The sequence below is a fragment of the Cryptomeria japonica genome, chromosome 10 (genome assembly GCF_030272615.1).
Source record: "Cryptomeria japonica chromosome 10, Sugi_1.0, whole genome shotgun sequence".
In the NCBI taxonomy this organism is placed as follows: Eukaryota; Viridiplantae; Streptophyta; class Pinopsida; order Cupressales; family Cupressaceae; genus Cryptomeria; species Cryptomeria japonica.
The window spans coordinates 468,671,127-468,815,305 of NC_081414.1; the positions used below are offsets into that span (position 1 = coordinate 468,671,127).

A 144,179-nucleotide genomic window follows, 5' to 3' on the forward strand; every position below is an offset into this window, starting at 1 on the left:
TATATTCTTTCTCATTTTGCAGAATCTTGCTGAATGACTCAGTTTGTTGCAATGATAGCAAACCATTCTAGGTGCTCTCCAAGGTCCATTATTCATGTTTCAATTCTTCCTTCTACATGTTGCAGCTGTGTGACCACTACCATGACAGAACAAATAGGTTTCTCTCCATTTGGTTGCTGCTTGATAGCCATCACTTCTTGACTGATGATTATAGGTATTAAACCAGTTTGGATTCTGGTTCCCAGAGGGTTCAGGAAAGACTCCTTGACTCCTTTGAGGATACCTTCCGATGTTGTGCATGACAGACCTACATTCAAATGCTCTATGCCCAGACTTGTTGCATGCATAACAATTTTCATTGAATCTATTGGATCTAGGCTTATTGTTTAGAAAGTAAGGAAAGTTATTGTAAGCCTTGTTTCTACATACATTAGTAGTATGTCCTTCCTTGAGACAATTAAATAAAACAGGTTTGAACCTTTTCTTACCTTTATCCTTTGGCACCGGTTGCTTCTTTGATGCTCCATCTTTTGTTCCAGAGGTCTCACCTTCCTCATAACCAGAAAAACCAAGTCCAGTGGTATTCTTCACCGGTTTTGCTGATTCAAGCTTTTGTTCTAGCTTAACTGTGCTCTTATTGAATTTGGCAAGTATTTCCTTTGACTCAGTGAGTTCTTTGGTAATAGCAGCATTGGATTCCTTCAAGGTTGCATTCTCAGAAATAGCCATGTTTATTTCACCTTGCATTTCCTCTTTTTCCACTTTTCTCTCTTGGAGATGAGCGCTAAGTGCATTGATTTCTTGCTTCAGTTTGGAGATCTCAGATCTTTGTCTTTTACCAGATCTTCAGCTTTTCTTCGGTTCTCAAGCTCTTGACACATCCTGATAGTCAGTCCTTCAAGTTCCCTTCTTTGGTTGGCATTAGACTCATTCATCTTTTCAACTTCTTCAACTAGGGCTTCCATGTCCGCTTCATCAGAGGAGCTGTTTTCAGTTAGCTCCATCAGTTTCTCAGCATGCTCTCTCCTTTTTGCCAGAGAGGCCTTATACTTTACTTTGAGTTCATCATAGGCTTTCTCAGACTGAGTGAGCCAATGAGTAAGTTCCCTCACAGTGTATTCCCCCATATCTCTTTCCAAGTGGTTAAACTTATAGAAAGGTTGGCTCTGATACCAATTGAAGAATACTAAGAGGGGGGGGGTGAATTAGTATACCAAAAAATACTGAACTTAAACACTTAAACAGTTTAGCAGTAAACTGGAATAACAGTTTTACTGACAAACCGGTTAACACAAATGCAAACCAAACAGCAAATAAGGAATTCACCCATAGAAACACAATCACCATAACACAAGAGATTTTGACATGGAAACCCAAATGGGAAAAACCACGGTGAGATGAAACTCACAAGTAACTATCTCCAAAATAGTAACCAGACCAGTTAAGGTCATACAATGTTCTTTATCATAATAGATACTATTAGGAATCTCAATCTCTGTTAGGAGATAAGTATGATTAAAGACTACCTTGTGAGAGGATTTCAGATCCATAGATGTGAACCACCTTGTTAGAGGATTTACAAAGGCTTTAATGGGCCTACCTAGTTAAGGGTTTCAGACTTGTCGAAGATGTGAGTAATCAACAAGTGAATGATCTAGCAAATAGGACAGTTTGCTTGGTTAGATCCATGATAGCTCATTGCTAATGCATTTCAACATTACTTCAGTCTTTAGTAAATCCACACTCTATTACAGCATGCAGACTTGATCTTCTCTTCTAAGATCGCACATACAAAAACTCATCAACCACCAAAAACCCTAATAACTACATCACCTAAAACCCTAGACATGATGTCCTTAAGAAGGAATCTAATTTCATGTCGGTCCAATAGGATTACATTGCAAGTTCCTAGGTTCATTACATCTAGACACATTTGATAACACGACACAAATCACCATCAAAGTGTCCGTGGATGGTAACTCATCACAAAAATGTCGGTTGGTAACTCATCACTAAGTATTACCGGTTCATACAACTTTACCGATTACCGGTTGTCCAAAAATGAAGACTAGGACAATGATAACTGCCGCTTCAGTTTCTTCGCTCTGCTTGAGATCCTCGAACCGCTTGAGATCTTCATACCGCTTGAGATCGGTAAACACTTTTTGCAAAACATCGATAGCCTAAAGACTATAATACATAATACCGGTTTGGAACAAATACCGGTTGAGCATAACACATACATAGAAAGTCCATCAATGACAATTACAGAATAAACATCAAAAATTCCAGCACTGAGTAGTTGGTTGTAGATTCTTAATAGGTCTTCAACAAGAGGGGGAATGTTGGGATTAAGGTGTCTCAACCTTTGAGGCCTAACATTGATTAATTGATTTAATTATTTATTTGGTGTATAATTGTTTATCTTAATTTGTTAACTTCCTATATTTTTCATATCAATTTGTGGAACCTCTTGATGAGGTAGCATCCTACATGCTAGACAATGTGTATGGCATGATACATAATTTTTAGGAAGTTGGTGCCCACCTAGGAGGACATATATTTGAGGAGGTAGGTGTTATATTTTTGCATTCTGGTGCTTCACAAATTATGCCAACTACTATAGCATCTTGCCTTAGATGTTGGATTCTTGATTATTATTTTTGTGACATGATTGAAGTGCTAGTAGCTTCCAGTCTTGCATGTTTTAGGCACCTAGCATGTGGATAATATTGGTTTCTAATTAGCAAGTCAAGTTAGAACTTATGCATGTTGATATTTATTATTTATAATTTTGTATTGATTAGCAAGATAAAGCTAGATGCCTTACATGCCATGGAGATTCATTTAGTGCATAGGAAAAAATTTGGATGCCTTGCATGTTGAAGATTGTGATATTTGATTTAACAAGTTAACTTGAACTAGTGCATGTTCTCCATTATGTAGTTGTGTCATGTAGTGTTTATGGAGATGACACTTGGTAATCTTTGGAACCCATTCTTGTGTTCTATATATATTTGTTGTGTTAGCTCATTTTTTAGTGTATGTTGATTAATTTTAGAGATGTCATTATGCTATCAAAATTATTCTAAATTTTTGTTATAGTGTATTGACTCTTGAAGAGCGTGAGCTCTATGAATGTATTGTAACTATTTTGAACTACTAATAATATAGTTGAGTTGGGTGTTTTGGAATGTAAGCCTTTTTTATCTTGAAGGGATTTCCCATGTAAATACTATGCTACATGGTTTTAAGTGAACTTATTGAATACCAGTTTATGTTATTTTGTATGTGTATATAATGTTATAAATGTTAAGGGATTTAGAAAATTTTTACATCTCTCTCCTGATTAGATTAGCATAGGAAGCTACTTTTGTGCACCTGGCTTTGGTGTAGGGGCACCTCTTCAACAAGCCATTCATGGATTAGAGGATGAGGATTAGGATCATTTTGAATGTCTTTGGTTTATGCATTTTCATGTTTTGAATAAGGACCCCACCTTGTAAACCAATGTCCCAAATTAGGCATCCTGATAAGCCAATTTGGACAATTTGGTAAATAGGGGTAGCATGATGTTTGTTTTGATGTTTTGAAGGATTTTAGGGTGTGTAGGTGGTGTTTGGTTTGTTGGTATAAATAATTATTCATCTTGGATATTATTACACCTTACTTAAGTTTACTTAGGTACATGCATTTCATAGTAGTTTGGGTATGAGACACTTGGATGTTTGTGCCACATTGGGATAGTGTGTGTAGGAGAAATTCCACCTTTTATGGTGTGATCTTGTTGTTACACTCCACATTCAATGGGTGATCCACCTCATGTGGAATATTATATTGCTTCTCCTACCTACCCACACCTATTTCCTACCTACCCTTGTTTCTTATTGAGCCACATGTCATGTTAGTGTGCTCACATATCCATATAGCCTTTCCTATATAAGCAGGCTCATATTCATTGTATAAACAACAATCGATTGATGATCCAGTTGATCAATATTTTCATCTTGATAGAATACAGTTTATTTCTATCATATATTTGTCTCTCTTATTTGTGCTTTCCATTGCCTCTTGATCTTGGCAAAATCTCACATGGTATCAGAGCCATTAGAGTGTCATTGGTTTGCTAATTGAGAGAAATTTGATGTTATTTGGGGTTGTGTATTTTGGAGTTTTCTATTGCAGGTTATTATTGAAGCTTGATGGGTCAAATCTGAGGTTATCATTGGATTTAGGAGGTCCAAGAAAGTCAGTTTTGCCTTTTGTTTCATCAAAATCGGACTTCGGAGGCCAAATCTAGAGGCATTTGAAGTTTGACGTTGTGACGGAAATTTTCCAGAAATTATAATTTTGCAAGCATTGTTCAAATAGTGATATCTCACTCATCTGAACTCATTTTTTCGAGCAATTTTTTTTGTTTTGGGGTAGAATTTCGTGATCTATACAGTGGTGCAGGATTTTTCTGATTTTCAAATATAGGTTTTTCAAAAATCACGAAATCCTGATTTTTACAACTTTGGAGGCTTCGTTTGGGCTCATATGGACTCTTTTTCAAGTGCCATTTTTTTTGAAAGTGCATATTTTTTCATCTACCTTCATAATCTACCATCTATTTGTAGTGATTTTTAGTAGAAATTGTACTTTAAGTATTTGGCCATTTTTGGCATATTTGGTACTTGCATTTTGCTCGGATCTCAGTTTAGATCACTAGCAGTATTTGTTGAAGTCTCTTAGATCTCATTTTGAGAAGTTGTAAATTGAAATCAAAAGTCCACTTTGCCTTGTTTTGCAAGTGGCCCATTGTATATGCACTAAGTATAAAGTGCCAAAATCACCATTTTGGGGGGATTTCTTGATTGAGTATTTTGGGGGGGTGTCTTGTGTGATTGTGCCTCTCTCTATCTTGTGTTTTTTCATTTTGGTGCTATGGGTTCTCCTAAATGTCCACTTTTAACTCCTCATAATTATGCATCATGGAAGATTAAGGCATGGAGTAAACTAATGGAAAAAGGACTCATTCATTATGTAAATGAAACTATTACAGGACCACCTAATCCTAAGGCTAATCCTAATGCTCAAATTGAATGGCTTACTAAGAATGCTATGGCACTTGGAACTCTTAGAAAGTATGTATCAGATGACCTCATTTTTCACATTGATAAGTGTACAACAATTAAAAAGGCTTGGGATATTTTTAAGAAATTGTATGCTCAAGTTGACGAGATTAAGGGCTACAAGCTTGATAGTGAACTCACAACTTTGGATCCCAAGGATTTTGATACAATCCAAGATTTTGTCACAAAAGCAACTAAGCTAAGAGCAAAGCTAAAGGATTGTGGAATTGACAAAAAGGATGCTCAATTAGTTTATAACTTGTTGGACAAGCTTCCTTCAGAGTATGCAGCCTTTGTATCTAGCTTTCACACCCATAGGTTAGCTCAAGGTTCCTCATACACTTCTCCCTCATTTGATTCATTCACGGAGATGTTGATACTTGAGCAATCTAAGTTGACCACGATGGGGATTCTCAAATCTTCAAAGTCACAAGCTTTGGTGGCTAATAAATGGAATCAAAGTAATCAAGGAAAAGGAAAGCATCAAAAGCAACCTAAGTCTAAACCACAACAAGATGCAGCACAATCTTCCTCTCCACAACAAGGTGATTCACCATTCTCACCTAAGAGGAAATCATATAAGGACAATCTTTTTTGTGGATATTGCAAAAAGTCAAGACATGATGAACATCATTGTTATAAGAAGCATATTGATGAGTTGAAGAATCTTCTTGAGAAGAATAGAATCAACCTACCTTCTAGAATGTCTACATCGGCTTCTTCTTCCAAGGATAAAGGAAAGGATCACCCTTTTGGGATAGATAAAGGAAAGGGACAAGCTGTTTGTGCTACTACAAGTCATGATTCAGGGAGATGACTTCTTGATTCAGGGGCTTCTCATCATATGGCATCTTCGCAGTCTATGTTTTCTACATTTGAGCCTTAGCACATGCCACAGATTTTGATGGGCAATCATACATACATGGATGTGATTGGGAAAGGATCTATTGCCATTGGGGATAACTCCTTCAATGATGTGTTGTGTGTACCCCACTTGACAAATAATTTTCTTTCCATCTATCAAATCACACATGGGGAAACTAAGAAAATTGTGGAGTTCACACCTGATTCAATTATCATTAGAGACTTGGAGAGTGAAGCTATCATTGCGACTGGGGTGGTTGATCATGCACCTCGGTTGTACTCTTTTTAACATTTTGGTCCTATTGATGAGGTTGATTCTTCCTATGTTGATGATTCAGATTTTGAGAACTTTGGGCACTTGAACTTGGGGATTCTCACATGTGACCCCATTCTTGAGCCTTGCATTTCATTTCCTTCTATTGATATCACACCACCTATTGCACCTGATGATGCAGCTAGTGCGACAGTTTTGCCTTCTTATGATTTAGTGCAGCAAGATATTCCATGTCTTCCAGCTTCAGTTGATTGGGATGCCTACTTGACAGACATTGCAAGTTTGTTTGTGGACTCCTATATTGCAGATTTGGGAGACACCATTCATGACATTCATCTTCTCTTTGATGAAGATGATCCTTCTTTGATTGTTGTGAGGGATAACTCTGACCCTCTTGTGCATTCTCTACATGATCAATCTTTAGAGGTTGACATGATTGTGGATACTTTTATACAGCACTTGGAGGAGGTCTCTTTATCTTTTGAGGAGACACATGAGTCTTTGGATATTGTTCTACATCCATGTCCACTAGATCTTGGAGTGCCTTTTTCAGTAGTGTGGCACAGTTTACCACCTTTGGAGGGGGTACCTTTTAGCATCGACATGGGGACACTTGAGCAGTTTTTAGAGATTCCTTTCATCATGAGTATTTTTCCTACATCTTCCTTTCATGGTTGGGGATATTTTTTTGAATACACCTTTAGTTTTGTTTCTTCCTAAGGGGAGGAATGTTGTTCGATGTTCATGGAGTAGTTTCTTCATTCATCTTCGAGCTTCTATCATTGGTGCAGATTCCATATTGAGGGGGGGCTTCCTAGTCTCTCTTCTTCTTCTCTCATATGGGGGGGGCTTTTTCCTCACATGGGGTTTTGTCCTTCACATACTTCTATGAGAGTTCTTTGTATCTATTTTTCATATCTCTTTTGGGGGAGGGTTTTTTCCCATTGGGTTTTTCTCTCTTTCCCTGATTTGTGAGAGATTTCCTTGCATTGTTTTTCATGCATTTGCATTTGTACATAGGTACCTAACATGGCCTAGTAGTTGGGACCCATCTTGCATTGTAGACTTTAGTGCATTCCCCTAAGTTGCACTTAAGGGGGGGTGTTGGTGTAAATAATTATTCATCTTGGATATTATTACACCTTACTTAAGTTTACTTAGGTACATGCATTTCATAGTAGTTTTGGTATGAGACACTTGGGTGTTTGTGCCATATTGGGATAGTGTGTGTAGGAGAAATTCCACCTTTTATGGTGTGATCTTGTTGTTACACTCCACATTCAGTGGGTGATCCACCTCATGTGGAATATTATATTGTTTCTCCTACCTACCCACACCTATTTCCTACCTACCCTTGTTTCTTATTGAGCCACATGTCATGTTAGTGTGCTCACATATCCATATAGCCTTTCCTATATAAGAAGGCTCATATTCATTGTATAAACAACGATCAATTGATGATCCAGTTGATCAGTATTTTCATCTTGATAGAATACAGTTTATTTCTATCATATATTTTGTCTCTCTTATTTGTGCTTTCCATTGCCTCTTGATCTTTGAAAAATCTCACATGGTTGATCCAAGTTGTGTGGATCCCAAACTTGTTTTGGTTGACAACTTTTGACAAAAGTGCAACATTTGGAAAATGCAACTTTTGAAGCAAAAGTGCAACATTTTGAATTTCAGTTGATGTAAGCCTCTCAATGGCTCCAAAATCTTCAAATTTGGTTGGAAAACATTTGGAGAAGGCCTATATACCTTGTGGACATGATTCCCAAGGTTAGAGTTGTTGTGGATTGAAGTTTGGAAGCATAATAAGATAGAAAACTAAGTTTTTCCCTGAAAAACCTGAACTTACTGTGGTTGTATGTCATTGTACGGATGGAATCTGACTAATTTGTTCACAGAGTAGATAGAGGATTGAGTTACCTTTGTTTTGGCAGTGGTTTGAGGTATTGATCCTCTGTGAGCATTGAGAACCCCTTGATTTACTGACTGTAACCCGAAAAAACCAGGGTTTGGCTAGGGTTTCACCTAATAATGGCCATATCATGCATCTCACTCATCTAGAAGGTCTTTTCTTTGGTGGAATGCAAGAGTGGCCAGTTTTTTTTTAAGATTTCCATGCGTATTTGCAGGGGAGGCTTTGCTGTGAAGAGCATGAAGCGAACCTAGGTAGGGATCTCCATGTGACTACCTTGGACAAAATTAGGACAGTCACCCTAAAATCTTATAGAGGTGGATTCCAGGTGTGCAACCCTAATTTTTAAGGTCATTTTTGATCCCCCACATGCTCATGAAATTGGTTTTGTGGTTGAGAGTCTATAAATGGTGGTTTCTTTGTAATTTGAGGCCTATTAGCCCTAATTAGGCCTCTAGGCTTCTAAAGGGTTCAGACCCTTAGATTTCAGATCTTGCCAATCCCTTTTGGGGATAAGTGTAACATCGTAAAGGGTATCTAAAATAGTAAGTAGTTTTCTAGGTTGAGTTTAATATTTTGGATTTAAGGGAAAAATACTCGTCAAAGAGGCCAAGGGGGTAGGTTTCCAAAGGAAGTATAGGGCATTGGTGCCAAAGCCTGAAAAAAATGTTTGGAATAGTTCCTAGGTGTCTTTAATTGACCAAATCCAAGGCCCCCAAGAGCAAGAGTCATGGAGAGGTGTGTTGGAGATGTTGACGCCATTTACTTATCTTGAGTAGGTGCTAGTCTTGAGGAGTTGAGAGTAGTTCAAACCTTTAAGGTGTGGAGTCCTTTTCATAGGATCCTTGCTATCTTTGAAGGGTCTAAAAAAACCTTTTGGATGAGTTCCTAGGTGTAAGAAGGGCTCTGCATCAGGCTTCCTTTTAAAATATTCATACATCCATCTTTCAACCATTATAGTATAAGGATCCAAATACCTCAACATTTGTAAGTGTCCATAGTTAGATCACCAATTCAACAACAACAAGATTGGTATATATAGGATGACTCATTTTATTCTTACATAACTTGTCATATTCCATTAGAGCATATAAACCTTAGCATAAAACCTTGAGACCCTAACAAACACCTCTAAGTGATCTTGAAAAAATGAAGAAACCAATATAAGGGGAGATATACATCACAAACAATAATGCACTTGCAAAAGAAGTCATAGACTAGAAAAGATCTCTAGCCAACTAGTTTGTAAAACTCCTTGAATAAGAACTTCCATTAACTTCATCATCAGAATTGGTAAATATTTTGGTGGTTAATCCCCCTAGGTTTTAAGTAAACCTAGATATTCCCATGTATGAGGGCATGTAGGAAATAATCTCCATGATAATACATGCACATACTTAAAACAAGTCCAAACCATATAAGCTAGGTAAACTCTGTCACAGACTCAAAATTCATTCTATTACTAAATGTCATCCTCAAAAGACTTTATTTGTACTAGTAGAAACAAATGATGATGGATTCAAGCCCTAAAAAGGAAATTGATATAGATACCAACATTCTAGTCACTACTCAAGCTACATCCTTACTTTCAATTGGTGCAAAATCGATTTGCAAAAGACATACTAGATTCAAGAAAAGATGTTTATACATTTTTTTATTTTCCTATGTACATAGTTGTCAAAGTGCATTAACTCCCATAATAATGGTTCACTAAGAAATATATAGAAATCAAGTCTCAACATCTACTTCTTGGAATCAAATAAGTGAGTGTTACTTCATAAGGAGGAGAAAATGATCTACAAATATTTGCCAATTGTGGTTCACATCATAGTTCCAAGACTAGTCAAATGGCTTGTGCTAACTAGTGAATCACTTTCATTGTCTATAATACACCAAAGCACCTCCTAGATTCTTGCAATAACATAAAGATCATCCATCTATTTCCAAAAATAGTTGCACATACTCTATTAATCGAACAAAGCGTTATGTATAAGATTGGACATTCATGTAGTGATAAAATACCTTTGCCAAGCCTTTGTGGTTTCTATCATGGCTTTAGTAAGGTCAAATACACCTTTAGGCCAAACTATAAAGGCTAAATCACACTAAACATCACAAGCTCCATTTTAATCATTACACTTCTATTGTCAGCTAATGTAGTCATTGTATTGATCTAAGTGACATCCCCTAGGATCACACTATAATACCGTAAAAATGGTCACCTAAACCATGGGCCCCTAATCTCAACAACATCACCAAGGTCCTAACCAAAGGCAATTAAATCAACTTTGAGAACACAATTAATTAATTCTTCAATCATTAAATGTCACATGGCAAGTGAATTATTCTATATTAATTAAAAATTTATTTAATTAATTAAATCATTTTGATCAATTATCCTATTTAATTTATTAAATATCTTAGCATATTTAATTAATTAATAAATTTTCCATTAATCATAAAAAAGGAATTAATCTATCACAAAAGAGGAATCAATATGCAAAGAAAGAGTTAAATTGAAAATAAAATAAAAGAATTGAATTGAGAGAGAAATCAAACTTGAGATATTATTTCTTCTTCTAAATTGAGAACTTGAAATTAGGAAAGCAATTAAATGAATTTAATCATTCTCTAAAATTGGAACTCAAAGCTTTTGAGAAAAGAAGTTCAGTTGCATTGAAAAGCCTCTTTTCTTGAATAAATCAAAGAAATATGCATGGAATTACTTATTTTCATCTCAAGTGCATGTAATTAATTGAATTATATCTCTAATGCAAACTCAAACTTATAATCTGAATGCATTTCAATTAAACTATAATTGGAATCTATCTCAAGGTTAATTGAATCTGATCTCTCAATTATTTCAATTATCCTAAATTTTGCTTTTTCTTGGTCTCTCTTGTGATTCTCTATAAATTCAGCCTTCATCTCTCATTCAAAACACCCTGGAGATTTATTGTTATTATACAGTTTTTGCTTTGGAGTAATTGAAGATATTGTGCTTGCTTTTTTGAGTTTATTGAATCTTAGTTTAATTTCTTTTTGCATATTTAGTTTAATTATGATTGCTTGAATTCATATTGTTTACTATTCATCCATCTAGCATAATATTGCATCCATTTAGCTTAATATCATGTTCATATAGATTAAATCCTTCATCATGGTGTAGTCTAGTCACTAGTATTGCTTATACAAATCTGAGAGCAAGTCTATACTCGCATCTTTTAGAAGGCAATTGGTCGATTTGTGATGGTTTTATTATTCATGCTTATATCTGTCTAACCATACATGTAATGACTTAATTGAATTGTTGTGTCTTATAGCTTACAGATACTTATTCCACTTTTCACACACACATTTTCGGCACAGTTGTTGCGAAATATCGTACGAGTTTTCCCACACTACCTTTTCTTATTTTACAGATTTTTTTATTTTTTGGATTTTCGTTTGTATAGTTGTTGCGAAATATCGTACGAGTTTTCCCACACTACCGACGACAAACTACAGATATCGTGAGATCTCATATGAATTATCATATGACTCGGTGAGAATCATCATATGGTATTCTGTGTTTTTGGGTTAAAAGTAGATTTCATTCTTAAGGTTTTCTTATTCAATTTTTATCATACTAATGCTGACCCTAGCTTGTTGTTCATTTGAGGAATTTTTCATAGCCTAATCAGTTTTTGTAGAACGCTTGTTGAAGAATATGCTTGTCAAACATAGACAATATGACTACTGATTCATTGTCTTTGCAGGTTGCTTGAGGAAATTCGAGTAAACATTGTGTATTCTTTAAATTCATTTTTAGGCACCTAAATTTCTATCTGGTTAATGAACAAATCTGTCTTTCGTGTTTTAAGAAAATTCTAAGAGGTAGGAGAGTATGCTCTTGTTTGCATAGACAATCAGAAATCTAGACCCTTGAGGCTTTTTCTAGGTTTGAGATTTGTGTAACTTTAGCGGGTCTGCCCTCCTGAGGAGCCTATAAGGCCAAAGCCATTAAGGTCTATGAGAAGGGAACGACCCAAGTGGGAACGACTAAATGCCAAGTGCTCCAACCCACTATAAAATAAACGTGATTTGATGAAAATCAAGGCAACGACAGTGCTTGGGAATAGCTCTCCTTTGTACCTTTGGGAATATCAAACCTTGGTTTTCAAGGCTGGGAGACCTCTTAATTGAGTTTATACCTCGATGCGTCAAACATATCCCTTACTAGTTCCAATTAAGATTAGAAGCTACCTGATTCACCTCCGAAAGGGGGATAATCTTTGTGCAAGAGAGATAGTAACTCTCCCAAGATACTTGCCATTTTGTGCCCCCATTAGCATTTGGAGTTGGCTAATACGACATTGAGAATCCACTGCATGAGACTCAGGGATCGTATTCTAATTAGCTATTGGGTATGTACCTGAGTCTGCAAGCAAAGGTTTTCTTCTCTCACCAATTTTTATAGGGTTAGCATGTTGTGATTGAAGTCATTATACATATTGTGTGTTTATTGTGTCTTCGTCCTTGAAACTGAAACTAGAATACCAAAACTGGAAAACAATAAACAACTCAGTGGTCAAAACTCTGTCCGTGTCAAAAACTAGTCTATCTTAGTCAAAACTCTGTCCGTGTCAAAAACTAGTCTATCCTAGTCAAAACTATGTCTGTATAAAAAACTAGTCTATCTTAGTCAAAACTCTGTCTGTGTCACAAACTAGTCTTCATCAGTCGTCAAAAACTCAGTCCATCTCAAAACTCGCCATCGTCAGTCATTGAAAACTCTACTTGTCAAGAATTTTGTCTCTGTCCAGTAAACTATTGTACAAGTCTTCTGATTTATCATCCTACATAATTATTGTCGTACAAAATTTCATCAGGTCTTACAGTTTTTCATCTGGGTCCTTATTCAGTGTCATACAAAATCTGATAAACTGTCGTCCTGCCTAGGGAATTATTGTCTGATCTTTGGTCCTGTTTCGTATGAAAAAACATTACATTCATCGGTTTGTCATCTGAGGTATACCCATATGTCATGCGAACATAGGCAGAAATTCATACGAAATTCTATTTTTATCGTCGTTAAGCTATTAAACTGTTGTTTGGTCCTGTAAAACCTATCGTATGAATCTCTGATTTTGTTAGTCCAGAACAGTCAAACTTGCCTAAAACAGTCTACAATGAGCATAAAATTGGTTATCATCATTCTGAGCATAAGCAAATCTAAACAATACACTTATGTCGTTGTGTTGCATGATTTTGTCGATCACCTTTCAACTAGTTCAATCAACCATTTATCAAACTTTAGTTACTTAGATAAAATGTCTTACACAAGATAGATCATTCTTGAAACTAGATTGAGTCTTAGTCACTTCTCTTAAATCAAACTAGGTAACTTAGATAACATCTTACACATGATAGATCTTTCCTGAAACCAAACTAAATCTTGGTTGCTTTTTCTCAATTGATACGTTAAACGAACAACTAGCTCCAAATTTGATCTTGACTTCTGCATCACAAACAACTTTAGGTCACATCAGTTAATAAAAATGCCTATTCAAACCAAAAGTTCTCGTAAGAAAGCTGCCAAAGGAAAAGGACAATCCTTTTCATATCAAGATAATCCATTTTATGTAGAGGATCCTCTCACTAATAAACCTTCAACATCAGATATGCTAGTTTATGATCAATCCTTGTCTCCCACCATATCTCAAACAAAACAAGAAAAACGGGCTGCTAAACATTAATGACGACCTTAGTATCCATGATACCGACAGTGATTCATCATCAAGTGAATCTGAAGCCTCTGAACCTCCAAAAATTGATATACATAAATGTCAAAAGGATAAATATTTCCGAAAAATGATGAAGGTTATCATGGCTAGAGAAAAAGAAGACTATTTTCTAGAACTAGCAAAACAAGGCGCTAAACTTCCTACTGGTTATAACATTGAGATCCTCATCACTAAAGAGGAAGAGACACCCTTAGCAATGGTAAACAAACAATTACAAGCATTACAAATTGAGATAACAGAACTGAAAAACAACGATAAATCATCAAAACAATATTCTCTGGACACGATATGCCCATTTCCATTTGATAAAAACCTTTACATACCTCCATTTCCTTCACGAGTGGAGATCTTGAAATTTGACAAATATGATGACAACTCAGATCCCCAAGCCCATATCAGAGAATTTTGTGCTTTATGGATGAAGTTCATGCATGACCAAACATATCTCATGTGCCTTTTCTCGAGAAGTTTAGGGGGACAAGCTATGGAATGGTTCTCAAGCCTACCTATGGGAATAAAAACTTTTGAAGAATTAATCCAATTGTTTTTACAACAATAATCCTATAACATTCATCACCCAGTCACTATGATGGAGCTTTGCAATACCAAACAGAAAATAGGAGAGCCCTTTCTCACTTTTCTCCAATGATGGAGAAAGATGTTCTCTAGATATTCATGGCCTATTCCAGATTCTGAGAAGATGGATATCTTCGTCAACAACTTAATCCTTGAATTGAAATACAATATCCAAATGAAAATATACCTTTCATTCAACAAAATGGTAGACAATGCCCTCATAATGGAATATGTGCTTATAAAGAAAGGAGATATCTCACTCTGGAAAGAAACACAACAAGGTTCTAGTTCCAAAGAAAAGAACAAATATTGGAAATATGATAAAGATAGCAACAAAAACATTTTTAATGATGGAGTGGTAGACACTATTAAAGAAAAATTAAAATCCATGATATTTAACTTGGTTAGTGGCACACAAGCACTCAAAGCAGCTGAAACCGCAACAGAAAATCCTCTGAAGAAATTAAAAGAGTGGTTTAAAGAGAAACCTTGGCTTTCGAAACCTAAGCATGAATTCACTCCTCTGGAAGAATCATATGAATCTGCCTTCAAAACTTTATTGGAAAATGATCTAATAACCTTACCAGACAATTCTAGGCCATATGATCCAGAAGTTAAACCAAAATGGTGGAGAGAGAACGAATACTGCGACTACCATCAAAACAAATGTCAGAACACAAACAACTGCATGAAGCTCAAACATGAGATTCAAGATCTAATTGATACTGGCAAAATTGTTTTTGGAAATCACACAACTAATGTTGATCAAATAGATTTTAAAGATCCCCTACCTATTTATGAACAAGGTGATTCCTCAAAGTCAAAAGGAGGTGCCAAAGTTAATTACACCTATACCAACAATGACAATGTGATCAACATGATTGAGTCTTCCCCGCCTGAATATTTCAATGTGATCATAATAAAAGATAAACAAAACTAATCACAAAATTCAAATGTTGTGACCCACGCTCAAAAGAAAGTCACTCTCCAAGGAGCTAGTTCTTCAACTCCTACTCAAACAACATCAAACCTACCAAGTTCTTCAAACAGACAAATAGATACAATCATGGCTAAATCCAAACAACTGGCTTCATCATTCTCTCCTGGTTATAGAAATGTCGAACAATTGAAAAGAACGAACGCTCAAATCTCCATCTTTGAATTGCTCAAAATCTCTTCTGCTCATAAAGATATCCTGGACAAAGCGTTGCTCACTACTAGTGTCCCAAAAGATTTAGATATCGATTGATTTCAATCTATGGTGGGTCACCTGACTTCGCCTCATTATCTTACTTTTTGTGAAGAAGATAACAACTCATTGAATCACCCACATAACCAGCCATTGCACATTGAATCTATGATCTATAAACAATGAGTTAAACATGTTTTGATAGATGGAGGTGCTGGGTTGAATATTTGTACCTATAATCTGCTTACACAGCTGGGCTTTTCTGAAGATGTCATTGATCCGGCTAAGAAAATAACAATCAAAGCTTATGATGAAGAAGAAAGAACCTCTACAAGTCTGGTACTATTACCAATCAGGGTAGGACCTATAGAAAGAGATATTATTTTCCAGGTGCTTGATCTTCCTCTGTCGTACAACATCTTACTGGGTAGGCCATGGATTCATGAAATGAAGGCAGTTCCATCTACATGTCATCAGTGCTTAAAATTTCCTTATAATAGAGTTGAAGTCAATATTCCCGCTAATACAAACTTCCTTTGTAATGCATTGACAAAAAGTGTTGATACCTTTGTGCCTCATAATAGAGCAGCCTCTACAGTTAAAAGTTCAGAAACCTTGATGAAGGACTTAGAAAAGAAATTGAAAATCATAGATACTGGCATGGATGGATACAAGATGGAACCAATCCTTTCATTAATCTCTCTTCCTCCATCACCAAGACAGTCAGGAAAACCATCAGAGGTTATGAAGCCATAGACTTCCACCCCAAATGTCATATATGATAGTCTCTTTGTACAATCCTCTACTTCCCTTGCAGATGAAATAGAAGAGGATGTTGTTCTCAAATGGCTTTTCAAAGAAGATAACGAAAACAAAGTAAGACATTGTGAGATTTCCTCGACACGGTATGGTCCTGGATATAAAATGATTCAACGCATGGGATATTCAGGTACTGGTCCTCTGGGCAAAAATCAAGAAGGTATTATCGAACCTATATATCTACAAACTAAGTCTACAAATGACAAAGCTAGACTAGGATATAATCTAGGAAATACATTAGACCAAAAACATACTTCTAAGTCTAGGTGGAAGAAAAAGACACTGCCTTCAATATCACAGGAAGTAAACACTCAACAAATTCAAGAAGAGTGTGAAAAAGAACAAGAAGAACTATCAATCAAGAGAGAGGAAACAATTAGTACTCAAGTCCCAATGATATCAGCTACAACATTACAAGGAGTAGAAATTCCAGAGGATATGAGAGAAGAGGTAGAAAGAATCAGAGAATTATTTGCACCATTGAAAATTCCAATCACATACACAGGTAGACAACAAGTAGATGATTCAGAAACTGACTCGAATGAGTATGAATGGGGTCTAGATCATCTCTCAGATACATCTAGTACAAAAAATCCAGAAGAGTCCAATGATATCACAGATGAAACACAAGAGCTGATACGCTTAAAAGTACAAACCGAGATAGAAGAAATCAGACTAAAAAGACAAGAAGGCTATGAACAAAAGCTAAAAAGAGGAAGGACACAAGAAAATTCTTCACCTACTATTTCTCCCTCTAATAGGACAAAACAAATCAGGTATGGAACTACACAAGAAGAATTGGAAGCTACAGAAACAAAACTAGCCATTACTCCAGAAGAAGTTGAATGGAGTAGAAGACATAAATTCATAGAACCATCAAGGTTATGTCAACGGGTATGTCAGATACAAGTGATAAATGAACCAAATCACGAAGGAACTTGCAGCATCAAAGATGCAGGTATTGACACTATACATAAATTCACTCAATTACTAGAAGAAGAGTTGGAAACTTTCTCTTATGACTCTGATGACTGTGACAATAGTCCTATTGATGACAATACCTATTCAACATCAAACTCTGACTCCCCTATCACAGATGTCAGGAATATGTCTATTGATCTTGTTACTGATGAACCACGATATGTAGTCCAATCTGGCATAGAAAACAGTGCTACGAGTAGGTCTATTGGATTTGGTCAACTAAATATTAATGTGCACTTCAATGATCATGTTATAACTATTCCTGGTCTTGAGACATTTATGCAAGGTAGTCTTCTAGAACTCGACTTTTCGGTCCGAAGTTATGATGACAATATCGTGAACTCCCTCGAACCTATTCAAACTTTATCCTTGGTACATCCTAAACTAATTGACTGTAGTCTCCAAAACCAACCTATGAATGTACCTATCTTTGTCAATGACTATATGTTAGCCTACTATCTTAATGTAGTTGAGCCCATGGACTCTTCCACTAGTGAGCAAAGTGAGAACATGATTGAAATAGATATCAAGTATCTTAGTCGCAAAAATAAAATAAAAATAAAAACAAAAGATCTGATGGCGAAAACCACATTGTGGAGGTGTCAGAATCAAAAATAGAAAAAAAAAAAAAAAGGACATACCTAAGGGTGAAAATCTCTCTGAGGCACCTGAAGGTGAGATACTTGATATACTGCCAAGTCACTTCCAGGAAAGGTCTTCTATATTGATTGAACCAACTCAGCCAGTAAATATTGGGAGTCAAGAGACACCACATATCATACACTTAGCTCAATCATTATTAGCAGAAGAGTTAAAGGATTTCAGCAATCTCTTTTTAGAAAAGAAGATCAACTTTGCATGGACATACTCTGATATGCCAGGCCTAGATCCTGATCTTATCATGCACCATATTTCTATTACACTAGGAGTTAAACCAACCAAGCAAAAAATCTGCAAGATACACCTTCATGTGGCACTTGTAGTCAAGGCTAAGCTAGAAAAATTGCTAAAAGTTGGATTTATCCGAGCTATAGACTATGTAGAATGGATTTCAAACATAGTACTTGTATCAAAGGCAGACAAATCTATTAGGGTTTGTACAAACTTCAGAGATCTCAACAAAGCATGTTCGAAAGATGATTTTCCATTGCCTAACATTGATATGATAGTGGATATGATTGCTGGATATGAGATTTACTCACTAATTAATGGATTCTCTAGTTATAACCAGATCAAAATAGCTCCTAGGGATCAAGAAAATACAACTTTCACCTACGCATGGGGAACCTTTTGCAAGAACGTCATGCCATTTGGGCTAAATAACACAGGAGCAACTTACCAAAGAGCAGTAACAACTATCTTTCATGATATGATGCATAAGAATATGTAAGATTATGTTGATGACACTTTAGTGAAGACTATGAAGAGATCCACACATATTCAAGAACTAGGTCTCATACTAGATAGAATGGAAAAATTCAAGCTTTGGCTAAATCCTAAAAAGTGTGCATTTGGAGTGACATCAAGGAAATTACTTGGCTACATCATTTCAAAGAAAGGAATTGAGGTTGATCTTGAGAAGGTCCAAGCTATAATGGAAATGCCACCTCCAAAGAATATCAGTCAAATGAGAAGTTTACAAGGACGTCTCCAATCAATCAGACACTTTATTTCTCAGCTAGCAGATAAAGATCAACCCTTTACAAAAGTATTAAGGAAAGGAGTAACATACAAATGGGATCAAGAATGTGAACAACACCTTCAACAAATCAAAGAATACCTATCTAATCCACCAATACTGATGCCGCCAATTCAAGGTAAACCATTGATTCTATACATATCAACAACTGATTCATCACTCGGGGCACTTCTGGCACAACATGATGAAAATAAAAAAGAGAGAGCTATATATTATATTAGCAAAACATTGATCTTATGAAATGAACTATACTATAATAGAAAAAGCATGCTTGGCATTAGTCTTTGCATCACAAAAATTGAGACACTACATGTTAGCACATTCCATCAAGCTCGTAGCTAAGATTGATCCGCTCAAATATCTTCTCAACAAAGCAACACTTATAGGAAGATTGGCTAAAAGGGTCATGGTTCTTACAGAGTTTGATATTGAATATATAGAACATAAATCCATCATAGGACAAGTATTTGTTGATCAACTTGTTGATGCTCCACTTGAAGACACTCAACCTCTGCATATAGAATTTCCTAATGAATCAATCATGCACTTTACTCAACAATCATGAAATATGTTCTTTGATGGGTCTTTCACTCAACATGGTTCTAATGCTGGAATAATTTTTATTACTCCTCAAAATTATTCAATCCCGAAGGCTTATAAGATTATTTTCCCTTGCACAAACAACATTGCAGAGTATGAAGCTTTGGTAAACGGGATCAAGTTGGCTATCAAATGGAAGGTTCTGGAATTACAAATCTATGGAGATTCTCAGCTAATCATCAATCAAATCAATGATACATATTAGACTGAAGATGATAAATTGATGCCTTACAAGAGAATTTTGGATTATCTCAAGAAATTTTTTACTTTTGTATCATTCCAGCAGATTTCCAGATCTGCAAACAGAGCAGCAGATGCTATGACCACCTTGGCATCCATACCAGAGTTACAAGAATCTAATTTTCGCTTTGAATTCTTGGTGGAAGAGTTACATTACCCTATCTATGATTCTCTTGAGTCCCAGATGGTATGTTCTATTACTGGACATGACTCATCTCGCTATAGCCATATTTGCTCTTATCTACGAGACCAAATTGTCCCAGAAAATCTTACCCGTAATGAGAAAAGGAACCTAATCCAAAATGCTTCACAGTACATCATCATCACTAATGATTTATTTAGGCGAGGTTTGGATAGTAATTTGCTTAGGTGTCTAGAAACTATAGAGTCCCAATGTGCATTATCAGAAGTCCATGAAGGTATTTGTGGATCTCATTTGAATGGTCTAACTTTAGCTCGTAAACTACCAAGGGCTAGCTACTAATAGCCAGACATGGAGAAAGACGCTATAAAGTTTTCTAAAACTTGTGAGAAGTGTCAGCTACATGGGAATCTCAGACATGCTCCAACAAGAGATCCCATACCCTTCATTACACATTGGCCTTTTCAACAATGGGCCTTTAATCTCATTGGCCAAATATATCTTGCATCATCCAACGAACACAAGTTTATCATAACTGCCACTGAGTACTTCACTAAGTGGGTAGAAGCGGTTCCGCTCATCAAAGAAACTGGTAAACAAGTAGCTATGTTCATCCTTAACTATATCATCTGCAGGTATGGGATACCTTTCTACATTGTGACTGACAATGGAGGAAAATTCAAGAATAAAGATCTAGATGAGCTCTGTAAAAAATTAAGAATCAAACAACACTGGTCATTTGTGTATTACCCTCAAGGAAATGGACAAGCTAAGGTATCTAACAAAAATCTACTGACTATCTTACACAAAACAATAAACAAATCTGGGAGGGATTGGCATCTACAACTCAATCTTGCACTATGGGCTTATAGAACAAGTATTAGAATACCTACTGGGGCTACACCTTTTTCTTTGGTGTATGGATCCGAAGTAGTCTTACCTATTGAGGTGGAAATACTGTCTTTGAGAGTTTCTTTGCAAGGTCTTGTTACTGATGAAGACTACAGAATATCTAGATTGCAATAACTTGAGTTGCTGGATGAACGTCGACAAGTGGCTTTTGATCATCTAAGAGTGTATCAAAAGAGAATGTCTAAAGGATATAACAAGAAGGTTTGACAACAAGAATTTCAGGTTGGTGACTTTGTTCTAAGAGAAAATCCTAAAAATCAATAGTTTCGAGACAACAAAGGGAAGTTTGAACCCAACTGGTTGGTGGTGCAGGAGCATCTAAGATTTAGGCTAGTATTTTTCTCAATTTTGTCTTGTACTGACCCTAGCCAAGTCAAGTAGTGAATAAGGACTCCAGGAGGGTCCAAGAGTGAGTGTGATGAGTGAAATGTAGGCCTAGTTGAGTTAGTTCTTCTTAGGTTTGCATTTTGTGCATAAATAGTGGTTTGAGTAGGTAGTTGACCTTCTTGATGGTCAAAAGTGTCAAAACTTGGTATAGGAATTAGGGAGGGTTAAATTATTCTTAGAAATGTTTTAAAATCCATGTGTGATGACTTATAATAGGCCTCATAGGTTGAGAAGGCCAAAAAGTGAAAAAGTATGAAGTTGCAAAAAGTTGTCATGACAACTTTTGAAAGTTGTCATGACAACTTTTGTCCTAAATTGGTTAGTGATGGAGTTAGGGATTGTCCAATGCCCTAGGATGACTCCACACATGGAAAATAATATAATAACCCTCTCTTTCATGGTTACCAAGGTTGGAGCTATTATTTTGTAAGATCAACAATCTGAAACTACTCATTTTTCAGACTAGTTGGCAGCATTTTGGCTTGTTTTGTTCATTTTGTAAATGCAAATGGATTGAATCCATTGATCTAGTAATATATTGAGTTTCTTTGGTGTGTTACAAAGTTTTTAGTTCCATTTCAAGCTTTGTAGATAGTTAGTATTAGTGTTTTCTTGTTTTAGTTTGCAAACAGCCAGTTTTGGATTGTATATAGCAGTTTTATGTAAAATGGTTGCCCCATGAATTCCACACGTGCTACCATCACGACCTATTGGGAAATGGAGGGAAACCACTTTTACAGTGTATATATGTAGGGACAATTGTTGGAGATGACATTTGATATGACTGTCACCCTGTTCTAGGCGAGTCCAAGAGCAACCTGGCTAGAGGAGACAGGGTGAAATTGATGTGCAAAGTGCAGGGGTGAATTCTGAACCACCATCTAAGATTTTGGAGGGGACCATGAAGTTAGTACAGAGTTTCCAATGTAAGGTAAAGCCTTGAAAAATTCATCTATTGCCCAAACACCAACTTGACCAGTCACTGCCGGCTAGAAGGCCTAGAAAACCTTCAAAACCCTCATTTTGGGGTTAGAATATTGAACAATGGGATAAGGAGCCAAAACCAAAAAAATCACTTGAGGTTAGGTGTAACCTTGAAGAAAATCCAAACTTTCTATAGGGTCTTTTGGACCGTTTTCCTCCAAGCCCTATAAAACCGGATTTTGGAGGCCTAATTGGGGCTCTTTCCTTGTAGCCCTTTTCTAGGCAAAATGGTGAAATCGGTAAGGATGGAAAAAAAAGAAAACCTTTAAAGGACCCAAAAGGAATTTAAAACATGTTAGTAGCCACCTCCACACCTTTGCATCAACTCACAACAGTAGGAGGTCAATTTGACAAGTTGAAGCCAAGACAACCATAATGAGCACATGGGAAGCATTGTGAATTGGTGGGGATCCTAGCCAAAAAACTTGAAGCAAACACCTTGGAATGGTTAAGAAGAAAGCCCTAGAAGATATTGAGAAGGACTTGGAGGTCTAGAGTGAAATTAGGCCTAGAGAGCTGGTGGAATTGAGCAACACCAACTTGGTGAAGCCCATCGCTTCAGTCCCTACATCGTAACTGCAGTCTTTGGTTATGGTGCCTATGAGCTCTCAACATCAGTAGGAGAATAGCTCCATGAACTGATTAACACCATCCACTTGAAAAAGTTCTTCACTGTATTCTCTGCTTCAACAACCTATATAGATAAAAAGTCCTAAAAAAAATCCTAAAAATCATAAAATGTCCTGAAAAAAAAAAAGAGAAAAAAAAAGAATCTTTGCCAAGTAGGTGAAAACCTAGCAAACAGGCGCCTCTTATACACAAGCGTTCCATCTATCAACGCAACATTGGCATTTCCTGCTTTCATGCATCTTTGATTTCACTTGTACATATATTTTAGTCACTTTTGTGACATCCTAGTTCTTTTAGAGCCCTCATGGCTTGAAACTGATCAATGTCCTACTCTTAGGGTAATCTATTGAGCAATTTATGTGTCCTAAGCAGTACCAACCAAGTCATCCTTTCGTTAGTGATATTTGGTCATCCAATCTGAGTCAATCACCTATCTCCTAGCTACTGAAGAGTTTTATCACTGAGTACACAAGCAAAAGAACATCTGAAAACCATCACTAAATAGTTTGATATATGCATGGAATTTTTTTTGTGTGCTATCTTTTATATTTGTTTTTAATTATTATTCCCTCTGAGCAACTTGAGGAAGTCTATCTTGACTAAGAGGAGAAAGGATTGGGGGCATAATATTTTCTTTGTTTTCTACTTGTAGGAATGATTCTGATGATCTGGAAACATCTAATCAGCTGAGTGTCTATGATAAGTGCCTTCACATCAAGGTGAAATCGCCACACATACCTCGACTCCGCTTATTTGTATGCTATAGGGAGGTTGGCATCATTTCTTTATCTATTTTGAGGGATTTTCTTTAAATGTGCAATCTAGATGCATGCGTAATCTGTCCAAGGATATGAACGAAAAAAGGGTTATTGCGGACAAGATAATTAATATTGCACATGAAAAGGAAGGAACTCTATTCTACCTGCTATGTTTGTAAACGCTTAGTGATGAAAATTAAGCATTTCAATTCCAGTGACTAGTTTTTGAGTTTTCATTCATTCTGCATTTTGTGCATTTTGAGTGATTTTTGCATGTTAGCAATGATCTCTTTATCTTCTGAATGAGAATTTGAAGTATCATCATTTCTAAGCTAATTGGTCTCTCTTTTTCATCATTTATTTGATCGAGTACCTCTGTATTGAGATGTTAGATGCATACATAAGCATCTTATATAGATCCATATATTTCATTATACACACTTATTTGCATTCATATTATTGCATAAAAATATTAAATTTTGCATTACTAGTTACTGATTTTCAATCCTCTATTTGCATATGAAAAGAAACAAAAACAAATATCCATATTCATCTGCATTACATACATCCATATTGAACAAATATGCATACATATAGAATAAAGCATATAGAAAAACATCTCATAATCAATCAACACATGTACGATGAAATCAAATCAAGATCTCGTATATATCATCATAAATATCTCGGAGTACAAATAAAAGTCTCAAGGTACAAATGATATCAACTATCATCTACAATCTCCCATTGGAGTAAGAATCGTATAGGATATAAAAAATGGGGTATATAACAAAATCTAAGAGCTAAAAAAATCTAGCTCTCTGTCACTCCCTCATCGCCAGGTGGTGGAGGAGGTGGAGCCTACTGACCAACATCCTACCTAGGTGCCCGAGCGCCCTTAGATCAAGCCATATACTGAGAATATGGAGCAACCTGCTGCACTACAAGAACTGCTATGCTATATGACGCAACATAATAGGCCGATCGATTGGTCTGATGCAAAACCTCTCATTGGAGAGTATATCGCTCTGCCCTAACCTCCACCAACTGTCGGTCCCTCTCTGCAAGCTGTGTCTAAGCCACTATCAACTGTGACTACAGACCTGCTAATCTCGATCTCATAGATCGTGTTGCATCAGCTTCCCCCTGCTCCCTCATAGGCTCTCTGCCTCCATCTCCACCTCTATCTCCACCCTACTCATCTCTCCTCTACCACACTTGTCTAGGAGCTTCTCTACCCTCCTCCCGTCCACCCTCCACTACCCTAGCACCATTCATCCTCACACCAATAGCTCCAAGGGATCCGCTCTCTCCTCTCTGTTGTTGTCTCCCCCCAGCTGGTACCCTATTGTTGCTCGCACTAGGATCACCACCTACCCACCAAGAAGCCTCTACTCTTCGTCCCTCTCCTTGTGCCTATCCTTGTGCCTGTGCAAGGGCATCATCCTCAATCTCCTCTATGAGAGGCACCTGCTCAGCTAGATCCGTAAACCTAGGGAACGGGTGCTGCTGGAACCAATCCCTGTACTGGGCCAATACCCCTGCATCTGCAATGTCATCCAAGTAGTCCCACCGAAGTCATTGTAACCATGTCAGCTCTTGCATGCTCAATGCATAGGACAAACTAGGGGCCCATCCTCGTGTCTCCCTGTCTACATAACGAGCGTAGGTGGTGAACTCCTGTGAAATCCTTTGAGGCCTACCATACTGCCTCATGACTTAAGATACAACAAATCACTTAATAACTATCACAGACCTAGCGATTAGAGGATGCGTCATGAACATATCTCTCTGCACAACCCTCCAGTCATCCCAAAGCTCGATACCCCTATATGGTCTCCATACAACAATGATCAGATCATTAAGTTGTCGTCGCCAATACTCTGTCTTGCCCAAATGGGGCTGAGTAACGTATCCAGAATATCTATAAACGATCGATTGGTGTGGTTCTTTGGCATCATCCACAATAGGTCTGCAAAGTGGGATATGCTCCTAGGCCCATATCTATAAAACCAAGACACCTACTTCCATGCTCTTCCCCTCCCTGTATACAACCTCATGCATCTCACGATACATGTGGGCTAATAGACAAGAAACCCACCCTAATCTCTCAAGATGATCCAAAAGTCTCTCCAACATCCTAGCCTAGCCGCATAAGAAACCCTATTGTCCTCTGTTTGACATAATGAAGCAACCAATGAAACCTGCCAAGACACATGCCAAGGGAAACTGCTCACTATACCTAGCCATCATATCATCCCAATTGATAACCCGCGTAAGAATGTCCTCGTCATGATTAATGCATCTCAAGGCTAATATACCAAGACACTAAGCAAAATCGTAATCAATGTTATCCCCAGCAAATGGAATCCTCAATATCCTGTAAACATCCTCTGGAGTGATGGTCATCTCCCCAACTGGTAAATGGAATGTGTTATGCTCAGAATGAAATCTCTCAACCAATGCAGTAAGCATTTTGTGATTCACAAGGATATCTGGTATCTGTAGAAGGTGGGTAAACCCGCACAAGTCAATATGTGCTCTATCTATATCGGATAACTCATGAACTAGCCTCATTGTAGGAGGATAAACATACCGAAAAAGGACATGTGGCAATCGACCCTGCAAGAAGCAAAACAATAGAGCATTAGAAAATTATCAAAATTACGCTACAAAACAAATTAAACATCACGCAAATCCAAATACATCAACTGCAAAATCAAATTTTCATGTTTGGATACCTAAAAATGCTAACTGTTTTCCATACAACATTTCACAGTCTAAGCAGAAACTCGTACGAGTCAGGAATGCACCTAGCATGACAAAAGACTCCCATACGATAAACTACATGCATTCGCACGATAAAATGGTCTTTCAAGCAAACATTTGTACGATACGCAGGGAGGTCCCAGATGACAAATCTAATGGGTAAAAATGACATAACACAAAAATAAAGTTTGTCGTACGAGACACATTATTGTCTCGCATGACAAAACGATATTGACCGGTTTTTAATGCCATAAAAAGCGAAAAATTCAACAAACAAATCAAAATTGATGAAATAAAAGGCATAAGATTAGTCTCTTACCGTTGGCTCATAATTTCGTGGTCGATTATGATGTCTTTAGTGCTCAAATCGGCGATCCTGGATCGGAATGACCAGTTTTCTTTGCAGAGGATTTTTTGAATTTCAAACTTGGGAGGTTAAAATGAATTGAAAATGACACTTTGACCCCTTATATAGCCAAATACCTAATTTTTTAATTGCTCCGATGGACATGAAAATTGTACCTTTAGCTAATTTTCCCATCCTGATTCCATTTTTGGGATTGAAATCGAAATATGAGATCATTCTTCTAGTCAATTTCGTACAATTGAGATCACTAAGCGCTTTCATCACATTCTCATTATTTTCTTCAATTTGCGCTCCATTTCACATCAATCGTAGCTAAATCTTCAAATATTCCTCCGACTCAATCTTTGTGCTCAAATAATTATCATCGCCACCAATTGCCTAAAATCATGTACCCTCGCTCTCTTACGATTTCGCTCCCGAGGGGGCATACTCGTGACCTCATGACCTCACATCTTCATAGTTGAGAAAATTTTCAAATCTTCATCAAAAGTCGAGCAAAAATCTTTTCAACTAAAGAAAATCAAACAAATTCTTATCGCTAGGGGCATCTCAGCTTCATCACTTCATATCAAGTTGAGATCTCTCGATCATCTAAGTCAAATCAATCGCTAGGGGCATATCAGTTTCATCACTTCAATTCAAGTTGATATTGCCTTCATCTAAATCAGTCTCTTAACGTTAATCAGTTTCATCGCTTTTCATCAAGATGATTATTCGTTTAAACTCAATCAAAAGTTTAAAGAGTATCTTTGATCACACACTCAATCTAAGCAGGTGTTCAGTTTCATCGCTTCAAATCAAGCTGGATAGTTTACCTTCGCTCATCGTGTCTTGATTCATCAAGTTCAAGATCGATTTTATCTTCACTCACTGTGTCTAGTTCAATCAAGTTCTAGATCAGTAAGATCCACTTCTTGGTCAATCAAGTTCAAGTTTAGTATCTTTTCTCTTCATCGGTCCTAATTCAATCAAGTTTAGGATCGGTATCGCTTTAATCAATTCTTTTCAGTTTCATCGCTTCAAAATAAGCTAAACACCTCGCTCTTCATCTGGTTCGTGATCAATCAAGTTTAGAACTGGTATTTCCTAGACATCAACTATTCTTTGAACCAACGCATTGCTCACACATTAATTCAAAGAGGGGCAAATGTAATACCCTAAAAATGGTCACCTAAACCATGGGCCCCTAATCTCGACAACATCACCAAGGTCCTAACCAAAGGCAACTAAATCAACTTTGAGCACACAATTAATTAATTCTTCAATCATTAAATGTCACATGGCAAGTGAATTATTCTATATTAATAAAATATTTATTTAATTAATTAAATCATTCCAAAAAAATAATTTTGATCAATTATCATATTTAATTTATTAAATATCTTAGCATATTTAATTAATTAATAAATTTTCCATTAATCATAAAAAAAAGAATTAATAAATCACAAAAGAGGAATCAATATGCAAAGTAAGAGTTAAATTGAAAATAGAATAAAAGAATTGAATTGAGAGAGAAATCAAACTTGAGATATTATTTCTTCTTCTAAATTGAGAACTTGAAATCAGGAAAGCAATTAAATGAATTTAATCATTCTCTAATATTGGAATTCAAAGCTTTTAAGAAAAGAAGTTCAGTTGCATTGAAAAAACTCTTTTCTTGAATAAATTAAAGAAATATGCATGGAATTACTTGTTTTCATCTCAAGTGCATGGAATTAATTGAATTATATCTCTAATGCAAACTCAAACTTATAATCTGAATGCATTTCAATTAAACTATAACTGGAATCTATCTCAAGGTTAACTGAATCTGATCTCTTAATTATTTCAATTATCCTAAATTGTGCTTTTTCTTGGTCTCTTGTGATTCTTTATAAATTCAGCCTTCATCTCTCATTCAAAACACCCTAGAGATTTATTGTTATTATACAGTTTTTTCTCTGGAGTCATTGAAGATATTGTGCTTGCTTTTTTGATTTTATTGCATCTTAGTTTAATTTCTTTTTGCATATTTAGTTCAATTATGATTGCTTGAACTCATATAGTTTACTATTCATCCATCTAGCATAATCTTGCATCCATTTAGCTTAATATCATGCTCATATAGATTAAATCCTTCATCTTGGTGTAGTCTAGTCACTGGTATTGCTTATACAAATCTGAGAGCAAGTTTATACTCGCATCTTTTAGAAGCCAATTGGTCAATTTGTGATGGTTTTATTATTCATGCTTATATCTATCTAACCATACATGTAATGACTTAATTGAAGTGTTGTGTCTTACAACTTACAGATAATTATTCTACTTTTCACACACACACGCACACTATGCTATCTCATCAACTAGGACATCACATAACCAACAAATGATTTAAAAATTATGCACCAACCATAGCAAGAAGAGCCATACATTTAAATAGTTCAACTTCCATAATGAATCTTAACCTTTAGAACATGTTATCTATATATGTATAGGTCTATAACATAAAGTATACAATATTTATAGGCATGCAAATGAGATAGGAAGTGAATAGGCAAATAGCAATCATACACCTTTATCAAGGTTATTTCATGTATAGAATGAAAAGTTTGACAAAATTACATTTATTATTTTAGTTATATATCTTTTTGTCTTGCACTTATGTGTCTATAAAGCTTCCACACACACCTAGAACTTCATATAGATCTTCATATAGAGAGTTATCCACCTCCACTAGGTCTTAGCGTAGGCCTTGGATCAATTACACAAAGTTGTCGAAGATATTATTATATGACGATTGAGTTAACATAATCATATCTTCTTACATATTACATGTTCTCCTCTACTTAAATCCTTGCATCATTCTCTTGCAACTGATATGAATGGAGCACATAATAGACCTACATTGTTCAATTTTGGTCACAATGTCTCCTTTGTAGCCCTACATTGATCACTTTTGGTTATGATGCCCTTTCACAACCATACAACATTATTTGGTTGTGATTGTTCTTTCATGCATTAACATTACCTTTTTAGTTATGATGTCTTCTTCTCACCCTTAATTGTTCTATTTTATGTTAAAGCAATTTGTTTGTGATCCTACACCCACCTTTTTTTTTTGATATATTATTTGTCGACTTTGCTAAGTATTTTTTATCAGATGATCCATGTTTACTACTTGTTTACTTTGACATATATGATTCACTGTATTTTACATGAAAGCTAAAGTGGGGGATAGTATAAGGGTGGAGTGTGCATCCCTAACACTTTTGTACCTATTTCTTTTAGACCGACTTTGGTCTATCATCCTTTGTGTTGTGCATAGGTGATATTTATGTGAGAATGTTTACATTTTACTTGAGCATTAATTGAAATTGACTCTCCATTCCCCAAGAATCTCAATATGATCTTTGCATTCCTTGTTTGTTATCCTAATTCAATCTTATATTGACTACCTTAAACCTAGTTTAGAATCACACATGTAGTATTGACCTCTAGAATCCAAAATCAAATGTAGTCCTAAGCCCAAGGAAACTTATCTCTAACTAGTCCTAACTCAAGTATGAATATGTTTAAATTCACATCTCATGTGTTGTATAAAATAATAATAACCCTTGTTAATTTTAAATAAAAGCAAGGAACACTTATATACATCTCATGACCATTACAAAAGGTAGTTTACAACAACATAGCATCTATATTCATAAGGACTATCCTACATATCTACATTTTACTTGGTATATCTATGAACTTGTACAAATGATTGAATCAATGAAAGAACATGACTAAAGTACAAGGTGGAAAGCTCTGGATTTCCCTTCCTAGCAAGTAGGATCTAGGGGAAGCGTACCAGTAGTGGACATAGCTAACTCCGCGCACCTAGAACTCTTAAAAAGTACATTGGATTTCAGTTTTTTTTTTGTTGTCTCTGTATATGACTTAACTGCTTATAACTAAGGATCTAGATGTTGGGTAGTAATGATGCACGTTGTGGAATTCATTATTTGCGCAAAGGTAAAAAAGTGGTCATTTCAAAGTGTCGTATGATACATAATCACTTTTGCACCAATAGAAGATAACTAAAAATAGCCTAGTCCAGTAGTAGTAGATGAATGCCCCAGTAGTTATGCACAAATGTCCCAATAGTGGTGCACAAATGGGCCATCAGTGGTGCACAAATGGGCTAATTATGGTCAAAAAAGCTAAAAAATTATCCATTATTGATACATGTGATATTTATTAATAAACTTTTCATTATCAATTTTTTGGGCTCCTTTAAAATCTAGTAACGAGGGTCAGGTTGACAAAAAGTTGTCCATTATTGCAATTATGTCCACTAGTGGTAACCTTCCCCTAATTGTGCTTCTTAACAACATTTTGTCACAATAAGTATTTATCTATGAAGAATCCAAACAATAGGGTCAAGGACATGACTCTAGGATCAAGACCACAAATGTGGGAGATCAAGCTTGCATGTAATGATTTTACCAAGAAAAAAAAAGGTGATCTTGTAATTTGTTTGAGCACGATTTGTTTACTAATATCTGAAACAAATCACAACAAATTCAAAATTAACATAGTCTTCATCATTCTTAAAACTCAATACCTCTATTCTTTTTTGTCAATTTAACATTTATTTATATGCATATTTGTAGTATGTTGTTGAAACCCAAAAATTATATCTAAATCAATTGTATATTAATCCTTTACTTAATTAATGGAACCAAATAAAATCCATTTTCCCTTCTAAACTAATTTAATTTTTTAAAAGATAAAAATAAAGAACTCTTTGCGGCCCTTGTTTCCGGGGTGAACCAAGCAATTCCACCACCTATAATACACAGATTTGATTGCTTCAATCTTGTTGAGGGTAAATTTGTGAAGAATCACGAGATAACATATTACAGTGGAGACTCTTGTCTCTTTACTTGGTTAATGAGTTCTTAATCATGTCACGGACCTCATCAACCACCAACCAGGCCTTGTGACCTCCAATCACCTCTGCTTGCATTTCTCCATTTTTCCACATCTGCAAAAAACACAACCATCCTCACTCAATTCTTGTCTTCTAAAAGCTTAGGTGCTCCTAAATCACCATTTCACTGAACCAATAATTTTAACCCCAGGGAGATGCAAATGCCCAGATATGGTTTCAGAATGAGTAACATTACCTGAATTGTTGGCATTTTCTGGAGAGATTCACATCAATCCATGCAAAACGGTAGAGAAAGCAATCAGAAAAGAATTGGAATTAGTATTTATATCCTGCTTAGGGATTCAAAACTACAGTATAGCAGATGATCTGAAAGTAAAGGCAATACTGCAACAGTAGAACAATGGAAGAAAGAGAGATAAAAGCCTCAGAACATACCGAGATCCCACCACGCTTCACCAGAGCCTGCGGTACATCATTTACATCTACATAGTAGAATTTGATTCTGCCCATAAACAGCAAGCAAAACATAATTAATACAAGTGCCAGAAAACAGGGGATAAACTCAGGGGAAGAGGGGTTACGTTGGGTAGAATTCTGCCGCCAGTTTCTCCAATTTAGGCTTGAGATATATGCATTTTCTGCACCAATTTGCCATCCTAGCACGACAGGACAAGTAAAAGGCAGTGATTGCATTAGAGAAAAGGAAAAAGAAAAAACAGAAGAGAAAGAGGAGGAGGGATAAGAGGAAAGCAGTAGAAAAACAACCAGTCTACGACAAAGGGTTGAGGTTGAGCGAGCAATTGATCGAATTGATCTGGAGCAGAGATGGCCTCCATCTCCACTGAGCTGGGCTTCTCGCTTTCCTTCCAGAATACCCTCAATTTCAGGCATCTTCTTGTTGCACTGTAATCTGCAAAGCCAAAGAAGAGATTGTGGTTGTGGGAGGGAGAGCGGAGTCCCAAGGGTGTGGGAGAGCAGGAAGATCTGGAGGAGAATGAGGAGGAGAATAAGGATGATGATGATGATGATGCTGATGAAGGTAGGCAGAGGCCCCGGTGAGAATGATGATTCAGCGCAAACACTGGTGACGCCATTTCTCTCTCCCGCCGGCCTCCTCATCCTGCCCATCTATATCCTTATCTCTTCGTCAATCAGATTGGCTTCCTCTTTACCACGCTTTCCTTGGAAGAAGAATAATACATTAAACTTTCCTAAACTTAATTTAGGCTAGTCAAATAAGACCCATACACAGATTAATAGTGGAGACTAGTAAGTGGATTAATTCAGAATTAATGTTAAATCTAGGAAATTAAATGTGATAAGTAATTGAATTTAGCTTTATTTATTAACTATGTCGTTATATAGACTTCGTTTGTGATCTCATGTCTTCCAGTATCATGTGGGTTCGGGGAGATTAGACCTCGTGACCTCGTGTCTATCACAAGAAGCTCTCGTCAATCAAGCTCAAGCTATACCCTCAGCCCATTAATGTTTTATTTTAGATATTATGTATAAGATTTATCTTTTCTTGGGTTAAATCTACAAGTTATAAATAATTATGTGGCTTGGATTTACTTTGATAGCTACAAGTCTCATCCTAAGATTTGTGTGCCTATGCTTTTTGGTTTGTATGATTTGTGTGCCTATGCTTTTTGGTTTGTATGATTTGTGTGCTAGGAAAGGTGCTCAAGCTTACTTGTAATGTTAATAATATTAAAATTGTAATTTTTAAGTTTGAAACAAAAACTTCAATTTTTTGAGATGCAAAGTTTTTTTTTTTTTGTTAAAATGAATATTTTGGGTTGTTTGGTATCACTTCCAACAATGTTTAGCGCATAGATCTCCTCAAGCTCTCCAATGTGAAAAAAGGGGGACCCAAATGGCCTCTTGGATCAAAATGATATATCTTCTCTCACATTATAATGTAAAAATGTCTATGGTGCATAAAGGAGTTCTAAGAGGGAACTAACCTTGTCGAACAACTTGTGATGTGTGTCATGAAACATCATAAAAGATCATTGAATAGAGATAATGAAGCCAAAATAGAATGCCCAATTTGGTGAGTGCATTATGACAAGCCTATGGGAGGTGGAATGAATATGTTAATTTTATCTTATAGACTCATCATGAGATTTGGGTGTTGAATTTCTAACTAGATATTTGGAGCCACATTTTAGGTGTTTTTAGCTCATGGTTTTGTAACTACCATTTGATGGAGATTTTGATAATGGTATTTGTATGTTAGTTAAACTATCACAATTACTTTAAATATCTAGTTGGTGATAATTCTATAAAGGATTTGACTCTATAAGTGTATTGTAACATTTCATTATTTAATAATGCATTGAGATTCTTTGGAGTGCAGGGTTTTTCTCCCAAAAGAGTTTTCTCCATACAAGTCATTGTGGTAAAATATATTGATTTTGTGTTTATTTCCTTGTAACTATGTGATTAGTTTAATTTTTTCACCTATATCCTCCCATAGATTAGTGTAGGAAGTTCATTTTGCACCTCTGCTTCCTTTCATTTAGTATTTGAACATAATCACCTTAGATTCTAGGTATTATGAACAATATTTTTTTATATGAATATTTGATTGAGTGGGAGCCTACATAGAAAATGTCAAACATATTAAAGATAGAGATGGAGAAGTTCACGAGCATAAAATTTGAGCTTTAAAATCTCAAGACATAGAATATACTCGTGGATAGTGATCTATGGGTTGCAATATCTATATCCAAACCTAGTGTTGTGTCAAGAAGACTGGGATAAAATGGATTGAAGAGCTAAGATTCTCATTAAACTCTATTTGATTGATTCAATATTATTGAATGTACATGAAAAGATTGTCACACTAAACATTTTGAAGAAGTTGGTTGAGATTTATCAAGCTAAACCATTGGTAAGAAATATGTTGTATACCCTTAGAATTTGGAGGATGGTGATTTTGTGGTTGAACACTTAAATTATTTCAATATGATCATATGACCTAGTTGCACTCCATTAAAATAAAGATGGAGGAGGTGGATTGATGTATGACTTTTGTATGTTCTTTTTTAGATTCATGGAACTAGCTTGTTATGGCTATTGGGACCACTATCACTAAATTAAAAATGGATGAAGTGGTGGCATTCTTACTCTTTTAAGAAATGCAAAGAAAGACTTCCAAATCTACTAAGAAGATCCTATCTATTTATGGAAGATAAAAGGATAGAGGTAAGAAGAAGAAAAAGAAGTGAGACAAGTATGGATCTAAATCTCTTGATAAAACAAAGACAAAATGATAGAATCATAGCATGCCTAGCCATTTTAAAAGAACCTACAAGAAAAAAAGAAGAAGAATGATTATAAAGATGAGGCTAAAAGTCCTCCTAGGATGACGATGATTCCTTTTTCATAGCATAGACTATACATGTATCAAATGATGTGTGTTTGATAGACTCATATACCTCTTTCCACATGACCTTACATCAAGGTTGGTTCTCAAAATATGAAAAAAGATGACAATGGTGTTACACCCCATTGTGATATTACTATTTACTGTTACTTGTTTTAGTTAAAATGCTTTAGCTTGAATATATTTATCTTGGTTGGAAATCTGATGATTGACTATGATATTTTGAATACTTAAAGATTAAATATATGGTGTATATATGATTTAATAACAATTGAATACTGTTGTGATGTGCTAAGTTGGATGTAGGAAATGAACAAGCCTCCGGATGGGAGGAAGAGTATCACTCAGGAGAGGAATTTAATTCATTAATCGAGATGTGTGTGTGTGTGCCTTATAGAGATATCACACACCCACATTTTTAGTGGTCTAGTTGAGTTATGTTAGTGGATATAGTGGTAAGCTACCTTCTGTCGAATTTGTGTTGTTTCATATGTTTTGGTTAGAATATCCTTGCTTGGAATGAATCTCTATGATAGGTTTAAATCTTCATGTTTTCAAATATATTTGTTTATTAATACATGTAATATACATACATATGTGTGTGTGTGTACATGTATATATGTATACGTATATGTACATGTATACATATATGTATATGTACATATATACATCTATATGTATATATATATATGTATATGTACATGTATACATGTACATATACATATACGTATATACATATATATACACATGTATATATATATACACATACACATACACATACACATATACACATACACATACGCATATGCATATTGTTAGAGTTAAATTTTATTAGCTAATACTTATCTATTTATTTAATTATTAGTCTATTATGCTCTATGCTTAAGCTAAACTTAGGTTATAATTCTTTAGGGCTTTCTCCTTTAGGGTTTCGAGTATCCTCCTATAAGGATTCTCTCTTTGTATTTTCATAACAACTGTAATTATTGAATTGCATTCTTGTTGCACAATCAATATGAATCATCTTTTCTGGATCTCTGAATTTTGGCCTCCATAGCTATTTTGCTTCTCTCTTTTTGTGACAGGTTTGCATGCAGGTGATCTTGGGAGCTATAGAGTTTATTTTTCCTCAACTCCAATGTGGAATCAAAGCTCCAGATCTGCATGCCCCTGTTCTCTTCATGAGAGATTTTGGGCCTTGTTTTTCAGATCTGTGTATTCGGGGGTTTGTGCAGTTGTTTTTTTCCATTTTTGGGGGTAGTTGATTTTTTGGTACATTTTGGTGCCAAAAGGACCTTACAATTGGATTCAGAAGGTTGATTCCATGAATTTTGATATATAATTTGCCTATTTTCAATGACAGGGGCATTTAGGGCATGATTTTTTATTGGCACAATTTTTGAGGCACAAAAATCCGTGTGGTTGTACCTGCAAATGCGTCAAAAAAAAATTCGTCAAAAAACAAAAAACAAAAAAAATAATTTTAAATTTTTTTTTTTAATCCTTTTTATGCCCTAAAAGGGGGGTTGTTTTTCTTTTGGCAGTAACTTGGTCATATGGAGGGTTTTTTCAACAAATCTCATATCATTGGAAAGCTCTTTCCGAGCGCTATCTAGATCTGGAGGTTTGAATTTTTGATTTTGTGTCTTTGGTGGTGTTTTTTTTTCTGTTAAAGCCAAAGGTTCATTTTTGCACTCCGAGAGACATAACTTGAGCATCTGAACTCCATTTTTTGAAAGATTTATATCGTTGGAAAGCTTGTTCTGTGTTCTTTCCATTCATATGAGTTTTATTTCTAGATTCTTCTCTAGGTATATTTTATTCATTTTTTTCTTTTTAGCACTCTGGTGAATATCTTGGATGTTTCAGGTCCTGGGATCTCTTTCTTTGAGTAGGATGTCTCGTTTTTGGTTGTTCTTTCTGGTTTCCAGTCTTCTGTCTCTTTTGATCATTATAGCATTTTATTTATGCAAACACACTGAGATAAAGTGCCATCATGCATTGTATACTTGAGATCTTGAACATCTTGTGTCTTATTGTACATGCACTACTTATAAAGTGCCATGGGGGGTTGATGTTTGCCTTGTTTGCCATCTATCTTTGTCATGTGAGTGTTCCTTCCATGACATAACCTTATGATGTGTGTCAAGTGAGTGTTCCTTCCTCGACACTATGTACTTTCTCTGCACCTTTGATGTTCTTGGTTCTTTATCATGGAGTTCTTGTTGGCCGTTCTTTTCAGTATACCTGTCCCTCTCCCTTTTTAGCATTATGGGCAGGTTTGTCTTGTTGTTCTAATGCTTCCTTGGTTCGATTGATCAACTCTTCAGGCTTTGGTGTTTCATGCCATCTCTATCTTCGAGTTTAGTTGTTTGCCTTTGTTTTCCATTTGATTCGAGTAGTGTCATTTGAGGGCACTCATGCAGATTACAATCTTCTCTACCTGGTCATGTTCTATTTTAGTGGAGGTTCTTCAGATCAAAAATTACTCTTCAACAATGTTTGCAGCTATTTCATGTTTCAGTGGTGTTCTTCATTCTCTTCTTTTTGTTCCTATCTTCTGGAACACTCCTGTTTGGAGGCTTCTTAGTCCTTCACTTGAGCTTTCATCTCTTCTTGGAGAGGAGTTTTGTTCCCATAGGGTTTTCTCCTTTTTTCTCCACTTTATAGAGATTTTATTGTACTTGGGTACCTTACCAGGCCTAGTTGTTGGGACCCATTGTTGTTTTCATGCATTTTTTATATACTTTTTTAGTCCTTAGTTGTTTTTTAGCTACTCCCTAAGTTCATCATAAGGGGGGTGTTAGAGTTAAATTTTATTAGCTAATAATTATTTATTTAGTTATTAGTCTATTATACTCTATGCTTAAGCTAAACTTAGGAATCTTATAATTCTTTAGGGTTTTCTCTTTTAGGGTTTTGAGTATCCTCTTATAAGGATTCTCTCTTTGTATTTTCATAACAACTGTAATTATTGAATTGCATTCTTGTTGCACAATCAATATGACTCCTCTTTTCTAGATCTCTGAATTTTGACCTCCATAGCTATTTTGCTTCTCTCTTTCTGTGACAGGTTTACATGCAGGTGATCTTTGGGAGCTATAGAGTTGACTTTTCCTCAACTCCAATACATATACATATAAATAAACATACACATACACATACACATACACATACACATACACATACACATACATACACACACATACACACACACACACATATACATATACATATACACATATGCGTATACATATACATATATGTGTATATATATATATATATATATATACATATACATACATATGTATATGTATATGTATGTATATATATGTATATATATGTATATATGTATATATATGTATATATGTATATATATGTGTGGGTATGTATATATATGTGTGTATATATATGTGTGTGTGTGTATGTATATGTATGTGTATGTGTATGTGTATGTGTATGTATGTGTATATGTGTATATATGTGTGTATATGTATGTATATGTATATATATGTGTGTGTGTATGTATATATGTATGTATATATATGTGTATGGATACATACATACATACACACACAGACACATATATGTATGTATGTATGCATATGTATATGTATATATATGTATATGTATATATGGATGTATGTATCTATATATGTATCTATATATGTATATATATGTATGTATATATGTATATGTATGTATATGTATATATATATGTATGTATGTATATATATGTATATGTATATGTGTGTATCTATATATGTATGTATGTATATATGTGTGTGTGTGTGTAGACTAATAAATATAAGTACTATTTGGATATTAGATGGTATATTATGAGGAGAATGGAAAGAGCATGCGTGTGTAGGGCGCGCTAGGGGAAACCCTAACTGCCATCGACTGTTAGCTTGGTGCTAGTTTGAGGAGGGGGCCTATTCGTTGTCTTTTCTTAGGGGTGTGTGCTTACTAGTTGCAGGTACGTGGGTGTGTGGCGATATTGTTAGGTGCCTCAGTGTGCATTTTCTTTGACCTATCGTGTTGGGGTGTGGATTTTTTGGGGGGTTTGTCAGAGTTATTTCCTAAGCTCGACTTGTTTTTATCCTTGGCTAGGGGTTGTTGTACTTGTGGTTGTGGGATATACGTGGGTTAGAGAGTTGGTAGTGGTGCTTTGACCATATGTTGCCCTTGGGATATTTGTGTTTTTTAAAATGGAGAATTGGGGAGCATCTTCAAACCAAGAGATCTCTAGTGATTTGGAAATGGTTGATCTATCTTCTTCTCTGCATGATAGTGCAAAGGTGTATTCAATCAAGCCTCAATTTGGGGATGGGGTTTTATTGTCGAAAGGAGCCCTTCAGATTAAGAAGGTGAATGGTTGTTTGGAGAGGTGTCAAGAGTGCCCTGTTATGGTTATTTAGCCTAAATAGGTTTTAGATGATGTTTCATATTGGTGCAATCATGCCCTCATATACAAATTTATGGGTCTTCGACCTTATTTACTACTCTTGGAATCTTGGGCTCCCTGGGTTTGGAATTCGGAAGGAGACATGGAGATTCTGTTGGCAGCCAATAATTATTTTTGGTGATTTTCTCTTACATAATAGATAGAAATAGGGTTTTTGAAGGGGGGCCTTATTTTTTTAATCAAGCGGGGCTCTTTATTAAACCTTGGCATGTTGGCTTTAATTATATCGAGGAGCTCCCCTCGAGGGTGCTTGTGTGGGTTTGGCTACCAAGGCTCTCATTGGAGTTTTGGAGGGATGAAATTTTTCATTCAATCTCACTTCTTTTGGGAAAATCTGTGGGTTCAGCTTTGCAAACTCGGGATCGAAAGGCAATTTTTTATATGTGAATTTGTGTTGAAGTTGATTTAAATAACCCATTACTAGACTCTATGGAAATTTGTTTGGGATCCCCTTCTTGGATTCAACAACTAGATAATGAGACTTTTCCATTTAGATGTTGAATCTATCACGAGTATGGTTATTTGTAGTGAAAATGTCCCATAAATAAGGCATCTCATTCAACAACTTTTGGCCTGCCTCAGTCTTCCCCTAGGGAGGATTTGGGGAAGGCTCCCTTTCCTGATGGAAATGCTCATAAGGAATGATTTATTCCTATAAAGCCTCACAATAAGGGTAGGGGACGTAAGAGAGCTTGGATGGATAGATAGAATTAGGGAATTGTTACCAAATTTTTATCACACCTAAATTTGGTGACCTATTACAGGCCTTATATACTAAAACAAAAAGAGGTACACAAAATTATTTTAGTTTCTTCAACAAGATTGCATTAGAGAGATGTGGAAAGATATAAATTTCAGATTTCACTTTTAAATAAACATGTATGTAATACAAAGTATTCTTTTTCAGATGTGCAATTGTTTAAACCAAACAAGAGATATTCATGTTTAACATTGCATAAAATACATATTTATTTATGAAAAGCAATTGTTTACAAGATCCCACACAAACCATGAGAATAACTGAGAAAAGATCTCATTGATCATAGAAATGTAAACACAAAAGAAGAAGAAGAATGTATGAAGAAGGAAAAGAAATAACCCATCATTCCCTAGATATATTGATGAGTTCTGAAGAAGATTCTTCTGACCAGTTTTGTTGATCCAAGCATTCCATTATCCACTCCATGTGATGACCTGAAAGAGAGAGATAAAATGGTTTGTTAGAGCTCCAGGTTATTCCTTTCACTGCTACATACACAATGCCACTCCTAGTGTGCCTGCACTGCTATATCAGATTCAGAACATAAGAGAAATAGTGTAGATGTGATGCCATGAGAAGTCTACAAGAACCATGTTTTTATCTAACTTGTTTGTTTCATGTGCAGATACAGGTTTTCATTTTATAAATATCATGTATGTGGGTTAAAATGGGCTCCCGAGGGGGTTGAGATCAACATACATGTCACTACTCACAGGGTGACACTAATAAGCTACCTCATGGAGTAGAATCATATCCAAAGTCCCATATACTGTCACTCAATGATAGTATAAACTACCATCCAGTGGCAGCATATACAACAATAAAAAAATGGTTGCACTCAATGAGGGACAACTAACTAGAACCATCACGCAAGTGCAGAACAGTATGAGAACAATACAATGATTCAAATATAAAGATAACATTACCCAAAATACAGTGAAATGCAAACAAAGATATGATTAGTTAAAACCATCAAAAGGAACAATAATCTCAATACACAGTGAATGGGGGGTATACAGACGTAATCTACACAGTCATTCATGATTATCACTAATATGATCGACAAAACCTTGTTCGTAGATCCAATAGTAGGTATAAAGGCCATATGTAACAGTGATCATTCCTATCTCTATGAAGGTAGTGAGAAGGAAACCAAAACTGTCATGAAGACAGTCAACAACCTATATAGACGATGAATGTTGCAAGGGTATCCAAACAACAGGCCACTAGGCATTGAAGAGATTATAGCCAATGAACAGTCATGAGAATCTTTCAAAAGGACACTTGTAACAGTGAAATGGATGGTATTATCAATGCAATCAAAGTATAAGACAATGAGGTAAATAGAGCATTATGAAACAATGAAAGAGATTGTAACATTAAGACAATCATAGTTTCATCAGTGATCAATGATAGTAGAATGGAGAGGAGTTTAACCGGTTAGTGCAGCCATCATGAGAAAGGCAGTCACCAAAATCAATACCAAAAGATTAATTTACAGTCATCCTTTATAGAGCTTCATGAGATAATGGCAATGGTTTGGATATAAAAGAAATATTTTTGTCAATATGGTTACACAAAGAGTAGTAATGTCCATAAATGACAGTGAGCACAGTGCAAAGCTAATGTTGCAGCAGTCAGCTACACAAGTAATGTAAAAGGATAGATCAAAGAGCCTTCACATAAATATGGTTATCATGATGATGCGACATGAACATAGCAAAGTGAGCAGCCCTTTAGGGTAATAACACCATTGCATGTAGAGATGTAAAACCATGAAGACCAACTTTTCAATGTCAAAAGTATAGGTTCATATCCCTAACAGTACAACAATGTCTAAGATAGTACAACAGAGTAGTGGGCATACTGACATGAACATAGTTTTCTTGAATTAAAATGACACAAAAGAGATAGTGCTTTGCAAATATTTATCAAGAGGATAAAAACAATTATAGGTGGTCATAGCATCTATGACAAGTTTTGTTCATAACATCAATGGAGGTAGAAAAATAAAGAAAGGCTTTGAGTGAATCACTATCAAATAATAGCTAGCACAGTCAAAAGGGTCAAATATCCATATACAGTTCAAGAGACATATATTGTAAGATACAGTTTCAACAGTCAATGTATTCCATAATAAAAAGGTCTTCATCATAAAGCATTCACCGTATATGGCATAAAGATAAGACCAACCATATTAAGAGCAGTATAGTGACTATGTAGCAGCACCTTATTGGTTTTAAGTGAGTGCAATCATCTAGATTATTCCAATACAGTGAGAAGAGACATCCTGGTCATGGAATAGAAAAGACAATATTTGTAAGACAATGATTTTAACAAAAAATGATAATTCTTGTTACAATAAATTATAGACTATACACAATGATTGCATGGAGTTAATGCAGAGTTACGACATGAAAGATCACAGGAAAGCATAAACTCATAGTCATCCCAGGAAGTTACAGTTCTCACATTAGGACAATTTCTTACCTCATAGGGTCTATGATAGAAGTTAGTAGTAAAAAAAGGATAGATAATGGAACCAAATGGAAAGTTTTTGAACAAACTATAATCATCTTGAAAGATAAGATTCATGGAGAAGCCCTCAAAAGGCAGGCAATACCAGAAATGTAGACTTTAAGAAGTTTGAGCATAAGCTTGTCCCCTTATACATGCCCAACACTTGGATCACCTACATGCAACTATAAAAATTTGATACAGTCTAAGGGTTAATAACAATCAGTTTCAAAGTTCAATAACACAAAGGTGATGTTATAACAATGATATGAGATCATATAAGTGAAAATAAATCATGTAGCAAATTACTTCACTATGACAGTGACATGAACACAAATAGCATTCACAATGACCATAATGAAAATGCAGTCCAATGAAATAGACGACAGTGGTAGAGGATTTTATAAAACCATTCTCGGACATGAGAGCTAGTGCAAAAGGTCTCAAAGCTACCAATCTTCAAGCGAAGGTCACAATCAACCTAAAACAGTGCATAGAACAATGTTTCTTTCCAATCCAGTGAACCGTTCACAAATCTTCCTTATAGAAACAATACCAAGACAAGCTACAACAATATAAAAGCAGTAACTTTTTAAAATACTTAATTTAAAGGTGCAAATATATTCAATGACTCAGAGCAGCCTGTTAACTTTCTCCAAATAGAAATCACTATTATTTAGCAGTGAAAGATGCATCTAACATATATAAAGGAAGCAAGTACAGTCTAAAGACACATAGAAAGCTATGGTTACAATGTGACAATACCCAAGAAATTCATGGCATATAGAATATCATCATGATTAGTTCTCAGCCGTGAAGAGAGAAGCAAGTGAGGCAGATGTACAATGAATTTATTCACTATCGAAGCTAGCAGCCCAAAACAATGAGCAATCATAATGTAAAGGGCCATAGACACAAATACAGTGTATTGAAGTTGCAGGCCTAAAAATCATAGATTATACCTATCTCACACTTTCAATGATATAGTCATTAACAGTGAATAAAGAACAATGATAAAGTTTTTCGAAAAAGACAGTGAATAGCATGAGCACCATAAGTAAACCTTGCCATGAGAGGAGCAACCTCAGCCATAAGACAGAGATCTTAGTCTTGACACCTTCATTGCATCATCACCAAAAGAGAAAAAACAAACCAAAGGAGTATAAAGACAATATCAGGACAATTTAGTTGCAGTCATGAAAGTGAGACGAGGAGATCACTGAACACTTGCAGCTAAAGTATAAAGCCTCCAAAGATGATAAACAATGAAAATGATATATACAAAATATAGTAAGGACTGTTAAAGAGAAAGCAAACACAATGGCATCACAACTACCTACAGTGCACTCAAAGGGAAAAATAAAAGATAGTTACAATAATATTTGCTAGCATAAGGATCACTATTCATAGATAAAGTTAAAAAAAAAACATTAGATCTAACAACTAGCTAAGGACAAAATCATTTGATATTACTGCATAGTTATAAGTTTTTTATTCTTGTTCTTATCATAGTCCATAAAGACCTAAGAATCTTTTGACAACAAAGAGTAACAGTGATACAAAAATCAGTATGTAGAGTAGATGGAGCATTCAGTGGTGCGATAAGCTTAGCAATCCAGGTAGTAGATTATAAATTAATTCTAGACATCTCTCTAAGATGCCACTGTTATATATACTGTCATCAAGCACTCAAGACAATCACTCGCGGGGAATATAGTCATAAAAATTAAGGATCAGAAAAGAAGCCTTGACTAGAGCAGAAAGAAAAGTATTTATCACTATAGACACTGCCATCACAACTCAAAACATGGACAAATTCATTAGGGTTTCAACAATCTCTAAGCAAAAGATAGTCCTCAAGGAATAAGAACAACAAACAATTCAAATTATCTCATGCCAAGAATGATAAATGTCATGGTTCTAAGGCAATGGATAACTCATTACCACATACTGATAGTTACAGTCGGCCTCAAAGTTTGAGTAGCAAAATAAGTGCCCATTAACAGTCAATATAGCAGCTATAATAAGGCAATGAGAAATATAAATGATCAAACTTATGAAGCAATGGCAGCCATAAAAAGAAAGATATACACAATAAGCGGTCATTTTATTATCTCAGCCAAAAGAATGATTTATAACAGGACAAAAGAACAAGTTGAAAAAAGAACTGCATGAGTGGTATTGAAGATATTCTTCCACATTTTGAAGAAAGACATCAACCATTATCATACATAATTAAAGATCAACAAAGAAATCATTTACAGTCTGAATATAGCATCTCACAATGAGATTATCCCCAGTCACAACATGAAACCCTAGGTATGGAGATACACAGTGAAAATGTAAAATATGACACATTACAGTCCATTTTCAGACATGGGAAAAGCATTTATGCCAAAACCCTAAATACATGCAGTAAGGTAAAGGAAAAAAATATGCTTTTATTCTTTCTAAAAGATAAATGATAAGTCTGCATAAATGGGGATATAAAACACCTACCATGCAAAGCCGAGTATGAGATTGTGTAGAAAAAACCATTTGTTCAAGCAAAAGTACGAGCCCTAGATCCATATCAGAACTTGGCATGTGTGCATAAAGAGCGACAAAGAAGGAAAAAGCCACTAAATTCTAGAGTTTAACCCAAAAGCATGCAAAGAAAGTTTGAACTTTAAAACCCTAGTTCGAGTATCAACTCAACATGCAAGGTCACCAAGCAGAGAGTTTTCCTCAAAGAAGACCAAATGAAATGCCATATTTTTAGGGTTATTTCCCTTTTCCCTCTTCATGCCCTAATTACCTCAAAATGGGCCTTTGTTTTTATTTATCATTTCATTAAAAATGAATCATACATCAAAATAAGCCGAGGTCCATGAATTTGAAGTCATTAAACCTAAGATGTATAGTGAGCCCCTCACGCAAGGAGGTTTAAAGGCTTTAATAAAAGCCTCTTATATTTTTATTTGAATTTGTATTTGAATTAATTTTATTAAGATTTAGTTTACTAAAATCTTAATAAAACTCTATTAAAATGCAAAATTTATAACTTGTAGAAAATAAAATTGTTTCAAAGGGAAAATTAATATTTTATATCTATCATTTAATTAAAATGATTTGTTTTAATTAAGTGATTAAAATAAAAGTATTTTTTAGGGAAGAAAGCAAAGGTAATATTCCCTTTCATGCAGTTTTTAGAGGGGCAAATATTTCTATCTTGAGGCTAGAATTTTCAGCTTGGCATGCAGTTTTTAGAGAGGGAGTTATTTTCAGTTCATGAGCTATTTTTAGGAATAGATTGTCATGCAGATTTTCAGTGAAGGGGTTGTTTTCTCAGTTCTATATTTGGCTTAGGTTGTCATGCAATTTTTTCAAAAGTTTGGCAACAGAGATGACAATTCTATTTTTAGCATAGGGGGTCTTTTTTTCATGCAGTATCAATGGCAGACCTATTTTGAGCATTGGAGGCTATTTTTGGCAGTGTTACACATGAGTTTTTAAGGCTATTTTGGGCAAATTCGCCCAAGGCTTTTTCTCATGAGATTTTTCATTTTAGGGTTTTTTGAAGAAGAGTTATCTATATATTCTTTTCTCCTTTTTTTCCCTCTGGTTCTTTCTTTTTTCTTACACATACAACAAAAATCATTGTATCTCAACACTTAGCAGTTTTTCAGATATTGTAATAGAGTTATATTTTCATTCAGTTTTACAATATAGAGTTATTTCCTTGTCAGTATTTCTTTCTGTTTCATCGTCGGGTGAGCGTTTTGACAGAGGTATTGTGATTTTTACAATCCTTTGCTCCGTCACGCTTTTGCTTTGCATAAGTAGGATAATTTCATAGTGATTTAGGTTGTGGATTGTGTTCACCTAGTTTTTTCGATTGCTTGCATGTTGTGAAAATTCACTTTTCCTACGTGCAGAAGTTGGATAGCTTCAAACCTTTTCACAATTTTTTTATGAAATCAATGGTCTAATTGACTTGTGAAGTATTTCATTTAGTATTGTAGTTCTTATATTTTTAGTGCAGTAGTTTAAAACTCACAATTTTGGTGTATCACCTCCATTAAGATAGGTTTTTCGTCACATGGAAGCTTTTCACGCTTTTCTCATAAAAAGTTAGTTGTAGGAGATCCATCAAGACAAGAAGTCGGCCTAGTCTCTGGAGATTCACCTTCAATTTGAGCAACCCACAAGCTCAAAGGTTTTTCCATGTTTCACAGGATTGATTGGTTTTGTACTTAGCATCACGAGTGCAATCCTCCATGACAATAGGAATATTTAACAAGTTTGAGGTTTTGGATGATTTGGTTCAAGAGGAGGGTATTCCAGCTGAGTCATCCTCTCGTCCTAAGCTACAAGGAGTGGCATTAAAGGAAGGCAAAGAGGGGGGATCAAAATTTATCTGCTGTGGATAAATAGGATGGGCAGATGGTAATGGATTTGCCTTCTCAAGGTATAGGTGCCAAATTTTTAGAAGGGACTCAGGCTGGGCCAGATGATTAGTTGTGATGGTGTCAGCTTTTTCTCCAGCTAAGGTAGCCTTGGAATCAGGGAAGAGAAACAAATCTTTTCCTACTTTAGGGCTACAACAAAAGCCCCTTAAGAAAGGGCCTTCAAAAAAACCCTCAAGGAGTGGATGAAAGACAGATCAAGAGAAAGTCAAGATTATTGGGGATACATTGGTTGAGTCAGGGTCTGTGAAACCCATTGATTCCCACTTCTCCCATCCCCATAAATGATTTCTTTATCATGTAATGTAAGGGGTTTGAATAGCACCCCTAGACAAAAGGTTGTTCAGGATTTGATTGCTTCTCATTTCCTTGATTTTGTATTTATTCATAAAACTAAGTTAACTGTTAAAGGTATGGTAAATGGATCTCCCAGTATTTGGTCTTGTGGTGTATGTCAATGCATTGGTGCCCATGGCATGTATGACACAATGGCTCTCTTTTGGGATCCTAGAAAGGTTATCCCTCAATGGTAAATTTAAAGTCATTCCTCTCTCTCCATGGTTTCTACTAGTTTGGAATCAAGTGAAACTTGTCTTCTCACTAATGTTTATGTTCCCACTGATATCTTGGGCAAATCACAACTTTGGGTGCATATCAGACTTATTCATTCTCTGGCACCCTTTCTTCCTTGGGTTATTGTTGGGGACTTCAATGAAGTTTGTAGCTTGGAAGAAAAAAGAGGGGATATGGCTAGGCTTGATCCTTCTACCACCCTCCTTAATGAAAATATTGAATTCTTGAATGTTATCAATGTGAAGCCAATTAATGGTATCTTTACTTGGAATAATAGGAGAAGGGGAGCTATTTCTGAGAGACTGAATATATTTCTTGTCTCTTGCTTTTGGCTGAGTGGTAGATGGAATGTACTAGTTCAGAGATCTTGGATTGGAGAGGGTCTGATCACTAGCCAATTAAAATCTCCATGCTTCCCCCTAAAATCTCAAATAATCCCTCCTTTAAGTTTTATCTCATGTGGTTGCATGATATTTATTTTCTAGGATTTAATGAATGATTGGTGGTATGAAGGAAAGCCTTCTTATGGCACAACTATGCATACTTTTGTCAAAAGTCTGGAATATGTGAAGTATAAGCTTAAGACATGGAATAGACAGTGTTTTCAAAATCTCCACTTTAATAAAATGGTTGTGCAAGCTCAATTGGATTCTATCACTTGTGTTATTCATGATTAAGATCTTTCCCTAGAGCTCAGTAAGGAGGAGTCTTTGGTAGTTAAGGAACTAGAGGAATGGGTTCTTCTAGAGGAGATCTTCTAGAAACAGAAGTCCAAAATTTATTGGCTTTAGGAAAGAGATAAGAATACCGCTTTCTTTCATAACTCTATCAGAGCTCGAAGAAATGACACTCTCATTACCTCTCTGGTGTCTTCGGGGGGAGCTCAACATTCTTCTTTGAGTGAAATTTATCTGGAAGCTTTTCAGTATTTCTTGTCCCTATTTACAAATGATTCTCTTCCTACTCAAGAGGAATCCGCTATTCTTGCTTGCATTCCATCGCTGGTTTCCAATGATTTGAATATGGGTCTCATTCTCCCTATTTCGTTGCAGGAGGTGGAAGATGTTTTTCATATGAAAAAAGGTAAAGCTCCAGGCCCTGATGGCTTCCCAGTTGAATTTTTCAAGAATATTGGGAAATTATTAAGCTTTATCTTTTAGCAGTTGTTTAGGACTCGCATATAAATAAGAAAATGTTAAGAGCTATGAATGCTACTTTTATAGCTTCGATTAATATTAATATTTAGTTTCAAGAAAATCTTAATAAAACTCTATTAAAATGCAAAATTTATAACTTTTAAAAAATAAATTGTTTTAAAGGGAAAATTAATATTTTATTTCAATCATTTAATTAAAACAGTTTGTTTTAATTAAGTGATTAAAATAAAAGTATTTTTTTAGGGAAGAAAGCAAAGGTAATATTCCCTTTCATGCAGTTTTTAGAGAGGCATATATTTTAATCTTGAGGCTATAATTTTCAGCTTGGCATGCAGTTTTCAGAGAGGGAGTTGTTTTCAGTTCATGAGCTATTTTAAGCAGCAGATTGTCATGCATATTTTTAGTGAACAAGTTGTTTTCTCAGTTCTATATTTGGCTCAGGCTGTTATTCAAATTTTTTAGAAGTGGGGTTCTTTTTCGGAGAGCTATTTTTGGCAACAGAGATGAAAATTCTATTTTTAGCACAAAGGATCTTTTTCATGCAGTATCAGTGGCAGACCTATTTTGAGCATTGGAGGGTATTTTTGGCATGGCTACACATGAGTTTTTTAGGTGCCCAAGACTTTTTCTCATGCAATTTTTCATTTTAGGGTTTTTTGAAGGAGAATTAGCTATATATCCTTTTCTCCTCCTTTTTGTTCCTCTGGTTCTTTCTTTTTTCTTACACATACAACAAAAAACATTGTATCTCAACACTTAGCAGTTTTCAGTTATTGTAATAGAGTTATATTTTCATTCAGTTTTATAATACAGAGTTATTTCCTTGTTAGTAGTTCTTATTTTTTCATTGTTAGGTGAGTGATTTGATAGGGTTATTGTGATTTTTACAATCCTTTGCTCCATCATGCTTTTGCTTTGCAGAAATAGGATAATTTTACAGTGATTCAGGTTGTGGGTTGTTTTCACCTAGTTTTTTTATTCCCTGTATGTTGTGAAAATTCACTTTTCTTACGTGCAGAAGTTGGATAGCTTCGAACCTTTTGATAAATTGTTTATGAATTTAGTGGTCTAATTGACTTGTGAAGTGTTTCATTCAGTATTGCAGTTGTTATAGTTTTAGTGCAGTAATTTAAAACTCATAATTTTGGTGTATTACCTCCATTAGGATAGGTTTTTCTTCACATGCAAGATTTTTACCCTTTTCTCATAAAAAGTTAGTTGTAGGAGATCCATCAAGACAGGAAGCCAGCTTGGTCTCCAGAGATTCACCTTCAATTTGAGCAACCCACAGGATCGAAGGTGTTTCCATCTTTCACAACATTGCTTGGTTTCACATTTAGCATCACAGGTGCAATCCTCCATGACAACAATTTTTGGCACGCCCCGTGGGACACGTTTGAGCTGTTACAACTCAAAAAAGCTCCATTTTTGTTGTTGTTTTGATATTAACAACAGTATTCTAGCCTTTTGAGGTTATTTTCTAAGTACCCGATGACTCTATTTTTTGGTTTTATGTGCAGAACATGTCTTAATACCATATGAGAAAGTATCAAACCAGACAAAGTGAGGATTCAGTTGAGCACACTGAACTACCACCATCACAGAGGAGGTCAAGAACAATGAAAAAGATAGAGAAAACAACAAATTCAGCAGATGCATCAGTTGAAGATTTTCTTGAGATCCCAAATTCTAATTTTCTGTCTAATTCTTCTCCTCTGTCTAATTCTCAACTTAATTTTGCCACCCGTATAAATCCTATTTTTGCAACAACTCTAGTTCAACCATTTATTACCCAAAATCTACCAATTAATCCACCAGTAAATATTCAACTAATTCTAATGGCCATACCAAGAGAACATGCTTTTGTACCCTTTAATGGAGGCAACCCTTTAAATCTGACCCAACATGATCCCATACCAAGAGTAGCTCTAAAAAGTCTCCCTATTTTCACTAGTGAAGACCATGTCACATTCATTGAGCACATAAGAGATATTGCATCCTTGTGTGCAGTTCACCATATAACCCAAGAGAACGTAGCACTCAGGCTACTAGCAGCATCATTCAAAGGCAAAGCACTCGAATGGTTCAGAGGTTTGCAAATTAATTCAGTTAATGATTGGGATGATTTAGGTGATTAGCTAACAAAGAAATTTGTAGATAAGTCAGATCACCTGTCATTGGTTGAGCAAATGATCACTATTAAGAGGGTTGTGCAAGAGCAGATGACTGATTTCAACTACCGTTTTGAGCGAACCTGGAATAGAATTCCTACAACGGTAAAACCGTCTGCTGAACATGCATTTTTATATTATTTGAGGGCCTTAAACATCGATATTGTTGTTATGATTCAGTCTATGGGTGGGGTTACATTACCAGAAGTTTATGACATATCTATTAGAGAAGAAAACAACCTTATACAAGCTGGTAAAATTTTCCCTAGGCCTCTTATGCCTATGTTTCTTGATATTCAACCTTTAATGCCTTTGCAAGTACCCCCTTTAGTTGCATTACCCGTTGTTCCAGCACTAGGATTCCAAAATTTTGCTCATAACAATGTTGTTACAACAAATTCAGAGCCGCAAGAGCTCAAGGGTACCCAAGAAAAGATGGCAAAATTATTGCAGACTGTTAGCAATGATTTAGTGAGCCTTAAAAATCAGCAAGGTCAAAATTACAAACCTTGCTAGCCCCAATATCAGCCTAATAGACCCAATTACCAAAATGATCCTCAGAATCAAAGAAGAAATTATAATAATAGATAAAACCAACAATATAACCAGAATACTACTAGCAATTCAAAAGAGATTGTCCCTGTTCAAAACAACTTGGCACAAAATTGGTGTTTTCCATGCCAACAAGCCCATAATCAAGCATCCTGCTTGAATGCAATGCATGCACAGTCACATGCTTTGATGGCACAAAATAATTCTACGTCTTTTCAGGATGCAAGGGTTATTGAAGAACTAGAAGGTCCTAAGGTTACTTTACTAAATTGGAAGGGTGAAGATTTTTGTGGTGTTAATCAGGAACAAGTGCAAAAATAGCCTCATACACCTATTGTAGCTAACACAAGGTCAAAAAAGTGTGCTATTGACATTGGACAACAAGCTACAAATTATCAACAAGCTATAAAGAATGGACAACAAGTTGGAACTAGTCAGTAGCAAGCTGATAAGGCAAAACAATAGCAAGGCAATTCAAAACAACATTCTTCTACAAGCCAGCAAGCTGCTAGGGTACCTCCACCTATCCAAAATGTGTAGATTTTACCAAGAGGACAACCTACAACAATGAGACAACAACAAAAAGTACACTTTCAACCTAAATCAACTCAGCCAAAGCCTGTTGTTCCAAAAGTATAGCAAAAGGTTAGTGGTCCATCTTTCAATATTGTTGAATCTATGAAAAAGACCATTGTTTCCATGTCTATGATAGATGCTTTGCACATTCCCGGTCAAAAAGACATGCTGCTGGAAGCCTTAGCTAATATTTCCTTGATCAATGAGCCTTAGAAAGATCATCATAAAGTTGTGCTAGCCAATGATACTCAGGATAAGAGTAGTTAGCCAACCCAAATAGAAAAACCTCCTTTTTATGTGACCTTAATAATAGGCCATCATCTAATCCATAATTGCATGATAGATTTAGGAGCCAATAGTTCTATAATGCCTAAACAGCTAGTTGACAAACTTAGTTTGACATATGAACCCATTTCTAGAGGAGTTGTCTAGCTAGATGGTACGACAGTAAAGTCAGTTGGAGTTATCAAAGACCTTGGTCTAACCTTACATGCCTGTCCTAACTTCATAATCCCTCATAATATCTATATAATTGATTTACCATCATATTTTTCTATCTACCTATCTAGAGATTTCATAGCTAAGTTGGGAGGTTACCTTTCCTCTGATTGGTCTCACATGTTCTTTAGAACCAGATATGGCACTAAGGTGACCATCAAATCAGAACCTTTGGCCAATGACCATTTGGAAACATACACACCAAGTCCCACAAATGTAGATATTCTTGTCCATGCACATGAAGAAGTAACCGCTATTCAAGATCTGAACACACCTATTGAGGGTATACCCGATGTAAGTATAGTCTTCAGACAAGTAGTGCTGCGGTTAAAACACTTCGTTGGTGAAGCGACCACCAAGGATCAAATCCCTGTTGGGCCTTTGTTCTCGCAAGGCCTTGTGCCTTTGTTGGGCCATTGTGCTCACAGATTTGAACAAGTGAAGTGTGGGGATGAGGTCCCCCGTTTGTGGCCTCACTAGTTCATAGCTTCAGGTCAAAAGCATTTACCCCTTAAATAAAAAAATGAGGGTATACTCGATGTAATTTTGGATGAGTGGGCAGATCAGAATACTGAAGAAGATCCTTTCAACAACATGGATGAAGTAGGACTTGGTATTTACATGATTCATGAGGAAGTTATTGATGTTCCTAACCTTGAGAAAGATGAAAAATAACAGAACCAGCAATCAAGAGCAAAAAAATCAGGTTTGGCAACTCTACTTTGATGGTTCAAGAGGTAAAAATGGTTCTAGAGGTGGTGTTATGCTTGTTTCACTCAAAGGTATTAAATATTTCACTGCTTTCAAATTTTCTTTCAGCCGCACAAATAATACAACAGAATATGAGTCACTTGCTCATGGTCTGGAATGGGCTAGAAAGAAAAATATTAAGTGTTTAAAAGTCTTTGGTGATAGTGAATTAGTGGTGAATCAACTTAGAAACATTCATGTCACCTAAAATGATGTTTTAAAGATTTATAATCATAGAATCTAGGATTTGATTAAAGATTTTGAGGCTTTTAACTTGTTGTCCATACCTAGAAATTAGAACAAAGAAGCAGATAGGCTTGTTGCCTTAGGTGCTCAGTTTGATATTCCAAAAGAAATAGAAAATATTGATAGAAAACAGTATGTTAAAGTTGTTGTAAGGCCCTTAGTTCCAAATAACACTATTAATTGGCAGGTTTTTGACTCGGATGAGCAGATTGCAAACTTCCTAATTGAAGAAGTTGAGTTTTCTGCCAGAAATCAATGTAATTTCAATCAATAGTATGAAAATTAGTTTCTTCAACTAAAAAATAATAAGTTTCCCAAGGGTTTGGTAACCCTTGAATCTATTTTTAATACAGATGACCAGGTTAGAAAGGACAATGACAACTTGTTTGTGAAGGAGGAACACTATGAGCCCATTGAAATATTCAAGGACAAGCTGCTGAAAATTGGCAAGGTATGTATTTCTGAATAAAGGCATGCTTCTGTATTACTTTGTAAATAATTCAATGATATATTTGCATGGAGGTATGAAGAATTGAAAGGATTTGATCCTTACTTAGCTTAGCATACCATAAAATTGGTAGACAATGCAAAACCAGTTAGGCAATAACAAAGGCCTCTTAATCCAAAATTAGAGCATCTTATGAAGACTAAGATAAATAAGTTGATTGAAGGAAATATCATATTTCCAATCAAACACACATCCTGGGTGTCTAATCTAGTTCCTGTTAGGAAGAAGAATGGAGAACTCAGACTGTGTATTGATTTTAGAGACCTAAATAGAGCCTCTATGAAAGACCATTACCCGTTGCCCTCAATGAAACAAATTTTGTAGGTTGTATCAGGTTCAAAGAGATTCTCATTTCTTGATGGTTATTCAGGATTTAACCAAATTTTGGTCAAAGAAGAAGACCAATATAAAACAACATTTAGCACCAAGTGGGGTACAATGAATTACAAGAAAATGCCCTTTGGATTGTCCAATGCAGGGGCAACATTCCAAAGAGCAATGGACATGGCTTTTCAAGGCTTGATCAACAAGTTTGTTCTAGTTTACTTAGATGATATTACTATGTTTTCTAAAACATCTAATGAATATCTTGACCATCTCAGATAGGTATTTGAGAGATGCAGGGAGTATGGAGTTTCATTGAATCCTAAAAAGAGCATATTCGTTTTCCATGAAGGCAAATTGTTGGGATATATTATTTCTAAACATGGTATTAGCATTGACCCTGAGTGGATAACAATCATACTTGCACTACCATTACCAGTACATAAGAAGGGACTTCAAAGACTCATAGGTAGGATTAACTTCATTAGAAGGTTTATTCCTAATATTGCAGCATTAATGTAGCCACTTACTGTAATACCCTAAAAATGGTCATCTAAACCATGAGCCCCTAATCTCAACAACTTTACCAAGGTCCTAACCAAAGGCAATAAATCAATCTTGAGCACATTATTAATTCTTTAATCATCAAATATCACATGGCAAATCAATTACTCAATATTAATTAAATGTTTATTTAATTAATTGAATCATTTCCAAGAATATCATTTTGATCAATTATCTTATTTAATTAATTAATAAAACTGCCATTTAATCATGCAAAAAGAATTAATTTATTACAAAAGAGGAATTAATTACAAAACAAGAGTTGAATTGAAATTAAAATAAAAGAATTGAATTGAGAGAGAAATCAAACTTGAGATATTATTTCTTTTTCTAAATTTAGAACTTGAAATCAGAAAAACAATTAATTGAATTATTGAATTATTCTCTAAAATTAGAACTCAAAGCTTTTCAGAAAAAGAAGTTCAGTTGCATTGAAAAGACTCTTTTCTTGAATAAATAAAAGAATTATCTATTTTTATCACAAATGCATGGAATTAATTTATTATTATTTCCAATGCAACTTGGACTTCTAATTTGAATGCATTTCAATTAAACTATAATTGGAATCTATCTCAAGGTTAACTAAACCTGATTTCTCAATTATTTGCAATTAATCCTAAATTGAGCTTTTTTTTATCTTTTCTCTTGTGATTCTCTATAAATTCAGTCTTCAGCTCTCATTCCAATTCACCCCAGAGATTTTTGAGAACACGCTTGGAGATTATTATCACGCTAATTTCGTTCTGGAGTCATTGAAGATATATTGTGCTTTTTAGATTATTTGCATCCATTATTGCTTGAATCCATATTATTTGCATCCATATTTAGTTTTACTCATCCATATTGCTTGAATCCATATTTGCTTGAATCCATATTGCTTAAATTTGTTATTTGCTTGAATTATTCATCCATTTTGCATCCATATTTAGTTTTACTCATCCATATTGCTTGAATCCATATTTGCTTGAATCCATATTGCTTGAATTCGTTATTTGCTTGAATTATTCATCCATTTTGCATCCATATAGTTAATATCATATAGATTAAATCCTTCATCTTGGTGTAGTCTAGTCACTAGTATTGCTTATAAAAATCTGAGAGCAATCTTATACTCACATCTTTTAGAAGGCAATTAGTCGCTTTGTTATGGTTTATTATTGATTGATTATTATTTACTAACCATACATATAATGACTTAATTGAAGTGTTGTGCTTGCAGCTACAGACCCTTTTTCACACACACATCTCTGACGCCCACCGTGGGGCAGAAGACTACATTTTTCGGCCTCCAAGACTGACTGCTTATTTTTTTGTTATTTTCCAGATTTCAGATTTTTTGATTTTTCGTTCGTACATCTCGTACGACATTTCCCACAGGCTGAAACGACAAACTGCAGGTGTCGTACGAACTAGAATCCTGTCTCGTACGAGTTGGGATCCTGTATAGTACGAGTTTTCATACTGTCGTACGACTCTGTATTTATGGTAAAAAATTAAAAAAGAGGCAAATTTTCATGATTTTTATTGATTATTCTGACGAGTGACCCTGACTGTTTATCTGTCTATCTCAGAATTTTTCATAGCATAATCAGTTTTTGCAGAATGTTTGTCAAAGAATATGCTTGTCGCACAAAGAGAATATGACTACTGATTCATTGTCTTTGCAGGTTGCCTAAGGAGAATCGACTAAAAATTGTGTATTCTTTAAATTTATTTTTAGGAACCTAACTTGCTATCTGGTTAAAGAACAAATCTATCTTTCATGTTTTTAGAAGATTCTGAGAGGTAGGAGAGTATGCTCTTATCTTTTTCTAGACAATCAGAAATCCAAACCCTTGAGGATTTTTCTTTGTTTGAGATTTGTACATATTTAACAGGCCTGCCCTCCCGAGGGGTTGAAAAACTCTTAAAGCCATTATGGCTGGTGTGAGGGGAACGACCTAATTGGGAACGACTAAACGCCAAGTACTCCAACCCACTATAAAATAAATGTAATTTGATGAAAATCAAGTCAACGACAGTGCTCGGGAATAGCTCTCCTCCATACCTTCGAGTATATTAAACCTTGGTTTTCAAGGTTGGGAGACCTCTTCATTGAGTCTATACCTCGACGCCCTGAACGGATCCCTGACTAGTTCCAATTAAAATTAGAAGCTATCCGGTTCATCTCTGTAGTACCCCTGCCCTAATAAATTTCTAATCTTAGTTTTATCTTAGTTAGTTTATCATAATATAATGATTATAGTCAGATGTTTGATTTAATGCATAGCTGTTGATGTGGTTTCCACACTAGTTGTATGCAAGTTATTTAGTGTTCCTATTTCATGGTATTAATATCGGGCTAACGCTTTCATTAAGTTTATATATGTATGCATGTATGACTCTTGGTTGCAGGAGATTTCAGGTACAACGCCGCATGAGTGCGAGGTTTGTCTTCACCTGGATTTGCAGGTTTGAGTGTACCTCTTTAATCCTTAGAGTTGGATTAGGTGGTCGTAAGACCCTAGTTGACCATAGTCGTGCTCAAGTGAGCATCGCCAGTCGTCGTCGATATTCTCTTTTTGTTTGGGTTTGCGAGTCATCTATCTGGTTGACTTTCTTGGTTTGCGTGCTTGGTGTGTATGGTTAAATTGATTAATTAGTCCTTAGTATTCAATTTGATTAAATATGTGTTTGTGCATTAAAGATTAATGGACTAAATTAATCGAGATTTCGTATGCGATTATCGTTGATATTGGGTTGCTCGTCTTAAATTGGGAGTAAGTTCAATTAAATGGTTGATTTTGAATATTAAATGCATTTTGTATATGCTGTTGAAAAAGAAAGATTTAAATTTAATTGCAATAGAATTAATTTAATCTTTTGGCATTTTTGAAATAGAAAGGTTAAATTTCAGTTGAGTGAGAAAATCAATTTTGAATTGAAAAGCAATTTAATTTGTTGATATAGTTGGAAAATAGTAATTTTTGGGAATTATTTCTAAATAAAAATTTTAATTCCAAAAAATGAAATTTTGGTCAACTCTTCTTTATAACCTAGACTTTTCGAAATTTTGGAGGATGGATATTTTTGGAAAAATGTTTGTTGGAAAAGAAGATTTTTTTGGATGAAATTTGGGGGTTTTGGATGGGGAAGGATTCCTGGAGCTGCAGATTGGGGCTCTTCAGCAGATCTTGCCAGGAATGCGAGATAAGGTAGGATTCAGATCCATCTCTTCGATTTTTGGTTGTATTGTTCTTGCTTTTTCAAAACCAAATATTGGATATCAATCAAAAATGGCTATTCATGAGGAACTCTTGTTTAAATCTCCATTGGGTGTTCTCAAATTCAAATTCTATTTTAGAAATTAGATGTTGTTGGAAAGAATAGTTGAGTATTGAGTTTAAATGCCCATTTTGCCCAAGTATGGGTTTTTTGTTGAAGAAATTACTCATGGTTTGATATTCTTCAAATTGTTTAAGGATTTGAAACTTTACTCTTGCTGGGAAAATTCTCATTTTAAGTTTATATGAAGCTGTGTGTTTTAAAAAAATATATATATATATCAAATGGGGTTCTGGTTTTTTAAAAAAAATAAATAAAATTTTGTTAGTCTCTGGGAGACTGTTTTTGTTTCAGACTGTGTTTTACACAGTAAGCAAATTTTTAAAGAAAAAAATTAAGAAAAAAAAATTAAATAATTGTTTTCGTTGGGGAGCTGCGTATCCCATTGGGATAGCAGTGCACCCCAAGGGGAGTTGCATGCTTCCCTTTGGGAACAACAGTGCTCCCTTTGGGGAATGTTGCGTGCTCCCTTGGGAAGCAGCGCTTCCCCTTTGGGGGCTGCGTGAGCTTTCCATGGGGGACCACGTGGGGTCCACGTGGAAACCCCCCCCTTTTTAATTTGTATATTTTTTTATTTTTTTTTATTTTTTAGTTTAAAAAAGAAAAAATTAATAAATAAAGTTATTAGTTTAAAATTCCTTTTTTTTTATATAAAGTGATTAATCAATTATTAATTAATATTAATATATAATAATATATATTTATTAGTGGGAATAAACGTATATATGCTGATGAATATTTAATTAGATTATTATGCAAGATTTAATATTAATTGTGTATATTTTGGGAAGATGAAATATTGTTTATATTGGAAAAATTTTCGAGATAAAGCATACTTTATTCAAGAATATATATTGTTTGAAGATTTTAATGATATAGGCCACCTGGAAATGTTAGAAATGAATATTTAACCCTTGGACATTATGAATTTAAACGATGTGCTTTTGGAAATTTAATTAAGTATCATTTGGGAAAATTGTTTAGTTATTGATATTCTCATTTAGTAAAATGAATGGTTAATTTATATTTTTCCTCTGTTTGAGAAATAGACAATGGTACTATTGCAAATTGTGATATTGTATTCACCTTGCAATGATGATTTCCTGCTAGTGTATTTTTGGAAACATAGATCATGTAGAAAATTTGATAGACTTTTAATGTTTAGATCCATTCGGAAAAGATTGTATTTGCTGAATATTACCTATGCGAGTTTAATTTCTGTATTCGCTTTTTCTTATGTAATGGCAAGTCGTGCTTTGTTTGATAGGACCCTATTGTATGGATTGATTTGGGGTACCTGTTTCAGTCCTCGGTTCCGAGTTGACTATTGTTTTGTGGTAGTGTCGTATTTGGTCATATCCTTTATGTGGGTGTCGAATGATGATTCGTGTTTGACCAGATGGTTGTTCCCTCCTTCTTGAACTCTGTTCGTTTGACCATGTGTATTCCTTGGTTTTTGAGTTCGTCCGAGTTTAGTCTAGTGTCGTATGGGAAAGTGGCTTTCGATTGGGGGCCGCGCCCAAAGTGGTTGCTGGGTAACCCATCGAAAGTGAGTCTAATAAGTGATAACCTAACAGTAGATTAGAATGTAATCTCTAAGTAAGATTAATGTGCCTCACACATGGGACGAGTGCTAACATAGACCCGACATGCTGTGAGAAGGCCTGAAATGGCAAACCATCACCCTTGTCTTCACGAGAGGATGTGTGGGTCCACATGAGGCTTGGATGGGTCAGAGGTTCGGATTAGGTTGTCAGGGTAACCCAGCATATGGGGCCAGAACCTATGAAGACCTGCCATGGCAACCATACTAGGTTGTGTGATGACACTTGTCCCTACGTTCACTAGTGTGTTGTCATTTTTTTCCTGTTAGGAGCACGTTTGTGGGTCGCCCTATTGTTCTTTCCCTTGTGAGTCTCAGTTTCATGTTAGACCTTGGGTGGTGATGACTCAGTTTTGTGGATGCTCCAATGGACCTTTGTATTAGCTTTGATTATGTTCAGTTGGATCCTTTTCTTTTCAGGGATCGTTTATGTATTAATTGACCGATGCGGTCGCTTGTATATTGTTTATGTGTTGCCTTGATGGTCGGATTGTAATGGTGTAACCTCTTGTATTCCTAACTTTATTAATTATTAGAGGGGTCTTGCAGTTGAGCAGACCTGGAGATGTAGCACTTTAGGGGTGAACTCCGAGATCATTATGGTGTTATGTGATGTTATTCTCTTATGTTTCCCTTATTCAACTTTATCATGTATGAATAGCTTATGTTAGAATGTATAAGTGGATAAGATAGAATTAACTTTAAATGTTTATATGCAGTTCTTTCTTGAATGCCCTTTTGATCGAATGCATAAGTGGTATAGATGAGATTTATCGTAGATGCATGTATGCAATCGTCTTTTAAATGCAATAAATTGGAATATGAAAGAATGTAACTTAGAGTAATGGAATATATTCAGTTGTTGTTAAGGAAATTAAGTATGCTTGAAAAGATCTCATATGTTTATGATGAAATTCTAGTGTGTTAGAATATTAGATGTATGGCTTGTATTTTAATGAAAAGCTTGAATGAAGATTATGAATAGATCTTAATGGATGAATCTTTGCTTGTGATTTATATTTCCATCTTCTGAAAGAAATTATCCTAATTAAGAATTATCTCGTTATTAAGATAATCAGCTTATTGGATTAATTGTGTGAGTTAAGTGAATTGTGAAATTTAAGTAATCTCGTTGGGAAACTCTTTAGGTGTTAGTTGATGTCTTCCGCTATGTAATTCTGAATCTTTAATATCTTGTTGTATCTTAATGTGGTGTAACTTTAAAAAAATAAAAATTATTGCACTCTATTCTTGTGTTTTGGCTTATCCCTTCGGGGTTTCCTGGCGGGGCATTACAATCTCCAAAAGGGGGATAATCTTTATGCAAGAGAGATAGTAACTCTCCCAAGATACTTGTCATTTCGTGCCCCAATTAGTGTTTAAAGTTGGATAATAGGGCGTTGAGAATCCATTGCATGAGACTCAACGATCGTATTCTGATTAGCTATTGGGTGTGTACCCGAGTCTACAAGAAAAGGTTTTCTTTCCTCACCAAATTCCTTACGGTTTGTGTCATGCCCAAAATTTAGGGCAAGAACGGGGTAAATTTTTTTTTAAAAATTCCAACTTAATAACATTAAATTGCCATTATGAAAAGTACTATCAAGTTTGTCTTAACTAAGTGTGAGTTAACTCTATCCACTAACTCGAGTAGCAAATATAATTTAAAACAAATGCGGAATACTAAAGGTATTAATTTATGAATTCACCGATTTTAGTCATTAACTAAATAAAAACGTTTAATTGACGAAAATAAAATTAATCTCCCATAACTAATAACTGTTTGAAGAAACTAATTAATTTAATTCTAGCATATAGTCTATAAATGACTAACAATAATAAAAGCGTATTTTAACCAAATTCGGCTAAAGGGTCAAATAATTCATTTAAAATATATTTTCCTATAGAGTGAAAATAATTCCCATAACTAAAATAATCTTATCCTATTTATTGTTAAGTCTCTAAAAGATTAACTTCAAGTATTTTTAAATTTTAAACATATTGTTTTAAACTAACCCATTTGTTTATAAAAACATATATAAAGTGTAGAACACCTAATTAAATATTTGATCTACCATTTGCCCTTAAACAACATTATTATTAAAAATCTAAATTAAAATAAACATTAATATATATAATAAATTATAAAAATTCTTTAATATATATAATTAAATTATATATATTTTTCCTTAAACAAATATTAATACAATTTTCCCAAATCGTTCATATTATTTTAAATCTCTCTATATTTATAAATATATTTATATAACTAAATGTAGATTTATTTTTTCATTATACAATACCCATGCAAACCCTAAATCTCTTTATTAATAAAGAGATAACCCCCTTTTTTTATTCTTCATATCTTATTTTCCACATTACCCTAGCCCTAACCGGCTAGGGTTTTATTTCATTTTTTTTTTCTTGTTGGTGCAGGGCCAAACATTGCTGGGCTGCGGCCATGGCCGAACTCGGCACAGGAAGGAGAAGGGAAGGCTACGGGCGGTGGTACCAGACGGCGCCGCTCACTGTGGGATTCCACAGTGGTCGGCGACCACTGCGGTCGCCCACAGTGGTAGCCCTCGGGCCGTCCACTGCGGTCGCTCATGGTGGCGGCCCTCGGACCGTCCACTGTGGTCGCCCACGGTGGCGGCCCTCGGGCCGTTCACTTTGGACGCCCACAGTGGCATCGACTAAGGCTGCCCACCCGAGCCGAACCCCCTATATTTATTTATTTATTTATTTTAAATAAAGTTTTAAATAGCATTTTTTTTTGTTTAATTTTTTTTTTTTATAAAATATAATTATTATATATATAAGTATTTATATATATATTTATATATTATGTATATAAGTGTATATATATATATGTATTTGTATATATATAATTATATATTTATATATTTTTATATAAAAATATATTGCATATACAAATGTATTTTTTTTTTTGAACTTATAAAACAGAATGATAACAGGATTCTAAATTAAACCCATGTATATATTTTTTTTTACATACTGTTTAGTTAGGGTTGAGATAAACTAATTAGTATAGGTTTAAATTCTGCAATAATTTATTGTGAGAATTAAATAAACTATTCCAACAACTATACGATCAGGATAAAAATAAAGGTAGTCATTTAACTTTAGATATTAATTTCTGCATGAAGTAAATGACAGAAGTAAATAATTTTATACAACAACTATATAGATCTAGAGATTATTGAAATAAAAATATAGAAATGACTATAATAAATTTTGATTTTTATTTTCTGCAATAAACCAAATGACCGATTTAAATAAATTCCAATAGCAACTTTATTTAACTAGAGTCCTTTAAATTTAACCATGCAATTAGGAATTAAACTGAAACGTATATATTCAAGTAACATGCATGCAATCATTAAAATAATTCTTTATTTTCCTAATATATTTCATAAGCATAAAGGGATGAAATAAGTTTCTTGCTTTTCAATATATTATAAATTCAACAAATATCAATTTCAAAACTTTAGGAACTAAATCCAGAATAATTCATTTCATTGCTACAGTATCTAAAATATTACATTTCTTTAAATTTCATTTAAAAGACACTATCGTCATTTTACAAATAGGTCTCTCATTATTAGTAAATGAGGACTTTAAACAAATAATAAATATATTTCCAAATAGTTTTCTGCAACAAATAACTCCATCAAATTTCCTTTTGTCCTAATTCGTTCCTTCCAACAACCTGCATTTAATCAAGGATATGACCATGGAGTGCTCATCTCCCAGCCTAGGCTAACTAGTAGCCACCCTGAGCTTGGAGAACTAAGCCCTAGACAGGATTACACACATGCAAACACAGTAAACAAGGGGAAAACAAACACAACCCATTCCCAACCCAGGGCTACACTGCACCACACATTGTGATGTCTTTTCAAGGGTGGTAGTGGACCAAGTACCCTGAGGAGACTGCAAGCATGGTACTATGAATAGCCACCTCATGGCAAACAAAAACATAATAAGTATAACAACCCCACATTCCTTATGCCCCCCAAGGCTTTCATGCCTTATTTCCCTCCTTATGACCCCCAATGCATAAACAAGCCATGCAGCAAGGGTCACATAAAAATCCCTTGTGATCACTCTCATAACGAGAGCCTCTCACTCAAGGGCTGTCACTTCTACTACCCACAAGACCATCCTCTCTCCCAAGAGTAGGAGGTCTTGATTACTCCCAAGCACATAAAATGTCATACAAAAGTAAAACATAAAACACCAAATATTTTTCCAAGGGAAATATGCAAGAAAACTAGCCTTTTGCACAAGCAATTCTTTCAATACAACATGTAATATGAAAACATTACAAGAAAGGTAGAGCCAACCTTCAACTGCCCAAAGGTATGCTAGTTTTATTGAGGATGAGCAGCCCAATTCCACACATCTTTCCTTTCTACACTTAGTCAAATTCTTAATTCAAAATCTCTCTTTTTCCTTTCAAAAATTTCTTGTCTCCAAAAATGGAGAGTGGGTGATTACCCACAAAATCTCTCATTCTTGCTTAAGAAGACCCTACTGAGAGTTCTCACAAGTTTCTAAAACTGAAAAGGAAAGGTAGGAGAAAATGGGAAAGGGATCTCACATCCAAAAGGAAAGTTTACAACTTAGATGATCCTTCTAATTTCAATTTTCGGACAACTTAGAAAAGTCACTTTTTAAGGTGTCAAAAAGGTCACATGAGAGTTGGTACATGCCTAAAATTACTCCTAACCCTTAGGTATACCTTATGGGCTTTAGGAAACCCTATTAAACTACCCCTAGGTGTCCATTTAACCCTTTTTAAACCCATCTGAAGTTAATTTTCGGGTCAAACTTAAGTTGACCATCCCAAAGATTCTTTACCCAAGGCATTTATGGAATCATATTAAATTAATTGAAAAAGCTATAGTTAAACAACTCCCTCCAGGAGACAAATTTAAAAACTCAAACATAAATCAAAACATGTGTCAAGTGACACAAAGAAAATACTTTTACAAAATTATACATGAAATCTTGTCTCTTGTTGGATTTACACAAATAATCAAAATTGAATTTAACATTCATGCAACAATCACTTTCATGAATAAAATATGATACAAATGGGGTGTTGTCTCTCCAAATAGACAAACCCTGGTTTTACGAACGCACATAGGTCTAGGTTTGGTTCTCCATAATATTTCCATGGTCACATGGATAATTTTCCTGTGCATTTCAATTACACATTAGTAATTTCAAATACCCTCATATAATGTAAAACACATGATTAAGAATACACATCAAACACTCTACATACAATATACATTAAATCAATACATCTTCCATCCAAATAACTCAACATAAGCAATTATCATATTTCTCATAATTTCGATCCATATAAAACATGCATCCTATTTCTATCATCATAGGAAAGTCCTGCAAATCCATAAATGACATACATCATCTCAAATTTATCTTGTTCTAGAATCATATAGAGTTCTATAACATAAAGCATATAAATGAAGCATCAACATATAGCAATGTCAATCCCAAAACATGGAATAATATAAGTTCTAAATCCATAATGCATAAAAATAAAGCATCCATAATAGTCTCAACATAAAAATTACTGAATTGCTAGACCGAGTTGGGGTAGGGCCTCACAGTTTGCATGTTGTGATTGGAGTTACTATTTATACTACGTGTTTTCTATGTTTTCATCCTTGAAACAAAAAAACTGGAATACCAAAAATTGGGGAAGACAAGAAACAACTCAGTGATTCGAAACTCTGTCCATGTCAGAGACTAGTCCATCCTAAGTTGAAACTCTGTCCATGTCAGAAATTAGTCCATCTTAAGTCGAAACTCTGTCAGTGTCAGAAACTAGTCCATCCTAAGTTGAAACTCTGTCAGTGTCAGAAACTAGTCCATCCTAAGTTGAAACTCTGTCCATGTCAGAACTTGCCCATCCTAAGTCAAAACTCTGTCCATGTCAGAAACTTGTCCATCCTAAGTCAAAATTCTATCCAAAACAAGTATATCCTGGTAAAAAATCAGTCCATCTTAGAATTGGTCATAATCAGTTATCATACTCGGCAATAAAAAAAACTCATAATTTTTAGGCTTTGTCCTATGAACAGTCATACAAGTCTGATAATTTATCATGCTGCACCTGATCTTGTGTCATATGAGTCTTTTGATTTGTTGTCCTAGACCTGATCCTGTGTCGTACGAGTCATTTTCATTTGTCGTGTGGCTCTGTATCCTATGTCATACGAAACAAAACTGCTCTAAATATTTTGTCGTCCTGCACATACCCATCTGTTGTATGGTACGAGGTAGCAACTCGTATGAAAGAAAATTTTTGTCGTCTTGTAGCTGCTAAATTGTCATCCAGTTCAGAAAATCCTGTCGTACGAGTCTCTGGTTTTGTCAGGAACAAAATAGTCAAATTTTCCTAAAAACAGCTTACAGCGAACATAATACTGGTTATCAATTTTCCTGAGCATAAATAGATCAAGACAGTGTACCTCTACCATTTATGTTGCATGATTTGGTCGATCATCTTTCAGCTAGTTCAATCAACTACCTATCAAATTTTAGTCACTTAGATAACATCTTATATAAGATAGATCATTCCTGAAACCAGACTAAATCTTACACTACTCTTAGAATCAACTTAGATAAACATCTTATACAGGATAGATCATTCCTGAAACCAGACTGAATCTCAGTTGTTTCTCCCAAACAATACTCTAAACAAAACAACTAGCTCTGAAATTGATCTTGACCTCTGCATCACAAATAACTTTAGGTCACACTAATCCATAAAAATGCCTACACAAACCAAGAATTCTCGTAAGAAAGAAGCCAAAGGAAAATAACAACCCTTCAAATATCAAGATAATCCATTCTACATGAAAAGATCCACTCACTAACATACCATCATCATCAGGCAGACCAATTTTTGATGATCCTAAATCTCCCACTATGTATGAGACGAAACACAATGATGGAAACAAGGACGATAATAAAATTCCCAAAAATGACAATGACTCCTCATCAAATGAGGTTGACGAAGACACAGAACCTCCAAAAAAAGATATCCTTAACTATCAAAAGGACAAATACTTTAGAAAAATGATGAAAGCTATCTTGACCCGAGAGAAGGAAGAGTATTTCTTAGAACTAGTAAAACAAGGTGCCAAACTTGATATGATGTTCAGACACTCGTTACTAAAAAGAAAGAATCACCTATACTCATGGTACACAAACAATTACAAGCCTTACTAATGGAGGTCACAGAATTGAAAAATAAGGACAAGTCCCCAAAACAATATTCTCTAGAAACAATATATCCCTTTCCATTTGACAAGAATCTATACATGCCTCCATTTCCTTCATGAGTGGAGATCCCAAAATTTGACAAATATGATGGTACCTCAGATCCTCAAGATCATGTTAGAGAGTTTTGTGCTACTTGTATGGGTTTCATGCACGATCAAACGTACCTCATGCACCTTTTCCCAAGGAGTTTAGGGGGTCAAGCAATGGAATGGTTCTCAAGTCTACCCAAAGGAATAAAAATGTTTGAAGAACTAATCCAACTATTTTTACAACAATACTCATACAACATTCGACATCCTATGACTATGATTGAGTTTTGCAATACTAAACAAAAAATAGGGGAGCCTCTTCTTACTTTCCTCCAATGTTGGAGAAAGATGTTTTCTAGGTATTCTTGACCTATCCCAGACTCTGAGAAAATGGATATATTTGTCAATAACTTGGTCCCCGAACTGAAGTATAATGTACAAATGCAAATACACCCATAATTTAACAAAATGGTAGATAATGCTATTCAAATGAAAGATGTGCTCATAAAGAAGGGAGATATCTCACCTTGGAAAGAAACACAACCAGGACCTAGCTCTAAAGAGAAGAACAAGTATTGGAAATTTGGCAAAGACAACAACAAGAATGTTGTTAACGATGGAGTAGTAGACATTGTTCAAACTAACTCAAAGCCCACAATATTCAACTTGGCTAGTGGTACAGAAGCACTTAAAGCTACTGAGGTTGCAGCAGAAAATCCACCAAAGAAAACAAAAGAATGGTTCAAAGAAAAGCCTTGGCTTTCCAAACCTAAGCATGATTTTACTCCTCTCAAAGAATCGTATGAATCTGCTTTCAAAACTCTATTGGCAAACAACTTGATAACACTACCAGATAACTCCAGACCATATGATCCATAAGTCAAACCAAGATGGTGGAGAGAAAGTGAATACTGTGACTTCCATTGGAATAAAGGTCATAACATAAACAATTGCATGAAGTTGAAACATGAGATTCAAGATCTCATAGATGCTGGTAAAGTCATTGTTGGGAATCACCCGACCAATGCTGATCATAAAGCATTTAAGGACCCTTTGTCTATTTACGAACAAGGTGATTCTTCAAAGACCAAAGGAGGTGCCAAGGTAAATTATACTTATACCAGTCATGACAACGTTATCAACATGATTGAGTCTTCCCACTCAGAATATTGCATTGTGATTATAGTCCAAGATAAACCAAATGAATCACAATATGCAAGAGCTCTGACCCGATCTCAAAAGAAAGTCACCCTCCAAGGAGCTAGCTCTTCCAACCTGGCTCAAGTAACATCAAACCCACCAGCCTTGCCAAACAAACAAAAAGAATCAACCTTGGACAAATTTAAAGGGTTAACTTCATCATCATCTTCTGGATATAGTGTCGTTGAATAGTTGAAGAGGAAAAATGCCCAAATCTCAATCTTTGAATTGCTAAAACTCTCATCTGCTCACAAAGGGATCCTAGACAAAGCATTGCTCACCACCAATATTCCAAAAGATTTAGACATTGATCGGTTTCAGTCTATGGTGGGTCATCTGACTTCACCTCACTATTTGACCTTCTCCGAAGAAGATGACAACTCACTAAATCATCCACATAACCAGCCATTGCATATTGAAGCCATGATCCATAAACATAGAGTCAAACATGTTTTGATAGATGGAGGCGCGGGGTTGAATATATGTACTTATAGTCTGCTTACACAACTAGGATTCTCTGAAAATGTCATTGATCCTGGCAAGAAAATAATAATAAAAGCCTATGATGAGGAAGAAAGGACTTCTAAAGGTTTGGTATCATTACCTATCAGAGTGGGACCAGTAGAAAGAGATGTCCTTTTCCAAGTACTTGATATTCCTTTGTCATATAATATATTACTGGGTAGGTCATGGATTCATGAAATGAAGACAGTACCGTCAACATACCATCAATGCTTAAAGTTTCCTTATAACGGAGCTGAAGTCAGTATTCCTGCTGATACAAATGTCATCTATAATGCATTGAAAAAAGGTGCAGATACTTTTGTGCCTCATAATAGGGCAGCCTCTACAAATGAAGATCCAGAAACACTGATGAAAGACTTAGAAAAGAGATTGAAGATTACAAATACCAGCATGGATGGCTACAAGATAGAATCGGTAATTTCATTAGTTTCTCTCCCTCCATCACCAAAACAGTTGGGCAAGCCATCAGAGGCTATGAGAACACAAACTTCAACTCTGAATACCATATATGATGGTCTCTTTGTACAGTCTTCTACCTCCTTGGCGGATGAAATAGAAGAGGATGTTGTTCTTAACTAGCTCTTTAAGGAGGATAGTCAAAATGAGGAGGTACGACATTGTGAGATTTCCTCAAACCAATATGGTCTTGGCTACAAGATGATTCAATGCATGGGGTACTCAGGTACTAGTCCTCTAGGCAAAGAAAAGGAAGGTATTACTGAACCAATTCAGCTACAAACCAAATCCACAAATGATAAGGCCAGACTGGGATACAATACGAAAAAGACATTAGACCAAAAACATGTTTCTAAGTCTAAGTGGCAGAAAAGAATATCACCTTCAATATTACAAGAAGTAGACACTCAACAAACAAAAGCAAAGTGTAGAAAAGAGAAAGAGGAATCAACAGTCAAGAAAGAAGAAATAGTTAGTGCTCAAGCTTCGATGGTATCAGCTATAATAATACAAAAAGTTGAGGACCCTGAGGATATAAGAGATGAAGTAGTAAGAATCAGAGAATTGTTTGCACCACTAAATGTTACAGTCACATATATTGGTAGGCAACAAGTAGACAATTCAGAGACTGACTCAAATGAGTATGAATGGGGTCGTGACCACCTCTCTGACACATCCACTACAAAAACTCTAGAAGAGTCTAGCGGTGTCATAGATGATACTCAAGAGCTGATGCACATAAAATTAGAGAAAGAAATATAGGAAATTAGACAAAAGAGACAAGCAAATTATGAAGAAGGACTGAAAGAAGGAAGAATACCAGAAAGCTTCTCATCTATGTACCCCTATCCTAAAACAGAACAAATCAGGTATAGCACTACACAAGAAGAGTTGGAAGCTACAGAACAAGAACCAGTTATCAATCTAGAGGAAACTGAATGGAGTAGATGACAACAAGTCACAGAAACAATAAGATCATGTCAACAAGTGTGTCAGATACAAATAACAAATGAACCACAACATGAAGGAACTTGCAGTATTAAAGATGTTGGTGTTGATACTATACATACACTTAATAAATCACTTGAAGAAGACTTGGAAACTTCACCCGATGACTCTGATGACAACCCTATTCAGGACAATATCTACTCAGCCTCAAATTCTGAATCAACTGATACAAACAATGAAAATATATCTACTGATCTTATCATTGTTAAACCACGATATGATGTCCAGTCTGGCATAGTGAACGACATTACAAGTATGTCTATTAGATTAGATCAACTAAATATTAACGTGAACTTTAATAATCATGATCCGACTCTTCCTGGTCTCGAGACACTTACGCAAGGTATTCTTCTAGAACTTGACTTTTCGATCCGCTGCTATGATAACAATACCGTGAATGCTCTTGAACCTATCCAAAATTTATCCTTAATACACCCCGAATTGATTGACTGTACTTTACAAAACTAGCCTAAGAGTATACCTACTTTTGCCAATGACTATACGTTAGCCTATTATCTCAATGCAGTCAAACCTATAAACTCTTCCACCAGTGAACAGAGTGAAAATATGATTGAAGCGGATATCAAGTATCTTAGTCACAAAAACAAGAAAAATAAAAATAAAAGATCTGATGGCAAAAACCACATTGTGGCAGTATCAGAATCTAAAAAAGAGAAAATAAAGGATGTACCTAAAGGTGAAAACCTCTCTGATGCACCTGAAGGTGAGATACTTGATATACTACCAAGTCATTTCTAGGAAAGGTCCTCCATATTGATCGAGCCAACTCAGGCAGTGAACATTGGGAGTCAAGAGACACCACACATCATTCATGTAGCTCAATCACTATCAATAGAAGAATTGAAGCAATTCACTCATCTATTCTTAGAAAAGAAAATAAACTTTGCATGGACATATTCTGATATGTCAGGCTTGGATCCTGATCTCATTATGCACCATCTTTCAATTACACTAGGAGTAAAACCAGTTAAGCAAAAACTCTGTAAGATGCACCCTCATGTTGCGCTGCTTGTCAAGGCTGAGCTAGAAAAACTATTAAAAGCTGGATTCATCAGAGCTATAGATTATGCCAAATAGATTTCAAACATAGTACCTATGTCAAAGGTAGACAAGTCTATCAGAGTTTGTACTGACTTCAAAGATCTTAACAAAGCTTGTTCGAAGGACGACTTTCCATTGCCAAACATTGATATGATAGTCGACATGACTGCTGGGTATGAAATGTACTCACTAATGGATGGATTCTCAAGATATAATTAAATCAAAATAGGTCCTGGAGATCAAGAAAAGACAGCTTTCACCTGTGCATGGGGAACCTTTTGCTGGAACGTCATGCCATTTGGGCTAAAGAATGCAGGAGCAAACTATCAAAGAGCAGTTACTACCATTTTTCATGATATGATGCATAAGAATATGGAAGATTATGTTGATGACACCTTAGTGAAGACTATGAAAACATCAACGCATATTGAAGAGTTGGGTCCTATACTCGACAGAATGGAAAAGTTAAAACTCTGGTTAAATCCAAAGAAGTGTGCATTCAGAGTGACATCTGGTAAACTACTTGGCTACATCATTTCAAAGAAGTGAATCGAGGTTGATGCTGAGAAGGTCCAAACCATAATGGAAATGTCGCCTTCGAAGAACATCAGTCAAATGAGAAGTCTATAGGGACATCTCCAATCCATCAGATGATTCATTTCTCAGCTAGGAGACAAAGCTCAACCTTTCACAAAGGTATTGAGAAAATGATTAATTTACAATAGGGATCAGCAGTGTGAACAACATCTTCAGTAAATCAAAGAGTACTTGTCAAATCCACCTATATTGATGCCACCGATTTAGGGTAAACCACTAATCTTATATATATCAGCAACTAATTCATCATTGGGGGCACTTCTGGTGCAACGAGATGACAATAAAAAGGAATGAGCTATTTATTACATCAGCAAGACATTGGTGTCTTATGAAATGAACTACACTATAATAGAAAAAGCATGCTTGGCGTTAGTCTTTGCATCACAAAAACTGAGACACTATATGCTAGCACATTCAGTCAAGCTAGTGGCCAAAATTGATCCACTCAAGTATCTTCTCAATAAAGAAACACTTACAGGAAGATTGGCGAAATGGGTCATGATCCTTATAGAGTTTGACATTGAATATGTGGAACGAAAAGCCATAAAAGGACAGGTAATTGCTGATCAACTTGTTGAAGCTCCTACTGAAGACTCTCAACCACTACACATAGAGTTTCCAGATGAATCTATAATGCACCTTACTCAACAACCTTGAAAAATGTTCTTTGATGGGTCCTTTACTCAAAATGGTTGAGGTGCTGGCATATTATTCATCACTCCTCAAAAGTACTCAATCCCAAAGTCTTACAAGAATCTATTCCCTTTCACAAACAACATTGCAGAATGTGAAGTTTTGGTGAATGGGATAAAACTAGCTATTGAATGGAAGGTTGCAGAATTGTATATCTATGGAGATTCTCAGCTGGTGGTTAATCAAATCAACGATACATATCAAAATCGAGATGAGAAATTGATGCCTTACAAGAGGATGGTGGATGATCTTAAGAAGTATTTTGCTTTTATATCATTCCAATAGATTCCTAGATCCGCAAACAGAGTAGCAGATGCTATGGCCACCTTGGTGTCTATACCTGAGTTACAAGAGTCCAATTTTCGCTTTGATTTCCTGGTGGAAGAGTTATATTACCCCGCTTATGATTCTCCTGAGACCCAAATAGTCTATTCTATTATCAAAAATGACTCATCCTGATACAACCACATCTATTCCTATCTACCCGACCAAATTATCCCTAGAAATCTTACCCGAAATGAGAAAAGAAGCTTAACCCAAAATGCTTCGTGGTATGTTATCATAGCTAACAATTTATTTAGACAAGGTTTGGACAGTACATTGCTTAGATGTCTAGAAACTGAAGAATCTAAACATGCATTATTGGAAGTCCATGAAGGTATTTGTGGATCTCATTTGAATGGCCTTACTTTAGCTTGAAAACTACTACGGGATGGCTACTACTGGCCTGACATGGAAAAAGACGCCATCAAATTTTCTAAGACTTGTGAGAAATGTCATCTTCATTGAAATCTCATACATGCCCCGGCAAGGGACCTCATACCATTTATTACACACAAGCCTTTTCAGCAATGGGCCTTTGATCTCATTGGTCAGATATATCCTGCTTCATCTAACGGACATAAATTCATGATAACTGCCACTGAGTATTTCACCAAGTGGGTAGAAGCGGTTCCACTCATCAAAGCAACCGGTAAACAAGTTGCCCTGTTCATCTTAAACCATATCATCTGCAGATATGGGATACCTTCATCCATCGTGATTGATAATGGAGGAAAGTTCAAGAATAGAGATCTGGACAAGCTTTGTGAGAAATTCAAAATAAAGCAACACTGGTCATCAGTATATTACCTTCAAGGTAATGGACAAGCTGAGGTGTCTAACAAAAACCTACTGACTATCTTGCATAGAATAGTGAACAAATCTGGGAAGGATTGGCATCTGCAGCTCAATCCTGCACTATGGGCTTACAGAACAAGTATCAGAACACCTACTAGGGCTACACCTTTTTCTTTGGTGTATGGGTCTGAAGAAGTACTACCTATTGAAGTAGAAATACCATCTCCAAGAGTTTCTTTGCAAGGTCTTGTTACTGATGAAGATCATAGAATATCTAGATTGCAAGAACTTGAATTGTTGGATGAGCATCGACAAGTGGCGTTTGATCATCTCAGAGTGTATCAGAAGAGAATGTCTAGAGGATATAACAAGAAAGTTCGACAAAGAGAATTTCAGGTTGGTGACCTAGTTCTGAGAGAAAATCCAAAAAATCAATAGTTTCGCTACAATAAAGGGAAGTTTGAACCCAATTGGCTGGGTCCCTACATCGTTACTGTAGTATTCGGCTCTGGTGCCTATTAACTCTCAAATTTGGAAGGAGAACAACTCCGTGAACTGATTAACACCATCCACTTGAAGAAATTATTCGCTTAGCATTTTCTGTGCCATCAACTTGTAGAGCTGAAAAAGTCTTGAAAAAATCCTAAAAATTGAAAAAAGTCCTAAAAAAAAAAGAAAAAATATATAAAGAGAGAAAATGCCCTAGTGAAAACCTAGTAAACAGGCACCTTGGTAAAAAAAAAAAAAAAGTGAATCTCTACCAAGCAGGTGAAAACCTGGCAAACAGGCGCCTCTTGTACTCAAGAACTCCATCTATCAACGCAACATTGGCATTTCCCGCTTTCATGCATCTTTTGCTTTCGCTTGTACATATTTTTCAGTCACTTTCGTGACATCTGGGTTTGTTGGAACCCTCATGACTTGAAACTGATCAACGTCCTAGTCTTAGGTTACTTGACAGAGCAATTTACATATCCTAAGTAGTGTCAACCAAGTCATCTTTCCATCAGTGAAACCTGGTCGTCCACTCTGAGCCAGTCACCTATCTCCTAACTACCAAAGAGTTTTTATCACTAAGTAAACAGGCAAAACAACATAATGGAAAACAATCACTAAATAGTTTGAGCTATGCATGAAAATTTTCTTTGTGTAATGTCTTTTATATTGGTTTTCGATTATTATCCCTCTGAGTAACTCGAGGAAGTCTATTGTGACTAAGAGGAGCAAGGATTGGGGGCATAATATTTTCTTTGTTTTCTGCTTGTAGGAATGATTCCGATGATCTGGAAACATCTAAATTAGCTGGGTGTCTATGATAAGAGCCTTCACATCAAGGTGAAATCACCTCACATACCTCGACTCTGCTTATTTGTATGCTACAGGGAGGTCCATATCATTTCTTTTTCTGTTTTGAGGGATTTTCTTTATGATGCAATTCGGGTCCCTGCGAAATCTGTCCAAGGATATGATTGAAAAAAGGGTCATTGCGGACAAGATAATTAATATTGCACATTGAGAAAGAAAGGAACTCTAACTTGCCTGTTGTGTTCGTTATGCTCGGTGATGAATCTTAAGTATTTTAAATCCAGTGACTAGGTTTAGGTTGCATTTTGCATATCATTTCACATATCATTTTGCATATCTTTTTTGCATTTTTTTTTACTTTAGAGTGATTTTGGTATGATAATAATCTCTTTATCTTCTGAATGAGAGCTGAAAGCATCATCATTTCTTATGCTAAGTGGTCTATTTATCATCATTTCTTCGATCGAGTACTTGTGTTTTGAGATGTTTTAGCTACATACATAACATTTAATATAGCTTCATACATTTCATTATTCACTCATCTGCATTCATTTTATTGCATAGAAAAATCAAAACATTGCATTACTCATATTACTCATTGCTCATTCTTCTATTTGCATATGAAAAAAAAAAAAATTAGACATCCATAATCATTTGCATTACATATATTCATATTGAAAAGAAATGCATACATATAGAACAAAGCATATAAAAGACATCTCATAAACGAATCAACACAAGTATGATGAAGTCAAATCGGATCTCGTATATATATCATGTCAAGTCTAAAGGTACAAAATAATGTCGAATGACATATACAAACTCCCATCGGAGAAAGAATCGTATAGGCTACAAAAAATGGGTGTGTCTGCAAAAAATATATCCAAGCTACAAAAAGAATATCTAGCTTTGAGCCTCTCCCTCATCACCTGGTGGAGGAGGAGGAGCCTGATGACCGGGATCCTGTCAAGGTGTCTGAGCTCCCTCAGAACGTGCCATATACTAAGAATAAGGAATCACCTATTGTGCTACTGGAACTGCCACGCTATATGTTGTGACATAGCAGGCTGCCCTGCTATTTTGATGCAAAACCTCTTGCTGGAGGGTGTCTTGCTCCGCTCTCATCACCGTGACTTGATGACCACACTCTTCTCTCAGCTCTGTAAGCTGAAAATCTCACTCCGCTAGCTGAGTCTAAGCCACTATCAACTGTGACTGCATCTCTGCAAGACATGCTCTCATCGACCACCCTACATCAGTTCCCTACTCTCTCACCAACTCTCCACCCCCATCTCCACCTCTAGTACAACCCTACTCGTCCCTCTGCTACCAGACCTATCTTGGAGCTGCTCACTCCTCTTCAGCTCCACCCAATATCACTCCTACTCTCCCAAGGGATCTGCCCTCACCCCTCTGCTGTCCACCCTCAACTAGAACCCTACTACTACTAGCACCAGGATCACCACCTATTTGCCTCAGAGCCTCAACTCTTGGTCCCTGTCTCTATCTCTGGCCCTATCTCAGACCCTGTTCCTATACCTGTGCAGAAGCATCATCCTCAATATCCTCAATGCGCAAATGCCTATTCACCCGGATCAGTAAACCTAGGAAAAGGATGCTACTGGAACCACTCTCTGTATTGGGGCAATACCCCTGCATTTGCTACATCATCCATATAATCCCATTTGAGGCATTGTAGACCAGTCAGCTCCTGCATGGCCAAGGCATAAGATAACTGTGGAGACCATCCCTGTCTCTCCTCATCCATGTAACGTGCATACGCTGTAAACTCCTGCGAGATCCCTTGAGGCTGGCCATACTACCTCATCACTCGAGAAATGATGAACCACTCTACAATGATCTGTGATCTCCTAATAAGTGGATGCATGACAAAAAGGTCCCTGTGGACTAGCCGCCAGTCATCCCATGGCTCTAAACCTCTATACAGTCTCCACACTATGGCTATCAAATCATCTAACTATCGCTGCCAAAAATTTGTCTTGCCCAGATGGGGCTACGTATTATAATTGACATACCTATATATAATCGGCTGCCCGAGCTCTCTACTATCATCTACAATAGGCTGACAAATGGGAAGATGCTCCCAAGCCCAAACTTGTAAAATATATACACCCGCGGCCATGCTCTGACCATCTCTATATATGATCTCATGCATCTCGCGATACATGTGAGCTAGCAAGCAAGAACCCCAGCCAAGCCTCTGAGGGGTCTCCATCAATCTCATCAACATCCTGCCCCAACCACACTAGAAACCCTATTGCCCTCTATTTGGCATCAAAAAACAACCTATAAATCTTGCTAGAACACATGCCAGAGGAAACTCCTCATTGTATCTGCTCATCAATATGTCCCAACTAATGGAACGGGTCAAAATGTCAGGATCCCTGAAGACATGCCTCACTGCCTATAATCCTGGAAGGTGTCCTGAATCGTAATCCACCTTATCCCCAACAAAAGGGATACAGAGGATCCTATATACATCCTTGGGAGTGATAGTCAACTCCCCCACCGGCAGATGAAAGGTGTTATGCTCTAAATGGAAACGCTCTACCAATGTTGTGAGCATACCGTGATTCACATGGATATCTGGCAAACCAAGAAGATGAGTCAAACCACATACATCAATATGAACCTACTCAACCTTAGATAAATGTTGAACTAATGCCATAGTAGGAGGATAAACACATCTAAAGAGCATAGGAGGTAATTGAACCTGCAAAAACCCAACAATGAAGCATCAGAAAACATTCCAAATGAGCCTACAAGAGAAGTAAAACATCATGCAAATCCAACTAAGTCAAATGCAAAATCAAATTTTCACATTTAGACCTTCAAAAATGCTCACTGTCTCTCGAACAACAAAACACAGAGGGGCAACATCTCATACGAGTAAGAAATAGCTCTTGATCAAGCTGGACAGTTTATCTTCATTGTATCTTGATCAATCAAGTTCAAGATTGATTTTTATCATCACTCACTGCATCTAAGTTCAATCAAGTTCTAGATCAGTAAGATCCGCTTCTTGATCAATCAAGTTCAAGTTCGGTATCTTTTCTTTCTATCGTTCCTAAGTTCAATCAAGTTCAGGATCGGTATCGCTTTAATCAGACTTCATTTAGCTTTGTCACTTTGAATCAAGTTAAACACCTTTCTCTTCATCTGGTTCATGATCAATCAAGTTCAGAACCGGTATCTCCTAGACATCACACATTCTTTGAACCAACGCGCTGCTCACACATTAATTCAAAGAGGGGCAAATGTAATACCCTAAAAATGGTCATCTAAACCATGGGCCCCTAATCTCGACAACATCACCAAAGTCCTAACCAAAGGCAATAAATCAATCTTGAGCACATTTTTAATTCTTTAATCATCAAATATCACATGGCAAATCAATTACTCAATATTAAATAAATATTTATTTAATTAATTGAATAATTTCCAAGAATATCATTTTGATCAATTATCTTATTTAATTTATTAAATATCCTTGCATATTTAATTAATTAATAAAATTGCCATTTAATCATGCAAAAAGAATTAATTTATTACAAAAGAGGAATTAATTACAAAACAAGAGTTGAATTGAAATTAAAATAAAAGAATTGAATTGAGAGAGAAATCAAACTTGAGATATTATTTCTTTTTCTAAATTTAGAACTTGAAATCAGAAAAGCAATTAGTTGAATTATTGAATTATTCTCTAAAATTGGAACTCAAAGCTTTTCAGAAAAAGAAGTTCAGTTGCATTGAAAAGACTCTTTTCTTGAATAAATAAAATAATTATCTATTTTTATCACAAATGCATGGAATTAATTTATTATTATTTCCAATGCAACTTGGACTTTTAATTTGAATGCATTTCAATTAAACTATAATTGGAATCTATCTCAAGGTTACTTAAACCTAATTTCTCAATTATTTGGAATTAATCCTAAATTGAGTTTTTTTTAGCTTTTCTCTTGTGATTCTCTATAAATTCAGTCTTCAGCTCTCATTCCAATTCACCCCAGAGATTTTTGAGAACACGCTTGGAGATTATTATCACGCTAATTTCGCTCTGGAGTCATTGAAGATATATTGTGCTTTTTAGATTATTTGTATTCATTATTGCTTGAATTCATATTATTTGCATCCATATTTAGTTTTACTCATCCATATTGCTTGAATCTATATTTGCTTGAATCCATATTCCTTGAATTCGTTATTTGCTTGAATTATTCATCCATTCTGCATCCATATTTAGTTTTACTCGTCCATATTGCTTGAATCCATATTTGCTTGAATCCATATTGCTTGAATTCATTATTTGCTTGAATTATTCATCCATTTTGCATCCATATAGTTAATATCATATAGATTAAATCCTTCATCTTGGTGTAGTCTAGTCACTGGTATTGCTTATAAAAATATGAGAGCAATCTTATACTCGCATCTTTTAGAAGGCAATTAGTTGCTTTGTTATGGTTTATTATTGATTGATTATTATTTACTAACCATACATATAATGACTTAATTGAAGTGTTGTGCTTGCAGCTATAGACCCTTTTTCACACACACACTTACAAACATGCTCAAGAAAAACATACCATTTTAGTGGATTAAATAAGGTAAAAACAACTTTGAAGAGATTAAAGAAACAATTGCAGTAGCCCCTACTCTCATTAATCCCAATTTTGAAAAAGATTTTATCTTATATGCTTTTGGGAGTGAAGATACTATCTCTGTAATGTTGTGCCAGCAAAATGATGGAGGTTTAGAATAACCAATTGCTTTCTTTAGTCAGATTTTGCATGATTATGAGACTAGGTACTCATTTGTAGAAAAACATGTACTAGCTATTATAAGAAGCCTCAAGAAATTTCTAACAATAAAATTCATCTTATGGTTGCTCATCCAACAGTGAAAGAGTTTCTTCATAGCAAGGACATAAATGACAAAAGGGTGGGTTGGATTACTAAATCAATAGAATATGACATCTTTATTAAAGTTACTAAGCTGGTTAGAGGTAAGGGTTTGTGTGAACAACTTGCTGGAAGTGCAAAAAACAACAAGGAAGAGGAACAACAAGTTCAAACAGTGTTAAATAATGAAGAACAACATGTTGTCCCAACTGCACTAACAACTTGAAATCAACAGATTGCTCATTATCTACAAACAAGTGATTGTCTGGAAGGTTTGGACAGGTCAAAAAGGAGGTATTTCAGGCTGCAAGCCATTCCTTATGCTTTAATAGATATTATTTTATTCAAAAAAGACTTTGATAATGTTTTATTAAGATGCATTGAGCCAGATCAGGTTGATAAAGTTTTGCAATAATTTCATGAAGGACCTATAGGAGGTTAGTTTGCAGCAAGAACAACAACTCTAAAAATTAAGATAGCTGGTTGTTATTGGCCAGAATTGTTCAAGGATGCTCACTCATGGGTGAGAAAGTGTGAAAAGTGTTCATTGTTTGTAGGCAAACAGAGGCTTGTAGCCTTGCCTTTGCAGCCAATTGAAGTTGAACAACCCTTTGCAAAGTGGGGGCTTGATTTAATAACACCTATTAATCCACCTTCTAGTGCAGGTCACAAGTGGATTCTTACAGCAAATGATTATTTTACAAAGTTGACAGAAGCAGTACCATTAAAAGAAGCTAATGAAACTTCTATCCTGAACCTCTATCAAGACTTGGTGTCCAGGTTTGGTACCCCAAACTCAATCATTAATGATAATTCTTTATCTTTCATTGTTCTTAGAGTTTCAAATTGGTCAGTTAAGCACAATATCTATTTGAATACTTCATCCAATTATTACCCTCAAGGTAATAGATAGGCTGAATCAACTAACAAGAACTTGATCAACATCATTAAGAAGACCATTGTTGAAAATCAGAGAACTTGGAATGAAAAACTCAAGTTATCACTTTGGGCTGATAAAATTAAACCAAAGAAGTCAATAGGTAACACACCTTATGTTTTGACTTATGGAAAAGAATCCAAGTTACCTATTTCAGTTGAATTGCCAACTCTAAACTATGTAAAGGAGCTAGAGCTACTTGAGGAGAAACCAATGCAAATTAGGCTTGCTTAGCTTATGGAGTTAGAAGAAACTCGAAATGAATCATATAGAAACTTAGAAGTTCACCATGTCTAGATGAGAAGAAACTTTGATAGAAAAGTTGTACCACACATATTTAATCAAGGTGATCTTGTTTTCAAGTGGGATGAATTAAAGAACAGACCTGGTAGGCATACCAAGTTTGATGCCATGTTGGATGGCCCATATATTATCATAGAATTCAAATAGAATAATGTGTTCCAACTAGCAAAGCTAGATGGAGAGGTCTTGCCAATCCTTGTCAATGGGATTCACCTCAAATTGTGCTATTGAGTACTAATAGTTTGTATATATACATAGTAGAGTGGTTTTAGTTTTTGTAGTACCCCTACTCATTTGAACTCTTTAGACTCATATTTTATTATTGTTTGTTTTCAATGGATACATTACCATGATGTGTTATTCAGACTTTTATGACATTATATCATGCTTTATCTAGATATGAGATGCATAATTTATTTGCAGTATTTCAGTACTTGTGAGTTATGGCATTTTATGGATTATGGCTATGTACTGACATTTTACTTTATCTATGCAATGTGAAATTATATGTTGTGTGTCTGCAAGTGTATTGGATGCAAGGGGATGATTTTTCTTCACTCATTTCAGTGAGACAGGGAACGTCACGATTCTCCTTCATCGGTGTGTATGTCATGTTTTCTATATTGTATATATGCATGTGTGGTTTGGTGATGCAGGATTATGCAGGTACAAGTACCAGGTAGGTACGGGGTATCATCTCCACCTGGCTTCACAGGTCTGAGTGTGCCTTATATTTTCCGATGGAAGTGGAGGAGATAGTAGTAGACCCTATTTTATTCAGTTACACTCGTGTGAGTGTCGTTAGTTGGTCATCCTGTCAGTTTGTTCGGCCTTCATATTTTGTTGTTTGATCTTTTTATGAGTATTTTCTTGAGGTTTGTTCAGTTTGTGTGTTTTAGTGGATTTAATTAATTATTTAAGTTTATGGAGTTATCTCATAGTTGAATTATGTATGCATTGAGATTATAAATTTAATTAATTAAAAGAAGTTATTAAATTAAGTTGCAAGCTACATGATATTAGAAATATATTTTATTTAAATTTTAGTGAAAAATAAATTAGATTAATTTCACTTATTGTTCCTAGAATTTTAAATAAATAAAAGAATAAATAAATAAATTAATAAAAGAATTAATTAGAATTAAAGTATTGTTTTAATTTATTTATTTAGAAAATTAATTAATTTGCATGAGAAAAGAAAAGAAACAAAAATGATTTTTTAATTATTGCATGTTAACTTATCCCTTTGTTAGAAAATTAGAAAAGAAAAGAAAATTGCTTTGATTCTAAATTTACGTGTTTGGAGAAAAAGATATTCAACCTAGAATTTTAGTTTAAAAGGGGAATAGGTCTTTATTTAAGGGATACACAAGAAACAGGTCAGGGATTTAGGTGAAGAAATTTATTTGGAAGTTGGTTGAAGGATTGGTTCTCTTCTAAAAATTTCTTCCAAGAAAGCTATACCAGGTTGGGTGGCTTCTGTTGATTGTTTGTTTTAAAGAAAATATTTCTATTCTTTCCATCTTCTGAATGATGTGCGTGTTAAGATGTTTGTCATATCCTGTCTAATTAATTCTGTTCTTGGCTAAAGTCCATTCCTAAAGTGAATTTCTGGTTTATGGAAAGAAGTTGTTTCCTCGGTGTTTGTAGATTTAATTTTGAGAAAATTCGGAAAAGTTTTTATGACAATTTTTCCAAGGTTTTTATTGTGCATGGAATTGCAAGATTTGGGAAGTATGGAATCTACCAGAAAATTTATTCCCTCTTGTTTGGTATTTATATTGTTAATTATGGACTGTGATTGTAATTCCCTGTACTATCACCGTGATTTATCCAGAGATTTAATTATCTTTGTTATTCATTCTAGTTGTTAATTAGGTTTTATGTATCCCCGTTTTAGCTGTTAAATTATGGAAATTGCCATGGGAATAAATTTATTGTTATTATTAAATATTATGTGGAACTTGTATTGATTACATTATGGAAATTAAAATTTTTATGTGTATTTATTTTGGGAAATTGTCATTAATTTTATACAAAAAAATATATAAAAAAATTTAATGTTGTATTGGGGGAGGTGACAGCCTGCTACCCCACGGTAGAAATGCTACCGAAAGGCAGCAGTGCTACCCCAAGGTATCACCTGCTACCCTGCGGTAGAAATGCTACCATAAGGTAGCACTTGCTACCCAGTGGTAGCAAGGGAGGGGATGTCGAAACAAATTAAAAACAACGCCTTCCTCATTTGTTTGCCCACTGAAAATTATAATTTCGGTTTCTTAAATTAGTTTTATTTAATTTTTGTTATATGTTTAAAAAAATAATAATAATAATAATATTATATACTATATATATATATAGTATTGTGTTATTTTGGAAATAAAAAGTTATTGTAAAATTAAATCTTCATTTTATTATATATTTTTAATGTGATATAATTATATGATATTATATTCGATGAGTATATATATTTATGTAATTTTATTATATTGATATATATATTTTTAATTTGAAATTTAATTTAGATTATTGGTATAAGCTAATCGGATTTAATTGAAAATTAATCATGAGTATATAATTAGCGGGTTAATTTTTATGTGCTTGATTTAAACCTTATTGGACAAATGACAAAATTGATTTATTTGTATTAATATAGTTGTAATTCTTATTTTCTAAAAAAATCTTTAATTGCAAGTTATTTATGCTATTGGTTGTTTAAAGAAAAGATTGTCTATATTATGATCCTGTGTAAATGGTATTTACAGTCAAGCTTAATATTGTTGTAATTCTGGCTGAGTTGTCATTATTTCATATGTTGTTATATCTCCTTGGTTAGGTGTTGTTGTGTAACCTTGTTGATCTGAGCCATTGTGTGTTTTTGTTCCAAATGGTTAATCCTAGGTTAGTGATTGTGTATCCTTCACCTGTGGTTTGTCAAGATTAGTTATGGTTGTCTGTTTCACTATAGAGTTCTCGTAGAGAGACCTTTCTTGTTAGTGTCCTATGAGAGAGAGTGGCTTTCGAGCGAGGGCCATGCCCGAAGTGGATGACAAGATAACCCGTCGAAAGTCAGTTAAAAAGTGATAACCTAATAATTGATTTGGGGGGTGGAATAAATATTAGCTAAGAGAATGTACCTCATGCATAGGTGAAGTGCTAGTACAAGGCTCATAATGTTATGAGAAGTCCTAGATGGAAAATTTACCACCTTGTATTCACGAAAGGATTGGTAGGATCCGCATGAGACTTAGTTGGAACCGGAGGTTTGGGAGAGGTTACCAGGACAGTGAGCCGGGACCTATGGAGGTTGTACCATGGTATCCATCTTAAGCTATGCGATGACACTCTCTCCTTAGAGTCACTAGTGTTTTGTGAGTTAAGTCACATGGATGTTTGCGGAGTCATCTAGTTCTTTCGTACTTTTCTTATTTTGCTTGCTTGAGGGCTTTCTACTATCTCCTAGCACAATGGGGTGGTTCCATTTCAGGATCACATGGTCAGGTGGTAGTGCCAGTTCCCATCGGATGTTCTGGATTGTATCTTCAAGCGAGGAAAGGCTTCACTGGTGTTTCTTGGTTCGTTGTTCATGTACCAGCTCTTGTTCATGATCATTGTTCAGTTGATACCTTGTGGCCATTGTATCAGACTTTTATGTAACCTTGATATTGTAACTTTGGATTCTGTGGTATTTTTGGAAGCCATGTATTTATGGATATTGTAATATTATGTCAGTAGAATGTATGTTAAATTCAGGTGCTTTGATCTTATGTATAAATGATTTATGGATAAATTGAATGCATTTAATACTTTGATTCTTTCATTTTGGAATTTAGATGTATGTGTAGTTTTAATCATAAGCATTTAATTTACCTAATTAAATGGACAATTGGATTAACCGTGGTGTTAATATAATCTATGAATTAATATTTGTTGGTAACCCTTAGGAAATCATGTGTTAGACTTTTGTTGTGTTATTAAACGTGCAATTGTTATAATTAATGCACTTAATCTTTAAAAAAAAAATTATTTCACCCTTTAGTTGCCTAGTTGTGTTGTTTTCCTTTAAGGTTCCTGGCGGGGCCTTACATTTGGTATCAGAGCCCAAGTTTCAACAGTGGATACTCTGGGTTTGTAGTGTGCCTTTTAGTTGACCATCTTGTTTAGGTCTTAATGTTTGTATCTCTCTTGTGTTATCCTTGCTGTAGATTTGAACCGTTTTCTCTTTTATGGTGCTAGGTCATGGCTAGAAAAGATAGAAGAGGTGGCCGTACAGGTAGTTGCAAAGGAGGTAGAGGTGGAGGATGGGGCCGTGGTGCTGACCACCATAGTCCTTCACCACCACCCAGTCATGTGAGTGTTGAGCTGGAATAGTCCGTTCATCAGGAGCCAGAACAATCTGTTCATCAGAATTCTCAGCATGTAGGAGAATAGGTTCCCGAAAGGGAAGAGCTGAGATAGATGTTTCAGGAGGTTCTGGCTAGGTTAGGCCAAAGGCCTGAGTTTGAGTAGCCTATTCATGCTCAGGTTGAGGAGCCACATCAATAGGTTCCAAAGGAGAGAGAGAGGGAGAGATCACCCAGGAGGAGGGAGATTCTAGTTGTCCGAGATCCACCTTCCTTGGGTCACATAAAGGACTTGATGAGGTCCAACCCTCCTTACTTTGATGGTATGGGTACCGGTCTCGAGGCAGAGACTTGGCTCATCGGTTTAAATCGATGTTTCGCTATGTTTCCATATAGTAGCAACACCAAGGCAAGATGTGCTATTATGCGTCTCAATAATTTTTCTTCGATCTAGTGGAGACTAGAGGAGGAGAAGATCGGTGTATGTATTAACACCATAACATGGGAGCTATTTTTGGAGAGATTCAGGGCATGATTTCTCTCACCCCAGTGGAGGCAGACTCAAGCAGATGAGTTTTATGCCTTGTGTTAATATGGTATGACAGTAGACTAGTATGAGAACAAGTTCTATGAGCTCAAACAGTATGTCAGAACTGGTAATGATGAGGCTATGCTTGTTCAGCACTTCTTAAGAGGTTTGAATGACCACATCAGTGGAGGAGTGAGGGTATTTGAGCCACCTTCAGTTGAGATAGCCATGGCGAAAGCCAGATTGGTTGAGCTGAACCTTAGTCGTGCACTTGGTGGTTAGACAGGTGTGCAGATAGGGAGTGCACCTTCCAATAGGAATAGGGTTTAGGGAAATCAGTCCTAGTCAGCTGCACCGTTTAGGACTCCTCAGGCACCTACTAAGGGTGGATAGTAGTAGCAGCAACAACCGTCAAAACCAAAATAGTTCCAGGGCCAGAAAGGTGGCAACTCTCAATATAAGAAGAACAAGAATTGGTAGAAGGGCAAACAGGGCCCTACAGGGTAGTCCTCGCAGAGTTCATCTCACGCCCCTAGCCAGGGAAGTTTCCAGCAATCTAGTGGGCTGACAGGTAATAAAGGAGCTTGCTTCTCTTGTGGATAGTTTGGTCACAAAGCCGCGTAGTGTTCTCAACATTTACACAATACAGGTAGTCAGAGGCTAGCAGCATCTGAGCCTACAGTGGGAGATGCAGGGAGATCCCATAGAGTGTTTGCAGCGGTAGATGACCGCCAAGTTGATCATCAGGGTATAGTCATTGAGGCAACAGGTATGTTGCATGGAATCCCTATCTCTGTACTTTCTGATTCCGGTGCTTTGGATTCTTTCATTTCTTCATCCATTATGGAGCGGTGTGGACTCGTGTCTGCTAAGCAGGTGGATAGGTGGCAAGTAGAGTTGGCTATAGGTGTCTATGTTTTTGTAGATGCTTTCATCCCTAGTTGTAAGTTAGACCTAGGAACCATAGTTACTTCAGTTGACCTTTGAGTCATTCTTTTGGGTTCTTATGGAGTAGTGTTGGGAATGGATTGGCTATCATCTCATAGTGCTCATGTACATTATCGCAAGAAGACAGTAGAGTGTATAGATGACCTTGGCAGAGAAGTGGAGATTGTGGGAGTTTAGAGACCGATATCCCTTCGTATGATCTCCGCTATACAACTTAAGCCATCCATGCGTAGAGGGTGACAACTTTTTGCAGTTACTCTTGAGGATTTGGATGAGTCGGAGAGTTGAGAAATCACTCTTGATAGTCACCCTATTCTTAGAGAGTATGCTAATGTGTTTCCATTGGATATTCCTAGTATTCCTCCAAAGCGAGACATAGACTTTCACGTCGATTTGGTTCTTGGTGCAGAACCTATTTCAAGAGCTCCATATCGGATGACTACTCAGGAGTTGAGTGAGTTGAAATTGCAGATAGAGGAATTGTTGGCCAAGGGATTCATTCATCCTAGTGTTTCTCCTTGGTGTGCGCTTGTTATCTTCGTTAAGAAGAAAGATGGTTCTCTTTGGTTATGCATTGATTACCGACAGCTGAACAAGGTAACCATCTAGAATAGATATACATTGCCTTGTATAGATGACCTTTTTGATTAGGTTAAGGGAGCCAGGGTGTTCTTTAAGATTGACCAAAAGTCTAGATACCATCAGTTGCACATTCAGGATGCAGACATTCATAAGATAATGTTTCATACTTGTTATGGTCACTATGAGTTCACAGTGGTGCCATTTGGGTTGACGAACGCGCCTTCAGTTTTCATGAGCTTAATGAATGGGGTTTTTCACACCTACCTTGATCGTTTCGTCATTATATTCTTGGGTGACATTCTAATTTATTCTAGATCTATGGAGGAGCATGAGGTTCACTTACATCAGGTATTGCAATGTTTAAGGGAGAATCAACTATATGCCAATTTGACAAAGTGTGACTTCTTCCAGTCTGAGGTGAACTATCTTGGTCATGTGGTTTTGGGAGAAGGTATATCCATGAATCCCTCAAAGATCCAAGCTATTGTTGATTGGCTAGCGCCGACCAACGTTTCAGAAGTTAGGAGTTTTATGGGTTTGGCCAGATATTACCGTTGCTTTATTGAAGGCTTTTCTCAGATAGGACAGCTGATTACTTCTCTTCAGAGGAAAGGGAAGAAGTTTGTTTAGTCAGAACAGTGTGAAGTAGCTTTTAGGACCTTGAAGGAACTCCTTGTTAGTGCTCTGATTTTGGCAATTCCTGATCCATCTCAAGATTTTATGGTATGCACAGATGCCTCTTTGGAAGGTATAGGTGTAGTGCTTATGCAGGATGGACGTGTGGTTGCTTATGAGTCTCGCAAACTCAAGAACCATGAGTTGAACTGTCCAGTTCACAATTTAGAGTTGGCAGTTGTAGTTCATGCTTTGGTTAGATGGTGACATTTCCTGTCAGGGCATCGGTTTGAGCTGCATAGTGATTACCACAATCTGCAGTATATATTCATGCAGCCGAACTTGAATGTTCGATAGTGGAAGTGGATGGAATTCTTCTGTGAGTATGATTTTGAGGTTCGTTATATTCAGGGGAAAGAGAACATAGTGGCAGATGCTTTGAGTCATAGGTGGCATGAAGTTTTAGCATTGTCCCTTCGAGTAGACTTGAGAGAGAGGATTCTTGGAGTTCTTCCTCAAGATACATTGTATCAGGATGTTAAAGTAGTGATAGAGTCCGGAAGGTCTTTAGAGGGTAGATTTTCTAGATATAACCTTGAGGAAGATGGGCTTCTTCATCATCATGGATAGATCTATGTACCTCCTTTAGAGGGTCTTCATGTTTTGATCATGACTGAGGCCCATTATGCATCTTATTTGGCACATCCAGGTGTCAAGAAGATGCACGCAGATCTTAGACAGATTTATCATTGGAGTGGTATGAAACGTGACATTGCTGATTTTGTGTTGAAGTGTTTAGAATATCAGCGAGTGAAGGCAGAGCATCAACACCCAGCAGGGCTTTTATAGCCTAATTTGGTACCGGATTGGAAATGGGATATCATTTCCATGGATTTCTTTGTTGGTTTGCCTGTCTCTTCACGTTGTCATGATGCTATCATGGTCATTGTTGACTGATTGACTAAGGTTGCTCATTTTGTTCCTATTCGAGCTTCCTATATGGCAATAGTGGTGGCACAATTCTTCTTGGAAGATGTAGTGAGATTGCATGGGATTTCGAGGCAGATCATATCTGATAGAGATCATGTCTTTACCTCAATATGGTGGACCTCACTTCAACATGCTTTGGGGACTCAGTTGAACTTTAGTTCATCTTATCACCTAGAGACAGATGGTGAGACAGAGTGAGTGAATCAGGTGTTAGAGGACATGCTTCGCATGTATGTGATGGACCAGCAGTCACATTGGGAGGATTATATCTATCTAGTGGAGTTTGCTTATAATAATGAATATCATAGTTCCATAGGTATGTCCCCCTTTCAAGCATTGTATGGTTGTTCTTTCTACACTCCTTTGAGTTAGGATCGACTAGAGGACAGGGTACTTATAGGACCGGATATTCTTCAGGAGATGGAGCAGCAGGTAGAGCGGATTGGTGAGAATTTGGTAGCTGCACAGGATAGGTAGAAGAAGTATGCAGATGCTCATAGGATAGATCGTCATTTTTCTATTGGTGACCGTGTGTTCTTGAGAGTGCGTCTGCGAAAGAGTCTGATCCGTTATGGAAATGGTTCTAAGTTGGCACCTCGGTTTGTTGGACCTTTTGAGATCCTTCAGAGGATAGGACCCGTTGCCTACCGTCTAGCCTTGCCACCAAGTCTATCCCGCATCCATGATGTCTTTCATGTTTCAGTTCTTTGACCTTATCATCCTGATGTGACACATTTTCTTGATTGGAACTTTTTGTAGGTCGAGGAAGGGCAGCTTTCCATGGAGCCCATGCGCATTCTTCAGTGTTGGGATTTGATCCTCAGGGGTCACACCATCAACTAGGTAAGGGTCCTATGGGACCCAAATGATGAGACCTAGATGATTTGGGAGGATGCAGCGAAGATGAGAGAGTTGTATTCTTATTTGTTTTAGGCTTCCAGGAGCAAGCCTAGTTTTGGGGGGGAGAATGTAGTACCCCTACTCATTTGAACTCTTTAGACTCATATTTTATTATTGTTTGTTTTCAGTGGATACATTACCATGATGTGTTATTCAAACTTTTATGACATTATGTCATGCTTTATCTAGATATGATATGCATAATTTATTTGCAGTATTTCAGTACTAGTGAGTTATGGCATTTTATGGATTATGGCTATGTACTGACATTTTACTTTATCTATGCAATGTGTAATTATATGTTGTGTGTCTGCAAGTGTATTTGATGCAAGGGGACGATTTTTCTTCACTCATTTTGGTGAGACAAGGAACGTCATGATTCTCCTTCATTGGTGTGTATGCCGTGTTTTCTATAATGTATATATGCATGTATGGTTCGGTGATGCAGGATTTTGTAGGTACAAGTACCAGGTAGGTATGGGGTATCGTCTCCACCTAGCTTCACAGGTCTGAGCGTGCCTTATATTTTCCAATGGAAGCAGAGGAGATAGTAGTTGACCCTATTTTACTCAGTTACACTCGTGTGAGTGTTGTCAGTTGGTCGTCCTGTCAGTTTGTTTGGCCTTCATATTTTGTTGTTTGATCTTTTTATGAGTATTTGCTTGAGGTTTGTTCAGTTTGTGTGTTTTAGTGGATTTAATTAATTAATTAAGTTTATGGAGTTATCTCATAGTTGAATTATGTATGCATTGAGATTATAAATTTAATTAATTAAAAGAAGTTATTAAATTAAGTTGCAAGCTGCATGATTTTAGAGATATATTTTATTTAAATTTTAGTGAGAAATAAATTAGATTAATTTCATTTATTGTTCCTAGAATTTTAAATAAATAAAATATAAAAGAATAAATAAATAAATGAATAAAAGAATTAATTAGAATTAAAGTATTGCTTTAATTTATTTATTTAGAAAAGTAATTAATTTGCATGAGAAAAGAAAAGAAAGAAAAATGATTTTTTAATTATTGCATGTTAACTTATCCCTTTGTTAGAAAATTAGAAAAGAAAAGAAAATTGCTTTGATTCTAAATTTAGGTTTTTGGAGAAAAAGATATTCAACCTAGAATTTTAGTTTAAAAGGGGAATAGGTCTTTATTTTAGGGATACACATGAAACCGGTCAGGGATTTATGCGAAGAAATTTATTTGGAAGCTGGTTGAAGAATTGGTTCTCTTCTACAAGTTTCTTCCAGGAAAGCTATACCAGGTTGGGTGGCTTCTGTTGATTGTTTGTTTTAAAGAAAATATTTCTATTCCTTCTATCTTCTGAATGATGTGTGTGTTAAGATGTTTGTCATATCTTGTTTGATTAATTTTGTTCTTGGCTAAAGTCCATTCCTAAAGTGAATTTTTGGTTTATGGAAAGAAGTTGTTTCCTGGGTGTTTATAGACTTAATTTTGAGAAAATTGGGAAAAGTTTTTATGGCAATTTTGCCAAGGTTTTTATTGTGCGTGGAAATTGCAAGATTTGGGAAGTATGGAATTTACCAGAAAATTCATTCCCTCTTGTTTGGTATTTGTATTGTTAATATGGACTATGATTGTAATTCCCTGTACTAACACCGAGATTTAGCCAAAGATTTAATTATCTTTGTTATTCATTCTAGTTGTTAATTAAGTTTTATGTATCCTTGTTTTAGCTGTTAAATTATGGAAATTGCCATGGAAATAAATTTATTGTTATTATTAAATATTATGTGGAACTTGTATTAATTACATTATGGAAATTAAAATTTTTATGTGTATTTATTTTGGGAAATTGTTATTAATTTTATAAAAAAAAGAAAAAGAAAAATTTAATGTTGCGTTGGGGGAGGTGGCAGCCTACTACCCCATGGTAGCAATGCTACCAAAAGGTAGCAATGCTACCCCAAGGTAGCACCTACTACCGAACGGTAGCAAGGTAGCACTTGCTACCCTACAGTAGCAATGCTACCGTAAGGTAGCACTTGCTACCCGGTGGTAGCAAGGGAGGGGTTGCCGAAACAAATTAAAAACAACGCCTTCCTCATTTGTTTGCCCACCAAAAATTATAATTTCGGTTACTTAAATTAGTTTTATTTAATTTTTTTTATATGTTTAAAAAAAATATATTAATATTATATCTTTATATTTATACATACACATACACATACACATACACATACACATACACATACACATACACATACACATACACATACACATACACATACACATACACATACACATACACATATACATATACATATATATATATATACATATACATATACATATACATACATATATATATATATATATATATATATATATATATATATATATATATATATATATATATATATTGTGGGTTTATTGTGTTATTTTGGAAATAAAAAGTTATTGTAAAATTAAATCTTCATTTTATTATATATTTTTAATGTGATATAATTATATGATATTATATTGTCCAAGAGTTTGAGCTTAACTGGCTAAAACACTGGGTTCTCACTGTGGAGACCCAAGTTCAACTCCCAATAGGGACATCTAAAGTGGAATTCTAAGTTGTGACTCTTGGCCTTCCATAGGATGGGGAAGGTCCTGGGGTCAATCTAATGGAACTCTAAGCTGTGACTCTTGGCCTTCCATAGGATGGGAAGGTCTTGGAGTCAATCAAATCAAACATAACAATAATAATAATTCAAAGATATGTAATGGAGATGGGGCCCCCTACTGTGTCCCCACTAGTTCATAGCTCCAGTCAAAAGCTATTCAGGGTTCGGCCAATTACCAATCAAAAAAAAAAATTATATGATATTATATTCGATGAGTATATATATTTATGTAATTTTATTAAATTGATATATATATATTTTTAATTTGAAATTTAATTTAGATTATTGGTATAAGCTAATCGGATTTAATTGAAAATTAATCATGAGCATATAATTAGGGGGTTAATTTTTATGTGCTTGATTTAAACCTTATTGGACAAATGACAAAATTGATTTATTTGTATTAATATAGTTGTAATTCTTATTTTCTGAAAAATCTTTAATTGCAAGTTATTTATGCTATTGGTTGTTTAAAGAAAAGATTGTTTGTATTATGATCTTGTGTAAATGGTATTTGTAGTCAAGCTTAATATTGTTGCAATTCTGGTTGAGTTGTCATTATGTCATATGTTGTTATATCTCCTTGGTCAGGTGTTGTTGTGTAACCTTGTTGATTTGAGCCATTGTGTGTTTTGTTCCAAATGGTTGATCCTAGGTTAGTGATTATGTATCCTTCACCTGTGGTTTGTCAGGATTAGTTATGGTTGTCTATTTCACCATAGAGTTCTCTTAGAGAGACCTTTCCTGTTAATGTCATATGAGAGAGTGGCTTTCGAGCGGGGGTCGTGCCCGAAGTGGATGACAGGATAACCTATCGAAAGTCAATTAAAAAGTGATAACCTAATAATTGATTTGGGATGGGGGTGGAATAAATATTAATTAAGATAATGTACCTCGTGCATAGGTGAAGTTCTAGTACAGGGCTCATAATGTTACGAGAAGGCCTGGAATGGCAAACTTATCACCTTGTCTTCACGAAAGGATTGGTAGGGTCCGCATGAGACTTAGTTGGAACCGGAGGTTCGGGAGAGGTTACCAGGACAGTGATCCGGGACCTATGGAGGTTGTACCATGGTATCCATCTTAAGCTATGTGATGAAACTCTCTCCTTAGGGTCACTAGTGTTTTGTGAGTTGATTCACATGGATGTTTGCAGAGTCATGTAGTTCTTTCGTACTTGTCTTATTTTTCTTGCTTGAGGGTTTTCTACTATCTCCTAGCACGGTGGGGACGTTCCATTTCGGGATCACATGGTCAGGTGGTAGTTCCACTTCCCATCGAATGTTCTGGATTGTATCTTTAGGCGAGGAAAGGCTTCACTGGTGTTTCTTGGTTTGTGGTTCATGTACCAGCTCTTGTTCATGATCATTGTTCAGTTGAGACCTTGTGGTCATTGTATCAGACTTTTATGTAACCTTGATATTGTAACTTTGGATTTCGTGGTAGTTTTAGTAGCCATGTATTTATAGATATTGTAATATTATGTCAGTAGAATGTATGTTAAATTCAGTTGCTTTGATCTTATGTATAAATGATTTATGGATAAATTGAATGCGTGGAATACTTTGATTCTTTCATTTTGGAATTTAGATGTATATGTAGTTTTAATCATAAGCATTTAATTTAGCTAATTAAATGGACAATTGGATTAACCATGGTGTTAATATAATCTATGAATTAATCTTTATTGGTAACCCTTAGGAAATCATGTGTTAGACCTCCGCTATGTTATTAAACGTGCAATTGTTATAATTAATGCACTTAATCTTTAAAAAAAAATTATTTCGCCCTTTAGTTGCCTAGTTGTGTTGCTTTCCTTTAGGGTTCCTGGTGGGGCATTGTAGTTTTGATTTCAATAGTTTGTTAGGCCCAGCTATAAGACGAGCTATAGTAGTTTGATTTGAATAAGTGTTGTTTAGCACTCTACAGTTTCAGTTTTCCTATTTTGAGTGTTTATTTTCAGATTTCAGCAAGTTTCAGTTCAATAAGCACTTTCAGCACATTGTTGTTTTCAATTTCAGTTCACTTTTGTTTGTAGTTTTCCATAAGTGCAGCTTGCACAGTGTGCAGGCTCAGCAGTACATAAATCCTTTGTAGTTTCATTTTAAATTTTGTTTACTGTGCTGAGATATAGTTTCAAATTTTAAAGAGGGCAGATTTGACTCAAGTCCCAATGGATATGCTAGGCTACTAGATTCTACATGTTTAGTAGGCATACACCCCTAAGAGGTTGCCAAAAATGTTACCAAATCTTTATCGCACCTAAATTTGGTGACCTATTATAGGCCTTATATACTACAGCTAAAAGAGGTACACAAAATTCTTTTAGTTTCTTCAACAAGATTGCATTAGAGAGATATGGAAAGATATAAATTTCTGATTGCATTTATAAATAAACATGTATGTTATACAAAGTATTGTTTTTCAAATGTACAATTGTTTAAACCAAACAAGGGATATTCAAGTTCAACATTGCATTAAATATATATTTATTTATGAAAACAAACTGTTTACAGGATCCCACACAAGTCGTGGGAATAGATGAGAAAAGATCTCATTGATCATAGAAATGTAAACACACAAGAGGCAAAAGAATGTATGAAGAAGGGAAAGAAAGAACCCATCATTGTCTGGATAGGTTGATGAGTTCTAAAGAAAATTCTTGTGATCAGCATCGTTGATCCAAGTATCTCGGCATCCACTCCATGTGATGACCTGAAAGAGAGATAAAATAGTTTGTTAGAGCTTTGGGTTATTCCTTTCCCTCCTACATACACAATGCCACTCCTAGTGTGCCTGCACTGCTATATCAAATTCAGGACAGAAGAGAAATAGTGCAGATATGATGCCATGAGAAGTCTACAAGAACCATGTTTTTATCTAAGTTGTTTGTTTTATGTGCAGATACAAGTTTTCATTTCAGAAATATCATGTATGTGGGTTAAAATGGGCTTCCGAAGGGGTTGAACTTAATATACATGTCACTACTCATAGGGTGACACTAATCAACTACTTCATGGAGTAGACTCATATCCACAATCCTATATACTATCACTCAATGATAGTATAAACTACCATCCAGTGGCAGCATATACAACAATGAAAAAATGGTTGCACTCAATGAGGGCCAACTAACTAGAGTCATCACAACAATTGAATGTATGGTGGGTAAAATCATAGCAATGGAAAAATAGGTCAATGAGATGGAAGATAACAAGGAGATTAAAGGAGTGGAAAATAAAATTAACAATCTAGGTAGCAGAATTGACAGACTGGAACTCAATGTTAAGAAGATTGCAGACCAAAATTTTCAGATCCTCAAAGCTTTGGTGGATAACATGAACATCCTGATCAATAGATTTGAGAACAATGTAGAGAAGGATGGTGATAAATATCAGCTAGACAAGAAGGGTCATGAAAAGAGGACCAGAGCTAATACAAGGACCAAGGGCGACATCAAAGGTCGTGAGCTGGAGGAATTAAAGACCTTGACGAACAACATGAAACAAATGGTTGTCCATGTCGAGGATATCATGAAAAGTATTTAGGTCTCTATCTTTGTTTCTGCAGGGGTTCTAGGTTCTATCTTTTTGCTGTCCTTGTGTTGTCCTTTCGCTGTCTGTTTCTACTTTTTAATGTTATGTAAGCCGATCCCTTTTTGTTCGGGTGGGATCTTTCTATTTTTTGAAGTGATTGGGTACGTTTCTTGCATCTTCTTTTGATCTCCTAGCTTGTACAAGGTTTGGGTACCTTTCAAATACCTGCTTTTACTTAATCAAAACTAACTAGAGCCATCACGCAAGTGCATAAAATTATGAGAACAATACAATGATTCAAATATAAAGATAACAATACCCAAAAGACAGTGAAATGCAAACAAAGATATGATCAATTACAACCATCAAAAGGAACAATAATCTCAATACATAGTGAATGGAGGGTATAAAGACATGATCTACATAGTCTTTCATGACTGTCACCAATATGATCAACACAACCTTGTTCGTAGATCCAATAGTAGGTCTAAAGGCCATATGTAATAGTGAGAATTCCCATCTCTATGAAGGAAGTGAGAAGGAAACCAAACAGTCATGAAGATAGTCAACAACCTATATAGATGATGAATTTTGTACGTGTATCCACAAGAAAGGCCACTAGGCATTGAAGAGATTATATCCAATGAACAGTCATGAGAATCTTTCAAAAGGACACTTGTAATAGTGACAGGGATGGTATTATCAATGCAATCAAAGTATAAGACAATGAGGTAAAAAGAGTATTATGAAACAATGAAAGAGATTGTAACATTAAGATAGCCACAGTGTCATCAATGATCAATGACAGTAGAATGGGGAGGAGTTTAACCAATTAGTGCAACCATCATGAGAAAGATAGTCACCAAAATCAATACCAAAAGATTAATTTATAGTCATCCTTTATAGAGTTTCAGGAGATAATGGAAATGGTTTTGGATATAAAAGAAATATTTATGTCAATATGGTTACACAAAGAGCAGTAATAAATGACAGTGAGCATAGTGCAAAGCTAATGTTGCAGCAGTCAGCTACACAAGTAATGCAAAAGGACAGATCAAAGAGCCTTCACATAAATACAGTTATCGTGATGATATGATAAGAACATAACACAGTGAGCAACCATTTAGGGTAATAGCACCATTTCATGTAGAGATGTATAACCATGAAAAACAACTTATCAATGTCAAAAGTATAGGTTCATAGCCCTAACAGTACAAAAATTTCTAAGATAGTACAATGGAGTAGTGGGCATACTGATATGAACATAATTTCCTTGAATTAAAATGACAAAAAAGAGATAATGATTTGTAAATATTTATCAAGAGGATAAATACAGTAATAGGTGGTCATAGAAGCTATGACAAGTTTTGTTCATAACATCAATGGAGGTAGCAAAATAAAGAAAGGCTTTGAGTGAATCACTATCAAATAATAGCTAACATAGTCAAAAGGATTAGATATCCATATATAGTTCAAGCGACATATATTGCAAGATACAATTTCAACAGTCAATGTATTCCATAACAAAAAGGTCTTCATCATAAAGCATCACCGTATATGGCATAAAGATAAGACCAACCATATTAAGAGCAATATAGTGACTATGTAGCAGCACCTTAGAAGTTTTAAGTGAGTGCAGTCATCTAGATCATTCCAATATAGTGAGAAGACACATCACGGTCATGGAAAAGAAAAGATAATATTTGTAAGACAATGATTTTAACAAAAAATGATAATTCTTGTTACAATAAATTATAAACTGTACACAATGATTGCATGGAGTTAATGCAGAGTTATGACATGAAAGATCGTATGAAAGCATAAATTCACAGTCATCCTAGGTGGTCACAATTCTCAAATTAGGGCAATTTCTTATCTCATAGGGTCTATGAAAAAAGTTAGCAGTAAAAAAAAGATAGATAATGGAACCAAATGGCAAGAGTTTTTGAACAGAGTATAATCACCTTGAAAGCTTAGATTCATGGAGCAGTCCTAAAAAGGTAGCCAATACAAGAAATATAGATTTTAAAAAGTTTCAGCATAAGGTTGTTCCCTTATACATGCCCAACACTTGGATCATCTAAGTGCATCTATAGGAATTTGATACAGTCTAAGGGTTAATAACAATCAATTTCAAGGTTCAATAACACAAAGACGATGTTATAATAGTGATATGAGAGCATATAAGTGAGAATACATCATATAGAAAATTACTTCACTATGACAGTGACATGAACAAAGATCACATTCACAGTGACCATAATGAAAATACAATCCAATGAAATAGACGATAGTGGTAGAGGAGTTTATAACACCATTCTCGGACATGAGAGATGGTACAAAAGGTATCAAAGCTACCGATCTTCAAGTCAAGGTCACAATCAACCTAAAACAGTGCATAGAACAGTGTTTCTTTCCAAGCCAGTGATTCATTCACAAATCTACCATACAGTAGCAATACCAAGACAAGCTAAAACAACATAAAAACAATAACTTTTTAAAATACTTAATGCAAAGGTGCAAATATATTCAATTACCCAGAGCAGCCTGTTAATTATCTCCAAACAAAAATCATTGTTATTTAGTAATGAAAGATGCATCTAACAGAGATAAAGGAAGAAAGTACAATATAAAGACACATAGAAAGCTATGGTTACAATGTGACAATACCCAATAACTTCAAGGCATATAGAATAGTGTCATGATTAGTTCTCAATCATGAAGAGAGCAGCAAGTGAGGCAGATGTACAATGAATTTATTCACTATCGAAGCTAGCAGCCCAAAGAAGTGAGTATTCATAATATAAAGGGCCATAGACATAGAGACAATGTATTGAAGTTACAGGCCTAAAAATCACAGATTATACCTATCTCACACTTTTAATGATGCAGTCATTAACAGTGATAAAGTTTTTCAAAAAAGAGAGTGAATACCATGAGCACCATAAATAAACCCTTCCATGAGAGGAGCAACCTCATCCATAAGACAAAGATCTTGGTCTTGACACCTTCATTGCATCATTACGAAAAGGACAAAGACAAACCAAAGGAGTACAAAGACAATCTCGGGACAATTTAGTTGTAGTCATGAAAGTGAGATGAGGAGATCAGTGAACACTTGTAGCTAAAGTATAAAGCCTCCAAAGATGATAAATAGTGAAAAGGATATATACAAAATATAGTAAGGACTATTAAAGAGAAAGAAAACACAATGACATCACAGCTACCTGCAGTGCACTAAAAGGGCAAAATAAAAGATAGTTACAATAATATTTGCTAGCATAAGGATCACTGTTCATAGATAACGTTAAAAAAAAAAGATCTAACAACTAGCTATTAAGGACAAAATCATTTGATATTACTGCATAATTATTATTATTTTATTCTTGTTCTTATCATGGTTCATAAAGACCTAAGAATATTTTGATAGCAAAGTGTAACAGTGATACAAAAATCAATCTTTAGAGTAGATGGAGTGGTCCAAAGGAGCATCCAGTGGTGTCATAATCTTAGCACTCCAAGTAGTCGATTATAAATCAATTCTAGACATGTCTCTAAGATGCCACTATTATATATACTGTCATCAAGCACTCAAGACAATCACTTGGGGGGAATACAGTCATAAAAATGGAGGATCAGAAAAGAAGCCTTGACTAGAGTAGAAAGAAAAGTATTTATCACTATAGACACTGTCATCACAACTAAAAACATGTACAAATTTATTAGGGTTTGAAAAATCTCCAAGAAAAAGATAGTCCTCAGGTAATGAGAACAGAAAACAATTCAAAGTATCTCATGCCAAGAATGACAATTGTCATGGTTCTAAGGAAATAAACAACTCCTTACCACATACTGATAGTTACATTTGGTCTTAGAGTTTGAGCAGCAAAAAAAAAGTGCCCATTAACAGTCAATATAGAAGCTATAATAAGGAAATGAGAAATATAAATGATCAAACTTATAAAGAAATGATGGCCATAAAAAAAAGATATACACAATAAGCAGTCATCTTATTGTCTCAGCCAAAAGAATGATTTATAACAGGTCAAAAGAACAAGTTAAAAAAAGATCTGCATGAGTGGTATTGAAGATATTCTTCCATATTTTGAAGAAAGACATCAACCATTATCATACATAATTAAACATCAACAAAGAAATCATTTACAGTCTGAATATAGCAGCTCACAATGAGATTATCCTAGTCACAACGTGAAACCCTAGGTATGGAGATACACGGTGAAAATGTAAAATATGGCACATTACAGTCCATTTTTAGACATGGGAAAATCATTTACACCAAAACTATAAATACATGCAGTAAGGAAAAGCAAAAATTTATGCTTTTCTTCTTTCCAAAAGATAAATGATAAGTCTGCATAAAGGGGGATATAAAAAACACTTACCATGCAAACCCGAGTATGAGATTTTGCAGAAAAAACCCTCTGTTCAAGCAAAAGTATGAGCCCTAGATCCATATCAGAACTTGGCATGTGTGCATAAAGAGGGGAAAAGAAGGAAAAAGCCACTAAATTCTATATTATAACCCAAAAGAATGCAAAGAAAGTCTGAACTTTCAAATCCTAGCTCGAGTATCAACTCAACATGCAAGGTCGCCAAGCAGAGAGTTTTCCTCAAAGAAGACCAAATGAAATACCATATTTTTAGGGTTATTTCCCTTTTCCCTCTGCATGCCCTAATTACCTCAAAATGGGCCTTTGTTTTTATTGATCTTTTCATTAAAAATGAATCATACATCAAAATAAGCCGAGGTCCATGACTTTGAAGTCATTAAACCAAAGATGTATAGTGAGCCCCTCATGCAAGGAGGTTTAAAGGCTTTAATAAAAGCATTTTATATTTTTATTTGAATTTATATTTTAATATAATTTTATAAAGATTTTGTTTATTAAAATCTTAATAAAACTCTATTAAAATTCTAAATTTATAAGTTGTAGAAAATAAAATTGCTTTAAAGGGAAAATTAGAAAAATTGTTTTAATTTAGTGATTAAAATAAAAATAATTTTTTAGGGAAGAAAGCAAAGGTAATATTCCCTTTCGTGCAGTTTTTAGAGGGGCAGATATTTCTATCTTGAGGCTAGAATTTTCAGCTTGGCATGCAGTTTTCAAAGAGGGATTTGTTTTCAGTTCCTGAGCTATTTTTAGCAGTAGATTGTCATGCAAATTTTTAGTGAAGGGGTTGTTTTCTCGGTTTTATATTTGGCTCACGCTGTCATGCAAATTTTTTAAAAGTTTGGCAACAGAGATGATAGTTATATTTTTAGCATAGGGGGTCTTTTTCATGCAGTATCAGTGGCAGGCCTATTTTGAGCATTGGAGGCTATTTTTTGCAGGGTTACACATGAGTGTTTTAGGTTATTTTGGGAAAATTCACCCAAGGCTTTTTCTCATGCAATTTTTCGTTTTAGGGTTTTTTGAAGAAGAGTTATCTATTTATTCTTTTCTCCTCCTTTTTTCCTCTCTGGTTCATTCTTTTTGCTTACACATACAACAAAAAACATTGTATCTCAGCACTTAGCAGTTTTGAGATATTGTAATAGAGTTATATTTTCATTCAGTTTTACAATATAGAGTTATTTCCTTGTCAGTATTTCTTGTTTTTTCATTGTAGAGTGAGCTTTTTGATAGAGTTATTGTGATTTTTACAATCCTATGCTCTGTCATGCTTTTCTTTGCAGAATTAGGATAATTTCATAGTGATTTAGGTTGTGGATTATGTTCACCTGGTTTTTTCGATTCCTTGCATGTTGTGAAAATTCACTTTTCCTACATGCAGAAGTTGGATAGCTTCAAAACTTTTCACGTTTTTTTTATGAATTGAGTGGTCTAATTGACTTGTGAAGTGTTTCATTCAGTATTGTTGTTGTTATAGTTTCAGTGCAGTAGTTTAAAACTCATAATTTTGATGTATCACCTCCATTAGGATAGGTTTTTCATCACATGCAATCTTTTCATCCTTTACTCATAAAAAGTTAGTTGTAGGAGATCCATCAAGACAAGAAGTCGGTCTGGTCTCCAGAGATTCACCTTCAATTTGAGCAATCCACAAGCTCAAAGGTGTTTCCATGTTTCACATGATTGATTGGTTTCACACATAGCATCATGAGTGCAATCCTCTGTGACAATAGGAATATTTAACAAGTTTGAGGTTTTGGATGATTTGGTTCAAGAGGAGGGTATTCCAGTTGAGTCATCCTCTCATCCTAAGCTACAAGGAGTGGCATTAAAGGAAGGCAAAGAAGGGGGATTAGAATTTATCTGTTGTGGATAAATAGGATGGGCATATGGTAATGGATTTTCCTTCTCAAGGTATAGGTGCCAAATTTTTAGAAGGGACTCAAGTTGGGCCAGATGATCAGTTGTGATGGTGTTAGCTTTTGCTCCAGCTAAGGTGTTCTCAGACTAAGGCAAGAGAATCAAAGCTTGTCCTACTTTAGGGCTACAACAAAAACCCCTTTAAAAAGGGCCTTCGAAGAAACCCTCAAGGAGTGGATAAAAGACAGATCAGGAGAAACTTAAGATTATTGGGGATACATTGGTTGAGTCAGGGTCTGTCAAACTCATTGATTCCCACTTCTCCCATCCCCATAAATGATTTCTTTAACATGGAATGTAAGGGGTTTGAATAGTACCCCTAGACAAAAGGTTGTTCGGGATTTGATTGCTTCTCATTTCCTTGAATTGTATTTATTCAGAAAACTAAGTTAACTGTTGAAGGTATGGTAAATAGATCTCCCAGTATTTGGTCTCATGGTGTATATCAGTGCATTGGGGCCCATGGAAGTTATGGCACAATGGCTCTCTTCTAGGATCCTAGAAAGGTTATCCCTCAATGGTAAATTTAAAGTCATTCCTCTCTCTCCATGGTTGGTACTAGTTTGGAATCAACTGAAACTTGTCTTCTCACTAATGTTTATGCTCCCACTGATATCTTGGGAAAATCATAGCTTTGGGTGCATATCAAACTTATTCATTCTCTGACACCCTTTCTTCCTTGGGTTATTGCTAGGGACTTCAATGAAGTTTGTAGCTTAGAAGAGAAAAGAGGGGGTATGGCTAGGCTTGATCCTTCTGCCACCCTCCTTAATGAGAATATTGAATTCTTGAATGTTATCCATTTGAAGCCAAATAATGGTATCTATACTTGGATTAATAGGAGAAGGGGAGGAATTTATGAGAGACTGAATATATTTCTTGTCTCTTGCTTTTGGATGAGTGGTAGATGGAATGTACTCATTTAGAGATCTTGGATTAGAGAGGGTCTGCTCACTAGCCAATTAAAATCTCCATGCTTCCCCCTAAAATCCCAAATTGTCTCTCCTTTAAGTTTAATCTCATGTGGTTGCATGATATTTCTTTCTAGGATTTAATGAATGATTGGTGTTATGAAGGAAAGCCTTCTTATGGCACAACTATGTATACTTTTATCAAAAGTCTGCAATATGTGAAGTATAAGCTTAAGACATGGAATAGACAATGTTTTCAAAATCTTCACTTCAATAAAATGGTTGTGCAAGCTCAATTGGATTCTATCACTTGTGTTATTCATGATCAGGAGGTTTCCCTAGAGCTCAGTAAGGAGGAGTCTTTGGCAGTTAAGGAACTAGAGGAATGGGTTCTTCTAGAGGAGATCTTCTAGAAACATAAGTCCAAACTTGATTGGCTTTAGGAAAGAGATAAGAATAATGCTTTCTTTCATAACTCTATTACAGCTCGAAGAAATGACAATCTCATTACGTCTCTGGTGTCTTCGGGGGGAGCTCAATATTCTTCTTTGAGTGAAATTTCTCAAGAAGCTTTTTAGTATTTCTTATCTCTATTTATGAATGATTCTCTTCTTGCTCAAGGGGATGAATCTGCTATTCTTGCTTGCATTCCATCGTTGGTTTCCAATTATTTAAATATGACTAATTCTCCCTATTTCATTGGAAGAGGTGGAAGTTGTTTTTCATATGAAAAAAGGTAAAGCTCCAAGCCCTGATGGATTCCCGGTTGAATTTTTCAAGAATATTGGGAAATTATTAAGCTTTATCTTTTAGCAGTTGTTTAGGAGTCGCATATAAATAAGAAAATGTTAAGAGCAATGAATGCTACTTTTATAGCTCTGATTCCTAAGAAGGAGAATGTAAATAGATTGGATCATTTTAGGCCCATTGAACTTTGCAATGTGGTTTATAAGATTATTAATAAACCGATTGTTGAAAGACTCAAGATGTGCCTCAAAGTTTTAATCTCTAATGAGCAGAGTGGTTTTGTTATGGGTAGACAAATTCTTGATGGGATTGTGATTGTTGCAAAAACCATTCAATCTATGACGACTTCCAAGGAGAAGGCTAAATTTATCAAGATGGACATGGAAAAAGCTTATAACAAAGTAAAGTGGCCCTTCTTACAAAAAATTCTTTTGCCTTTTGGCTTTTTGCTTTTGTGGGGATTGGGTGGATTGGGTCATGAGTTGTGTCTCTTCCACCTCCTTTTCAGTTCTAATTAATGGGGAGCCTTCTGAGTTATTTCGGGCTTTTAGGGGCCTTAGGCAAGGGGATCCTCTTTCCCTTTATTTGTTCATCATCGTGGTTGAGGGGATTGGTAGATTTATCAAATCCGGGGTTAGACAGGGAAAGATTCAGGGCCGGAGCTGGAGCAATAGTTTGCCTCCTTGTTCTCATCTCCAGTTTGTGGATGAAACATGTATTCCTAATTTTGCTTCTAGCTCAATCAGGTAGAGTTGGGACAACATTTATATTGAAAAATTAAAGGTACATATTTGATGATACTAATTGCTCATACAAGCAAGAGATTCTATCAAATAAAAAATGGATTCAATGCAAGTGTTTTCAAGAAAGAAGAGTTTACAACTTTTCATAAAGGGTTGCTTTCTCTATTCATGAATATAAAAAGTATAGTGTCCCACACAAGACATGTGAGTAATTGATTTAATGCATTATAAAAATAAACTATACATTTATAGAAGAAAACATATAAAAGGAGTAGGGATCTATCATTTCTTGAATGACAAATCCCTGAGGCTGAGTTGTCGCTTATCTTCATGATCCTTACACTCTGCTACTCTAGAAGTGCCTGCAAGAGATGAAAAATTGGTGTTGGAGCTCAAGATACATAATCAGTTCATATGCAACTTCAACAAATGAATAATTATTCTCATAAATCATCAAAAGAGCTATCCAATCATCTCATCCATAAAAAAATATGCAGAGAATCATCAATGGTATCCATGAAATCACAATTTCATTGCTTCATCTAACATGTTTATTCACTCTGTAGGTACAAGTATGATATTATTTATTGGAATATGTTATATTTCATACTGATATTTTAAATATCACAACATGTGGAGTAAAATGGGCTACCACAAGGGTTGAGCCCAATATGTTGTAATCTAGTGTTTAACAGAGGAAATGATCTTTCTCATTTCATGGTGGTTTAATCAAGAAGGGTTTCATCATTCACAATGGTGAATTGATGAATTCACTTGTATAAATAACAAATCACTACTTAATGAAACCACACTGGAACAATAAAGATCAATCAACAAATTCACATCAAGGATCAAATGATGGATTTAAGTCATGTTTGAATGCTCTCATGATAGAATTAGAATAATAGTAGTTCATTCAAGGAGTCAATATAGAGATGTAAATAAGTAGACCTCCAGTAGTAATAAAGCTATTCTTGAAATAGAAGCAACCAATACTTATGCAAGAATGATCACTATTACTATTAGAGGGTTAATAGCCTTGAAGAAAGATTCTTAGGATAGTGCAAGGTCCCAAAGCAGAAAAATAGATCAAATCCTTGCTACTGTTATACTTGGAAAGCATATTGTTGTTAAACTCTTATATGATAGCCCTCAAGAACCATGAGATTAGCATTGTGAGGACATAGTATAGAAGACGTGTCCCATAGGAGCTTTCAATAAACAAAAAATTATTACAATGAATCATTGTTTTAGAGCCATCATCAATCAATGTAAAGAGCCTGAAATCAGTATAAAAATTAGTGGGATAATATGTTGATAAAGAAAGGCCTTGCAGTGCAGTCACAAAGACCATTGGAAGAATTAGCAATGAGTAGTATGTTGAGTGATTGCTAGGTAGATTCGTGATAATATCAAGCAATGAAAAAGTACAAAAGATAGTAAGTTTTAATAAAGCACATATAGAAATCTTATAAAGGTCTTGAGGAATTTCACATTCAATAATCCCTTCAATACTCAAGCACAAATTACAGAGAGAAGTAATGGAGAATAGTCTCAAATAATAGAAAATAGTGAGCAGGTCTTTTCTTGTGATGTAAACACAATAACCTTCTCTCAGTCACAAGGAGTACAACATACAGTAGAAACTGCCCATTGTTTGATGTTGTTAAGAAGTTAGAGCTCTGAGATCATTGACAAGAATAAAGTAGACATCATAATCATGAGTGCAGTACACAAAGAAAGATGATCATCCTCCAAAGATCAAGCGTAGTTTATGATAGTTACAGTCCTAAGACAACACTATCATAGCCAAAATAGAGGTCACAAGGATCAAGGAAAGCCAATTGTATAGAAGGTCTTTATTAAGAAGGTATCAGACATGTGATAGTCACCATTGATGCAATCCACCTATAGTGAACAAAAGCACACCAAGTCTTGAAAGCAAGTCATACAAACATTGTCAAATCTTTCAAAACATATTGGGAAAGAATCATGATCCTAACTACAGTCCAAAGCCCTCACTGTGATTGTGAGAGCTCAAATGTCTTCATAGAGATGACCACAAAGCCATGAACAATTGAGAGAGTTAATAACAATGACAAGATAAAGAGAGAAGTCATATAACAAAAGCACCAAATTCAGCCTTATTAAAATCTTCATACTAGTAAACCTTTCATAGTAAATTGATGATGATGATGCATTATAAAGTACAATGCTCAAAATAGTGAAATAATCAATGCCAATCTTAACTCACATACAGTCATGAGTAGTCTTTAAAGACAAAGAGCAATGTTTGAGAGCATCAACACCAATGGATAGTGATCATGTTCATTGTTAAAAGGGACAATAGTAGTCTATTATATGTAATAATGATCAAGGATGAAGAATTCATAGACCTTTCAAGTTACGATCACAAGCCTCTAAAAAGATATAAGGTTGCAAATCTTTCTGATAGAGATATAAGGCATTGTCACGACTCTTAGGCCCAGATTGTGGATAACTAAAGCCATCATCGTCAAAGCTACGATATAGTCCGAAAAGAGTAGGGTTGTGATCAAAGACATTGCATCCATTAAGAAGACAAGACAGTGCTAAAGAGTGGAGAAAGGTGAAACCCTCGAGTGAAGTTAATTTTTAACTGTAAACAAAATCTGCAAAGAATCCATTAGAAACGACCTGCATTATAAAGAAATGCCCCTGTATTTTCTTTGTAAAACATTTTTTCTCAGGAAAATGTAAGAGAATAATAAAGAAAGAGCTCTAATCGAACATGAATACTTAGAAAACAAGGAGGAAATTCAGTTTTTCCTTCATATTGGGAAGGACTATACACTAAGGGTAGACAAAACTCACCAAATTCAACCTACCTATGCTTGAAATCTGCATGATCCTTCACAAAACCTCCATTCAAACACTCATGGGGATGCCAAGGAGTAGTGGCAGAGAAAACTATATAATACATCAAATAAAAATGAATCTCCTTGCTTCGATTTAGGGTTTTATTCACCCTAATATGCTTGATAGAGACTTAGGCATTTTTGCCTACATTTATTTTCATCTCATTCTTCCTTGTAAATGTTAGTATCATGTGTTTCTTTTATGACGTTGCATTGAAAATTTATTGTAAAATGTGTTAAGTGATGTTTTTATAAATCACTTAAACATACATTTATGCAAAGTAATGGGTGTTATTATTTTTTGATGAGTCAAAGGTGAAATTGTTGTGGTTTATGAGAGATGGAGAGGATATAGGGAGGTTTGGAGGAGTTAGCCAAAATTTGGAGGGTATATAGGGTTGTTTTGAGTCAATTTAAGGAAAGTTGGAGTGCTTTTATGGTTGGACATGGTCAAAGTTGACCTTTTCAACACTTTGGAGCTCTTTTGGAGAAAATTCAGTTGCTATATTTTTGGCTTTTTGGAGACATCCGGCCCAAGTTAGTTTCTAGGTCCTTTTTTGAGGGATTTTTGGAGGGAGGTTTTGATATTAAAACCACTTGTCGGTTCAGTTTGAAGTTAGTTATTTGTTTTTTTGTTTATCCATCTTGTGACTTTTGTAGTCCTTGAGAGAAGAAGACTTCATATTTTGTAGCTCATATTGACATGTATACCGGTTTATGCCTTGGAGATTAATGAAGATAAGCATTTTACCTTCTCAATTTTTTGTCTAATAGTGTGCATTTGTTTGATTGATGCAACTACTTGTGAAATTATCTTAACCCTTGTGGTTATGTCTCATTGTAGCACCTTTTGTAGAATAATATGTATGTTGTAGGTCAAGTAGGCTATGTTGATATGCAAATATTGTCTAGTTATGAGAAGCATCTTTCCGTCTAGGAATATTAGCATCAAAGCCTTCTTATGAAATATTTATGCAAGAAACATATAGAATTTAATTGTGTTTTTCAACTTCATCATTGATTGAACTATGTGTAGAGGCTGTTATATAGGTCCTAGTTAGTATTTTGGTGCATCACCTTTATCAAACTTTGCATTTTTAGTTTGTGTTTCTTTCTATGCCTTTTTCTCTGCAAGTCAATACTGTAGTTTAGTTTAGGTGAGTGCAAATTAGGAAGTCGGCCTTGTTCGGAGGTTCTTTCCAATATAGGTGACCCACAAACCTAGAAGGATCCCATGTTTCTCCAAAGTGATAAGTTTTCCAACTTAGCAAGGGTGCAATTTTGAGTGATAACAGTTTTTGGCATGCCCAATGGGATAGTTTAGATTGTTCTAGTCTATAACTTTTCCATTCATTTCTGGTATTTGGTGTGTATACCAATATTTTCTACCTTTGGGGGCATTATTCTACACACCTAGTGGCTTTGAGTTTAGAGACACTGGTTAAGCAACCCAAGTGTTCAAAGATCATCAAGACATAAGCTGGTATGTCTCATGTTTATTAGAAGGAAATATGTTTTTCTTGATATTCCATCTTTTTGAATGTTGTGAGCATGTCTTCATTTCATGGAGATAAGTTTTATCACCCCTCATTCTATGAAGCTTCAATTCATGTCTTCTTTTCAACCATACCAAATTGAACAAACTACTGCTTTGATCCAAAATGGTCATGCTACAACAAGCTATTAGCATTCCCCATATATTTTCCACCCACCAACTCCTATTCAATCATTATGGAAACCTTTACATACTCTCAATCAGCCTCAGGATTCCCTATTTGTGCCAAACCAACAATGCCACTTTCCCATTCAACTTCAAAAGATGGATAATATGGAGCTGAGTGATATTAAAATGATATTGTTGGGCTTCAATGAGCAATTGGAGGAGATCAAGAGGCAACAAGAAATAGATTTGTAGTAGGAAGAGGTTATTTTTCAAGACCATCTTCATGAGTAGGAATTGAAGGCACAAGTAAGGTATGAAGAAGAGAAAATGAAGCCAATGTTTTCTCAACATCAAAAGGTAGAAGACCAATCAACACTTTCCTTTCCAAACCCATTATTTGAAGAAGGGGTTCTGAGGTTCAATACACCAAGCTTCAAGAAAGAGAAGCCTTTCAAAGAATCCACTTGCATTCAAAATGCCCAACAAATTCCACAAAATCATCTAACAAGTCATCCCACCTGTCCTCTTACAATTCATCTTTATTTAGGTGGACTTGTGGTTTACCAAGAGAGATGCTCTAATGAGAAAACAAAGGGATTTTGTGAGGGAGACAATGAGTCTTTTGCTAATAATGTGCTTTTCCATGAGGTCCAAACTGAAAAATCAGACCCGCAACAAGACGATGGTGAGAAAAATGGGTTGGGACAGTAAGATGTCAAGCAAGGAGGAGGTCATGAGCATCAAGACTCAATTTTGTGTTTTATGAATTGCCCTATTTTGATGATGAGGATGAAGAGGACATCCAATTATTAACATCAATGCAATTTTTGGAACAACAAGAGGTAAATTATTGCAAATAGGCTAGTGATCAAGAGATTGATATGGTTTGGTTTGATGGGATACCTTCTTTTTCTGAGAAAAATGAAGAAGTTTTGGTTATGACCACATCGACAACAGGTTTGGAGCATTAAGGAAATATTAAACATTGTGCCAATTTGCTGGTTTGAAAAATTGAGTATGATATTCAAACATTGAATCATGAAGATGAGCTCAAGGAAAAGTCATTTTTGGAGCTGGAAAATTTGAGGAAAGTTGCAATAAGGTGAAAAACATTCTTCTTATGCAAAAAAACCAAGAAGATTTCAAGGAAGATAGGTTATGTGATGACCTAGAAGCATTTTTCTCAACCTTGGATTTTAAACCAATAACTTTAATGGAGACAAATCATGAGAAACAAGGGGCTTATGGCTGAAATCACTATTTTCCAATTGAATGAGTCACATGAAGAAAAGCTTTCCAACCAGCAAGGTGAAGTTGAGGAAACAACTGATCAAATAGAGACCAAGAAGAAGAGTCCTAATTTTTTCCTATCAAAAGGATGCCCTATCAGGCATCTAACTAGGATGGAGACCGAAAAAGGAAGGTCACTCATGCTTGAAGTTAAGCATGAAGTTGCTATTGAAGAAGAGTTGACCCAGATCACTTGCTCACTTCAAAACAAGATTGTTTATGCTCAAATTTGTGTGGTAAGTAAACTTGTTTATGGTCTTGAAGGCATATTTCATCTCTTTTTCAATATTCTATCCAAGATTCATGTCTTCTTGGATGCTCATGAACATGTCAAGCTTTGTAAATTGAGAAGAATGGGCAGCTATTTCAACTAGCCTATGAATGGTATTGTTTAAGTGATTTATTTTTTTTGGTTAGTTTAGGTTAAGATAGGTTTCCATTCTAATAAGTGTTGTTGCATAATAGATTAGATGCAATTTTCATTTCCCTAAGTGCTTTATGCACAATTAGTTAGTTTCTTTTGAGTTTAGTAGGTGAATAAGAAGGTGTTCCTACTATCTCCCTCTCATAATTTATCATGTAGATGCATATCATTCATGATAGTGAAGTTTGTTGGTTCATTGTCATAAACTACACACATGTACTCAATAGATTAGAAGAGGTTGTATTAGTATGATATGAGTTACAAGAATTCAAAGGTGTTTCTCAAGTTTTGTCAAGAAAGAATGACTCTATGCCCAATGGATAGATACATGCAACTGGTCTATGATGCTTAGCCAACAAGCATTTATCAGAAATCACCAAAAAATGTTACCTAATTTCCCAGCTCAATCAAGTAGAGCTGGAACAACATTTACATTCAAAAAATTAAAGGTACATATTTAATTATGCTAAGTACTCATACAAGCAAGAGATGCTATCAAATGAATAATGGATTCAATGCAAGTATTTTCAAGAAAGAAGAGTTTACAACTTTGTATAAAGGGTTGCTTTCTCTATTCATGACTATAAAAAGTATAGTGTCCCACACAAGCCATGAGAGTAACTGATTCAATGCATTATAAAAAGAAACTATACATTTATAGAAGAAAACATATAAAAGGAGTAGGGATTTGGCATTGCCTGAATGACAAATCCTTGAGGCTGAGTTGTTGCTTATCTTCATGCTCCTTACACTCTGTTGCACCGGAAGTGCTTGCAAGAGATGAAAAAATTGGTGTTAGAGCCCAAGATACCTAATCAATTCATATACAACTTCAACAAATGAATAATTATTCTCATAAAGTATCAAAGGAGTTATCCATTCATCTCATCCATCAAAGAATATGCATATAATCATCAACAATATCCATGAAAATCAGAATTCCATTGCTTCATCTAACATGTTTGTTCACTGTGCAGGTACAGGTATGATATTCTTTATTGGAATACGTTATATTTCATACTGATATGTTAAAAATCACAACATGTGGTGTAAAATGGGCTCCCACAAGGGTTGAGACCAACATGTTGTAATCTAGTGTTTAATAGAGGCAAGGATGTTTGATGCAGAGAGTCTTGGAGCTTGGTTCAATACACCTTCTTGAGTGACTTGTCCTACTCAACTCTTCAACTAATCAAGTCCTTCCAAAGGCACTTAGTAGGGGGTTATGCTAATGAGACCTCCAAGGTCTTAAACTCTTTGTATTTCCTCCTAGGTATAGCCAATGGTTTTGAACAATTAACTCCATCACTTCAGGTTGCCACCTCAATCACCCACACACTCCTCTCCTGGGCTCCAACCACTCCTGCAAGGATCTTAACACACAACCACTTCCTATCGATTACCAATGCATCTATCAGGTGTCTTTAAAGTATTTTGAGGTTCAAGGCTCACCAAACCCATCTCTTTAGCTTCCTAACCCTTCTAGGTCCATATCAGCTCAAAATATGCCTAATTGCATTAGCCCTCCCTAGGTGGTTTTAGGGTCTTAGTTTGCATAAGTTCCAAACAAGGCTATAAATAAATCATGGATTCTAGTACCCTTTTGGAATTTACAAACAATAATGGAAAATTTCATTTGGTTCATCTGTACAAGTGGGGTTTCCAATACTACACTATTTTGAAGGGTTTAGGCCTCACCGGGTGACTTGGCAAAATGGGTCTAAAACTCTTCACCAGTAAAATCTCCTACTCCAAAAAATGTAGGACTATTAAAGAGAACTCAAAGGGATTTCCATTCATATGACACTTGGTCCTGCACCAATCCCCATGTGTTCATAAATCACACTTTTCTTGTTGTCCTAACTCACCTACTCCCAGTGGTGAGCCTAGGGCTTCATTGTTTCTCTTCCAATAGGACTTGTAAAACCAAAAATCCTATCCTAAATCTATGTATAGACCCTAACCTAGCATTCTTAGTGATTTCAATAGGTGCCATCAAAGAATGCCTAGGTTAGAGCCATTTTCCTTCTCTTAAACCCTACTTGCAAGGGTTTTGCACCTAGTTAAAAAAGAATGGAAGAAATATCTGCAACCTAGGACAATAAAACCTTAAAATCAACCTTAATGAAGAAAAATACAATGAACACTCAAGAATTTCAATGATTTTACACCATCTAGTCCGTACTGGACCGTACAAGCAATGAAAACAAGTCAAAAACTATCAAAAACGGGGGAAACAAGGTTGCTTCACAAACCAAAAACTTTCTCTTGAATTTACAATCCTCCAACCCATACAATGAAGTGAATTTTTGGATTTTATGCCCTTGTTTCAGTTGGTTCAACCAACTTTTAATGCCTAGAACCAAAAAATGCAACTTTTGCAAAAAATTGCAAAATGTTGCTCAACAACTTTTTACAACTTTTGGCTCCAGGATGCAAGTTTGTATTCTAATGTATTTTAAGACTCCTTAAGGTCATAAAACACCCTATAAGACCTAAAAACAACACAATTGACCCCTAATACATGAATACATTCATCTGGAGTACTTTACTTGTGAACTACCTAAGTATCTCACTTCTCAGGCTGTCAGCATCCTGAGCACAATTGACTCAAACCAAAACTTGGACAACTCAACCATGGCTCTACTGAGTCCTAAATGGTTGGTCCATTATTACATCACAAAGATAACACACAAACTTGAAAGAAAACAAAAACTTTCAACTTGGAGTGCTAGGTGTCGTACACCATACTCCCCTGGGTCAAAGAACTCAAGTCCCTTGAGTTAAAAGGTCTGCAATCTCCACTCCATTCTGAAGTATATCTGCCTCTGACATCCACATGGCATCTGAATCAGGTAACCCTTTCCACTTGACAAGATAGTTCTTGTAGACTCCTTTCCTTGTCTTTTTTACTATCTTGGTATCCAAGATACTCTCTAACTCAACCGGTTGACTAGGTGGAAAATCCTTTATCCAATCTTCATGAACCAGTTATAGCATATCTATTTGATTTGTTGGTGACTCTCCCTTGTATGGATAGAGATCACATACATTAAAAATAGGAGATATCCCCAAGGTAGGAGGAAGTTCAACCTCATATTCATTCTGCCCATACTTGTGCACCACCTTGAGAGGTCCAATTTTCTTCATCATGAGCTTGATAGGCTGGCCTTTTGGAAGTCTCTCTTTCCTAAGGTATGCTAGCACTAAGTCTCCTACTTTAAATTGTACCTTCCTCCTTGTTTTATCATCTTGAACCTTATACTACTCGGATTTTTGTTGTAAGGATTGTTTTACCTTATCATGCACCTCTTTAATACCTTCTGCAAAGTTCTCCTCTTGTGCACTCTTGGGTGCCATTGAACTGAGATCTCTGAACTCTAATATGCCCCTACGATGGAATCCATACATTATCTCAAAAGGACTTTTACCTGTGCTATGATTCACTGAGTCATTATATACATATTCTGCCTGTCCATGTACTAGATCCCAAGTTTGCCCATGTTATTTTGTAAGACATCTTAACAAGTTACCTAATGATCAGTTGACTACCTCTATTTGACCATCTGATTGAGGATGATATGAAGATGAAAAAGATAACTTGGTTCCCAACTTCCTCCAAAGTGTCCTCCAAAAGTGGCCCAAAAACTTCACATCTCTATCACTAACAATGTTGATTGGAATATCATGAATTCTGACTATCTCCTTGAAGAAGAGGCCTGCAATATAGGTGGCATCATTGGTGCTCTTGGAAGGTATGAAATGTGCCATTTTTCTAAACCTATCTACCACCACATACACACTATCAATTCCTCTTGGGGTCCTAGTCAATCCTAACACAAAATCCATGCTCAAACATTCCCAAGGCCTCTGAGGTATGGCCAAGGGTTGTTATAGACCTGCATTACTTGAGGTTCCTTTTTCTCTTTGACAGATGGTAGATTTCTCTACAAACCTTCTCACTTCTGATTGCAGCTTGGGCCAATAATAAAACCTACCAACCTACTCCAAAGTCTTATCAATGCCAAAATGACCTCCTAGACCTCCTTGATGCTTCTCTTGAATAATATTTTGCCTCATGGAACATTGAGGTATGCAAAGAAGATGACCTTTGAACAAAAAACCCTCTTGTATTATGTATTGTGAATAAGAGACATGTGAGGTGTTAGAAAAATTAGAACAAACATTATATATCTCTGCAAAATCCTTATCATCCTTTTAGAGGTCCTTTAACTCACTCAAACCTACACTTTGCAATTCTATCTCCTGCATAGTCATGACTCTCCTACTTAGTGCATCAACTACTTTGTTGGCTATCCCTTTCTTGTGTTGGATAGTGAATGTATAGGATTTTAAGTACTCAGCCCACTTTAGGCGTCTTTGGTTCAACTTCTCTTGCCCATTGAGGAAACTAAGGGCATGGTTGTCAGTGAAGACTAAACATTATTTGGGCAGCAAGTAATGATGCCACTTTTTCAGTTCTTGAACCATTGCATACAACTCCAAGTCATATGTGGAGTACCTTTTCTTAGCTTCATTTAAAGTTTCTGAGAAGAAAGCTATAGGGTGTCCTTCTTGGCTTAAAACTGCCCCTATTGCCCTTTGGCTTGAATCACATTTTACTATAAACAACTGATTGAAATCAGGCAATCTAAGGGTTAGCAGCTCTGCTATCTTGGTTTTCAACATTTCAAACCCCTTATTGGCTTCCTCTGTCCACTTAAAGTGACACTTAATCCCCCCTTTAATGGTATTGAGAATAGGAGCACAAACATGGCTAAGGTTTCTCACAAACTTCCTATAGAAAGATGGCATTCCATGAAAGCTTCTAACTTCACTTTATGCCCCTAGGGATAGGCCAATTAAGTATTGCTTCTACCTTACTTGGATCCATCTTTAAAAATCCATGAGAAATAAAAAAACCAAGGTATACAAGCTTTGTTTTCAAAAACTCACATTTTTTACGGTTAATCTTGAGTTGAGCCTCCTTCAACTTCTTCAAGACCATCTCCATATGCTTGAGGTGTTCCTCCTTGGACCTATTGTAGATCAAAATTTCATCAAGATATACAATAACAAATCTACCAATAAAATCAACTAAGACTTCATTCATGAGCCTTTGGAAGGTACTAGGTGCATTGGTGAGGCCAAATGGAATCACCAACCACTCATATAGGCCTACATTAGTTCTAAAGGCTGTCTCCCATTCATCTCTAGGTCTGATTCTGATCTGATGATAACCAGACTTCAAGTCCACCTTTGTGAAGTAGCTTGCACCTCCTAGATTGTCCAATAGGTCCTCAATCCTTGGCATGGGAAACCGGTACCTTATAGTAATCTTGTTAATTGCTCTAGAGTCTGTGCACATTCTCCATTTGCCTCCCTTTTTAGGTACTAACATAGTAGGAACAACACATGGACTCAAAATCTTCTTGATAAACCCTTTTTCCAAGAGTTCTTGCACTTGTTTGGCGATCTCTTCATTTTGACTAGGTGTCATTTTATAGGCAGCTTTGTTTGGCAGATTGGCCCTTGGTATTAAGTCTATTTGACAATTCACATCTCTCATTGGAGGCAAGGAATTAGGCATGCCATCCCCTATCACTTTTTCATATTGTTTGAGTAGACCTTGCACCTCTTGAGGCACTTCACTCATTGGATCTACCTTAGCTTCATCTCTAGGCTTCAACACTATAGCATGGCCTTGATGGCCTTCTTGCTTCAGTAATTTGAGAAACTCTTTACCTCTCATTAGCATTACACTTGAGCCTATTTTATTTTCTTCCTTTGGATAAGGTAGTGGATCCATTTGATACTTCTTCCTATTCTTGGTGATATGATAGTTGTTCCTTTCTCCATCATGAGTAGCTCTCACAACATATTGCCATGGATGGCCCAAGAACAAATGACAAGCATCCATAGGCAATATGTCACATAGTACTTTGTCCCTATACTCACCAATTTCAAAATCCACCCATGCTTGTTCATCAACCAAGACATGTTGACCCCGGTTGAGCCATGATACCTTGTAAGGAGTGGGATGAGGTAATCTTTTCAATTTGAGTTTTTCCACCATTTCAACTAAGACAATATTCTTAGTGGAACCTGAATCTACAATCACCTTACAAATCTTCCCATGTGACCTACAAGTGGTCCTAAACAAACTTTTCCTCTATGGTGGCTCTTGAGCTTGGGGTATCTTGAGCATTGTTCTCCTCATCATCAAGTTTTCTCCATCTATCACTGGCCCTGCCTTACTAATTCAAGAAGTTACACTCTGAGTGTCCTCCTCTTGCAACAATTGATTTCTTCTTTCCCCCATGTATGAGCTTGTGGAGCTTGAGGATTTTCCCGAGAACTTACTCATGATATGCCCAACTTGATTGCAATGATAACACCTACTAGTGAAGACTGTGTTTCCTCTTCCCGAGTTTCCAAACCTGCCCCTAAAATTTCTCCTTCCTCTATAGGATCCTCTAAATTCTCCTCTATGAGAGTCCCCACTGCCTTCTTGGCCTTGTTTCTCTTCATTTCTTGGTGATTTCTGCCCTCTACCAAATCTTCCTCTACTTCTGAAATTCTTACCTCCCCTATGTTTCTAATTTTTTTCACTCCTCCTTTTGATCTTCTCTTCTACCCTTAGGGCCAACTGGAAACATTTATGGACAGTGTCTGGTGTGAGGATACTTATCTCATCTTGAATATTTTGTCTAAGGCCATTCATGTACCTAGCCAACTTCTCCACTTCATTCTCATGCTTCCTGGCCCTTAAACTGAGTTTATGGAATTCCTCAATGTATGCATTGACATCTAACTCCTTTTATTTCAGATTTTGTAGTCTCTTATGGATTTGAACTTCATAATCCTGGTAGGAATTGTGCCTTAAGTTTGATCTTCATACGCTCCCATGAAGTTATCTTCTTCTTTCCTTCTTGTATCCTTTATTCTTGCATCATATTCCACCAAACCAATGTCGATCCTCTCAATCTTTATCTGGCCACATTGACTCGTTTCTCTTCTGCTACCTCTTTGTAATCAAAGTGATTAATTGAGAGCCTCTATCCAATCTAGAAACTCTTCTCCATTGAGGTTTCCTCCATAGGTGGGTAATCCATCCAAGTTGTCTTTAGAAATGGATTTGACTGCATCCAAGAATAGTTTTTGGTCTTGAGGCATGACTACTCCTACTGGTTCCTCTCCATCTTCCACTTCTTCATTTTCTCATCACCCCATTCTATCTTAACCTTCCCCTTCTCCTTCTTAACCTCTCTGGTTCCTCTACTTCCTTCCACATCCTTAAATCCTTCTATCATCTTTGCCACCATCTACCGGATGGCTTCTGGAGTCATTGTCTTTGGAGGCATTGAACTTTATTTTTATTCTTCACAATCTGACATACACCAAATCTTTCAAAGAATGGCCCTGATACCACTCTGATGCAAAGAGTCTTGGAGCTTGGTTCAATACACCTTCTTGAGTGACTTGTCCTACTCAACCCTTCGACTACTCAAGTCCTTCCAAAGGAAATTAGTAGGGGGTTATGCTAATGAGACCTCCAAGGTCTAAACCTCTTTGGCTTTCCTCCTAGGTATAGCCAATGGTTTTGAATAATCAACTCCACCACTTGAGTTTGCCACCTCAATCACCCACACACTCCTCTCTTGGGCTCCAACCACTCCTACAAGGATCTTAATACACAACCACTTCCTATGTATTCCCAATGCATCTACCAGGTGGATTTAAAGTATTTTGAGGTTTGAGGCTCACCAAACCCATCGCTTTATCTTCCTAACCCTTCTAGGTCCATACCGGCTCAAAATAGGCCTAATTGCATTAGCCCTCCCTAGGCGGTTTTAGGGTCTTAGTTTGCAAAAGTCCCCAAAAAGGATAGAAATAAATCATGGATTTGTGTACCCTTTTTGAAGTTATAGACAATACTAGAAAAGTGCATTTGGGTTATCCGTACAAGTGGGGTTTCCAATGATGCACTATTTTGAAGGGTTTAGGCCTCACCGGGTGACTTGGCAAAATGGGTCTAAAATTCTTCACCAGTCAAATCTCCTACTCCAAAAAATGTATAAATCTTCAAGGGAAATTAGAGGGATTTCCATTCATATGACACTTTATCCTGTACCAATCCCCATGTGTTCATAAATCACACTTTTCTTATTGTCCTAACTCACCTACTCCCAGCGGTGAGCCTAGGGCTTCATTGTTTCTCCTCCATAAGGACCTAAAAAACCATAAATCCTATCCTAAAGCTATATATAGACCCTAAACTATCATTCTTAGTGATTTCAATAGGTGCCATCAAAGAATGCCTAGGTTAGAGCCATTTTCTTACTCTCAAACCCTACTTGCAAGGGTTTTGCACCTAGTTGCAAAGAATAGAAGAAATCTCTGCAACCTAGGACAATCAAACCTACAAATCAACCTTAATTAAGACAAATAAAATGAAAAATCAATAATTTCAATGAGTTTACACCATCTAGTCTGTACTAGACCATACAAGCAATGAAAACAAGTCAAAAACTATCAAAAACCGATGGAAACAAGGTTGCTTCACAAACCAAAAACTTTCTCTTCCATTTCCAATCCTGAAAACCATACAATGAAGTGAATTTTTGGCTTTTATACCCCTCTTTTAGTTGGTTCAACCAAATTTTAATGCATAGAACCAAAAAATACAACTTTTGCAAAAAATTGCAAAATGTTGCTCAACAACTTTTTACAACTTTTGGCTCGAGGATGCAATTTTGCATTCTAATGTATTTTAAGACTCCTGAAGGTCCTCAAACACCCTAGAAGACCTAAACACAACATAATTGACCCCTAATACATGAATACACTCATCTGGAGTACTTTACCTGTGAACTACCTAAGTATCTCACTTCTCAGGCTGTCAGCATCTTGAGCACAATTGACTCAAACTGAAACTTACACAACTCAACCATGGCTCTACTAAGTCCTAAATGGTTGGTCCATTATTACATCACAAAGATAACAGACAAAATTAAAGAAAAAAAAAACTTTCAACTTGGAGTGCTAGGTGCCTTGCACCAATATTTCACATTTCAGGGTGGTTTAATCAAGAATGGGTTCATCATTCACAATAGTGAATGATGAATTCACTGGTATAAATAACAAATCACTACTTAATGAAACCACATTGGAACAATAAAGATCAATTAGCAAATTCACATCAAGGATCAAATGATGGATTTAAGTCATGTTTGAATGCTCTCAAGACATATTTAGAATAATAGTAGTTCATTCAAGGAGTAAATACAAAGATGCATTTAAAGAAAAATATGTAAATGAGTAGACCTCAAGCAGTAATAAAGCTATTCCTAAAATAAGAGCAACCAATACTTCTGCAAGAATGATCACTATTATTGTTAGGGGGTTAATAGCCTTGAAGAAAGATGCTTAGGATAGTGCAAGGTCCCATAGAAGCAAAATATATCAAACCCTTGCTACTATTATACTTGGAAAGCATATTGTTGTTCAATTCTTATGTGATAGCTCTCAAGAACCATGAGATCAACACCATGAGGACACAATATAGAAGACATGCCCACATGAGCTTTCAATGAACAAAAGATCAGTACAATGAATATGTTTTAGAGCCACCATCAATCAATATAAAGAGCCTAAAATTAGTATAAAAAGTAGTGGGACAATATGTTGATAAAGAAAGGCCTCACAGTGCAGTCACAAAGACCATTGGAAGACTTAGTAGAAAGCAGTATTTTGAGTCATTTCCAAGTAGCTTTGTGATAATATCAAGAAATAAACAAGTACAAAAGCCAATAAGTTGAAAGGGTAAATACAAAGATGAATAAAGAACATATAGAAATCTTATAAAGGTCTCGAGGGATTACACATTCAAGCATCCCCTCAATAGTCAAACACAAACTACAAAGAGAAGTAATGGAGAATAGTCTCAAATAATAGAAAATAGTGAGTAGGTCTTTTCTTGTGATGGAAACACAGGAACCTTCTCTCAGTCACAAGGAGTACACCATACAGTAGAAACTACCCATTGTATGGTGTTGTTAAGAAGATAGAGCTCTGAGATCACTGTCAATATAAAGTAGACATCATCATCATGAGTGAAGTACACAAAGAAAGATGATCATCCTCCAAAGATCCAACATAGTTTATGACAGTTATAGTCCTAAGACGACACTATCATAGCCAAAATAGAGGTCACAAGGATCAAGGAAAGCCAATTGTATTCAAGGTGGCTTTATTAAGAAGGCATCAAACATGTGACAGTCACCATTGATGTAATCCACCTACAATGAAAAAAAGCACACTAATGCTTGAAAGCAAGTCATACAAACATTGTCAAAGCTTTCAAAAAATATTGGGAAAGAATCATGATCCTAACTACAGTCCAAAAGCCTCACTATGACTGTGAAATCTCAAATGTCTTCATGGAGATCACCGCAGAGCCGGGAATGGTTGAGAGAGTTAATAACAATGACAAGATGAAGAGACCAGTCATATGGAAAAAACACTAAATTCAACTATACAAAAATCTTCATACCAGTAAATCTTTTGTAGTAAATTGATGATGATGATGGATAATAAAGTACAATGCTTAAAATAGTGAAATAATAAATGCCAATCTTAATTTACATAAAGTCATGAGTAGTCTTAAAAGACAGAGAGAAATGTTTGAGAGTAGCAACACCAATGGACATCGATCATGTTCACTTTTAAAAGGGACAATAGCAGTCTATTATGTGTGGTAACGATCAAGTATGAAGAAGTCATATACCTTACAAGTTACAATTAAAAACCTCAACAAATATATAAGGTTGCAGAACTTTCTAACAAAGATATACAACATTGTCATGACTCTTAGGTGCACAATATAGATAACTAAAGCCATCACCATCAAAGCTACAATATAGGCTAAAAAGAGTAGGGTCGTGATCAAATACACTGCATCCATTAAGAAGACAAGATACTACTAAAACATTTAGGGTAAGGTGAAACCCTCGAGTGAAGGCAATTGTTAACTATAAACAAAATCTGCAAAGAATCGATTAGAAACGATCTGCATTATAAAGAAATGCCCCTGTATTTTCTTTGTAAAATGATTTTTCTCAAGAAAATATAAGAGAATAATCAAGACAAAGCTCTAATTGAGCATGAATACTCAGAAAACAAGGAGGAAGTTCATTTTTCCTTCATATTAGGAATCACGATACACTCAGAGTAGACAAAACTCACCAGATTTTGCTTGCATGTGCTTGAAATCTGCAAGATCCTTCACAAAACTTCCAATCAAGCACTCATGGCGGCACCAAGGAGTAGTGGTAGAGCCAACTAAAAATACATCAAATGTAAATAAATCTCCTTGCTTCAATTTAGGGTTTTATTCACCCTAATATGCCCGATAGAGACTTAGGCATTTTTGCCTATATTTATTTTCATCTCATTCTTCCTTGCAAATGATAGTATCATGTGTTTCTTTTATGACTTTGCATTGAATATTTATTCCAAAATGTGTTAAGTGATGTTTTTATAAATCACTTAAACATACATTTATGTAAAGTAATGGGTGTTATTACTTTTTCATGAGTCAAAGGTAATATTGTTGTGGTTTATGAGAGATGGAGAGGATATAGGGAGGTTTGGAGAAGTTAGCCAACATTTGGAGTGCTTTTATGGTTGGACGTGATCAAACTTGACCTTTTCAACACTTTGGAACTCTTTTGGAGAAAAATCACTTTCTATATTTTTGGCTTTTTGGAGACATCCGACCAAAGTTGGTTTCTAGGTCATTTTTGGAGGCATTTTTGGAGGGAGGTTTTGATATAAAAACCACTTGTTGGTTCAATTTGGAGTTAGTTATTTTTATGTTGTTTATCCATCCCATGACTTTTGCAGTCCTTGAGAGAAGAAGACTGCATATTTTGTAGCTCATATTGACATGTATACCAGTTTATGCCTTGGAGATTAATGAAGATAAGAATTTTACCTTGTCAATTTTCTGTCTAATTGTGTGCATTTTTTTATTGATGCAACTACTTGTGAAATTATCTAAACCCTTGTGGTTATGTCTCATTTTAGCACCTTTTGTAGAATACTATGTATGTTGCAGGTTGTAGGTTGTGTTGATATGCAAATATTGTCTAGTTGTGAGAAGCATCTTTCCTTCTAGGAATATTAGCATCAAAGCCTTCTTATGAAATATTTATGCAATAAACATATAGAATTGAGTTATGTTTGTTAGCTTCATCATTGATTGAATTATGTGTGCAGGCTGTTATATAGGTCCTAGTTTGTGTTTTAGTGCATCACCTTTATCAAGCTTTCCAGTTTTATTTTGTGTTTCTTTCTATCCCTTTTCCTCTGCAAGTCAATAGTGTAGTTTAGTCTAGGTGAATGCAATTTAGGAAGCTGACCTTATCCAGAGGTTCTTTCCAATATAGGTGACCCAAAAACCTGAGAGGATCCCATGTTTCTCCAAAGTTCTAAGTTCAACAATGTAGCAAGGGTACAATTTTGAGTGATAACAACTGCTTTGATGGGCAGAGCCAGAATTAATGAAGCTATGAATTTTAGGAGAGACTTGGACACTTATTTGGCTGCCTTAGGGCGAATGATCAATGAAGAAAAGTCTTCTATTTTTTTCTTCAATACTCCTCAAGCTATTCAAAACAAGATTGCTCAGATTCTCATATTTCAAATCGGGTCTCTTCCTCTGGTGTATCTTGGAAATCCTCTTGGTATGGGATCTCAACTAGGAATAACTATGTGATTAGTTTAATTTTTGTACCTATATCCTCCCATATATTAGTGTAGGATGTGAATTATGCACTCTACTTCCTTTGATTTAGTATTTGAACCTAATCACCTTAGATTCTAGGTATTATGAACAATAATTATTTATATAAATACTAGATTGAGTAGGAGCCTACATAGAAAATGGTAAATATATTAAAGATAGAGATGGAGAATTTTATGAGCATTAACTTTGAGCTTTAAAATCTCAAGACATAGAATATACTTGTTGATAGGGATATATGGTTTGCAATATCTATATCCAAACCTAGTGTTGTGTGAAGAAGACTGGGATAAAATGGATTGAAGAGCTAAGATTCTCATTAAACTCTATTTGGCCGATTCAAATTTATTGAATTTACATGAAAATATTTCCACACTAAACATTTTGAAGAAGTTGGTTGAGATTTATCAAGCTAAACTATTGGTGAGAAATATGTTGTATACCCTTAAAATGGAGGATGGTGATTTTGTGGTTGAACATTTAAATTATTTCAATATGATCATATGACCTAGTTGCACTCCATTAGAATGAAGATGGAGGAGGTGGATTGTTGTATGAATTTCCTATTTTCTTTTTTAGATTCATGGAACTACCTGGTTATGGCTATTGGGAACACTATCACTAAATAAAAAATGGATTAAGTGATGGCATTCTTACTCTTTGAAGAAATGAAAAGAAAGTCTTCCAAATCTACTAAGAAGATCCTATCTATTCATGGAAGATAAAAGGATAGATGCAAGAAGATGAAAAAGAAGTGGGACAAAGACAAGTATGGATCTAAATCTCCTCATAAAACGAAGACAAAATAATAGAATTGTAGCATGCTTGGCTATTTTAAGAGAAAATGAAAAGAAGAGAAAAAGAAGAAGAATTATTATAGAGATGAGTCTAAAAGTCTTGGGATGATGATGATTTATTTGTCATAGCATTGACTACACATGTATCAAATTATGAGTGTTTGATAGACTCTTATGCCACTTTCCACATGACCTTACATCAAGGTTGGTTCTCAAAATATGAAAAATATGACAATGGGAAGGTGTACCTTGGAGATTATTTTCATTTGAAATTTTTTGATTGTGAAAGACTCCTAATTTAATTATGCGATGAACAAGTGAAAGGGATCAATGGTGTACTACATATTCTTGGTTTGACACATAAGCTAATTTTTATAACTAGGCTTAATGATTTATTGTTTTTACAATTAGAGGGTGTAAGATGATGATAGGGGAAATGGTGCTTTCTAAAAGTGTTTGCATAGGCACTCTACTTTAACTAGATGAATGTATGATTAGTACAATATCTATTGTTTTTTTGTAGTTAATAGATCTTACACCTTCACTATTGGAACCAACAACAAAAAGGACTATTGCATCCACTCTTGCTAGTCTTTGGCTATCTGAGGGTACACATGATTTGTATACTAAGTTAGTAGCTAATAAAAAAAATTTATGGCACCAATTGATAGTTCACATAAGTGAGAAGGGTCTAAGAGACCTAAAAATTAAAAAAACTTATTGAGGACTTAAATGATCATAGCCTTGAATTTAATTTTTGTGAGCATTGTATATATGGAAAACAAAACCACATTTAGGTTTACTATAGATATGATAAGTCTTATGCAATGTTGGACTTAATCCACTTTAATGTATTTGACCATTCTGATGTTATTGGGCTTGTCACCATGATGCCATGTAACAACTTCGTGCACCATAGAGGAAAACTCTAGTGGGGCCCTCCCTTTTTATGCCATTGTGCCCACATCTTTCCACATGGCAAGATAGTACAACACATAAGGCATCCAAATATTAGGGTGAGCTATTTGATGTGCCATTAGTCCAAATCTTGAGTGGGCCCATTGCAAAGTGAAAGAAAAATCTACCACATGTCAAACCTATGCAAGTTCTATTAAAAATCAAAGTTATTCATCTCCAAATGGTATAAAATGATCAACAATTGTCGTGCATTGTATGATTATGCAGGATCAAAGAGGTGGGAAAGTTTCTTGATGTGCACATGTGCAACATTCAAAAATGAATGAATCGACCTGAGCTTACAGAGCCTTAAAGAAATTGAGAATGAAAAATGTCCTCATCCTAAATCATGAAGAAATATTGGTATTAATGCAAGCATTAAGGAATTATAAGGCTTGAGTGGCATCTTAGTGACAAAATCACCAAGTTGATGCCAACACAGATTGGCATCAAGTGTCACGTCAACCTTGAACCTCTCTTCTCTTTAAATTATGAATTCCATATTTTATTATTTCAAATATATTTCAAAGACATTATTTTAAAGAATCGGTTTCAAGAACTTTAAGTGGTTAAGTTAGTCATAAGGTAGTTATCTAAGGAGGGTCTATAGATATAAGACTCATGGCATTGTAAAATGACTTTTTGTTCTTGCAAATTCAGAGTAAGGGATGTTTGAGTTGTATAATTCCATAAAGTGAATATAAAACTATTTTGGAGGTGTTTCCATCATGTTTTATTCTTATTGTTATTAACGTTTTGTATGTTATATGTTGATAACATCTTTTATGATCTCAAATGTAATTTGTGAAATAAATAGTCAGATTTTAATAAGTTTATTGGAAGCATGTTCTTTTCTTTTGTCTTGAATTGAATATGTTAAAGTGGAGATAGTTTCATCATTGAGCTTCTTACACATAGTCATTGATTCTCATGGGGAAATAAGTTGAATCCTAAGTATTCTACAAAACTTTGATAGCACTTATATATTTTTTTGTTAAGAGTTCTCTTTTCATTTCAAGTACATTCAAAAATCCAAAAATAGTATCATATGAGGGAGTTTCCCCTCTTAAATATAGAGAAATATTTCTTCCCATAAGCAATCTATCAAGCTATTGTAACATTTTTGCAACTTTCCATTGGGTGAGTTATATCATTTCTCAAGTGACAAATTCATTTACAAGTCTCTTAGAGAATATAAAATAGACTTAGAAGCTATAACAAAGAAAGTAGGAGTGCAAGGGTATATCCCTACCTAATTGATCTCTAAAGAAAAAGGACTCTACATTTAGGACAAATATAGATCAATTCATTGTTTCTCTAGTTACACCATGTAACTTTATGAATGTAAAATTAAAACATGAGTCATGTTGAGAAGCAAAAGATTATCCAAAATAATTATGAATACAAAGATAAAACCTACTATATATACACAAATAAAATCAAATGGTTAACAAATGTGGTTAGGCTTATCTTTTGTTATGTTTGTTTGTATCTTCTTTCACATTGAGTTCTTAGATTCACCCAATAAAATTTGGACTAAATTATCTAATATGTTTGTGGTTTAATGTGTCATGGGAGGCCACCACTTGGAGAAATAATTATTTTGATTGCTAGTATTTTTAACACCATCTCAACATTTTATATCAGGTTGAAATCATTGAAATTATAGTTAAAAATATGTGGGATTGGAAAACAAGACACCTACTTGATCCTTATCATTCTCTTCAATCTTGGTTCAAACTATTTAGGCTTTGTTTCTACTTTCTATGTCACAAAGGTTGTCTTGGGAACTCAATTCACTATGCTAACTCTAGATGAATTATCCATATCCCTCACAAGGGAGAAACATGGACTTATCCAAATGTGTACTCCAAAATTGACTAAGTCACATACCCTAGTTGCTAACAAGGATATAAAGAATAGAATGGATTGATAAACAAGGATAAAAAAGATATATAGAATAAAAAAGAAAAATCTTTGACATAAAATTTAGAAACTTCATCCTGTAAAGGTGATAAGCCTAAGAAAGAGAAGGTCAAGTGCATCTAGTGCAAGTGACTTATTCATGATAAATATGTGTTTCAAAAAATAAATTGATCACCTAACATATTTTTAAAAAGAATGACATCAATGTTCTTGAATTACTAAAATAGAGCTATTTTCATATGGGATCTTATAAGAAAAAAGATAACAATAAGGGGAAAGGAAAGGGAAAGGCCCTTGTAGTATTTGCAACATTACCATTCACATGGGTACTTGATTTGATTACTTCACACCATATGACTTTAGGATTATTTCGCACCCTTGGAGCCTTGTAATACACCAACTATTTTGATGGGTGATAAGATGTTTGGGAGAAGGTCTATATTGACATGGGTGATGATACATTTCAAGATGTTATTGTGTACTCTCATTTTCACCTATTCTATTATCAATTTAAAAATGACTCACATTAGTTTGAGAAAATTGGTTTAGTTCACTCTTGATTTTGTGCTTATTAGTAAGATGCATAGTGCTTCTATAGTAGTATTTGGGAGAGAAAAACATCATCCTCAATTATTTTTCTTTTCACTTTGTTCCTAATCCCTCTTTGATCATTATTCTCACTCATTATATTGAGGTAAGTAACTTATTGTATGAACAATTTGGCCATCTTAACTACTAGTACTTGTAATAGCTCAATCAATAAGAAATTGTTATAAATTTACCTTCTACCCAAATTTTCATCTTATTCAAAAAGGCTACATCATTGGTATGCATCCTAAAGTGAAATTTGAAACACTTCACTACTAGAAATTCCAACCTCTTGAATTTGTAGCTAATAAAATAGAAAATTTTCACACTTCTTTAATTAGTTTCTCAAAAATTAATGGAATTCTATTTGGATATGTGTCTTTAGTGTTTACTTTTCTCTTCAACTAACAAAAACCTCAATTTTTCACCACCTTCTAGATGAAAAGACCTGTGTCCTTTCCTTGCATAGTACCACATATTACACAAAGATGTATGTTTTCTCTATGAACATCCAACACCATTGAAACTATAGGGATAGAATGTATATAGCAACCTATTGTTTGGTGTGGAGCTTGATCAGTTTTTAAGTAGGATAATGTTAATTATGTTTTCCCCCAAATTAATTAATAGGAGAGTACAAGGGGTGCAGAGCCCCTCTTGCAAGGTCCAAAGGTCTTATCCTTTTGGTCAGGGCCTGAGGGTGAAGCTCATGGTAGAGGTTTCAAGGCAACACTCTTGAAGAAAAAAAAAATTATTAGTAAAGGAGTTGGTTGTTATTTTAGTATGTAAACTGCCAAAAATTCTTGATAAATAAGTTTTTATGGAGTGTGAAAACTCATGAGATTATAATTTATTTCTTGTTGGATAATAGAAAAAATTGGATGGTTGTTTCTTTGTGAATGTAACTCACATTGGTTAAACCATGTTAAATCTATGTTGTGAATTGTTATTTTTCCTTTTATTTTAGATTATAATTAATATTATTTATTGCTCTGGTCTTCCTAAACCTTAACACCTACAAGCTCTATAGACCAAATATCAAAAAACAAATCACAAGCTCATTGCTAAGTATTCATATGAACATCTTTTTTTCTAAATAAACAGTTTGCAAATAATAGCCTCATCAACTCCATTCTTTAGACTTTCCAAAAGTTTTTTGAATTTCCAAAAAAGTTCGATGAGTTGAAAAAACTAGGAATCAAAGTTACATAAATAAACAAAATTATCTATCTATGATATTCTTATACAATTTCATTCCTTGGTGACCTTACATTGATAAGAGTAGTGAATCTAAACATATTAGATTCTAGTTTCTTTTGTACCATTTCACCCACAACCCTAGGAATGGTTTCAAGCATTTTATCAAATAGTTGGTACACCTTTGTGTCTAAAGATTTATATCAACAATTCATGTGTTCTTTCCTAGTTCTATATGAAGGACTGTTGATCCATTCTTGATATGATTTTCTTTAAACTCCTTCAAGTCATTTTTTCAAATACTTTAGTGTTTTTGGCCTTCATATTTTGAGAACACATTTTGACTTCCTCGCATTTCAGAGTTTGGCTCCAAAATGCTATTTGCATATATATCTCTAAAAATAATTTTTTTTTTTAAATTATAATTTTTTTTTTTTAAATTAAAAATCTATTAAATATAAATGCATTGTATCAAAATGATTTTAAATTAAAAATAAATAAATTTAGATCTGATGCGGAGCTCTGATAGGGTTTGAGGTTGCATATTTTGTATTGCTTTCTTCAGACCACATTTACTGCGAGATTTTTGTGTTTATTATGGCTCCGACCAACTTTAGCCCAACAGTTGATGCTAGTGTTGGAGTTTCTGCAACGGACCCTCATGGTGCCTCCAAACAAGCAACCTCGCAAATTTGTTCCAAAAGTGTTTCACGAGGTATGTCCTTGCCTAATGTTGTACTTCCTATTCAAGATTTTGATAATGCTTGTGAATGGCTTAAAAAATGTACTTTGATAGGATATTTTATGGGTAGGATCCCTCCTAAAAGAATGCTTTGTGATTGGGTCGCCAAATCCTGGTCTCCTCATGGAGTTCGGCTTGATGGCATCCAAAGTCTCATTAAGGTTCTTTTTTTGTTTCGCTTTTCAAACCCTTCCCATGTTGAGGCTATTCTCTCCCATGGGCCTTGGATCATTCAATCTTCCCTCCTAGTTTTCCAGCGATGGTCTCGCAACTTTTCTCTCTCAGATGACAAGAAATTGTGAGTACCAGTCTGGGTTGAGTTCCCCGATCTTCCTTTGCCTTGTTGGCCTTTCATGCAAACCATTGCTCAGTCTGTTGGCAAAGTAGTTTGACTTGAGCCAGATCATTTTTTTAATGCTCGCCCTCAAAAGAGGGTTTGTGTTGAGGTCGACCTTTCTCACGGCCTAAAAGAAACTATTGATATCCAAGTGGGAGGCAACATCTTCACCCAGAAGGTGCTTTATTTGAACCTACCCAACACTTGTTATCAGTGCCAGTTGGTGAAACACAAGATTAGGGATTGTCCATTGGCTACTCCAAAAATAAAACCCCCTGTTAAGGAGTCTGACTCTCGACCTGTGGAGGGAGCTAAGAAGGATGAATGGACCATAGTAGTTCATAAGGGTAAAAAATTTACAACTTTAGCCCAAAAGGTTCTTGTCGGTTCTAGTTCTCAGCCGACGATGGATCCTCCTACGCAGACATCGTCTTCCTAGGTGGTTTCTACTCAGTTTCAAACCCTGACCAGTAGGAGAAGGTCTCTTTTGAGGGTGTCACTCACCTACCTTGGGTGCGCACTCCTCAAGCTGTGTCTACGATTTCTGCTCCACACTCTCTATGCCGCTCTCGCAGCCCTTCTGGGCGTGATGAGATTGTAGATGGTACTTCCAAAAAATGCTAAGTTATCTCTGGTGGGGACCCATATTTTTTGCGCAACCACTTTTCCTCTCTTGGGGCTGAGGAAGATATGCAAGTTTTGTCATGAATTACATCTCATGGAATATTCAAGGTCTCACAGACCTCTCCAGAAAGTATTATGTTCGAGATGTTCGTCAATGCGTTGTAGGCCTAGATTTTCTTTGCCTCCAAGAAGTCAAAATTGTTGGTTTCATGCTCAATACTGCATGCCATGTTATTTGGTCAGATAGCCTTGTTTTTGCCTCCCAGCATGAAGTTGGTCGAGGTGAAATTGTTACTCTCATTTCACTTGGGTGGCTCTCTATAGTTATTTCTCATGGCTTTGATCCGATGCAGTGCGTTGTCTGGGTTTTGCTGTCAATTGATAATCATTTTGTTGGGATAGTTAATGTTTATGCTCCCAATGATTCAATTGATAGATCATACCTCTGGTGCTGGATTGGAGACAATCTTCCACCTTCAACTTGGGTCATGTGTGGGGACTTCAATATGGTTAAGGTGGCATCTGATAAGGATGGAATTTTGCCTTTCTGCTGGACAACTGGTGAGCAGGAAGCTTGGTACTATATGAGCAATAAATTGGGACTTTTCGACCCCAACACCAATCGTCGTTGCCTTGGTGGGGTTTGGCACACAGTCTAATTTCAGAGCTAGCTTTGATAGAATTCTTAAAAGGCTTGATTGTGCTATGATAATTGTACAATCTTTTTTCTCCTTTTCTGAAGATCATGATCTGCCTGTCACTCCTCTTGTTGATGTGACACTGTTTGATCACTTCCCCATAAAGTTTAGCATTGAATGGCAACCAACTAGGCAACATCCTTCCAAAATGTAGTTCTACCTCAACATGTCTCTCCTACATCATTAAACCATGATGGCCCACATTCAAAGGATTTGGAATTTAGAGCCTAGGCCCCATCATCACACTGGTTGGATTATGTGGTGGCATGATACCATCACCCGCTCTGCGAGGTTTCTGCGCATATATTGTAGACAACTTGCCATGTACCGCAGGCAGTAGTATGATGTGACCACCAAATCTCTTTGTACTGCCACATAAGCTCTGGCCTTGAATCATTTTAATTCTACCCTGCAACTTCATTTAGCCCAGCTCCACCATCAGAAACAAGTTGCCGATAGCCACTCTGCTAGAGGAGCTCAAATCAAAGCCAGGTTACACTAGCTCAAAGTGGGTGATAGGGCCTCTAAGGATTTTTTTTGGCTTTGCGTGTCCATCGTACCTCTGTAGGGATCAATAAAATCAAAAGGGGCAAGCTCTTCTCACTGAGTTGCCAGATATTCTGCAACCCTTTGTTTGTCATTATGAGAAGGTCTTCACAGCACAAGGAGACTCTCTATCCAGAACCCAAGCTTTGCAAGACTACTTAGTTGTTGTTCCCAAATGGATTTCTGAGTCTCAACAAGCCTTTTGTGATCTTTTCCTGACCAATGATGATCTTAAGGAAGACATTTTTTATGGCAGATGACAAAGCCCTGGGCTATGATGGCTTCCCTAGTGAATTCTACAAAGCTCTTTTGCCTTGTATTGGTCCTGACCTTCATAAGGTCTATCTGGAAGATTTTCATTCCCGATCCCTGGGAAAAATGATTAACTGAGGCAACATCAAATTTATCCCTAAGGTTGGGGATCCAGAGGACATTTGCAATTGGAGGCCTATCACCTTGCTCAATGTCTTGTATAAGATCATTTCCAAAGCCTTAGCTCTCAAGATTCACCATCTCCTGCCTCTTGTTGTTCATCCGGAGCAGACTAGTTTTATTAAGTCCAGGTTTATTCTGGACAATATTATTAGAATTTGGGAAGGGATGGACTAGGCCAGACACTCTCAACAATGGGCAATCTTTCTTAAGATTGACTTCTCAAAAGTGTATGATTGCATTGAGTGGCCTTTTATCTTGGCTATGCTCAAAGCCCTTGGCTTTGGTTCTCAATTCATTAGTCTATCCAGATGTTATTTGAAGGTGCCTTGGCTAGTATCACCATTAATGGCCGACAGTCTGAGGCTTTTGGCCTTTCCAGATCCATTCACTAGGGATGTCCTCTGGCTCATGCTTTATATGTTCTTGTAGCAGAAGGGTTTGGTTACTTACTTGCTAATGCTATCTCTATTGGGCGTGTATGTGGTATCTTCCTGCCTGAGTCACTGTCTCAACTTGTCAATGATCACTTTGTAGATGAGAAAATGTGTAGGCCACTCTTCATTGCCTGAACACCTTTTGCTTGGCTTCTGGTTTGGCCATTCAATGACACAAGACACAATGTTCTTTTCTACCTTCTCCACCTTGAATCCTCCAATATGATTGGAAATGGCTTCATCATGGTGAAATATTTTTCTTTCTGGGCATTCCTTTTGCCTTCTAAGCTTCGCCTGCGAATCTCTAGAATGCAGTTTTAACCAGGATTGAGAAAAAGTTAGCCTACTGGATCACCAAGCCTCTCTCTTTGCCTGGTAAATTCCAAATTTTCTCTAAAGTGTTGGCCGCCACCCATGTCTATTGTTCCTCATGTTGTGCTCCTTCCAAGGCCTCTTACATGAAGTTGGAAAGACTTCTGTGGGGATTTCTTTGGGCCTTTGGGTCTGACCATCATGGATTCCATAGGGTTGCTTGGGAATACTATTGTCTTCCCAAGGAATATGGAGGGCTTGGCCTTATTTATACCCAAAACAAAGGGATTGCCTTATGTGCTAAATGGATTATCAGAGCCTTATCTGGCGATGAGGCCTAGAAAATTCTTCTTTGGTATTGCATTTCTTCAGGCTTTCCTACCAAAAGGCCAACTTGGAAGGGGATTGGCTTGCAAACCCTTCTCATTATGAAAGACCCTATTCAGATCCAAGGTACTTTTGTGGTTAAAATAATCTGGCATGCTTGGGAAGCTATAAATCCTTGGCTTCGATGGGTCGGTGATGGTTTTCGGGATAGGTTATCCATGAATCAACACAACCTCTAGTGATCACCTCTTTTTCAGGTGCAAGGGTTACCACTGGCCCAAATCTAGGGTGTTAGTGCTCTGTGTTTTCACAAATGCAACATTAGAGCACCTAAGGATCTATTCTCCAAAGCTTCTATGAGCCTTCGGTCATGGGAAGACCTCTAGGTCTAGTTTTGTTTGTCTCGGCCAAATCAATAGACTTATGACCTTCTAGTCTCAGCCTTACCCTCAAATTTGCTTTACAAGCTTGGCATTTGGTCTATTAGACCTTGGTGGAAAGATTGGAAATGGTATCCTTGGACTCCTTTCACCAACTACAAACCCAAAATGGGTTATCTCTGGTTGGTTCCTCATTTGTCTATGGTCCATATTCTAAATCAGCGGTGGCACTTGCAGTCTTCTCAAACTTCCTAGAGATTCAGGTTTCTTGTTGTCTGGTCCGCCACCACTAAACCCAAGATTGCACACTTTTCTTGGTGTGTGCTCTTCCAAGGGTTGCCTTTGGGTTCCAGACTTAAGCCTTTGGGGGTTCTTGATCCTCGATGCCCTTTTTGTGGTCACCTAGAAACTTTTATGCACATTTTTTGGTTATGTAGAAGAGCTCAACAGTATTGGTGTTGGATTCATGATTTCTTTTGGCTTTTTGGCCTGAGCCATTTTCCTGGCATATGGCTCTTCTGGGTGATTCACCTAGAATTCCCTTTAAATTTTCCTAGATATGGCATGCTTTCAGAATGGAGATCCTATTCACTCTTTGGAAGGATAGGAATGCAGTTATTTTTACTCACAACTTTTTGGATATTAATGTCTTGCTTTATGCTAAAGCTTCCATTTGTAATAATGTATTAATGCAGATTCAGGTTCAAGCTGACAAGGTGATCCTGGAGGTGGGCCACCTTTGGCAACTCCTCCATCACTAGGGAAATTCCCCTTGTGCAGTTGCCAAAGTGTCATCGGATCCTATCTTTGCCGACCGTACTCTGCCCCGTGGCCGCTGCCGCAGTCGTAGTTCTTTTGCCCATCGCTCTCAGACCCCGCCGTCCCAGCCTCCTTGCCGCTCCTCGAGCGGGAGAGATGATGCTTGGAGGTGCCACTTGGTTTCTTCACCATGTCGTGGCTCTACCTTGGGGTAGCCCTTTGCTGCTCTTATGGCTTTTTCTCCTCCCACTGGTGATGGTTCTGGGTGGTCCTCTACCACCACTTTTAAATTTCCTCGCCTGGCCCTAGCGATCTCGTATCCCAAGTAGGAGGAAGGAGAAATTGATAAGGATCCTAAAGATGGGTGGTCCATGCCAGATCTGACTCCTGACCCCACTGATTTATGGGGCAAGAAAGATGATCCTGATCCTCTTCCCTCGGTTGCCATTGCTTTGGCTACTTGAGGAAGTTTTTTGATGAATAGCTTGTTTTTTTACTTTCGACCGCTGGCCGTGTGACTCTCGCGGGGTGATCTTGTATCCCGAGCCCGACCTTTTTTTGTGAATATGTACTTTAATATTTCTAATTAATAGAGAAGGCCTATTCATAAAAAAAATGATTGTAAATTACATTGTATTTTAAAAGATGGATCTAAATCAATGCATTAAGATATTTAAGTATTAATATTTTAACTTACTCAAAGTTTAAATTTTGAATTTTAAGTCGCTATTGGCATGATTTGATGGTAAATTTGTGGTGTTGTTGTTCTTGCCATCAATGTTCAAACCCCACTAGGATGTTATTCTTATGTAGTATCCCTCCATGATTTTCTTTAGATACTTATTACTTTGACTTGTTAGACTACGTTTGACTCACTATGTGTAGTTTATTTCATTGGTGTGTGTGTGGATACATTCATGTGATCCATGTCATTGGACTATTTTATGATGCTTTTATGTTTTTGGACATGATTATTATTATACTTTATTTGAGATGGACATATAGATGTTTGTGATGGTATACTTATGATTTGGATTATATATTGGTGATTTATTATGATGCTTTATGAGATGTTAACTATGATCAGATGTTATTATTTGGATTTGGTGATCAATTATTGATGATATTGATGCTCTTGGATTTTATGTGTAGAATAGATCTTTATTGTATTGTTTGCTAGGGGATTAGGGTGAAAGGAATGATTTCATATTACTCATTTGTGAGCTCCATATAACGTCGCGATTTTAATTCACTAGATGGGAGTATATATATATGTGTTTATATGCAAAATATTTTGTGTAGGTTGCAGGTACCAGGAAATGACTCCACCTAGTCCCATAGGTCTGAGTGTGCCTTTAAATCCCAATGGTGGTATAGGAGATAGTACAAGGCCCAAAATGTAGCCCTAGTCATTGCCCTGACCTAGGGACAATTATCTAGTCTTTATTTCTATCCCAACAGATTTGTCATATATATAATATTTGATCACCTTGTTGTCAGTGGTAAGTCTTGTTTCAATATTGGTATTATTTTATGATTTATTTGAGTGTGTGAGATTTTATGTTATCTTAATTATCAAAATTAATTCTAGCCTAAGTAAAATTAATAACTAATTATTGTTTATAGTTGTTTTAATTGTGCTTTCAATTTAATGAATATATTCCTATTGTTAGATATTATTTATTTATTGATTTATTATTGTGCATGCTAATATTTTTATTGTGGGAATTATTTTATAGTGAAAATTATATTTTATTGTGGAACTAATTATTCTATTTTAATTTCATTTTGGTGGATAATTATATTTTTAGTTGGAAATAATTGTTTATTCTTTGCATGCTTCTTGAGTGGGAGTTAATTATTTTTTAGGAAAATCTTGATTGGTGTTTTAATATTTAAATATTATTGTTTAATTGTTTTATGATGATTTTTTTTTAGAAATTAATTTAATATTATTGATTCAATTTTTTATAGGTGATGTTTTTATGATTTTCTAATAGTGTTTTTGCCTATTCTTTTGTGCATGATTTTGTGAAGCTTTATTTAGGTTTTAATTGAGTTTTTTTTACAATTCTTTATGAGAATTTTATTTTTATGATTCTTTTCATGAAGTTTTTATAGAAAAATTATTATTGCAAACTTTGGGGAAATTTTGAAGGAGAATTATGGATTGTGAATTGGAGAAGGGTTTGTAGTTTTTCCATATCAATTATAGGATTGTTTTTTGAGTTTTCTTGGAGCTTGGATTAGATTTATATGGGCTTGTTTTCTATAATTTTGATGCTGATTTAAAGAGGATTCACGTTCATAATTTTGTTTGCAAATTTCTCTCTTTTTTCTCCTATCTTTCTTCACAAGTTATTAGGTAGGTTTTTATCTCTCATTTTTAATTTCAGTTTTGTTTTTAGTTGTAATTAAATTTATTATTAGGGGGATTTGGGAGTTTTTTTGTTTATATCTATTGTCTAAAATCAGTTCTTTACTTGTGATTTGAAAATATTACAATATGCTCAAATCGGGTGTGGGAATTGATTGTTTCAATTGATCAGTTTTGCTTTGTGTTTGATTGAAAACCCTGTATGAATCCCTATGTCTAGTTTTTATAAGTTTTTGGGATATAATTAGGCCTTTTTAAAATGGGTTTTTTTTTCGGAATTAAGTTTGGAGTCTTTATTTTATGTTTTTCTTTATTTTTTTGCATTTTTGAGCAATTGCAAAGCTCAACTGCACTGCTACAGGGAATAAATTGTGCAACTCTGAGCTTCAACTATGTAGCTTCTAAGACCAAATATGTATGCATAGTCATAAATTGTGTAGGTCTTCTAGGTTTTTATTTGGTTTTGATTTTACTCAATTTGGACTCTCGGCCAGTTCCAGAGGCTTTAAGTGACTATATATCTTGTTAATTTTGGTTTTCTGTGTCTGATTGGACTTAAATTTGGCTATATTAGTGTTTGTATGCCCTTTCCTAACTTGGAATGTGAAAGAGAAGAATGATTTTGATGTTATAATTCAGTTTCAGGACTTGACCTTGTGATTGGTCTTTATTGGGAAGTCCTATTTGCAGATTGTGCAATCTATTCATGTATATTGATTCTTGATGTTCCTATTTGTATATCATATGTTTCATGATGCTTATTTTAATCCATTGAGGATAGGTTATCTAGGTGCATTAAGGGGGAGTGGCTCTTTATGGGGGCTAGGGCCCAAAATGGCAGCCAAGATAACCCATAAGAGAATAGTTAAATAAGTGATAACATTAATAAAAACTTTGGGTTGGGTTTACACACTAATAAGATAATTTTTTGTGCCCCACTCATGGCCTCGTGTTCTCATATAGACAAAGGATGATATTGGGAATGCATGTCTATCTGGAGAGATGTTTGGAATTGGCATGATTGTGCAATACATTGTCTTCATGAAATGATTGTATGATTTCACATGAGTTGTCAAATGGGGGATAGGGTATGGAGAGGCTACCAGGATAACCCATGTTGAGGCTACTTGATAACACTCTCTCCTTCATGTATCCTAGTATCCTATTGTGCCATCTTTTATGTGGAAGTCTTTAGAAGTCCTTTGGTTGTTATCCTTACTTTCTTATCATGTGTAGTGGTGTCTTGTGTATCTTGGTTGTAGTGTATGTTCAATTATTTATCCCTAGCCTTCTTACTTGTTGTTTGGGGCCTTGTGTCTATCTCTAGTATGGGGGTTGGACCTTTGGGTTCCACATGGTTGGGTGGTAGTGTTTACCATCCATTTGGGTTTGGGAGTTCTTGTTTGTATGCAACTAGATGGATCTTACCTTGTATTCCAATTTTTTTACATTCATATGCAGATTGTTCTACCAATGTAATTTATTTGTTATGTATCTTTAGAAATGACGTATTTAAAGAATATGTAATTGTATATTGGTACCTGTAATTGAAAGGATATTTGTAATTAGATACTCCAAGTGTAAAGGATTGTAATAAGACTATTATGATAGATGCATTTGTATTAATGGATAACTTGTGAGTGAATATACTAATGTGGATTATATATATGTTCTCATTCTTGGTGAAGGTTATCATAGGAATATTTCATTTGGTGCTTTAAAATGAACTTAGCATAGGCCTTTATATGATGAAAAAATTATTAACGATTAGCAGTTTATTTGATTAAGTTAAGTCAACGTATCCTATCAAAGATGTTTCTATGATTTGGAATAATGTAATAGTGTTAAGTTATCTTCATGTGATTAACTTAGTGACATTTAATACACATTAGTAAGAGTTCCTTAGTAGTGGTGTTAGGGAACCCATAAAGGATTTTTATGAGTTGTGATTAAGTCTTCTGCTAAATTTTTTTATGATTCATCTGTGTTATGTAATAAATTAACTTAGTGTTGTATTGAGTTAAAATATGGTTGATGTATTATGTTTCCTCTAGTTATTATTCCTCTAGGGTTCTCTAGCAAGGTGTTACATCTTGAGTGGGGATGAGGTCCCTCATTTTTGACCTCACCGATTCATAGATCAAAGTAGACATAATCAAACTTAGACTCGACAATATGGACTCAAAATCTCTATCATAACATCTTGAAAAATTCAAGAAATCAATAGATAATGCAACATGAGAAAGCGTTTGCAAGAAAAATGTGAGAAAATGCCAAGATAACAAAGTGCAACAAAGAAATGATTGCAATAAGAATCCGACTATTGAACTCAAATCCTATTTCACAAATCAAAAGAAGCTAGGAAACTATCATAAATGCAACATCCAATAACATGTGAAGTGTGATAAAAAATATCACCAAAGACCTTCTTGTTCCATATCTTAATGTTGACTTTGATATTTTTAAGTTTTTTGGCAACTTTATACATGGCAGTTCCATTTACATCAATATTCCACTAGTTAGCAATAGATTTTTCAAGCTTAGGGTGGGAAATCCATATCTTTTTGAACCGAAAAGGGAAGCTCTGATTATTCTTAAAATTCTCAGCAACAAAAGAGATGGGATAATGGTCTGAACCAATTCTATTAATAACATAAAGGGAGCATCTATGGGAAAGAATCCAATCATTAGTAACAAGGGATCTATCAAGTCTTACCTAAATGAGATCTTCACCATCCCTTCGGTTAGACCATGTGTAGGAAGCCCCATTGAGATCCATATCAATGAGAGCATTGATATTTGTATACGGTGAAAATGGATAACAACAATGTTGAAAGACTAAATAGATTCAACCACAAAAACCCTAGCCTAACAACAACAAAGATCCACCATAACATATGAAGATTACCTAAGACAATGCAAATCAAATGAAATAACAAAGATTATACCATCACATGTCCAATAGGGTTTGGATCTCCATTGATCTTGCTTGATATATTTGCTCTCAGATTTTATGTGTGCACAAGAGCAACAAAGAATGGAAATGTGGTTGCAAGTAGGATCACATATGAAAGTTCAAAAGCGTAGTGTAGTCGAATCGTAAGCGGGGGTTGATAATGAAGGAAGCATCTCCTATATAGAAGACACTATATGAAATGGAGGGATAAGATTGAGAGGTGTAAAAGATAAATGGTAGGCTATGATTAAAGGGTAGGTAAAAGAAATAATAAAATAATAAGAGGGTAGGTAGTGTAGGAATTAAGAGATGAATGACATGTGTTATAAGTAGAAAAAGCTAATGAATTAATTAAATAAATAAAGATTTATTTAATTAATAGAGGAAGTGGGATAATTAAATAAATAAAATATTTATTTAATTTAGGGAAAAGGATAATTTAAATAAATAAATATTTATTTAAATGAGAAATAAGGCTAGAAGAGGATCAATGAATTGATTAAATAAATAAAGATTTATTTAATTAATAAAAGAATTAGGCTAAAGTAATTAAATAAATAAAGATATTTATTTAATTAGACATGACAATTTAGGTGTCTACATTTTGCCCCTCTTTGAGATAATGCAGCTTGTCGCGTTGTTTCAAAGAAGATAATATGAACTGATACAAAGTTGCCCTGAGATGGGAATGATATGCCCCCTCGAGAGATTGGATGAAAATGTCTGAAAAGATTGTAGACAATCTCTTGATAAGAAAGAAAGGCTAGAATGGACTGACCGGATAGAGTGACAGAGTCACGGGATAAAGAAGATTGACTCGGGAGACTAGGACTAGGGCTAGGGCAGTCTATAAAATAGACCACGAGGGGAATACATCCTCATTGTCATCCACACATCCAAGAGATCAGAGTATAGAGAGAGAATAGAGTAGTAGCAGTTAGCAGCGATGGCATTGGTGCATAGATTCGATCGCATTCGCCGATTTCAGAGGCCAGCAGATGTAGGAGAGCTGGTAAGTACCACAAAACCTCTTTGTACTTTGTTGCAATAAATGTTGTCATTAATGCATCTTAGGTAGTGCAATAAATGCACTTTTAGAATATGTTAGACAAGGTCAAAAAATGCCGAGGCACATCTGTGCTGGTGCCAGGCGCATCTGTGTTTGTGCCAGGCGCGTCTGTGCCGAAAAAAGCGTCTATATCAAATGCGAGCATGTTTGCATTGTGCAGGTGCGTCTGTGCAATGTGGGCACGTCTGTGCAGAGCAGGCGCATCTGTGCAGAGCATAGGCATGTCTATGTATTTCAGGCACATATGTGCAGAGTAGGCACGTTTATGCAGTATGTAAGCACGTTTATGTCATGAAGGCGCGTTTGTGTCAAAAATGTGCATTTATGTCTTCTAGGGCAAATCGACAGTTCTGTGATGAACATACACTGTTGATTGGATAATCTACTAAGAGGATACACTCAAGCAGGTCCTCTAGGGAAGACTAGAATAGCAGATAGGGCTAAGATTGACAATTATGTGATAGAACATACATTGCCAATTAGGAAACTACTCAAGAGGATACACTCAAGTGTAGCCCTAGGATAAGATAGATCGAGGCACTTTGTGATGAACGGGGAGTACCAAGGCATAGCACTTTGTGATGAATAGGGAGTACTAAAAAGAGCAGCACTTTATGATTAACAAGGAGTGCAAAACATGTAGTACTTTGTGATGAACAGGGAGTACCACTAGGATCCATAGCAACACTTTGTGATGAACAGTGGGTGTCACTAGGATAGAAGCAACACTTTGTGATGAACAGTGAGTGTCACTAGGATAATAAGCAACATTTTGTGATAAACAGTGAATGCCACTTTGACTGACATAGTTGATTTGTTTGATTGCAAGAGTACCTACCTATGTTGGAGTCATGGAAGAGATTCCCATTGACTCAGAGGTTACGACTGGAGCTGACATTTGAGGACCAAGCTACCATTGAGGTTATGGGTTTGAGATTCATTCTATATGCGCCTAAGTTTTGGGTGAACATGGGTTTGCTAACTGTACTTGCTGAGAGGTGGCACTCTAAGACATGCACATTCCATTTGTTGATGGGTGAGATGATAGTCACCTTAGAGGATGTGTACAGGATTTTGAGGATACCGATCGATGGGGAGTTGATACCCTATGATTGAGATGGAGACAAGGAGGCATTGAGATGAGTGTTTCAGGATCCAGGATTGGAGATGGGGACAAGACATGTCGCTTGGGACACCATGATAGCGACAGGATTGGCGCTACTAGTAGTGCTAGGAGGAGTGATCAGTGGGTTCCGATGTCCAGATAGGGCAACACGAGGGTTGGTTGTGGGCTGGGGGAACACCTTGGAGATGCTGGTGACACAACATACCAGATATGCCTGGGGACCGTGCATGCTGGCACACTTGTACTATGAGCTTCATCAATTTGTATATCATGGATCTGTAGGATTGAGCTGCAGAGTGACATTATTGCAGGTGTGGACATATGAGCATCTGCCAGTGACACGACCGATACATTTTAGAGGCAAGGGTCATGGACACAACTTTGTGCACTTGTATGATATGATTACCTCACAGCCATGGATTGGCAAGTTGGAACACTAGCGTCAAGTCCTTGATGAGGTTGACACTGTGATATGGAGGTCATGCCGAGAGTGCGAGCAGTGCGAGGATGATGTAGTGGATCTACCCTATACCTTCATGAGAAAATATCTGATTGGGCGGACACCCTACGTACTAGAGAGGCAGTTGGTTGACAGGGTATGCAGGTAGTTTGGCAGGATCCAATGGATGCCACGGGGTTTTGTTATGTATGCGTGGACAGTGTGAGACCAAGCACACTTTGGGCCTCTGTTATCATATGATCAAGTAGTGATGCAGCTAGTAGAGATGGTGCCCATGCCATGGGATATGTGGCCTGAGATTGAGGATGCAGGGATGGATGCAGAGTATATTGCATATTGGGCAGAGCATCCATTTCCATGCCTGACAGAT

At 35.7% G+C, this 144,179-nt stretch overlaps 1 protein-coding gene and 1 long non-coding RNA gene across 2 annotated transcripts; both read right to left on the reverse strand.

Annotated features, from left to right (window-relative positions):
• Nucleotides 1-31,813: 31,813 nt before the first annotated feature.
• On the reverse strand, nt 31,814-33,085 carry LOC131063383 (thioredoxin-like 3-1, chloroplastic). Its single transcript, XM_057997185.2, has 5 exons — nt 32,693-33,085; nt 32,509-32,583; nt 32,363-32,429; nt 32,163-32,180; nt 31,814-32,020 (listed from the first exon to the last, which is right to left on the reverse strand). The coding sequence occupies exons 1-5, from the start codon at nt 33,019-33,021 to the stop codon at nt 31,916-31,918; spliced, it is 594 nt and encodes a 197-aa protein (XP_057853168.1). The 5' UTR covers nt 33,022-33,085; the 3' UTR covers nt 31,814-31,915.
• Nucleotides 33,086-40,803: 7,718 nt separating this feature from the next.
• Nucleotides 40,804-101,558, reverse strand: LOC131063367 (uncharacterized). Its single transcript, XR_009111051.2, has 2 exons — nt 101,348-101,558; nt 40,804-41,077 (listed from the first exon to the last, which is right to left on the reverse strand). It is a non-coding gene; the product is annotated as an uncharacterized LOC131063367 (long non-coding RNA).
• Nucleotides 101,559-144,179: the final 42,621 nt, after the last annotated feature.

Bases quoted from the DNA above. Each gene is read 5' to 3' on its own strand.
- LOC131063383 (XM_057997185.2), bottom strand. From the start codon at position 33,021: ATGGCGTCACCAGTGTTTGCGCTGAATCATCATTCTCACCGGGGCCTC. The intron at 32,584-32,692 runs GTTGTTTTTCTA...CTGTCGTGCTAG, and splicing joins CAACCCTTTGTCGTAGACTG to GATGGCAAATTGGTGCAGAA. The intron at 32,430-32,508 runs GTAACCCCTCTT...GTTTATGGGCAG, and splicing joins GCGGCAGAATTCTACCCAAC to AATCAAATTCTACTATGTAG.